Below are 144,179 nucleotides of genomic sequence, written 5' to 3'. Positions count from 1 at the left end.
GGCGGGGTGGAACAACAGGGTCCTGATGGACCACTATCGCTGTAGCCTCCGGGAGTACGGACACTGGGGCGGGGTGGAACAACAGGGCCCTGATGGACCACTATCGCTGTAGCCTCCGGGAGTACGGACACTGGGGCGGGGTGGAACAACAGGGCCCTGATGGACCACTATCGCTGTAGCCTCCGGGAATACGGACACTGGGGCGGGGTGGAACAACAGGGCCCTGATGGACCACTATCGCTGTAGCCTCCGGGAGTACGGACACTGGGGCGGGGTGGAACAACAGGGCCCTGATGGACCACTATCGCTGTAGCCTCCGGGAGTACGGACACTGGGGCGGGGTGGAACAACAGGGCCCTGATGGACCACTATCGCTGTAGCCTCCGGGAGTACGGACAATGGGGCGGGGTGGAACAACAGGGCCCTGATGGACCACTATCGCTGTAGCCTCCGGGAGTACGGACACTGGGGCGGGGTGGAACAACAGGGCCCTGATGGACCACTATCGCTGTAGCCTCCGGGAGTACGGACACTGGGGCGGGGTGGAACAACAGGGCCCTGATGGACCACTATCGCTGTAGCCTCCGGGAGTACGGCCGCTGGGGCGGGGTGGAACAACAGGGCCCTGATGGACCACTATCGCTGTAGCCTCCGGGGGTACGGACACTGGGGCGGGGTGGAACAACAGGGCCCTGATGGACCACTATCGCTGTAGCCTCCGGGAGTACGGACACTGGGGCGGGGTGGAACAACAGGGCCCTGATGGACCACTATCGCTGTAGCCTCCGGGAGTACGGACACTGGGGCGGGGTGGAACAACAGGGCCCTGATGGACCACTATCGCTGTAGCCTCCGGGAGTACGGACACTGGGGCGGGGTGGAACAACAGGGCCCTGATGGACCACTATCGCTGTAGCCTCCGGGAGTACGGACACTGGGGCGGGGTGGAACAACAGGGCCCTGATGGACCACTATCGCTGTAGCCTCCGGGAGTACGGACACTGGGGCGGGGTGGAACAACAGGGCCCTGATGGACCACTATCGCTGTAGCCTCCGGGAGTACGGACACTGGGGCGGGGTGGAACAACAGGGCCCTGATGGACCACTATCGCTGTAGCCTCCGGGAGTACGGACACTGGGGCGGGGTGGAACAACAGGGCCCTGATGGACCACTATCGCTGTAGCCTCCGGGAGTACGGACTCTGGGGCGGGGTGGAACAACAGGGCCCTGATGGACCACTATCGCTGTAGCCTCCGGGAGTACGGCCGCTGGGGCGGGGTGGAACAACAGGGCCCTGATGGACCACTATCGCTGTAGCCTCCGGGAGTACGGCCGCTGGGGCGGGATGGAACAACAGGGCCCTGATGGACCACTATCGCTGTAGCCTCCGGGAGTACGGACAATGGGGCGGGGTGGAACAACAGGGCCCTGATGGACCACTATCGCTGTAGCCTCCGGGAGTACGGCCGCTGGGGCGGGGTGGAACAACAGGGCCCTGATGGACCAATATCGCTGTAGCCTCCGGGAGTACGGCCGCTGGGGCGGGGTGGAACAACAGGGCCTTGATGGACCACTATCGCTGTAGCCTCCGGGAGTACGGACGCTGGGGCGGGGTGGAACAACAGGGCCCTGATTGACCACTATCGCTGTAGCCTCCGGGAGTACGGACGCTGGGGCGGGGTGGAACAACAGGGCCCTGATGGACCACTATCGCTGTAGCCTCCGGGAGTACGGACGCTGGGGCGGGGTGGAACAACAGGGCCCTGATGGACCACTATCGCTGTAGCCTCCGGGAGTACGGACGCTGGGGCGGGGTGGAACAACAGGGCCCTGATGGACCACTATCGCTGTAGCCTCCGGGAGTACGGACGCTGGGGCGGGGTGGAACAACAGGGCCCTGATGGACCACTATCGCTGTAGCCTCCGGGAGTACGGACGCTGGGGCGGGGTGGAACAACAGGGCCCTGATGGACCACTATCGCTGTAGCCTCCGGGAGTACGGACGCTGGGGCGGGGTGGAACAACAGGGCCCTGATGGACCACTATCGCTGTAGCCTCCGGGAGTACGGACGCTGGGGCGGGGTGGAACAACAGGGCCCTGATGGACCACTATCGCTGTAGCCTCCGGGAGTACGGACGCTGGGGCGGGGTGGAACAACAGGGCCCTGATGGACCACTATCGCTGTAGCCTCCGGGAGTACGGACGCTGGGGCGGGGTGGAACAACAGGGCCCTGATGGACCACTATCGCTGTAGCCTCCGGGAGTACGGACGCTGGGGCGGGGTGGAACAACAGGGCCCTGATGGACCACTATCGCTGTAGCCTCCGGGAGTACGGCCGCTGGGGCGGGGTGGAACAACAGGGCCCTGATGGACCACTATCGCTGTAGCCTCCGGGAGTACGGCCGCTGGGGCGGGATGGAACAACAGGGCCCTGATGGACCACTATCGCTGTAGCCTCCGGGAGTACGGACACTGGGGCGGGGTGGAACAACAGGGCCCTGATGGACCACTATCGCTGTAGCCTCCGGGAGTACGGCCGCTGGGGCGGGGTGGAACAACAGGGCCCTGATGGACCACTATCGCTGTAGCCTCCGGGAGTACGGCCGCTGGGGCGGGGTGGAACAACAGGGCCCTGATGGACCACTATCGCTGTAGCCTCCGGGAGTACGGACGCTGGGGCGGGGTGGAACAACAGGGCCCTGATGGACCACTATCGCTGTAGCCTCCGGGAGTACGGACTCTGGGGCGGGGTGGAACAACAGGGCCCTGATGGACCACTATCGCTGTAGCCTCCGGGAGTACGGACGCTGTCAGGACGCCACCCTCTCCCTCGACGAACTCATTGACATGTCCATCTGACTAGACAACCTGCTGGCTGCCCGCAGGCGTCCAGAATGGGCCCTGTTGGTTCCACCTCAAGGCCCTCCCGCTCCAATCCCCAAGGAGTTAGGGGGAGATGCATCGAGGGGGACCGGGGGAGGAGATTCCTCCTGCACCTGGTGTGGTCGGAGAGGACACACTGCCGATCGGTGCTGGAGGAGCTCGTCTGGGAGTCAGGATGGCAGGCAGAGCACTCCTCGTTCACCCCACCAGACTCACCCAGAGCTCCTTGTTGGTCATATGTTCTTACTAATTTCTTTCTCTGAGTTTTTCTCCCTCTCTACAGCATAAGGCGCTAGTCGATTCAGGCTCAGCTGGGAACTTTATGGATAGTGGACTCGCGTTAAGGTTTGGATTAGTTACCCACTACCCACTACCTTTCATCGCCACGGCGGTGGAATCATTTCACGGGGCGAGTTTTTTTCACAAAACTGGACCTTAGGAGTGCGTATAATTTGGTGCGTATCCGGGAGGGAGATGAGTGGAAGTACCACATCTGGCCATTATGAGTACCTCGTCTTGCCGTATGGGTTGAAAAGTGCTACAGACATCTTCCAATCTTTCGTAGACAAGATTCTCAGAGGCCTGCACGGGCAGGGTGTGGTAGTGTATATGGATGATATACTGATCTATTCTACCACACGCATGTGTCTCTGGTGCTTAAGGTACTTGGGCGACTGCTGGAGCATGACCTGTACATCAAGGCTGAGAAATGTGTGTTCTCCAAACCAGCCGTTTCCTTCCTGGGTTATCGCATTTCCACCTCTGGGTGGGTGATGGAGTGTGACCGCGTTACAGCCGTGCTTAATTGGCCGACTCCGACCACGGTAAAGGAGGTGCAGTGGGTTTTAGGGTTTGCCAATTACTACCGGAGGTTTATCCGGGGTTTTGGTCAGGTGGCGGCTTCCATTACCTCACTACTGAGGTGGCTGCTCCCTGTTGTACTTTAGAAGGCAGGCTAGAGGTGGCTGCTCCCTGTTGTACTTTAGAAGGCAGGGTAGAGGTGGCTGCTCCCTGTTGTACTTTAGAAGGCAGGGTAGAGGTGGCTGCTCCCTGTTGTACTTTAGAAGGCAGGGTAGAGGTGGCTGCTCCCTGTTGTACTTTAGAAGGCAGGGTAGAGGTGGCTGCTCCCTGTTGTACTTTAGAAGGCAGGGTAGAGGTGGCTGCTCCCTGTTGTACTTTAGAAGGCAGGGTAGAGGTGGCTGCTCCCTGTTGTACTTTAGAAGGCAGGGTAGAGGTGGCTGCTCCCTGTTGTACTTTAGAAGGCAGGGTAGAGGTGGCTGCTCCCTGTTGTACTTTAGAAGGCAGGGTAGAGGTGGCTGCTCCCTGTTGTACTTTAGAAGGCAGGGTAGAGGTGGCTGCTCCCTGTTGTACTTTAGAAGACAGACTAGAGGTGGCTGCTCCCTGTTGTACTTTAGAAGGCAGGGTAGAGGTGGCTGCTCCCTGTTGTACTTTAGAAGACAGACTAGAGGTGGCTGCTCCCTGTTGTACTTTAGAAGGCAGGGTAGAGGTGGCTGCTCCCTGTTGTACTTTAGAAGGCAGGGTAGAGGTGGCTGCTCCCTGTTGTACTTTAGAAGGCAGGGTAGAGGTGGCTGCTCCCTGTTGTACTTTAGAAGGCAGGGTAGAGGTGGCTGCTCCCTGTTGTACTTTAGAAGGTCTTGTTTTGTTCTGCAAATCATAAAGAGGATAGATGCATGATGATCAGATCACAGTAATTGTATAATCAATCCTATTGTTGTCTATTGGAAGCCAACGTATATGGTTAATCCAATCTGTGAGATGATGATGTACTGCGTGGTTTTGGTGGCTGTCAGTCTTGCAGGATACCTGCTTTGCATTTGCCAGGGTGTGTGATTTTGACAGCTTCTTTTCCAGGAGCTGTATTCTCTTTAAAAAAAAATGAAACATCTGTATGAGATTATCTTTGTGATATTTTTGTTTCAGTGGAATCAATCACGGGTGTGTTATTATTATACTACAAACCTCCTTCTATTGGTTGATGGACTCCTGAATGACACCTACGCTGCTTCCTTTGACACTTGTGCTTCCTGTATGCTCATGAGGACGCCTCCTCCTGTCACCTGTGAAGGAGCCTCCTGTCCTGTCACCTCATGCTAGTTGTGTTAAACCCAGCTATAGTTTTGTTTCATTACTGGTAGCTAGCTTTTTGTGTCTTTCAGTGATCCTTGCTTTGGTGATTGATTTGATGGGTAGTCATGGATTTTTTGTGTTTTTTTTATTTTACCTTTATTTAACCAGGCAAGTCAGTTAAGAACAAATTCTTATTTTCAATGAAGGCCTAGGAACAGTCTGTTCAGGGGCAGAACGACAGATTTGTACCTTGTCAGCTCGGGGATTTGAACTTGCAACCTTCCGGTTACTAGTCCAACGCTTTAACCACTAGGCTACCCTGCCGCCCCAACACACAGCACCCTTCTGATTAAACAGCCAATAACGTGTGTCTCACCATGCAATAATTACTCCAAATGCATCTTCTCATTATTTATTACATACCTTTCAACGTCTGTTGGAAACTGGAACAATGATTTTCCTCCTCTGGACAGTATTGCTGTAATCACAGTAGTTATCCGTGTCTTTGACAACAAACACATGACGTTCCAGCTCAACAATTTCATAATCAAGCGGGAAATTAATTAAGAATTGTTTTTTTATTGTTTATATTGCTTCCCCTCCCCTAAACAAAATCACAGAGAACATTTTACATTTTACAGAAAAACAAGGTATTTATTGATGACATATGTTTCTTATCGTGAAAAAAAGTTGATTCACAGAAGGAGTAGTGGCAAAACTTACAACGACATCAATTAATAGCTATTTAAGACAAGTACGCTTTTTCTGTGCGAGTTGTGAATTAGCTAGCTAGCTAGATATCTACTTGGGACCAGCTAGCCAGCTATAAATCTACTTGGGACCAGCTAGCCAGCTAGATATCTACTTGGGACCAGCAAGCCAGCTAAATATCAACACGGGACCAGCAAGCCAGCTAGATATCTACATGGGACCAGCTAGCCAGCTAGATATCTACATGGGACCAGCTAGCCAGCTAGATATCTACTTGGGACCAGCTAGAAATCTACTTGGGACCAGCTAGCCAGCTAGATATCTACTTGGGATCAGCTAGCCAGCTACCGCCAAGAAGAGGATGAAGACGATTTGTGCCTTACTGAATATGCATGAAGTTCATTAGGAAAACGCCCACTTTCCAGTGCACTCGTCCTAAACAACTGAATCTTTATAAACACTTAGGTAAGTCAAGTCTACCAAACGTAGTGCACTATGTTTGTTATAGATTCTAGTTTTGGAAACAGAAGACTGTATGGAGATCAAATGTTTCATTGAGGAGAAAATGTGCATAATTTTAGCCAAAATCGGTGTAGCTTCATCTTCTCCCACTGCCGGCCACTGGGCTTCCTCTCTGCACCATATTTGGTAGTGAGAGGAAACGCCAACCGGATGCTTCACATGTATACATCGGTGAAATATCTGGCTCATTGCTCCATCTGTGGCCATATGCTGCATTTGCTATGGGCCTATTGTTTACCTTTTGGTTGGTGACACTTTGATATCTTGATAATATACAGCTGTTTTAAAGGGCAAATCCACAGATGAAACAATAACAAAATGGTCGCCTGACCTCTGTTTTGGTAAAAAGCTGAGGGATGGGCCTGGAGAAATGTAACCACTCTCAGATTAATAGACAGAGTTATGGATGCAAGGACTAACCATCCATGATATCAACATTATAGTTATAACCATGTTATGAAGCTATACAGGACTGACCATCCATGATATCAACATTATAGTTATAACCATGTTATGAGGCTATACAGGACTGACCAGCCATGAAATCAACATTATAGTTATAACCATGTTATGAGGCTATACAGATCTGACCATCCATGATATCAACATTATAGTTATAACCATGTTATAACTAGGGCTGGGGCTGAGACTGGGGCTGAGACTGAAGTTGGGACAGACTGGGGCTGAGACTGGAGTTGAGACTGAGACTGGAGTTGAGACTGGGGCTGAGACTTGGGTTGAGACTGGGGCTGAGACTGGGGCTGAGACTGGGGCTGAGACTGGGGCTGAGACTGAGACTGGGGCTGAGACTGGGTTGAGTTGAGACTGAGACTGGGGCTGAGACTGGGGCTGAGCCTGGGGCTGAGACTGGGGCTGAGACTGGAACTGAGACTAGGGCTGGGACTGAGACTGGGGCTGAGACTGGGACTGAGACTGGGACTGAGACTGGGGATGAGCCTGAGACTGGGGCTGAGCCTGAGACTGGGACTGAGACTGGGGCTGAGACTGGGGCTGAGACTGGAACTGAGACTAGGGCTGGGACTGAGACTGGAACTGAGACTAGGGCTGGGACTGAGACTGAGACTGGGGATGAGACTGGGGCTGAGCCTGAGACTGGGGCTGAGACTGGGGCTGAGACTGGAGTTGAGACTGGGGCTGAAACTGAGGCTGAGACTGGGACTGAGACTGGGGATGAGCCTGAGACTGGGGCTGGGGCTGAGGCTGAGACTTTGGCTGAGCCTGGGACTGAGACTGAGACTGAGCCTGGGGATGAGACTGGGGATGAGACTGGGGCTGAGACTGAGACTGGGGCTGAGGCTGAGACTGGGACTGAGACTGGGGCTGAGCCTGAGGCTGAGACTGGGGCTGAGACTGGGGCTGAGGCTGAGACTGGGACTGTGGCTGAGACTGGGGCTGAGACTGGGGCTGAGACTGAGACTGGGGCTGAGACTGGGACTGAGACTGAAGCTGAGACTGGGACTGAGACTGGGGCTGAGACTGAGACTGGGGCTGAGACTGAGACTGGGGCTGAGACTGGGACTGAGACTGAAGCTGAGACTGGGACTGAGACTAGGACTGAGACTGAGACTGGGACTGAGACTGGGGCTGAGACTTGGACTGGGACTGAGGCTGAGACTGGGGCTGAGACTGGGGCTGAGACTGGGACTGGGGCTGAGACTGGGGCTGAGACTGGGACTGGGGCTGAGACTGGGGCTGAGACTGGGGCTGAGACTGGGGCTGGGACTGGGACTGAGACTGAGACTGGGACTGAGACTGGGACTGAGACTGGGGCTGAGACTGAGACTGGGACTGAGACTGAGACTGGGACTGAGACTGAGACTGGGACTGAGGCTGAGACTGGGACTGAGGCTGAGACTGGGGCTGAGACTGAGGCTGGGGCTGAGACTGAGGCTGGGACTGCACAGTGTACCTGGGTACCTGTCCCTGCTCTTGCTCTGTCCAATGCCCTCTCCCTTGGCTATTAATGATCATTCATTTGTGGAGCCTGGGAATATGCCTCTCTCTCAATTACATTCAAAGGGCTTCATTGGCATGGGAAACATGTGTTAACATTGACAAAGAAAGTGAAATAGATAATAAATTAAATGGAAATAAACAATAAAAAGGAACAGTAAACATCACACTCACAAAAGTTCCAAAAGAATAAAGACATTACAAATGTCAAATTATGTCTATATACAGTGTTGTAACGATGTGCAAATCATTAATGTATAAAAGGGAAAATAAATAAACGTTAACATGGGTGTATTTACTATGGTCTCTTTCTCTCTCCTTCCTTCTCTCCAGCTTGACGTGTCTGTTGCCCATGCCTCGTGGCAGAGCCAAGATGTTTGGTGGGAAAAGTTCCTTTTGTCCAGCCTTCTCAATAACAGAGATTAATCCCATGGATATGAGGTTATGAGCTAATGCTGAATTCTCAAGTAGTTTGATAGAGGAAAAAGAGACTAGGGGAGGAACTGGAAAATGGGCCCTGCAGCTGAGAAAGAGGCTGAGATCCTGAGATCTGGAATGTTCCATAGGGCTCTGGTCTAAAGTAGTGCACTATATAGGGCTCTGGTCTAAAGTAGTGCACTATAAAGGGATCTGGTCTAAAGTAGTGCACTATATAGGGCTCTGGTCTAAAGTAGTGCACTATATAGGGCTCTGGTCTAAAGTAGTGCACTATATAGGGCTCTGGTCTAAAGTAGTGCACTACATAGGGCTCTGGTCTAAAGTAGTGCACGATACAGGGCTCTGGTCTAGTGCACTATATAGGGCTCTGGTCTAAAGTAGTGCACTATATAGGGCTCTGGTCTAAAGTAGTGCACTATAAAGGGCTCTGGTCTAAAGTAGTGCACTATAAAGGGCTCTGGTCTAAAGTAGTGCACTATATAGGGCTCTGGTCTAAAGTAGTGCACTACATAGGGCTCTGGTCTAAAGTAGTGCACTATATAGGGCTCTGGTCTAAAGTAGTGCACTATATAGGGCTCTGGTCTAAAGTAGTGCACTATATAGGGCTCTGGTCTAAAGTAGTGCACTATATAGGGCTCTGGTCTAAAGTAGTGCACTACATAGGGTTCTGGTCTAAAGTAGTGCACTATATAGGGCTCTGGTCTAAAGTAGTGCACTACATAGGGCTCTGGTCTAAAGTAGTGCACGATACAGGGCTCTGGTCTAGTGTACTATATAGGGCTCTGGTATAAAGTAGTGCACTACATAGGGAACAGGGTACCATAGGGGAAGCAGCCCTGGTTGGTGTTTATGTTGGCAGGAGACATCGCCCTGTCTGACACGTTCACTGGGTGCTAGACACATACACACACATACGCATACGAACACATGCGCACGTGCACACACACACAGGCGGGTCTGGGGAAAGTTTGAAGCTGTTGATCGCTCATTTGACGTGCCAACAGCTGAGGGTGTTATGTTGTTCCTAACCCAGCTAGCAAGTGGAAGGCTCTGTGATTCCACACTGGCAACCCTGCTGGTGCTTGCCTGCCTACAAACTACCCTTGATAGCCTATAGCGGCAGCACCAGGCCCAGACTGAGACAGACTTCTCCCCCATATAACCACGCTCAATCCCACCACTCTACTATTCCCAGACACTATGTTACCACTCTACCATTCCTGGCCCATACACTATGCTACCACTCTACTATTCCTGGCCCAGACACTATGTTACCACTCTACTATTCCTGGCCCAGACACTATGATACCACTCTACTATTCCTGACCCAGACACTATGCTACCACTCTACTATTCCTGACCCATACACTATGTTACCACTCTACTATTCCCAGACACTATGCTACCACTCTACTATTCCTGGCCCAGACACTATGCTACCACTCTACTATTCCTGGCCCATACACTATGCTACCACTCTACTATTCCTGGCCCAGACACTATGCTACCACTCTACTATTCCTGGCCCATACACTATGCTACCACTCTACTATTCCTGGCCCAGACACTATGTTACCACTCTACTATTCCTGGCCCAGACACTATGATACCACTCTACTATTCCTGGCCCAGACACTATGCTACCACTCTACTATTCCTGGCCCAGACACTATGCTACCACTCTACTATTCCTGGCCCAGACACTATGCTACCACTCTACTATTCCTGGCCCAGACACTATGCTACCACTCTACTATTCCTGGCCCAGACACTATGCTACCACTCTACTATTCCTGGCCCACCCAGACACTATGCTACCACTCTACTATTCCTGGCCCAGACACTATGCTACCACTCTACTATTCCTGGCCCACCCAGACACTATGTTACCACTCTACTATTCCTGGCCCAGACACTATGTTACCACTCTACCATTCCTGGCCCATACACTATGCTACCACTCTACCATTCCTGGCCCATACACTATGCTACCACTCTACTATTCCTGGCCCAGTAATAGTGTAGTACTAGTGTAGTACCGGTAGTAATAGTATAGTAAGAGTGTAGTACCAGTAGTAAGAGTGTAGTACTAGTGTAATAACAGTTGTAATAGTGTAGTAGAAGTGCTACCAGTAGTACTAACATAGTACCAATAGTGTTAGTGTAGTACTGTTGTAGTACCAGTAGTAATAGTGTAGTACCAGTTTAGTACCCGTAGTAGAGTGTAGTACTAGTGTAATACCAGTAGTAATAGTTTATTACCAGTAGTAAGAGTGTAATGTAGTAGTTAGTGGTGGTGGGTAGTGGTAGTGGTAGTGTGTGTGTGTGTGTGTGTGTGTGTGTGTGTGTGTGTGTGTGTGTGTGTGTGTGTGTGTGTGTGTGTGTGTATATATATATATATATGCATACATCTGGCAGGTCTAGCAGGATGCCACAGTCAATAGCTTCTTGTCTATTTGATTATCTCTTCATCTGGGAAAGATCATGTTGACTGTAATTACAGTATTACGTTTCTTGGCAACAAGGTGTTTGGAGTTTCACACCTGAAGGGTTTAACATACCTTGGCTTCTCCCTCCCCATTTTCATCCATTAGAGGTTTAACGTTTTGATTAAAAAGGAGTTGAATAGAATTTGTTTTGCAAGCAAGTGTGTGCAAGTAGTACTAGTAGTACCAGTAGTTATAGTGTAGTACTAGTAGTTATAGTGTAGTACTATTAGTTATAGTGTAGTACTAGTAGTACCAGTAGTTATAGTGTAGTACTAGTAGTTATAGTGTAGGACTAGTAGTTATAGTGTAGTACTATTAGTTATAGTGTAGTACTAGTAGTACCAGTAGTTATAGTGTAGTACTAGTAGTTATAGTGTAGTACTAGTAGTTATAGTGTAGTACTAGTAGTACCAGTAGTTATAGTGTAGTACCAGTAGTTAGTGTAATAATAGTGTAGTACCAGTAGCTGTAGTGTAGTACTTGTGTAGTACCTATAGTTATAGTGTAGTACTAGTAGTACCAGTAGCTATAGTGTAGTACTAGTAGTACCAGTAGTCATAGTGTAGTACTAGTGTAGTACCAGTAGTTATAGTGTAGTACTAGTAATACCAGTAGTTATTGTGTAGTACCAGTGTAGGTCTAGTAGTACTGGTAGTACCAGTAGTTAAAGTGTAGTACCAGTGTAGTACTAGTAGTACCAGTAGTTATAGTGTAGTGCCAGTGTAGTACTAATAGTACCAGTAGTTATTGTGTAGTACCAGTGTAGGTCTAGTAGTACTGGTAGTACCAGTAGTTAAAGTGTAGTACCTGTGTAGTTCTAGTAGTACCAGTAGTTGTAGTGTAGCGCCAGTGTAGGTCTAATAGTACCAGTAGTTATATGGTAGTACTAGTAGTACCAGTAGTTATAGTGTAGTGCCAGTGTAGTAGTAATAGTATCAGTAGTTATAGTGTAGTACCAGTGTAGTTATAGTAGTACCAGTAGTACAAGTGTAGTACTAGTAGTACCAGTAGTTATAGTGTAGTACTAGTGTAGTACTAGTGTAGTACCAGTAGTACACGTGTAATACTAGTGTAGTACCAGTAGTTATAGTGTAGTACTAGTAGTACCAGTAGCTATAGTGTAGTACTGGTAGTACCAGTAATTATAGTGTAGTACTAGTAGTACCAATAGTACTAGTGTAGTACCAATAGTAGTGTAGTACTAGTGTAGGAACAGTATAAAGTGTAGAACTATCATAGTACCAGCGTAGTACCAATAGTGCGAGTGTAGTGCCAGTTTAGCACCAGTAGTACTAGTGTAGTACAAGTAGTAGGAGTGTAGTACTAGTGTAGTACCAGTAGTAATAGTGTAGTACCAGTAGTAAGATTGTAGTTCTAGTGTAGTACCAGTAGTAATAGTGTTGTACTAGTGTAGTACCAGTAGTAATAGTGTAGTACCAGTAGTAAGAGTGTAGTTCTAGTGTAGTACCAGTAGTAATAGTGTTGTACTAGTGTAGTACCAGTAGTAATAGTGTAGTACCAGTAGTAAGAGTGTAGTGCCAGTGGTAAAAGTGTCGTACTAGTGTAATACCAGTAGTAATAGTTTATTACCAGTAGTACGAGTGTAGTACCGGTAGTAATAGTATAGTAAGAGTGTAGTACCAGTAGTAATAGTGTTGTACTAGTGTAGTACCAGTAGTAATAGTGTAGTACCAGTGGTAAGAGTGTAGTACTAGTGTAATACCAGTTGTAATAGTGTAGTAGAAGTGCTACCAGTAGTACTAACATAGTACCAATAGTATTAGTGTAGTACTGTTGTAGTACCATTAGTAATAGTGTAGTACCAGTGTAGTACCAGTAGTAGAGTGTAGTACTAGTGTAATACCAGTAGTAATAGTTTATTACCAGTGGTAAGATTGTAGTGTAGTAGTTAGTGGTGGTGGTAGTGGTAGTGGTAGGGGGTAGTTGTAGTGGTAGGGGGTAGAGGTAGGGGTAGTGGTAGGGGGTAGTGGTAGTTGTAGGGGGTAGAGGTAGAGGTAGGGGTAGTGGTAGTTGTAGTGGTAGGGGGTAGAGGTAGGGGTAGTGGAGGTGGTAGGGGCTAGTGGTAGGGGGTAGTGGTGGTGGTAGGGGCTAGTGGTAGTTGTAGTGGTAGGGAGTAGTGGTAGTGGGTAGTGGTAGGGGGTAGTGGTAGGGGCTAGTGGTGGTGGTAGGGGCTAGTGGTAGTTGTAGTGGTAGGTGGTAGGGGGCAGTGGTAGGGGCTAGTGGTAGGGGGTAGTGGAGGTGGTAGGGGCTAGTGGTAGGGGGTAATGGTAGTGGAGGTGGTAGTGGTAGGGGCTAGTGGTAGGGGGTAGTGGAGGTGGTAGTGGTAGGGGGTAGTGGAGGTGGTAGTGGTAGGGGGTAGTGGAGGTGCTAGTGGTAGGGGCTAGTGGTAGGGGGTAGTGGTAGGGGGTAGTGGTAGGGGGTAGTGGTAGGGGCTAGTGGTAGGGGGTAGTGGAGGTGGTAGTGGTATGTGCTAGTGGTAGGGGGTAGTGGAGGTGGTAGTGGTATGGGCTAGTGGTGGTGGTAGGGGCTAGTGGTAGTTGTAGTGGTAGGTGGTAGGGGGCAGTGGTAGGGGCTAGTGGTAGGGGGTAGTGGAGGTGGTAGGGGCTAGTGGTAGGGGGTAATGGTAGGGGGTAGTGGAGGTGGTAGTGGTAGGGGGTAGTGGAGGTGGTAGTGGTAGGGGGTAGTGGTATGGGGTAGTGGAGGTGGTAGTGGTAGGGGGTAGTGGAGGTGGTAGTGGTAGGGGCTAGTGGTAGGGGGTAGTGGAGGTGGTAGTGGTAGGGGCTAGTGGAGGTGCTAGTGGTAGGGGGTAGTGGAGGTGGTAGTGGTAGGGGCTAGTGGTATGGGCTAGTGGTAGGGGGTAGTGGTATGGGGTAGTGGTAGGGGGTAGTGGTAGGGGGTAGTGGAGGGGGTAGTGGTAGGGGCTAGTGGTAGGGGGTAGTGGTATGGGGTAGTGGTAGGGGCTAGTGAAAGGGGCTAGTGGAGGTGGTAGTCGTAGGGGCTAGTGGTATGGGCTAGTGGTAGGGGGTAGTGGTAGGGGGTAGTGGAGGTGGTAGTGGTAGGGGGTAGTGGAGGTGGTAGTGGTAGGGGGTAGTGGAGGTGGTAGTGGTAGGGGGTAGTGGAGGTGGTAGTGGTAGGGGGTAGTGGAGGTGGTAGTGGTAGGGGCTAGTGGTATGGGCTAGTGGTAGGGGGTAGTGGTAGGGGTAGTGGTAGGGGCTAGTGGTATGGGGTAGTGGTAGGGGTAGTGGTAGGGGGTAGTGGTAGGGGCTAGTGGTAGTGGTAGGGGTAGGGGCTAGTGGTAGGGGCTAGTGGTAGGGGGTAGTGGTAGTGGTAGGGGTAGTGGTAGTGGTAGGGGGTAGTGGTAGGGGGTAGTGGAGGTGGTAGTGGTAGGGGATAGTGGTAGGGGGTAGTGGAGGTGGTAGTGGTAGGGGGTAGTGGAGGTGCTAGTGGTAGGGGCTAGTGGTAGGGGGTAGTGGTAGGGGCTAGTGGTAGGGGCTAGTGGTAGGGGGTAGTGGTAGTGGTAGGGGTAGTGGTAGTGGTAGGGGGTAGTGGTAGGGGGTAGTGGTGGTGCTAGTGGTAGGGGGTAGTGGAGGTGGTAGTGGTAGGGGCTAGTGGAGGTGCTAGTGGTAGGGGGTAATGGTAGTGGAGATGGTAGTGGTAGGGGCTAGTGGTAGGGGGTAGTGGAGGTGGTAGTGGTAGGGGGTAGTGGAGGTGGTAGTGGTAGGGGGTAGTGGAGGTGCTAGTGGTAAGGGCTAGTGGTAGGGGGTAGTGGTAGGGGGTAGTGGTAGGGGCTAGTGGTAGGGGGTAGTGGAGGTGGTAGTGGTATGTGCTAGTGGTAGGGGGTAGTGGAGGTGGTAGTGGTAGGGGGTAGTGGTATGGGCTAGTGGTGGTGGTAGGGGCTAGTGGTAGTTGTAGTGGTAGGTGGTAGGGGGCAGTGGTAGGGGCTAGTGGTAGGGGGAATTGGAGGTGGTAGGGGCTAGTGGTAGGGGGTAATGGTAGGGGGTAGTGGAGGTGGTAGTGGTAGGGGGTAGTGGAGGTGGTAGTGGTAGGGGGTAGTGGTATGGGGTAGTGGAGGTGGTAGTGGTAGGGGGTAGTGGAGGTGGTAGTGGTAGGGGCTAGTGGTAGGGGCTAGTGGTAGGGGGTAGTGGAGGTGGTAGTGGTAGGGGCTAGTGGAGGTGCTAGTGGTAGGGGGTAGTGGAGGTGGTAGTGGTAGGGGCTAGTGGTAGGGGGTAGTGGTATGGGGTAGTGGTAGGGGGTAGTGGTAGGGGGTAGTGGAGGGGGTAGGGGCTAGTGGTAGGGGGTAGTGGTATGGGGTAGTGGTAGGGGCTAGTGATAGGGGGTAGTGGAGGTGGTAGTCGTAGGGGCTAGTGGTATGGGCTAGTGGTAGGGGGTAGTGGAGGTGGTAGTGGTAGGGGGTAGTGGAGGTGGTAGTGGTAGGGGGTAGTGGTAGGGGCTAGTGGTGGTGGTAGGGGCTAGTGGTAGTTGTAGTGGTAGGTGGTAGGGGGCAGTGGTAGGGGCTAGTGGTAGGGGGTAGTGGAGGTGGTAGGGGCTAGTGGTAGGGGGTAATGGTAGTGGAGGTGGTAGTGGTAGGGGCTAGTGGTAGGGGGTAGTGGAGGTGGTAGTGGTAGGGGGTAGTGGAGGTGGTAGTGGTAGGGGGTAGTGGAGGTGCTAGTGGTAGGGGCTAGTGGTAGGGGGTAGTGGTAGGGGGTAGTGGTAGGGGGTAGTGGTAGGGGCTAGTGGTAGGGGGTAGTGGAGGTGGTAGTGGTATGTGCTAGTGGTAGGGGGTAGTGGAGGTGGTAGTGGTATGGGCTAGTGGTGGTGGTAGGGGCTAGTGGTAGTTGTAGTGGTAGGTGGTAGGGGGCAGTGGTAGGGGCTAGTGGTAGGGGGTAGTGGAGGTGGTAGGGGCTAGTGGTAGGGGGTAATGGTAGGGGGTAGTGGAGGTGGTAGTGGTAGGGGGTAGTGGAGGTGGTAGTGGTAGGGGGTAGTGGTATGGGGTAGTGGAGGTGGTAGTGGTAGGGGGTAGTGGAGGTGGTAGTGGTAGGGGCTAGTGGTAGGGGGTAGTGGAGGTGGTAGTGGTAGGGGCTAGTGGAGGTGCTAGTGGTAGGGGGTAGTGGAGGTGGTAGTGGTAGGGGCTAGTGGTATGGGCTAGTGGTAGGGGGTAGTGGTATGGGGTAGTGGTAGGGGGTAGTGGTAGGGGGTAGTGGAGGGGGTAGTGGTAGGGGCTAGTGGTAGGGGGTAGTGGTATGGGGTAGTGGTAGGGGCTAGTGAAAGGGGCTAGTGGAGGTGGTAGTCGTAGGGGCTAGTGGTATGGGCTAGTGGTAGGGGGTAGTGGTAGGGGGTAGTGGAGGTGGTAGTGGTAGGGGGTAGTGGAGGTGGTAGTGGTAGGGGGTAGTGGAGGTGGTAGTGGTAGGGGGTAGTGGAGGTGGTAGTGGTAGGGGGTAGTGGAGGTGGTAGTGGTAGGGGCTAGTGGTATGGGCTAGTGGTAGGGGGTAGTGGTAGGGGTAGTGGTAGGGGCTAGTGGTATGGGGTAGTGGTAGGGGTAGTGGTAGGGGGTAGTGGTAGGGGCTAGTGGTAGTGGTAGGGGTAGGGGCTAGTGGTAGGGGCTAGTGGTAGGGGGTAGTGGTAGTGGTAGGGGTAGTGGTAGTGGTAGGGGGTAGTGGTAGGGGGTAGTGGAGGTGGTAGTGGTAGGGGATAGTGGTAGGGGGTAGTGGAGGTGGTAGTGGTAGGGGGTAGTGGAGGTGCTAGTGGTAGGGGCTAGTGGTAGGGGGTAGTGGTAGGGGCTAGTGGTAGGGGCTAGTGGTAGGGGGTAGTGGTAGTGGTAGGGGTAGTGGTAGTGGTAGGGGGTAGTGGTAGGGGGTAGTGGTGGTGCTAGTGGTAGGGGGTAGTGGAGGTGGTAGTGGTAGGGGCTAGTGGAGGTGCTAGTGGTAGGGGGTAATGGTAGTGGAGATGGTAGTGGTAGGGGCTAGTGGTAGGGGGTAGTGGAGGTGGTAGTGGTAGGGGGTAGTGGAGGTGGTAGTGGTAGGGGGTAGTGGAGGTGCTAGTGGTAAGGGCTAGTGGTAGGGGGTAGTGGTAGGGGGTAGTGGTAGGGGCTAGTGGTAGGGGGTAGTGGAGGTGGTAGTGGTATGTGCTAGTGGTAGGGGGTAGTGGAGGTGGTAGTGGTAGGGGGTAGTGGTATGGGCTAGTGGTGGTGGTAGGGGCTAGTGGTAGTTGTAGTGGTAGGTGGTAGGGGGCAGTGGTAGGGGCTAGTGGTAGGGGGAATTGGAGGTGGTAGGGGCTAGTGGTAGGGGGTAATGGTAGGGGGTAGTGGAGGTGGTAGTGGTAGGGGGTAGTGGAGGTGGTAGTGGTAGGGGGTAGTGGTATGGGGTAGTGGAGGTGGTAGTGGTAGGGGGTAGTGGAGGTGGTAGTGGTAGGGGCTAGTGGTAGGGGCTAGTGGTAGGGGGTAGTGGAGGTGGTAGTGGTAGGGGCTAGTGGAGGTGCTAGTGGTAGGGGGTAGTGGAGGTGGTAGTGGTAGGGGCTAGTGGTAGGGGGTAGTGGTATGGGGTAGTGGTAGGGGGTAGTGGTAGGGGGTAGTGGAGGGGGTAGGGGCTAGTGGTAGGGGGTAGTGGTATGGGGTAGTGGTAGGGGCTAGTGATAGGGGGTAGTGGAGGTGGTAGTCGTAGGGGCTAGTGGTATGGGCTAGTGGTAGGGGGTAGTGGTAGGGGGTAGTGGAGGTGGTAGTGGTAGGGGGTAGTGGAGGTGGTAGTGGTAGGGGGTAGTGGAGGTGGTAGTGGTAGGGGGTAGTGGTAGGGGGTAGTGGAGGTGGTAGTGGTAGGGGGTAGTGGAGGTGGTAGTGGTAGGGGCTAGTGGTAGGGGGTAGTGGTAGGGGGTAGTGGTAGGGGGTAGTGGTAGGGCTAGTGGTAGGGGCTAGTGGTATGGGGTAGTGGTAGGGGTAGTGGTAGGGGGTAGTGGTAGGGGCTAGTGGTAGGGGCTAGTGGTAGGGGCTAGTGGTAGGGGGTAGTGGTAGTGGTAGGGGTAGTGGTAGTGGTAGGGGGTAGTGGTAGGGGGTAGTGGTAGGGGGTAGTGGTAGGGGGTAGTGGTAGGGGGTAGTGGAGGTGGTAGTGGTAGGGGGTAGTGGAGGTGGTAGTGGTAGGGGCTAGTGGTAGGGGGTAGTGGTAGGGGGTAGTGGAGGTGGTAGTGGTAGGGGCTAGTGGTAGGGGGTAGTGGAGGTGGTAGTGGTAGGGGGTAGTGGAGGTGGTAGTGGTAGGGGCTAGTGGTAGGGGCTAGTGGTAGGGGGTAGTGGAGGTAGTAGTGGTAGGGGGTAGTGGTGGTGCTAGTGGTAGGGGGTAGTGGAGGTGGTAGTGGTAGGGGGTAGTGGAGGTGGTAGTGGTAGGGGGTAGTGGAGGTGGTAGTGGTAGGGGGTAGTGGAGGTGGTAGTGGTAGGGGCTAGTGGTAGGGGGTAGTGGTAGGGGGTAGTGGAGGTGGTAGTGGTAGGGGGTAGTGGAGGTGGTAGTGGTAGGGGCTAGTGGTAGGGGCTAGTGGTAGGGGGTAGTGGAGGTGGTAGTGGTAGGGGGTAGTGGAGGTGGTAGTGGTAGGGGCTAGTGGTAGGGGGTAGTGGAGGTGGTAGTGGTATGGGGTAGTGGTAGGGGGTAGTGGAGGTGGTAGGGGCTAGTGGTAGGGGGTAGTGGAGGTGGTAGTGGTAGGAGCTAGTGGTAGGGGGTAGTGGAGGTGGTAGTGGTAGGGGCTAGTGGTGGTGCTAGTGGTAGGGGGTAGTGGAGGTGGTAGTGGTAGGGGGTAGTGGTAGGGGGTAGTGGTGGTGCTAGTGGTAGGGGGTAGTGGAGGTGGTAGTGGTAGGGGGTAGTGGTAGGGGGTAGTGGAGGTGCTAGTGGTAGGGGGTAGTGGAGGTGGTAGTGGTAGGGGCTAGTGGTGGTGCTAGTGGTAGGGGGTAGTGGAGGTGGTAGTGGTAGGGGGTAGTGGTAGGGGGTAGTGGTGGTGCTAGTGGTAGGGGGTAGTGGAGGTGGTAGTGGTAGGGGGTAGTGGTAGGGGGTAGTGGTAGGGGGTAGTGGTGGTGCTAGTGGTAGGGGGTAGTGGAGGTGGTAGTGGTAGGGGCTAGTGGAGGTGCTAGTGGTAGGGGGTAGTGGAGGTGGTAGTGGTAGGGGCTAGTGGTAGGGGGTAGTGGTATGGGGTAGTGGTAGGGGGTAGTGGTAGGGGGTAGTGGAGGGGGTAGGGGCTAGTGGTAGGGGGTAGTGGTATGGGGTAGTGGTAGGGGCTAGTGATAGGGGGTAGTGGAGGTGGTAGTCGTAGGGGCTAGTGGAGGTGCTAGTGGTAGGGGGTAGTGGAGGTGGTAGTGGTAGGGGCTAGTGGTAGGGGGTAGTGGTATGGGGTAGTGGTAGGGGGTAGTGGTAGGGGGTAGTGGAGGGGGTAGGGGCTAGTGGTAGGGGGTAGTGGTATGGGGTAGTGGTAGGGGCTAGTGATAGGGGGTAGTGGAGGTGGTAGTCGTAGGGGCTAGTGGTATGGGCTAGTGGTAGGGGGTAGTGGTAGGGGGTAGTGGAGGTGGTAGTGGTAGGGGGTAGTGGAGGTGGTAGTGGTAGGGGGTAGTGGAGGTGGTAGTGGTAGGGGGTAGTGGTAGGGGGTAGTGGAGGTGGTAGTGGTAGGGGGTAGTGGAGGTGGTAGTGGTAGGGGCTAGTGGTAGGGGGTAGTGGTAGGGGGTAGTGGTAGGGGGTAGTGGTAGGGCTAGTGGTAGGGGCTAGTGGTATGGGGTAGTGGTAGGGGTAGTGGTAGGGGGTAGTGGTAGGGGCTAGTGGTAGGGGCTAGTGGTAGGGGCTAGTGGTAGGGGGTAGTGGTAGTGGTAGGGGTAGTGGTAGTGGTAGGGGGTAGTGGTAGGGGGTAGTGGTAGGGGGTAGTGGTAGGGGGTAGTGGTAGGGGGTAGTGGAGGTGGTAGTGGTAGGGGGTAGTGGAGGTGGTAGTGGTAGGGGCTAGTGGTAGGGGGTAGTGGTAGGGGGTAGTGGAGGTGGTAGTGGTAGGGGCTAGTGGTAGGGGGTAGTGGAGGTGGTAGTGGTAGGGGGTAGTGGAGGTGGTAGTGGTAGGGGCTAGTGGTAGGGGCTAGTGGTAGGGGGTAGTGGAGGTAGTAGTGGTAGGGGGTAGTGGTGGTGCTAGTGGTAGGGGGTAGTGGAGGTGGTAGTGGTAGGGGGTAGTGGAGGTGGTAGTGGTAGGGGGTAGTGGAGGTGGTAGTGGTAGGGGGTAGTGGAGGTGGTAGTGGTAGGGGCTAGTGGTAGGGGGTAGTGGTAGGGGGTAGTGGAGGTGGTAGTGGTAGGGGGTAGTGGAGGTGGTAGTGGTAGGGGCTAGTGGTAGGGGCTAGTGGTAGGGGGTAGTGGAGGTGGTAGTGGTAGGGGGTAGTGGAGGTGGTAGTGGTAGGGGCTAGTGGTAGGGGGTAGTGGAGGTGGTAGTGGTATGGGGTAGTGGTAGGGGGTAGTGGAGGTGGTAGGGGCTAGTGGTAGGGGGTAGTGGAGGTGGTAGTGGTAGGAGCTAGTGGTAGGGGGTAGTGGAGGTGGTAGTGGTAGGGGCTAGTGGTGGTGCTAGTGGTAGGGGGTAGTGGAGGTGGTAGTGGTAGGGGGTAGTGGTAGGGGGTAGTGGTGGTGCTAGTGGTAGGGGGTAGTGGAGGTGGTAGTGGTAGGGGGTAGTGGTAGGGGGTAGTGGAGGTGCTAGTGGTAGGGGGTAGTGGAGGTGGTAGTGGTAGGGGCTAGTGGTGGTGCTAGTGGTAGGGGGTAGTGGAGGTGGTAGTGGTAGGGGGTAGTGGTAGGGGGTAGTGGTGGTGCTAGTGGTAGGGGGTAGTGGAGGTGGTAGTGGTAGGGGGTAGTGGTAGGGGGTAGTGGTAGGGGGTAGTGGTGGTGCTAGTGGTAGGGGGTAGTGGAGGTGGTAGTGGTAGGGGGTAGTGGTAGGGGGTAGTGGAGGTGCTAGTGGTAGGGGGTAGTGGTAGGGGGTAGTGGTATGGGGTAGTGGTAGTAGCAGGGGGTAGTGGTAGGGGGTAGTGGTAGGGGGTAGTGGTAGGGGGTAGTGGAGGTGGTAGTGGTAGGGGCTAGTGGTAGGGGGTAGTGGTAGGGGGTTGGGGTAGGGGCTAGTGGTAGGGGCTAGTGGTAGGGGGTAGTGGAGGTGGTAGTGGTAGGGGGTAGTGGAGGTGGTAGTGGTAGGGGCTAGTGGTAGGGGGTAGTGGAGGTGGTATGGGGTAGTGGAGGTGGTAGTGGTAGGGGGTAGTGGAGGTGGTAGTGGTAGGGGGTAGTGGAGGTGGTAGTGGTAGGGGCTATTGGTAGGGGGTAGTGGAGGTGGTAGTGGTAGGGGCTAGTGATAGGGGGTAGTGGAGGTGGTAGTGGTAGGGGGTAGTGGAGGTGGTAGTGGTAGGGGCTAGTGGAGGTGGTAGTGGTAGGGGGTAGTGGTAGGGGGTAGTGGTAGGGGGTAGTGGTAGGGGCTAGTGGTAGGGGCTAGTGGTAGGGGGTAGTGGAGGTGGTAGTGGTAGGGGGTAGTGGTGGTGCTAGTGGTAGGGGCTAGTGGTAGGGGGTAGTGGTAGGGGCTAGTGGTAGGGGGTAGTGGTAGGGGCTAGTGGTAGGGGGTAGTGGAGGTGGTAGTGGTAGGGGGTAGTGGTGGTGCTAGTGGTAGGGGCTAGTGGTAGGGGGTAGTGGTAGGGGCTAGTGGTAGGTGGTAGTGGTAGGGGCTAGTGGTAGGGGGTAGTGGAGGTGGTAGTGGTAGGGGGTAGTGGTGGTGCTAGTGGTAGGGGCTAGTGGTAGGGGGTAGTGGTAGGGGGTAGTGGTAGGGGCTAGTGGTAGGGGCTAGTGGTAGGGGGTAGTGGAGGTGGTAGTGGTAGGGGCTAGTGGTAGGGGGTAGTGGAGGTGGTATGGGGTAGTGGAGGTGGTAGTGGTAGGGGGTAGTGGAGGTGGTAGTGGTAGGGGGTAGTGGAGGTGGTAGTGGTAGGGGCTAGTGGTAGGGGGTAGTGGAGGTGGTAGTGGTAGGGGCTAGTGATAGGGGGTAGTGGAGGTGGTAGTGGTAGGGGGTAGTGGAGGTGGTAGTGGTAGGGGCTAGTGGAGGTGGTAGTGGTAGGGGGTAGTGGTAGGGGGTAGTGGAGGTGGTAGTGGTAGGGGCTAGTGGAGGTGGTAGTGGTAGGGGGTAGTGGTAGGGGGTAGTGGAGGTGGTAGTGGTAGGGGCTAGTGGAGGTGGTAGGGGGTAGTGGTAGGGGCTAGTGGTAGGGGGTAGTGGTAGGGGGTAGTGGTAGGGGCTAGTGGAGGTGGTAGTGGTAGGGGGTTATCTGAACTGACGTTACTATTCCTTTACTTGAGTGTTCATTTCTGGCGAAGAAACACTTGTTTATTTTGACAATAAAAATAAGCTTTTTTTATAAATTTAAATTGGACTATCCTTGTGACATTGTTACCTCCCAGGATATACCATGACATGTGAAGTACTTAATTTAATGTAGGTCGTTTTATAACCGCGCGTTGAGCACTCCTCCAGTCTGACGTCAGCATGATGTTTTACCCAATCAAATATACAACATTCAAATAGCAATTAAAGACGCTCAGCTAACAGAGTTTAACCGATCATTGACACCGATCAATACAAAACCTTTCTGTAACTGAACCAGTTCTATCATGGTGAAAATCAGACTTCTCTTTGACTGTTGCTTTTAGCACAACAACTAAGAGAAAAGCAGCATGTCCTGTGTTTACCTCAACCATGTGCTTTATTCTGATTGGTCGAGAGAGTCAATTGTTGTAAAATAAATGTCAAATGCCCACAGTAGCTACTTTTCCCATAAAATCCCAGACTGGTGTTGGGTACTGTATAAAACCCTACAACTTCCTGACGGGTATGTGTTGTGCATGGGGTGAACTGAGGGGTACATTCTGTAAACAAAGACAGTGCATCAACAATCTACAGCAGGTTTGAGTAAATCCCACCAATCAGGTCTGAGTGAATCTGACCAATCATGTATTTCTATATTAATAATTTCATCCAGTCACTTCACTCAAACCATGAATCCAGAACAGGGACTGTTTTATTATCTCTTTTCATACAAAATATTTCATAAATATTGACCTTTTTCAAAATAACAAAACCCTTTAAAAACATTGCAACATCATCAACACAAATACAATCTAAAATCCATAACAAGAGAGGAACCACTAAATTAATGTTTCCATGATGTCATAAAGTACTAACATCTGAGAAATAAAAAAACATGTCTTCTTTCAAAGAGCCTTTCTATAGTTTAAAATAACAAGTAAAAACAGAAACAAAAACAACAGTCTCCCACAGCGCTGAGCAGAGAGAAGGAAATACGTGTTTACGTGATCCTGTAGTGTTCCCGTTTCCCCCGTCCTGGAGACCCCAAGAGGTGCATCTTTTGGCTTTGTTCTACACAGCTGATTCTAATAATCAAAGATGAGTTTTGAATCAAATGTGTAGAGCTAAGAGCAAAAACCATAAACATGCACCTCTTGGGGTCGACAGCACTACGTTTGGGAAACGCTGCCATAGCTCGAGTCCCAGATCTGTTTGTGTAGTCTTCCCAACATCTTCCCAAGCAGTCATAGCAATGGACATGACAAGACAGCGCCAACAGATCTGGGACTAGACTAGAGGCTAGACTATTGACCCCCCCTACTGTTCCAGTAGACATTGTTGTGTGATTTGCCATAGGGGAGAGTAGGGTAAGTTGAGCCACCCTTCTTTCTAGGAAACCATACAGAAAACGTATCAGTTGACCAAATATGTATAATTTCACGGACTCAGTGAAGGAAGAAACCACATGGAGAAGTGGATGAACAAATCAGGTCCAATAAACATATTTTCCGCCAAGTCAAATTAATTTCACGATGCTTGTATCTAAACCAAAGTATATTTAAAGATTGTTCTATATATCAGCTGGGGTCTCTTTCATCTTCAGTATGAGGTCCTGAACCTAGCATAAAAAGTGCATCCTTGTAGCTGCATGGACAAATATAGTAGAAATGTCTGCCTTGGGTTATTTTCTTCCCAGGATAAATTGTGCCAAGAGACCACTGTTTATTTTTAACAAGCCATCTTTTCAATGGCCTGTAATTTCTACATGCATTCTGATTATTTCCAGGGATACACAACATCCTGAAATATATGTAGATCTTTGTTAGAAAGAATACTATATTTCCTTGACGGAGTGATGATGAATGTAACAACAACAACAAAAGGCTTGATTTACCCAACTCTCCCCTAAGTTGTCAGATATTGTTTTGTGAGAATGTGATACACTCTTTTTTTTGTGCTTTGATCATCTGTGGATTATGGGATTATGAGTTAGATGCTGCTAAAGGCGGTTTGTGTTTTCATGACAAACAATATGTCTGGCAGCATCGTTTAGAATTTATAACAAAGCAACCAGTCTTGTTTTTTATTACATCACCCCCCTAACCTGCAAAGTCTTGGCAAAATGGATATTTGAAAACATCTGAAATCATTATTTAAAAAAAAAACAACAACCAATAAACAGGGAATTACTTTTTCTTAGAAAAGGACTTATTTTCTTCTTCCTCTGACGTTTCATAAAATAAAAATGTAAATCAAAATGAAATGGAAACTTACAAAGCTACCGAAACCTTCAACATCTAGAGACAGAACGTATAAATAAAAAGGGAAATATATATCTTTAGGCTCTTGATTATTCTTAAGTTATTAAATCAAATATACACAATGATTAATAAATGTACATAGCTACACGTTCTAGATTGACATGGACATTCTTCATAGTGCCAGTAATACTGGCCTCGCCCCGCCCACCACAAACAAATTATAATCCATGTAAATCAAGATGGATTTGTTTGGTTGATGTAGTAGGAAGCTAAAAATACATTTTCACAAAGACAGAGCTAGTTGTAAACCAACAGATGGAAAACTCACAAATACAAAATATACTGTGCTGTCGCTAACTTAAATGTTTCATTCTTTAGACTATTTTGCAATGACTTTGCAGAAAACCACAAGAGGAAAGGGAGGCCTTCCAACAACATCCACTAACTGAACAGTGACTTTGCAGAAAACCAAACCTCCCTATGGGAGGAGCCCTGTGGGAGGGAGCCCTGTGGGAGGAGCCCTGTGGGAGGGAGCCCTGTGGGAGGGAGCCCTGTGGGAGGGAGCCCTGTGGGAGGGAGCCCTGTGGGAGGGAGCCCTGTGGGAGGGAGCCCTGTGGGAGGGAGCCCTGTGGGAGGAGCACTACGCGAGGGAGCACTACGCGAGGGAGCACTACGCGAGGGAGCCCTACGCGAGGGAGCCCTACGCGAGGGAGCCCTACGCGAGGGAGCCCTACGCGAGGGAGCCCTATGGGAGGGAGCCCTATGGGCGCTGGTCAAAAGTAGTGCACTTATTATTAGGTCATAATATTAGGTAATAATATTAGGTAATAAGTGTTGAAATATGAAAACACAGCACCTGGTTCTCCAGCCAACCACGTCAACATTTTCTGCCAGTGTAGCCAGCTTGTCCAAACTTAAATTAACAGTCATGGGAAATGTCCCAAATGGCACTCTAATACCTACATTGTGCATCAAACCCATAGGGCCCTGGTCAAAAGTAGTGCACTACACAGGGAATAGGGTACCACATCTGATGCAGCCATGGATTAATTCATCCAAACAACAAACCTTGTAGTCACAGGATAATGACGCAGCAGTTTAGGAACTACAAATCCCAGAACACTCCCCCTGGTCCTCTTCACTAAGGTCAATGGTTGCACGAAAACAGTGTCAACACAGCGTATCAGAAGAACCACCTTGCCGGGATGACCATAACGTCCAGGAAGGGGGAATTCTTTACACAGGGTTTACATGCTACTTCCTGCCTCCTGCTATATAATTTCCTGCTATACGATGTAGTCCATCCTGTTGATGCTGTGTGCCGTCTCCAGGGCTCTGTTGTAGTCCATCTGGTTGATGCTGTGTGCCGTCTCCAGGGCTCTGTTGTAGTCCATCTGGTTGATACTGTGTGGCGTCTCCAGGGCTCTGTTGTCCTGTTTATTAATCCAGTTAGGGTGTTTGGAGCGGTGCTGCACCGCGGTCCCGACGTCCCCGTCGCTGGGCTGCACCGCGGTCCTGACGTCCCCGTCGCTGGGCCCGTTGGCCCCCAGGCCTCCATTGAGGCCCTGATCCTCCCGCTCCACCAGTGTGTAGGCAGGCTGTTTGGCTGTAACCACAAAGCGTCCTTTATTCCCTAGCTGTCTCTCTTTATCGTCGTCCTCCTCCCCCTCAGGGCGGTGGTGTGTTCGTACCTTGGCGACGATCAAGTTTTTATCCTCGTAGTCTTTGATGACCACCGACATTGTAAGATGGCCGCTGCTGGCGTGTTTCACGTTGATGGGATTCTTGATCTGGTTGAGCTGCTCGCGGACGTTGTTGGTGGTGTTGTCATCTGTCGCCGCGGACGACGAGGCTCCGTTGCCATGTTTCCGCCGGCGACGCATGCAGTACAGGAAGACGGAGACCAGCACCAGGATCCACAAGACGATGAAGACTGAAGAGAGGAGGGGGACCATGTAGTCTAAAGAGGGAAGATACAAGACAGAAAGGGTCAGTTTGGCTGTACACACAATCCATCAACATTATATTAGGCCAGCTGACAGTATTAATTAACCATTACAATTGTGATGAAAGTCTATGAATGAGTCTGTCCTAAAAAGTTAACTTCTTCGGGCTAGGGGGCAGTATTTGGAAGTTTGGTTGCACAAAGTAAACTGCCTGTTACTCAGGCCCAGAAGCTAGGGATATGCATATAATAAGTATTGGATAGTATTGGATAGAAAACACTGTAAAGTTTCCAAAACAGTTAAAATAATGTCTGTGAGTATAACAGAACTGATATTGCAGGCAAAAAGGACAATCCATCCAGATTTTTATTTTGTTCAGCTCACCCTTGATTACTATGGCTGTCAATGGGAATATAAAAGGAAGTCCTCCCAGATTGCAGTTCCTAGGGCTTCCACTAGATGTCAACAGTCTTTAGAAAGAGTTTCAGGCTTGTTTTTTGAAAAATCATCTAGAATTTGTAGTTTTAGTAAGTGGCTCCCATTTTGGCTGTAGTGAGTGCACGTACTTCGTTATTTTTCTCCGGTAAGGGTCTCTGGTATTCTCCATCTTAAATTGTATTGTTTATTTACATAAAAGGCTACCTAAGGATTGATTAGGAACATTGTTTGATATGTTTGGAAGAAGTTTATTGGTAACTTACGGGATGCATTTGTATGCATTTTGAACTAAGGAAACCGGTGGATTACCGAGTCTAGCGCGCCAATGAAACTGACAAACGGACCATTTGTTATGTAGCTGGGACCCTTGTGATTGCAACCAGATGAAGATCTTCAAAGGTAAGTGATCTGATATTTCGCCATTTCTGACTTTCGTGACGCTTCTGTTTGGTTGGAAAAAGTATGTAATGCTTTTCTGTGCAGGGTGCTGTCCTCAGATAATCGCATGGTGTGCTTTCTCCGTAAAGCCTTTTTGAAATCTGACAAAGTGGCTGGATTAATAAGACGTTAAGCTTTTAAATGATGTAAGAAACTTGTATTTTCATGAATGTTTAATATTACGATTTCTGTCATTTGAATTTCACGCTCTGCAATTTCACTGAATGTTGTCGAGGTGAGACGCTAGCGTCCCAATGATCGGTAAGTAGTTAAGCAAGTTAATATTGATGTTAGCAACACTCGAAGGCCCTAAAAGCTGTAACTCACATCACTGGGGAGTACCAACATCTCTGCATTAGCCAGTAAACCAGGAGGAACACTGTGGAGTACCAACATCTCTGCATTAGCCAGTAAACCAGGAGTAACACTAAGGAGTACCAACATCTCTGCATTAGCCAGTAAACCAGGAGGAACACTGGGGAGTACCAACATCTCTGCATTAGCCAGTAAACCAGGAGGAGCACTGGGGAGTACCAACATCTCTGCATTAGCCAGTAAACCAGGAGGAACACTGGGGAGTACCAACATCTCTGCATTAGCCAGTAAACCAGGAGGAACACTGGGGAGTACCAACATCTCTGCATTAGCCAGTAAACCAGGAGGAACACTGGGGAGTACCAACATCTCTGCATTAGCCAGTAAACCAGGAGGAACACTGGGGAGTACCAACATCTCTGCATTAGCCAGTAAACCAGGAGGAACACTGGGGAGTACCAACATCTCTGCATTAGCCAGTAAACCAGGAGGAACACTGGGGAGTACCAACATCTCTGCATTAGCCAGTAAACCAGGAGGAACACTAAGGAGTACCAACATCTCTGCATTAGCCAGTAAACCAGGAGGAACACTGGGGAGTACCAACATCTCTGCATTAGCCAGTAAACCAGGAGGAACACTGGGGAGTACCAACATCTCTGCATTAGCCAGTAAACCAGGAGGAGCACTGGGGAGTACCAACATCTCTGCATTAGCCAGTAAACCAGGAGGAACACTGGGGAGTACCAACATCTCTGCATTAGCCAGTAAACCAGGAGGAACACTGGGGAGTACCAACATCTCTGCATTAGCCAGTAAACCAGGAGGAACACTGGGGAGTACCAACATCTCTGCATTAGCCAGTAAACCAGGAGGAACACTGGGGAGTACCAACATCTCTGCATTAGCCAGTAAACCAGGAGGAACACTGGGGAGTACCAACATCTCTGCATTAGCCAGTAAACCAGGAGGAACACTGGGGAGTACCAACATCTCTGCATTAGCCAGTAAACCAGGAGGAACACCGGTGTATTTCTTACCAAAATGTTTTTCCAATGAATGATGCTGAACAATGATTCATTACATTTATGCTACTGCTATGCTCTCGAGCTTCCCAACAGCATGGCCTGAAGTCCTGGCTGTGAGGGAGAGGAGTAGGAGGGGAGGAGGAGGAAGATGACCAGAGCAACTTGGCCTGTGACAGGGGGAGGAGGAGAGAAGCCGGAGAACAGGAGGAGAAACTCCCATCTGGCAGCAACAGAGAAGGGTTGTCTGTCCGTTACAATGATACAGTGCCTTGCGAAAGTATTCGGCCCCCTTGAACTTTGCGACCTTTTGCCACATTTCAGGCTTCAAACATAAAGATATAAAACTGTATTTTTTTGTGAAGAATCACCAACAAGTGGGACACAATCATGAAGTGGAACAACATTTATTGGATATTTCAAACTTTTTTAACAAATCCAAAACTTAAAAATTGGGCGTGCAAAATTATTCAGCCCCTTTACTTTCAGTGCAGCAAACTCTCTCCAGAATGTCAGTGAGGATCTCTGAATGATCCAATGTTGACCTAAATGACTAATGATGATAAATACAATCCACCTGTGTGTAATCAAGTCTCCGTATAAATGCACCTGCTCTGTGATAGTCTCAGAGGTCTGTTAAAAGCGCAGAGAGCATCATGAAGAACAAGGAACACACCAGGCAGGTCCGAGATACTGTTGTGAAGAAGTTTAAAGCCGGATTTGGATAGAAAAAGATTTCCCAAGCTTTAAACATCCCAAGGAGCACTGTGCAAGCGATAATATTGAAATAGAAGGAGTATCAGACCACTGCAAATCTACCAAGACCTGGCCGTCCCTCTAAACTTTCAGCTCATACAAGGAGAAGACTGATCAGAGATGCAGCCAAGAGGCCCATGATCACTCTGGATGAACTGCAGAGATCTACAGCTGAGGTGGGAGACTCTGTCCATAGGACAACAATCAGTCATATATTGCACAAATCTGGCCTTTATGGAAGAGTGGCAAGAAGAAAGCCATTTCTTAAAGATATCCATAAAAAGTGTCGTTTAAAGTTTGCCACAAGCCACCTGGGAGACACACCAAACATGTGGAAGAAGGTGCTCTGGTCAGATGAAACCAAAATTGAACTTTTTGGCAACAATGCAAAACGTTATGTTTGGCGTAAAAGCAACACAGCTGAACACACCATCCCCACTTTCAAACATGGTGGTGGCAGCATCATGGTTTGGGCCTGCTTTTCTTCAGCAGGGACAGGGAAGATGGTTAAAATTGATGGGAAGATGGATGGAGCCAAATACAGGACCATTCTGGAAGAAAACCTGATGGAGTCTGCAAAAGACCTGAGACTGGGACGGAGATTTGTCTTCCAACAAGACAATGATCCAAAACATAAAGCAAAATCTACAATGGAATGGTTCAAAAATAAACATATCCAGGTGTTAGAATGGCCAAGTCAAAGTCCAGACCTGAATCCAATCGAGAATCTGTGGAAAGACCTGAAAACTGCTGTTCACAAATGCTCTCCATCCAACCTCACTGAGCTCAAGCTGTTTTGCAAGGAGGAATGGGAAAAAATTCCAGTCTCTCGATGTGCAAAACTGATAGAGACGTACCCCAAGCGACTTACAGCTGTAATCGCAGCAAAAGGTGGCGCTACAAAGTATTAACTTAAGGGGGCTGAATAATTTTGCACGCCCAATTTTTCAGTTTTTGATTTGTTAAAAAAGTTTGAAATATCCAATAAATGTCGTTCCACTTCATGATTGTGTCCCACTTGTTGTTGATTCTTCACAAAAAAATACAGTTTTATATCTTTATGTTTGAAGCCTGAAATGTGGCAAAAGGTCGCAAAGTTCAAGGGGGCCGAATACTTTCGCAAGGCACTGTACATGACCTAAACACAGGAGTCCTAGCACTAAGTTTGTCTGTCCGCATCCTCCCTCCACTCTCTGTCTGGACAGCACCCAGCCTCTCATTACGCCCTCCCTCAACATCTCCACTCCGAGCCAGCCCTCCTGCCACAGACTGAGCCAAGACTTTTCCAGGGTGGACCTGGTTATAGAGGCTGTTCTAGTCCAGGGTGGACCTGGTCATAGAGGCTGTTCTAGTCCAGGGTGGACCTGGTCATAGAGGCTGTTCTAGTCCAGGGTGGACCTGGTCATAGAGGCTGTTCTAGTACAGGGTGGACCTGGTCATAGAGGCTGTTCTAGTCCAGGGTGGACCTGGTCATAGAGGCTGTTCTAGTCCAGGGTGGACCTGGTCATAGAGGCTGTTCTAGTCCAGGGTGGATGGTGGACCAGGAAAACATTTGGTTTTGAGGCACAGTCACGGAAAATACTTGCGTTTACCTGCTGTATGGTAGCGGGGGGGGGGGGGTCTTCTCGTGGTAGCAGGGTGGAGATAACCACTTGTGCGTTGGGGAACGTAGAAGAAGCTTTTTCAAATCACTCCCTTTAGTGCTGTGGCCACCCTTTCCTGCTGTGTTCTCAGGTCGTTTGTGCCTGTGTGTATTATTATGTGGCTGGGTGACCCTAGTTGGTCCTCAGACAGAAGATCTAGGGCACGCTGGGTTTCTGGACTACAGAATTTAGACATCGTGTGTTTGGGTCCATAAGGAGTATAATCGGTGTCTTTTGTGTATGTCCTCAGGGGCGGAGGGGGGGCTATCAGACTAGCTGACAAGGTGGTGCTCAGATTGTGTGGGATTCCCTGGGCTTGGGGTTCACAGATGCAGTGTCTTAGACCGCTGCACCACTAGGGAGCCCTCTAGCACTGAGAGGAGGTGTCTTAGACCTCTGCACCACTAGGGAGCCCGCTAGCACTGAGATGAGGTGCCTTAAACCTCTGCACCACTCAGGAGCCCTCTAGCACTGAGAGGAGGTGCCTTAGACCGCTGCACCACTCAGGAGCCCTCTAGGAGGAGGAGACGGACCTACTGGTTGCCCTCTAGGTTACAGAGAGCTGGTAGTCCCATCCACCAAACTACCAGGTGTGAAACAGGGAAGGGACTCAGGGGGTATGCTAATTTGGTATAGAGCACACCTAACTCACTCTATTAAATTAATCAAAACAGAAACATTTTACATCTGGCTAGAAATTCAAAAGGAAATTATCTTAACAGAGAAAAATGTCCTCCTGTGTTCTACCAATATCCCCCCACTAGAATCCCCATACTTTAATGAAGACAGCTTCTCCATCCTGGAGGGGGAAATCAATCATTTCCAGGCCCAGGGACATGTACTAGTCTGTGGCGATATAAATGCCAGAACTGGACCAGAACCTGACACCTTCAGCACACAGGGGGACAAACACCTACCTGGAGGTGACAGCATTCCCTCCCACATATGCCCCACTAGACACAACTACGACAACATAACCAACAAAAACGGGTCACAACTCCTGCAGCTCTGTCACACGCTGGGGCTGTACATAGCCAATGGTAGGCTTCGAGGGGACTCCTATGGTACGTACACCAATAGCTCATCTCTTGGCAGTAGTACTGTAGACTACTTTATCACTGACCTCAACCCAGAGTCTTTCAGAGCGTTCACAGTCAACCCACTGACACCCCTATCAGATCACAGCAAAATCGCAGTCTACTTGAACAGAGCAATACTCATTCATGAGGCATTAAAGCCAAAGGAACTGAATAATATTAAGAAATGCTATAGATGGAAGGAAGGTAGTGTGGAAACCTAACAAAAAACAATTAGGCAACAACATTCAATCCCTTTTAGAAAACTTCCTGGACAAAATGTTCCAAACCTTCCATAACAAAGCCATCACCTACAGAGAGATGAACCTGGAGAAGAGGCCCTTGATTCCCAAACCTTCCATAAAACCTTCAGTCTGGCTTTAGATCAGGGTACAGCACCACAACTGCGGCAGTGGCAAACGACATCATTAATGCACTTGATAAAAAGCAACATTGTGCTGCTCTGTAGATTTATCAAAGGCCTTTGATTCAGTTGACCATGAATTGTTGCTAGCTAGACTCGGAAACATTGGTCTCAGTGAAGGGGCAGTAAATTGGTTTAGGAACAATCTTTCTGACAGAACACAATGTGTATATACTGACAATCACAAGTCTAGCTGTCTAGAGATTAATAAAGGTGTGCCCCAGGGTTCCATTTTAGCTCCCGTGTTGTTCACAATGATTTGGGAAACGGGATGCAACCAGCAAAGTTCCATCTATATGCAGATGATACAGTCATATATTCATGTGCTCCTTCTCTGGTTCAGGCTGTTGAAGAGCTCCAGACTGCGTTTCAGTCGACTGCAGGCCTCCCTTTATGGTCTCAAACTGGTCTTGAATGTACAGAAAAATATATTCATGACCTTTACCAGAGCTAGAACTCTGCCAGAGAAGGTTAGCATTGTCACATCTGGTGGCTTATCCATTGAAAAAGTGTCATCCTACAAATACCTAGGTATATGGTTGGATGACAAGTTGTCCTTTAAAGTTCATATAGATAATCTGACAAAAGCTTCAATTAAAATGGGTTTTTATTTTCGTAATAAGGCTTCCCGCTTATGGCTAGAAAGAAGGTTGTTTAGGCCACATTTCTCTCTGTTATTGATTACGGTGACTTGTTGTGTATGCATGCAGTCTCCTCTGTCTGACAGAGACTGGACTCTGTTTATCATCAGCCTCCTCTGTCTTACAGAGACTGGACTCTGTTTATCATGCAGCCTCCTCTGTTTATCATGCAGCCTCCTCTGTCTGACAGAGACTGGACTCTGTTTATCATGCAGCCTCCTCTGTCTGACAGAGACTGGACTCTGTTTATCATGCAGCCTCCTCTGTTTATCATGCAGCCTCCTCTGTCTGACAGAGACTGGACTCTGGCCTCCAACTGCTCTTAAACGCTAGTAAAACCAAATGCATGCTTTTCAACCGTTCGCTGCCTGCACCCGCACGCCCGACTAGCATCACCACCCTGGATGGTTCCGACCTTGAATATGTGGACACCTATAAGTACCTAGGAGTCTGGCTAGACTGTAAACCCTCCTTCCAGACTCAAACATCTCCAATCTAAAATCAAATCTAGAGTTGGCTTTCTATTCCGCAACAAAGCCTCCTTCACTCACGCCGCCAAACTTACCCTAGTAAAACTGACTATCCTACCGATCCTTGACTTCGGAGATGTCATCTACAAAATAGCTTCCAATACTCTACTCAGCAAACTGGATGCAGTTTATCACAGTGCCATCAGTTTTGTCACCAAAGCCCCATACACTACCCACCACTGCAACCTGTATGCTCTAGTCGGCTGGTCCTCGCTACATATTCGTCCCCAGACCCACTGGCTCCAGGTCATCTACAAGTCTATGCTAGGTAAAGCTCCGCCTTATGTCAGTTCACTGGTCACGATGGCAACACCCACCCGTAGCACCCGCTCCAGCAGGTGTATCTCACTGATCATCCCCAAAGCCAACACCTCATTTGGCCACCTTTCCTTCCATTTCTCTGCTGCCTGCGACTGGAACGAATTGCAAAAATCGCTGAAGCTGGAGACTTTTATCTCCCTCACCAACATTAAACATCTGCTATCTGAGCAGCTAACCGATCGCTGCAGCTGTACACAGTCTATCGGTGAATAGCCCACCCAATTTACCTACCTCATCCCCATACTGTTTATATTTATTTACTTTTCGGCTCTTTTGCACACCAATATCTCTACCTGTACATGACCATCTGATAATTTATCACTCCAGTGTTAATCTGCTAAATTGTAATTATTCACCTACCTTCTCATGCCTTTTGCACACAATGTATATAGACTCTCTTTTTTTTCTACTGTGTTATTGACTTGTTAATTGTTTACTCCATGTGTAACTCTGTGTTGTCTGTTCACACTGCTATGCTTTATCTTGGCCAGGTCGCAGTTGTAAATGAGAACTTGTTCTCAACTAGCCACCTGGTTAAATGAAGGTAAAATAATAAATAAATAAATAAAATACCCAGACTGCTAGGTGGTTGCTATGTTACCATACCCGTTCTGCTAGGTGGTTGCTATGTTACCATACCCAGTCTGCTAGGTGGTTGCTATGTTACCATACCCGGTCTGCTAGGTGGTTGCTATGTTACCATACCCGGTCTGCTAGGTGGTTGCTATGTTACCATACCCGTTCTGCTAGGTGGTTGCTATGTTACCATACCCGGTCTGCTAGGTGGTTGCTATGTTACCATACCCAGTCTGCTAGGTGGTTGCTATGTTACCATACCCGGTCTGCTAGGTGGTTGCTATGTTACCATACCCGGTCTGCTAGGTGGTTGCTATGTTACCATACCCGTTCTGCTAGGTGGTTGCTATGTTACCATACCCAGTCTGCTAGGTGGTTGCTATGTTACCATACCCGGTCTGCTAGGTGGTTGCTATGTTACCATACCCAGTCTGCTAGGTGGTTGCTATGTTACCATACCCGGTCTGCTAGGTGGTTGCTATGTTACCATACCCAGTCTGCTAGGTGGTTGCTATGTTACCATACCCGGTCTGCTAGGTGGTTGCTATGTTACCATACCCGGTCTGCTAGGTGGTTGATATGTTACCATACCCGGTCTGCTAGGTGGTTGCTATGTTACCATACCCAGTCTGCTAGGTGGTTGCTATGTTACCATACCCGGTCTGCTAGGTGGTTGCTATGTTACCATACCCGGTCTGCTAGGTGGTTGCTATGTTACCATACCCGGTCTGCTAGGTGGTTGCTATGTTACCATACCCGGTCTGCTAGGTGGTTGCTACTTAAAGTCCCCAGGACATTCACAGTATTAGGCAAGACTGCCTTCCCGCCTTGTGCACCAGACTCATGGAATAGTCTAGAATCCCTGCTTCATCTAGATATGTTAGTGTTACTGAATGGAATAGTCTAGAATCCCTGCTTCATCTAGATGTGTTAGTGCTACTGAATGGAATAGTCTAGAATCCTTGTTTCATCTAGATGTGTTAGTGCTACTGAATGGAATAGTCTAGAATCCCTGCTTCATCTAGATGTGTTAGTGCTACTGAATGGAATAGTCTAGAATCCCTGCTTCATCTAGATATGTTAGTGCTACTGAATGGAATAGTCTACAATCCATGCTTCATCTAGATGTGTTAGTGCTACTGAATGGAATAGTCTAGAATCCCTGCTTCATCTAGATGTGTTAGTGCTACTGAATGGAATAGTCTACAATCCCTCCTTCATCTAGATATGTTAGTGCTACTGAATGGAATAGTCTACAATCCCTGCTTCATCTAGATGTGTTAGTGCTACTGAATGGAATAGTCTAGAATCCCTGCTTCATCTAGATGTGTTAGTGCTACTGAATGGAATAGTCTACAATCCCTCCTTCATCTAGATATGTTAGTGTTACTGAATGGAATAGTCTACAATCCCTGCTTCATCTAGATGTGTTAGTGCTACTGAATGGAATAGTCTACAATTCCTGCTTCATCTAGATATGTTAGTGACCCTGAATGAATTTAAGATATTGATGGGAGACTGTTACAGAGGATTGTAAAATGCTTTTTTTTGTCTGGATCATGATGTATTGATTGTTGTATGTTTTAATGATGTGATGTATTGATTGTTGTATGTTTTAATGATGTGATGTATTGATTGTTGTATGTTTTAATGATGTGATGTATTGATTGTTGCTGCCTTCTTGGTCAGGTCTCCCTTGAAAAAGAGAGACTCTGGGTCTCAATGGGCTTTTCCTGGTTAAATAAAATAAACATTACCTACAGAGAAATGAACCTGGAGAAGAGTCCCCTAAGCAAGCTGGTCCTGGGACTATGTTCCCAAATACACCCACAGAGCCCCAGGACAGCAATACAATTAGACATGACTCTCAAGAGAAGACAGGCTGTGCTCACTGCCCACAAAATGAGGTGGAAACTGAGCTGCACTTCCTAACCTCCTGCCCAATGTATGACCATATTAGAGACACATATTTCCCTCAGATTACACAGATCCACAGAGAATTCAAAAACAATCTCCCATATCTACTGTGTGCCATCACAGCAGCAAGATTTGTGACCTGTTGACACAAGAAAAGGTCAACCAGTGAAGAACAAACACCATTCATGCTTATTTATTTTCCCTTGTGTACTTTAACTATTTGCACATCATTACAACACTGAATATAGACATATGACATTTGTAATGTCTTTATTATTTTTGAAACTTCTGTATGTGTAATGTTTACTATTCATTTCTGTTTATTTCACTTTTGTTTATTATCTACTTCACTTCGCTTCGCGGCAAAGTTAACATATGTTTCCCATGTCAATATATTGAAATTGATAGAGAAAAAACAGAGAGTATGAAAACATTGAGAGAGAAAACACAGAGACTGTGTGTGTGTGGTGTGTACTGGTTTGGCTGTGTGTGTGTGTGGTGTGTACCGGTTTGGCTGTGTGTGTGTGTGTGTGTGTGTGTGTGTGTGTGTGTGTGTGTGTGTGTGTGTGTGTGTGTGTGTGTGTGTGGTGTGTACCGGTTTGGCTGTGTGTGTGTGTGTGTGTGTGGTGTGTACCGGTTTGGCTGTGTGTGTGTGGTGTGTACCGGTTTGGCTGTGTGTGTGTGTGTGGTGTGTACCGGTTTGGCTGTGTGTGTGTGTGTGTGTGTGTGTGTGTGTGCATGGTGTGTACCTGTTTCGCTGTGTGTGTGTGTGTGTGTGTGTGGTGTGTACCGGTTTGGCTGTGTGTGTGTGTGGGAGGGCGGGCGAGTGAGCATATGTGTTGCAGGGGGTTCATACCGGTGTGGCTAGTGCTCGGCGTCCGCTGCACTCTGACCTTGGCAATGGCGGTGATGATGCTGTTGTTGCTATGGCGTTTAGACACCAGATCGATGATCCTCTCTGTTATCTCCTTTATAGGTGATCTGTCCATCCACTGGTCCACTGTGTACTGAAGAGAGAGAGAGAGAGGAGCGAGGAGAGAGAGAGAGAGAAGAGAGAGAGAGAGAGAGAGAGGAGAGAGCGAGGAGAGAGAGAGAGAGGGAGAGTAGGAGACAGAGTGAGGAGAGAGAGAGAGGAGAGAGAGAGCGAGGAGAGAGAGAGAGGAGAGAGAGAGCGAGGAGAGAGAGAGAGAGAAGAGAGAAGAGCGAAGAGAGAGAAGAGAGAGAGAGGAGAGAGAAGAGCGAAGAGAGAGAGAGCGAGGAGAGAGAGAGAAGAGAGCGAGAGCGAAGAGAGAGAGAGAAGAGAGCGAGAGCAAAGAGAGAGAGAGAAGAGAGCGAGAGCAAAGAGAGAGAGAGAAGAGCGAAGAGAGCGAGAGAGAGAAGAAAGCGAGAGTGAGGAGAGAGAGAGAAGAGAGCGAGGAGAGAGAAGAGAGAAGAGAGAGAGAGAAGAGAGCGAGAGCGAAGAGAGAGAGAGAAGAGCGAAGAGAGCGAGAGAGAGAAGAAAGCGAGAGTGAGGAGAGAGAGAGAAGAGAGAGAGAGAAGAGAGAGGAGAGAGAGCGAGGAGAGAGAGAGGAGAGCGAGGAGAGAGAGAGAGAGAGAGAGAGGAGAGCGAAGAGAGAGAGAAGAGCGAAGAGAGAGAGAAGAGAGCGAGAGCGAAGAGAGAGAGAAGAGCGAAGAGAGCGAGAGAGAGGAGAGAGAGAGAGAGAGAGAGGTGTAAGTGTTGTGTATCTCATCTCCTTTATACAGTAGGTGATCTGTCTAGCCGCTGTTCCTGGAAAGAAGAATCAAATATGTAACAAAATGTGTCTTCTGCTTCATCAAAGCCTCGTTAGTCCTCATGTCGAGTCAACGTGATGACAATTGGAAGGATGGCTACATGTGACTAGGTTTATCCCAACCCCTATGAAAAACCGAGCACAGTTGTTGGGAGAGATGGAGCTGAGAAAACACAAGAGGGGTTAGGTATTGTATGTTGAAAACGTCTTGATACATAATGCCTTCGTCAGATTACTAGAGTAGTTTTGATGCTTTTTCTGTCCTTGGCTGCAGTCTAACAGAGCAATTTCTGAAACAAAATTCCTTGGTTTCTCAGAAATCCAGGTTGAAGGAATTCTGGAATCATTACAACATTTTTCAGACAGGAATTCTAGGGGAGGGACGATAGAACTTGGGGAAAGTTGGCAGCATTTGTAACCCGAGTTGGAGAAGTCTTGATACACAACATCTTCATCAGATATAGAACTAGTTTAGTGTTATAGTTGTTTATCTTTTCAGCTTTGAACACAATACTCCACGACATCATGTAGCTCAATATAGCTGAACAGAGCTCCACACAGCTGAACAGAGCTCCATATAGCTGAACAGAGCTCCACACAGCAGAACAGAGCTCCACACAGCTGAACAGAGCTCCATATAGCAGAACAGAGCTCCACACAGCAGAACAGAGCTCCACACAGCAGAACAGAGCTCCACACAGCTGAACAGAGCTCCACATAGCTGAACAGAGCTCCACACAGCTGAACAGAGCTCCACACAGCTGAACAGAGCTCCATATAGCTGAACAGAGCTCCACATAGCTGAACAGAGCTCCACACAGCTGAACAGAGCTCCACACAGCTGAACAGAGCTCCACATAGCTGAACAGAGCTCCACATAGCTGAACAGAGCTCCACATCACTCCACACAGCTGAACAGAGCTCCACACAGCTGAACAGAGCTCCACACAGCTGAACAGAGCTCCACATCACTCCACAGAGCTCCACACAGCTGAACAGAGGTCCACATCACTCCACATCACTCCACAGAGCTCCACACAGCTGAACAGAGCTCCACATAGTTGAACAGAGCTCCACATCACTCCACATTACTCCACAGAGCTGAACAGAGCTCCACATCACTCCACATAGCTGAACATAGCTCCACAGAGCTGAACAGAGCTCCACAGAGCTGGACAGAGCTACACATGACTGCCCTAGATCAGCACAAAAACATCCTGTGATGTTCTGCACTAGCTTTGAATAACCCACGCGATATGCAACTTTTCAGGGAAGTCAGGAACCAATATACTCAGTCAGTTAGGAAAGCTAAGGCTAGCTTTTTCAAACAGAAATGTTCATCCTGCAGCACTAATTCCAAAAAGTTCTGGGACACTGTAAAGTCCATGGAGAATAAGAGCACCTCCTCCCAGCTGCCCACTGCACTGAGGCTAGGAAACACTGTCACCAGCGATAAATCTACGATAATCGAGAATTTCAATAAACATTTCTCTACGGCTGGAAACACTTTCCACCTGGCTACTCCTATCTCGGCCAACATCTCAGCACCCCCTGCAGCAACTTGCCCAAGCCCAACCCCCCCCCTTCTCCTTCACCAAAACCCAAACAGCTGATGTCCTGAAAGAGCTGCAGAATCTGGACCCGTATAAATCAGCGTGGCTAGACAAACTGGACCCTCTCTTCCTAAAATTATCCGCTGCCATTGTTGCAACCCCTATTACCAGTCTGTTCAACCTCTCTTTTGTATCGTCTGAGATTCCTAAAGATTGGAAAGCTGCCACGGTCATCCCCCTCTTCAAAGGGGGAGACACTCTATACCCATACTGCTACAGACCTATATCTATTCTACCCTGCCTTTCCAAGGTCTTCGAAAGCCAAACAGATCACCGACCATTTCGAATCCCACCGTACCTTCTCTGCTATGCAATCTGGTTTCAGAGCTGGTCATGGTTGCAATTTGGCCACGCTCAAGGTCCTAAACAATATCATAACCGCCATCGATAAGAGACATTACTGTGCAGCTGTATTCATCGACCTGGCCAAGGCTTTCGACTCTGTCAATCACCAACTACTTCTCTGATAGAGTTCAGTGTGTCAGATCGGAGGGCCTGTTGTCCAGACCTCTGGCAGTCTATGGGGGTGCCACAGGGTTCAATTCTCGGACCGACTCTCTACCTGGTTAAATAAAGGTGAACTGGTCTACCTGGTTAAATAAAGGTGATCTGGCCTACCTGGTTAAATAAAGGTGATCTGGTCTACCTGGTTAAATAAAGGTGATCTGGCCTACCTGGTTAAATAAAGGTGATCTGGCCTACCTGGTTAAATAAAGGTGATCTGGCCTACCTGGTTAAATAAAGGTGATCTGGCCTACCTGGTTAAATAAAGGTGATCTGGCCTACCTGGTTAAATAAAGGTGATCTGGTCTACCTGGTTAAATAAAGGTGATCTGGTCTACCTGGTTAAATAAAGGTGATCTGGCCTACCTGGTTAAATAAAGGTGATCTGGCCTACCTGGTTAAATAAAGATGATCTGGTCTACCTGGTTAAATAAAGGTGATCTGGCCTACCTGGTTAAATAAAGGTGATCTGGCCTACCTGGTTAAATAAAGGTGATCTGATCTACCTGGTTAAATAAAGGTGATCTGGCCTACCTGGTTAAATAAAGGTGATCTGGTCTACCTGGTTAAATAAAGGTGATCTGGCCTACCTGGTTAAATAAAGGTGATCTGGCCTACCTGGTTAAATAAAGGTGATCTGGTCTACCTGGTTAAATAAAGGTGATCTGGTCTACCTGGTTAAATAAAGGTGAAATAAAAATAAACAACAGAGCACCACTCCTGACCAAAAGTAAGTTCACCAAAACAGCTAATGTGTAACTATTACCCTATTATACATACATATATATACACTATTATGCATGTGACACATGAAAAACACACCACCTTGCCCATGCCTCAGAGAGAATATACAGGGAGTATAGACTGGGTTTTAGAGTCAGGAGCTCAGTACTGTAGACTAGATGTATTGAGGATAAGGGAGGGTTAAGCATGCCAGCTTTGCATACATTATTTTCCATTTTCCTTACAGTCCACTTGAATCCAAACTCCTGACAAACGTACACACACGTGACAGGACGTGACTTACGATGCTGAGATGGATCTCGTTGCTGGCGGAGGTTGAAGGGTCACAGGTTATGGAAACAGAATACTCAGAGGACACATTCTTGACCACGTACAGTTGTCTCAGCTGCTTACACACTGCCTCAATACTCAGACCCTGGATAGAGAGACAGCGAGAGAGGGAGAGAGAGAGTGAGACAGAGAGAGTTAGAGAAAAAGAGAGAGTGAGAGAGAGAACGAGAAACAGAGAGAGCGAGAGAGAAACAGAGAGCGAGAGAGAAACAGAGAGAGAGAGGGAAACAGAGAGGTTAGAGAGAGAGAGAGAGAGAGAGAGGGTTATAGAAACAGAGAGACAGAGAGGGTTAGAGAGAGACAGAGAGGGTTAGAGAAACAGAGAGAGTGAGAGAGAGAACGAGAAACAGAGAGAGCGAGAGAAACAGAGAGCGAGAGGGAAACAGAGAGGTTAGAGAGAGACAGAGAGGGTTATAGAAACAGAGAGACAGAGAGGGTTAGAGAGAGACAGAGGGTTAGAGAAACAGAGAGAGTGAGAGAGAGAACGAGAAACAGAGAGAGCGAGAGAGAAACAGAGAGCGAGAGGGAAACAGAGAGGTTAGAGAGAGAGAGAGAGAGAGGGTTATAGAAACAGAGAGACAGAGAGGGTTAGAGAGAGAGGGAGGGAGACGGAGTGAGACTAACATCAGCACTCTGCTAAAACATCAGAACTCAAATACTTGAATCAGTAATAGAACCCATTGCCCTTTATGGTTGTGAGGTCCGCTCACCAACCAAGAATTCACAAATTGGACAAACACCAAATTAAGATTCTGCAAGCAGAATTCTGAAAAAAGATCCTCTTTGTACAATGTAAAACACCAAATAATGCATAAAGAGCAGAATTAGGCCGATACCCGCTAATTAACAAAATCCACAAAAAAAGATATTCAATTCTACAACCACCTAAAAGGAAACGATGCTCACACATTCCACCACAGAGCCATAACCTACAGAGAAAAGACCTGGAGAAGAGTCCCTTAAGCAAGCTGGTTCTGGGGCTCTGTTCACAAACACACCCCACAGAGCCCCAGGACAGCAGCACAATTAGACCCAATCAAATTATGAGAAAACAAAAAGATAATTACTTGACACATTAGAAAGAATCAACAAAAAAACTGAGCAAACTAGAATGCTATTTGGCCCTAAACAGAGAGTCCACAGTGGCAGAATACCTGACCACTGTGACTGACCCAAACGTAAGGAAAGCTTTGACTATGTACAGACTCAGTGAGCATAACCTTGCTATTGAGAAAGGCCGTCATAGGCAGACATGGCTCTCAAGAGAAGACAGGCTATGTGCACACTGTCCACAAAATGAGGTGGAAACTGAGCTGCACTTCCTAACCTCCTGCCTAATGTATGACCATATTAGAGACACATATTTCCCTCAGATTACACAGATACACAAAGAATACGAAAACAAATCCAATCTTGATAATCTCCCATATCTACAGGGAGAAAAAACACAGTGTGCCATCACAGCAGCAAGATTTGTGACCTGTTGCCACAAGAAAAGGTCAACCAGTGAAGAACTATTCAAACCACATTGTAAATATCACCAATATTAATATTTATTTAACTTTGGATTGGAGTCAACCTGTGTTAAATTCATGGACATGATTTGGTAAGGCTCACAACTGTCTATATAAGGTCCAAAAGTTGACAGTGCATGTCAGAGCAAAAACCAAGCCATGAGGTTGAAGGAAATGTCCGTAGAGCTCAGAGGCAGGATTGTGTCGAGGCACAGATCTGGGGAAGGGTACCAAAACATTTCTGCAGCATTAAAGGTCCCCAAGAACACAGTGAACTCCATCATTCTTAAATGGAAGAAGTTTGGAACCACCAAGTCTCTTCCTAGAGCTGGCCTCCCAGCCAAACTGACCAATCAGGGGAGAAGGGCCTTGGTCAGGGAGGTGACCAAGAACCCGATTGTCACTGACGGAGCTCTAAAGTTCCTCTGTGGAGATGGGAGAACCTTCCAGAAGGACAACCATCTCTGCAGCACTCCATCAATCAGGCCTTTATGGTAGAGTGGCCAGACGGAAGCCACTCCTCAGTAAAAGGCACATGACAGCCTGTTTGGAGTTTGCCAAAAGGCACCTAAAGGACTCAGACCATGAGAAACAAGATTCAGACCCTGGAGAGGAGGGGGAGAGAGGGGGACCAGAGAGGATGAGGAGAGAGGGGGACCAGCGGATGAGGAGCGAGGGGGACCAGAGGATGAGGAGAGAGGGGGACCAGAGGATGAAGAGAGAAGGGGACCAGAGGATGAAGAGAGAAGGGGACCAGAGGAGAGGGAGAGAGGGGGACCAGAGGATGAGGAGAGAGGGGGACCAGAGGATGAGGAGAGAGGGGGACCAGAGGATGAGGAGAGAGGGGGACCAGAGAATGAGGAGAGAGGGGGACCTAACGGCTAAACTGAGAGCCGAACGGCTGGGCTGAGAGCCGAACGGCTGGGCTGAGAGCAGAAAGGTGGAGGAGGAAAGGGAAAGTGACCCAATAGCCCTTAACCCAATCTCTGGCTTCCTAGGCAAGAGAGTGTCTGAGCTGCTGAGTAGAAGGGTAGCAGGGAAGGGAAGAAAAGAGGGAAATTAATCTCTCTACTCTGACTCACCCTGGGCATGGTCTCTTTGGTGAACGTAAGTGTTACGTTAGCACAGCTGTTGTCGTGGTAACCGGAGCTGGGGTGGCATTTGTTGGGCGGTGGAGAGGAGGGGTGGCACTCCCCCTGACCCAGACACGGTCGGATGAAACACTGCTCCTCCCTGATTGGTACACAGCTCTGACCAGACAGACACCCGACCCCACCTCCTCTGCTACCGTGGCCTTTAACCCCCCCGCTGACTCGGCAGGACCTAAGACCACACCACATCTGAAATCAATCAATTAAAGAATCAATCAATACATCACGTCTGTAAAACCAAAATATCTAAATGTGAGATACAGGAAAGACACATTCAAGACACCAGGGTTAAAAAATTACAGTGACTTTCCCAACATTGCCAGGTTTTCTAGGATTCCCAATCCCAGGTCCCTCCCTGATAATTCCCCTCTGAATCCAGGAATCCCAATCCCAGCTCCCTCCCTGATAATTCCCCCTGAATCCAGGAATCCCAATCCCAGCTCCCTCCCTGATAATTCCCCCCTGAATCCAGGATTCCCAATCCCAGCTCCCTCCCTGATAATTCCTCCTGAATCCAGGAATCCCAATCCCAGCTCCCTCCCTGATAATTCCCCCCTGAATCCAGGAATCCCAATCCCAGCTCCCTCCCTGATAATTCCTCCTGAATCCAGGAATCCCAATCCCAGCTCCCTCCCTGAATCCAGGAATCCAAATGCCAGCTCCCTCCCTGATAATTCCCCCCTGAATCCAGGAATCCTCCAACTGGGAACTCTAATGAGGACTTCTGGAAAACCTGGAATTTTTTGGGGAAAGGTAGCAGAGTTTTGCAGCCCTCTAAGATACATCTACAGTTGAAGTCGGAAGTTTACATAACACCTTAGGCAAATACAATTAACCTGAGTTTTTCACAATTCCTGACATTTAATCCTAATAAGAAATCCCTGTTTTAGGTCAGTTAGGATCACCACCTTATTTTAAGAATGTGAAATGTCAGAAGAATAGTAGAGAGCATGATTTATTTCAGCTTTTATTTCTTTCATCACATTCCCAGTGGGTCAGAAATTTACATACACTCAATTAGTATTGGGTAGCATTGCCTTAAATTGTTTAACTTGGGTCAAACGTTTCGGGTAAGTTCCCCACAATAAGTTGGGTGAATTTTGGCTCATTCCTCCTGACAGAGCTGGTGTAACTGAGTCAGGTTTGTAGGCCTTCTTGCTCACACACACTTTTTCAGGTCTGCCCACACATTTGCTATAGGATTGAGGTTAGGGCTTTGTGATGGCCACTCCAATACCTTGACATTGTTGTCCTTAAGCCATTTTGCCACAACTTTGGAAATATGCTTGGGGTCATTGCCCATTTGGAAGACCCATTTGCGACCAAGCTTTAACTTCCTGACTGATGTCTTGAGATGTTGCTTTAATATATCCACATCATTTTCCTCCCTCATGATGCCATCTATTTTGTGAAGTGCACCAGTCCCTCCTGCAGCAAAGCACCCCCACAACATGATGCTGCCACCCCCGTGCTTCACAGTTGGGATGGTGTTCTTCAGCTTGCAACCCTCCCCCTTTTTCCTCCAACTATAACGATGGTCATTATGGCCAAACAGTTCTGATTTTGTTTCATCAGACCAGATGACATTTCTCCAAAAAAGTACGATCTTTGTCCCCATGTGCAGTTGCAAACCGTAGTCTGGCTTTTTAATGGCAGTTTTGGAGCAAGGACTTCTTCCTTGCTGAGTGGCCTTTCAGGTTATGTCGATATAGGACTTGTTTTACTGTGGATATAGATACTTTTGTACCTGTTTCCTCCAGCATCTTCACAAGGTCCTTTGTTGTTGTTCTGGGATTGATTTGCACTTTTCACACCAAAGTACGTTCATCTCTAGAAGACAGAACGCGTCTCTTTCCTGAGCGGTATGACAGCTGCGTGGTCTCATGGTGTTTATACTTGCGTACTATTGTTTGTACAGATGAACATGGTAACTTCAGGCATTTGGAAATTGCTCCCAAGTATGAACCAGACTTGTGGAGGTCTACAATTTTATTCTGAGGTCTTGGCTGATTTCTTTTGATTTTCCCATGATGTCAAGCAAAGAGCCACTGATTTTGAAGGTAGGCCTTGAAATACATCCACAGGTACACCTCCAATTGACTCAAGTTATGTCAATTAGCCTATCAGAAGCTTCTAAAGCCATGACATAATTTTCTGGAATTTTCCAAGCTGTTTAAAGGCACAGTCAACTTAGTGTATGTAAACTTCTGACCCATTGGAATTGTGATAGAGTGAATCATAAGTGAAATAATCTGTCTGTACACAATTGTTGGAAAAATTACTTGTGTCATGCACGAAGTAGATGCCCTAATCGAATTGCCAAAACTATAGTTTGTTAACAAGACATTTGTGGAGTGGTTGAAAAACACATTTTAATGACTCCAACCTGAGTGTATGTAAACTTCAACTTTAGGTAAAGGTAAGAGTTTATAGTTTGTTAACAAGGTAAAGGTAAGAGTTTATAGTTTGTTAACAAGGTAAAGGTAAGAGTTTATAGTTTGTTAACAAGGTAAAGGTAAGAGTTTAGATACGTACTCGAGTACAGACAACCTTCCCATTAAAGCACTGGCATGTGTTGCAGTCCTCATCCCACTTGGCTAAATCAGGGGTGACACGACTGTTCCCTGCGCACGGTCTCCCTGTCACTGGAACACACATACACAAGACTTACATGTCATCTCTACTGACTGTGTGTGTGTGTGTGTGTGTGTGTGTGTGTGTGTGTGTGTGTGTGTGTGTGTGTGTGTGTGTGTGTGTGTGTGTGAGAGACACACCAAGGGGGAGAGAGTGAGTGTGAGAGCATGAGAGAGTGACTGAAAGAGAGAGAGAGACAGACTGAAAGAGAGAGAGGCAGAGAGAGACTGAAAGAGAGAGACAGAGAGAGAGAGAGACAGAGACGGACAGAGAGAGAGAGGCAGAGAGAGAGACTGAAAGAGGCAGAGAGAGAGACTGAAAGAGAGAGAGAGAGAGACTGAAAGAGAGAGACAGAGAGAGAGACTGAAAGAGAGAGAGACAGACTGAAAGAGAGAGAGACTGAAAGAGAGAGAGACAGACTGAAAGAGAGAGAGACAGAGAGACAGAGAGAGAGACAGAGACAGACTGAAAGAGAGAGGCAGAGAGAGAGACTGAAAGAGAGAGAGACAGAGAGACAGCGAGAGACTGAAAGAGAGAGGCAGAGAGAGAGACTGAAAGAGAGAGAGACAGAGAGAGACTGAAAGAGAGAGAGACAGAGAGAGACTGAAAGAGAGAGAGACAGAGACAGACTGAAAGAGAGACAGAGAGAGAGACTGAAAGAGAGAGGCAGAGAGAGAGACTGAAAGAGAGAGGCAGAGAGAGAGACTGAAAGAGAGAGAGACAGAGAGAGAGACTGAAAGAGAGAGAGACAGAGAGAGAGACTGAAAGAGAGAGACAGAGACAGACTGAAAGAGAGAGAGACAGACTGAAAGAGAGAGAGACAGAGAGAGACAGAGAGAGAGAGAGAGACAGAGACAGACTGAAAGAGAGAGAGACAGAGAGAGACAGAGAGAGAGACAGAGAGACTGAAAGAGAGAGAGGCAGAGAGAGAGAGACTGAAAGAGAGAGAGACTGAAAGAGAGAGACAGTGAGAGACTGAAAGAGAGAGACAGAGAGAGACTGAAAGAGAGAGAGACACAGAGAGAGACTGAAAGAGAGAGAGAGAGACAGAGACAGACTGAAAGAGAGAGAGACAGAGAGAGACAGAGAGAGAGACAGAGAGACTGAAAGAGAGAGAGGCAGAGAGAGAGAGACTGAAAGAGAGAGAGACTGAAAGAGAGAGACAGTGAGAGACTGAAAGAGAGAGACAGAGAGAGACTGAAAGAGAGAGAGACAGAGAGACTGAAAGAGAGAGAGACAGAGAGAGAGACTGAAAGAGAGAGAGACAGAGAGAGAGACTGAAAGAGAGAGACAGAGAGAGACTGAAAGAGAGAGACAGAGAGAGACTGAAAGAGACAGAGAGAGACTGAAAGAGAGAGACTGAAAGAGAGAGAGAGACAGAGAGAGACTGAAAGAGAGAGACAGAGAGAGACTGAAAGAGAGAGAGACAGAGAGAGAGACTGAAAGAGAGAGAGACAGAGAGAGAAACTGAAAGAGAGAGAGACAGAGAGAGAGACTGAAAGAGAGAGACTGAAAGAGAGAGACAGAGAGAGACTGAAAGAGAGAGACAGAGAGAGACTGAAAGAGAGAGACAGAGAGAGACTGAAAGAGAGAGACAGAGAGAGACTGAAAGAGAGAGAGACAGAGAGAGAGACTGAAAGAGAGAGAGACAGAGAGAGAAACTGAAAGAGAGAGAGACAGAGAGAGAGACTGAAAGAGAGAGACAGAGAGAGACTGAAAGAGAGAGACAGAGAGAGACTGAAAGAGAGAGACTGAAAGAGAGAGAGACAGAGAGAGACTGAAAGAGAGAGACAGAGACAGACTGAAAGAGAGAGAGACAGAGACAGACTGAAAGAGAGAGAGACTGAAAGAGAGAGAGAGACAGAGAGAGACTGAAAGAGAGAGAGACTGAAAGAGAGAGAGACTGAAAGAGAGAGAGACTGAAAGAGAGAGAGACTGAAAGAGAGAGACAGAGAGAGACTGAAAGAGAGAGACAGACAGACTGAAAGAGAGAGAGGCAGAGAGAGAGACAAAGAGAGAGAGACTGAAAGAGAGAAAGAGAGAGAGACTGAAAGAGTAGGGATGGGCATATTTAATTGAATATCGGAACGGACGTTAGCAGAGACAAACACTTGTGAGACAATATTCATTATTTGAGAACTTTTGTTGGGTCAATTTTAACAATGAAAACGCTTCGTCTATATTAAATTGTCCATGATGTTACATTGTAACAGACAAGGATATAACTGCCGAAATAATGGAAACACTTCCAGAATCTATGCCAAGATGCATTGAAGCTGTTCTGGCTCATGGTGGCCCAAAGCCATATTAAGACACCTTATGTTTCCTTTACTTTGGCAGTTACCTGTACCATGACATTTGAAACCCTTAATTGAATAAAACACCAAACTTCAGAATATAGCGTTTCTGTAGCCTATGGTGCGATGACCTCCTGCTGCTGTTGTTGACCTCCTGCTGCTAAAGAGGTAGTTGACCTCCTGCTGCTAGTTTAGTTGCAATATTCTGCCCTTTAGTTGGAATATTCTGCCCCTTTAGTTGGAATATTCTGCCCCTTTAGTTGGAATATTCTACCCCTTTAGTTGGAATATTCTGTCCCTTTAGTTGGAATATTCTACCCCTTTAGTTGGAATATTCTGTCCCTTTAGTTGGAATATTCTACCCCTTTAGTTGGAATATTCTGTCCCTTTAGTTGGAATATTCTACCCCTTTAGGTGGAATATTCTGCCCCTTTAGTTGGAATATTCTGTCCCTTTAGTTGGAATATTCTACCCCTTTAGTTGGAATATTCTGTCCCTTTAGTTGGAATATTCTGTCCCTTTAGTTGGAATATTCTACCCCTTTAGTTGGAATATTCTGTCCCTTTAGTTGGAATATTCTACCCCTTTAGTTGGAATATTCTGTCCCTTTAGTTGGAATATTCTACCCCTTTAGGTGGAATATTCTGCCCCTTTAGTTGGAATATTCTGCCCCTTTAGTTGGAATATTCTGCCCCTTTAGTTGGAATATTCTACCCCTTTAGTTGGAATATTCTACCCCTTTAGTTGGAATATTCTGCCCCTTTAGTTGGAATATTCTACCCCTTTAGTTGGAATATTCTGCCCCTTTAGTTGGAATATTCTGCCCCTTTAGTTGGAATATTCTACCCCTTTAGTTGGAATATTCTGTCCCTTTAGTTGGAATATTCTGCCACTTTAGTTGGAATATTCTGCCCCTTTAGTTGGAATATTCTGCCCCTTTAGTTGGAATATTCTGCCACTTTAGTTGGAATATTCTGCCCCTTTAGTTGGAATATTCTACCCCTTTAGTTGGAATATTCTGCCCCTTTAGTTGGAATATTCTACCCCTTTAGTTGGAATATTCTACCCCTTTAGTTGGAATATTCTGTCCCTTTAGTTGGAATATTCTGCCCCTTTAGTTGGAATATTCTACCCCTTTAGTTGGAATATTCTGTCCCTTTAGTTGGAATATTCTGTACCTTTAGTTGGAATATTCTACCCCTTTAGTTGGAATATTCTGCCCCTTTAGTTGGAATATTCTGCCCCTTTAGTTGGAATATCATGCCCCTTTAGTTTGTATCCTTATACGTACGTCATACACATTTTACCAGTTGAAAAATTTGTATTTTGATTGGTCTTCACAGTAGAAGGGCTTTACTTTCAAAGTTACGTACCATGGGAAAAAATACGTTTCACAGAGCAGCTAAATGGTAACAGTTAAGTAGGTAGCGGATACCATGATGGATATTAGTAAGTGGTTTACATTTCACAGAGCAGCTAAATGGTAACAGTTAAGTAGGTAGCGGATACCATGATGGATATTAGTAAGTGGTTTACATTTCACAGAGCAGCTAAATGGTAACAGTTAAGTAGGTAGCGGATACCATGATGGATATTAGTAAGTGGTTTACATTTCACAGAGCAGCTAAACGGTAACAGTTAAGTAGGTAGCTGATACCATGATGGATATTAGTAAGTGGTTTACATTTCACAGAGCAGCTAAATGGTAACAGTTAAGTAGGTAGCTGATACCATGATGGATATTAGTAAGTGGTTTACATTTCACAGAGCAGCTAAACGGTAACAGTTAAGTAGGTAGCTGATACCATGATGGATATTAGTAAGTGGTTTCGCCAGAACACAACGACAGCATCGGATCAACGCAGGGAGGAGGGGGAGAAGCCTGCCACAGAGGCCAATGCCGCTGAGCCGACGCTATCATCGAGGCCTAGGACGCTGAGCCGACGCTATCATCGAGGCCAATGCCGCTGAGCCAACGCCATCATCGAGGCCTAGGACGCTGAGCCTACGCTATCATCGAGGCCAATGCCGCTGAGCCGACGCCATCATCGAGGCCTAGGACGCTGAGCCGACGCTATCATCGAGGCCAATGCCGCTGAGCCGACGCTATCATCGAGGCCAAAGCCACTGAGCCCAGCAGCAAAGGCAACTGCGAAACCATCTTGCAGCCTGGTGACATTGGAGGTATCCGAGTGCCCACAATTGCGTGGAAAAACTGTGAGCTGACAGTGAGTTTGATGAGTTACGGGAGAAATACAAGCACACGGACACCCCCTCTCCAAGCAAACGGCAAAGAGTAGTGAGTAGTAATCTGAAAGAATATGTGGTGGAAACAATGGGCCAGCAAGAAGAGGATAATGAGAGGGAAGAGACGGCTTTTCAGCACTCTGGAAGCTGTACTGGGAGACATTTCAGCACCAACCAAACAGCTGATATTACGGGAATTAGCATATATTCTGCACTGCATTGACGGGTATTGTGCATGTAGCTGTGTAGTGTTGTCATAACATGTCATTTCTCGAGATGGTTATGATTTGTCCATGTTTGTAAAGCGGTGCAGTAGCCTGTAATCTTGAGACAGCCGGGCGTGGCTGTGAATACATTGTGTGGAATGGATTATTATCCATCCTGTATTATCAGCAAGCTAAAATAGTTGTGCCCCCTTAATCATTTCTGACGCCCCCTAAATCATTTCTGACGCCCCCTAAATCATTTCTGACGCCCCCTAAATCATTTCTGACGCCCCCTAAATCATTTCTGACGCCCCCTTAATCATTTCTGACGCCCCCTAAATCATTTCTGACGCCCCCTAAATCATTTCTGACGCCCCCTAAATCATTTCTGACGCCCCCTAAATCATTTCTGACGCCCCCTAAATCATTTCTGACGCCCCCTAAATCATTTCTGACGCCCCCTAAATCATTTCTGACGCCCCCTAAATCATTTCTGACGCTCCCTAAATCATTTCTGACGCCCCCTAAATCATTTCTGACGCCCCTTAATCATTTCTGACGCCCCCTTAATCATTTCTGACGCCCCCTTAATCATTTCTGACGCCCCCTTTAATCATTTCTGACGCCCCCTTAATCATTTCTGACGCCCCCTTAATCATTTCTGACGCTCCCTTAATCATTTCTGACGCTCCCTTAATGATTTCTGACGCCCCCTAAATCATTTCTGACGCCCCCTTAATCATTTCTGACGCCCCCTTAATCATTTCTGACGCCCCCTTAATCATTTCTGACGCTCCCTAAATCATTTCTGACGCTCCCTAAATCATTTCTGACGCTCCCTAAATCATTTCTGACGCTCCCTAAATCATTTCTGACGCTCCCTAAATCATTTCTGACGCTCCCTTAATGATTTCTGACGCCCCCTAAATCATTTCTGACGCCCCCTAAATCATTTCTGACGCTCCCTAAATCATTTCTGACGCTCCCTTAATGATTTCTGACGCCCCCTAAATCATTTCTGACGCCCCCTAAATCATTTCTGACGCCCCCTAAATCATTTCTGACGCCCCCTAAATCATTTCTGACGCCCCCTAAATCATTTCTGACGCCCCCTTAATCATTTCTGACGCCCCCTAAATCATTTCTGACGCCCCCTAAATCATTTCTGACGCCCCTAAATCATTTCTGACGCCCCCTAAATCATTTCTGACGCCCCCTAAATCATTTCTGACGCCCCCTAAATCATTTCTGACGCCCCCTAAATCATTTCTGACGCCCCCTAAATCATTTCTGACGCCCCCTAAATCATTTCTGACGCTCCCTAAATCATTTCTGACGCTCCCTAAATCATTTCTGACGCCCCCTAAATCATTTCTGACGCCCCCTAAATCATTTCTGACGCTCCCTTAATCATTTCTGACGCCCCCTAAATCATTTCTGACGCTCCCTAAATCATTTCTGACGCCCCCTAAATCATTTCTGACGCCCCCTAAATCATTTCTGACGCCCCCTAAATCATTTCTGACGCCCCCTAAATCATTTCTGACGCCCCCTAAATCATTTCTGACGCCCCCTTAATAATTTCTGATGCCCCCTTGCCGAGTTACTCCTGCCACCAGGCCTGGCTATGGGTTGTGTAACTCCTGCCACCTAGCTATGGGTTGTGTACCTCCTGCCACCTGGCTATGGGTTGTGTTACTCCTGTCACCAGGCCTGGCTATGGGTTGTGTACCTCCTGTCACCTGGCTATGGGTTGTGTTACTCCTGTCACCAGGCCTGGCTATGGGTTGTGTACCTCGTGCCACCTGGCTATGGGTTGTGTACCTCCTGCCACCTGGCTATGGGTTGTGTACCTCCTGCCTCCAGGCCTGGCTATGGGTTGTGTTACTCCTGCCACCAAGCCTGGCTATGGGTTGTGTTACTCGTGCCACCTGGCTATGGGTTGTGTACCTCCTGCCACCTGGCTATGGGTTGTGTACCTCCTGCCACCTGGCTATGGGTTGTGTACCTCCTGCCACCAGGCTATGGGTTGTGTACCTCCTGCCACCTGGCTATGGGTTGTGTACCTCCTGCCTCCAGGCCTGGCTATGGGTTGTGTTACTCCTGTCACCTGGCTATGGGTTGTGTTACTCCTGCCACCTGGCTATGGGTTGTGTACCTCCTGCCACCTGGCTATGGGTTGTGTACCTCCTGCCACCAGGCTATGGGTTGTGTACCTCCTGTCACCAGGCCTGGCTATGGGTTGTGTACCTCCTGCCACCTGGCTATGGGTTGTGTACCTCCTGTCACCAGGCCTGGCTATGGGTTGTGTACCTCCTGCCACCTGGCTATGGGTTGTGTACCTCCTGGCTATGGGTTGTGTTACTCCTGTCACCAGGCCTGGCTATGTGTTGTGTTACTCCTGCCACCTGGCTATGGGTTGTGTACCTCCTGGCTATGGGTTGTGTTACTCCTGCCTCCAGGCCTGGCTATGGGTTGTGTTACTCCTGCCACCTGGCTATAGGTTGTGTTACTCCTGCCTCCAGGCCTGGCTATGGGTTGTGTTACTCCTGTCACCTGGCTATGGGTTGTGTTACTCCTGCCTCCAGGCCTGGTTTTGGGTTGTGTACCGCCTGCCTCCTGGCTATGGGTTGTGTACCTCCTGCCTCCTGGCTATGGGTTGTGTACCTCCTGCCACCTGGCTATGGGTTGTGTTTCTCCTGCCTCCAGGCCTGGCTATGGGTTGTGTTTCTCCTGACTCCAGGCCTGGCTATGGGTTGTGTACCTCCTGGCTATGGGTTGTGTACCTCCTGTCACCAGGCCTGGCTATGGGTTGTGTTACTCCTGCCACCTGGCTATGGGTTGTGTACCTCCTTCCTCCAGGCCTGGCTATGGGTTGTGTACCTCCTTCCTCCAGGCCTGGCTATGGGTTGTGTACCACCTGGCTATGGGTTGTGTACCTCCTGCCACCTGGCTTTGGGTTGTGTACCTCCTTCCTCCAGGCCTGGCTATGGGTTGTGTACCTCCTGCCACCTGGCTATGGGTTGTGTACCTCCTTCCTCCAGGCCTGGCTATGGGTTGTGTTTTATCCCTCCGCTGAGCCCTGACAACACTATTTTCCAAACTTCAAATAGCCATTATAAAACAGGCACCAATGGAGAACAAGACCAGACACAGATCAATGCAAAACCCACAGTTTGGAAACAGAATCAGTTCTACAGAATAATGATGGCAAACATCAGACTTCTCTTTCACTGTCTGCTGTTAGCCTAGACTACGGTTAGCCAAAAGGTACCAGAATAGCACCCTGAAAACAACGGTACACCGTCTGCTGTTAGCCTAGCCTACGGTTAGCCAAAAGGTACCGGAATAGCACCCTGAAAACAACGGTACACCGTCTGCTGTTAGCCTACGGTTAGCCAAAAGGTACCAGAATAGCACCCTGAAAACAACAGTACACCCACCGTCTGCTGTTAGCCTATCCTACGGTTAGCCAAATATCAGTCTGCTGTTGTGGCATTTTGGAGCATTCTGATTGGTCAAGAGAGTAGAGCAAAAGTGATTTTCTTTGTTGTTGTAGAGAAATAAAAAAATATTATACCAGTAAAATAATATCATATGACAGAGAGATAGTGTTTTCAGAGATCCTATGACAGAGAGATAGTGTTTTCAGAGATCATATGACAGAGAGAGATCGTGTTTTCAGAGATCATATGACAGAGAGATCGTGTTTTCAGAGATCATATGACAGAGAGAGATCGTGTTTTCAGAGATCATATGACAGAGAGATCGTGTTTTCAGAGATCCTATGACAGAGAGAGATCGTGTTTTCAGAGATCATATGACAGAGAGAGATCGTGTTTTCAGAGATCATATGACAGAGAGAGATCGTGTTTTCAGAGATCATATGACAGAGAGAGATCGTGTTTTCAGAGATCATATGACAGAGAGATCGTGTTTTCAGAGATCATATGACAGAGAGAGATCGTGTTTTCAGAGATCATATGACAGAGAGAGATCGTGTTTTCAGAGATCATATGACAGAGAGAGATCGTGTTTTCAGAGATCATATGACAGAGAGAGATCGTGTTTTCAGAGATCATATGACAGAGAGAGATCGTGTTTTCAGAGATCATATGACAGAGAGAGATCGTGTTTTCAGAGATCATATGACAGAGAGAGATCGTGTTTTCAGAGATCATATGACAGAGAGAGATCGTGTTTTCAGAGATCATATGACAGAGAGATCGTGTTTTCAGAGATCATATGACAGAGAGAGATCGTGTTTTCAGAGATCATATGACAGAGAGAGATCGTGTTTTCAGAGATCATATGACAGAGAGAGATCGTGTTTTCAGAGATCATATGACAGAGAGAGATCGTGTTTTCAGAGATCATATGACAGAGAGAGATAGTGTTTTCAGAGATCATATGACAGAGAGAGATCGTGTTTTCAGAGATCATATGACAGAGAGATAGTGTTTTCAGAGATCATATGACAGAGAGATCGTGTTTTCAGAGATCATATGACAGAGAAATCGTGTTTTCAGAGATCATATGACAGAGAGAGATCGTGTTTTCAGAGATCATATGACAGAGAGAGATCGTGTTTTCAGAGATCATATGACAGAGAGATAGTGTTTTCAGAGATCATATGACAGAGAGAGATCGTGTTTTCAGAGATCATATGACAGAGAGATAGTGTTTTCAGAGATCATATGACAGAGAGAGATCGTGTTTTCAGAGATCATATGACAGAGAGAGATCGTGTTTTCAGAGATCATATGACAGAGAGATAGTGTTTTCAGAGATCATATGACAGAGAGATCGTGTTTTCAGAGATCATATGACAGAGAGATAGTGTTTTCAGAGATCATATGACAGAGAGAGATAGTGTTTTCAGAGATCATATGACAGAGAGATCGTGTTTTCAGAGATCATATGACAGAGAGATAGTGTTTTCAGAGATCATATGACAGAGAGATCGTGTTTTCAGAGATCATATGACAGAGAGATAGTGTTTTCAGAGATCATATGACAGAGAGATCGTGTTTTCAGAGATCATATGACAGAGAGATAGTGTTTTCAGAGATCATATGACAGAGAGATCGTGTTTTCAGAGATCATATGACAGAGAGATAGTGTTTTCAGAGATCATATGACAGAGAGATCGTGTTTTCAGAGATCATATGACAGAGAGAGATCGTGTTTTCAGAGATCCTATGACAGAGAGAGATCGTGTTTTCAGAGATCCTATGACAGAGAGAGATCGTATTTTCAGAGATCCTATGACAGAGAGATCGTATTTTCAGAGATCCTATGACAGAGAGAGATCGTATTTTCAGAGATCCTATGACAGAGAGAGATCGTATTTTCAGAGATCATATGACAGAGAGAGATCGTATTTTCAGAGATCATATGACAGAGAGATCGTATTTTCAGAGATCATATGACAGAGAGATCGTATTTTCAGAGATCATATGACAGAGAGATCGTATTTTCAGAGATCATATGACAGAGAGAGATCGTGTTTTCAGAGATCATATGACAGAGAGAGATCGTGTTTTCAGAGATCATATGACAGAGAGATCGTGTTTTCAGAGATCATATGACAGAGAGAGATAGTGTTTTCAGAGATCATATGACAGAGAGATCGTGTTTTCAGAGATCATATGACAGAGAGATAGTGTTTTCAGAGATCATATGACAGAGAGATCGTGTTTTCAGAGATCATATGACAGAGAGATAGTGTTTTCAGAGATCATATGACAGAGAGATCGTGTTTTCAGAGATCATATGACAGAGAGATAGTGTTTTCAGAGATCATATGACAGAGAGATCGTGTTTTCAGAGATCATATGACAGAGAGATAGTGTTTTCAGAGATCATATGACAGAGAGATCGTGTTTTCAGAGATCATATGACAGAGAGAGATCGTGTTTTCAGAGATCCTATGACAGAGAGAGATCGTGTTTTCAGAGATCCTATGACAGAGAGAGATCGTATTTTCAGAGATCCTATGACAGAGAGATCGTATTTTCAGAGATCCTATGACAGAGAGAGATCGTATTTTCAGAGATCCTATGACAGAGAGAGATCGTATTTTCAGAGATCATATGACAGAGAGAGATCGTATTTTCAGAGATCATATGACAGAGAGATCGTATTTTCAGAGATCATATGACAGAGAGATCGTATTTTCAGAGATCATATGACAGAGAGATCGTATTTTCAGAGATCATATGACAGAGAGAGATAGTGTTTTCAGAGATCATATGACAGAGAGAGATCGTGTTTTCAGAGATCATATGACAGAGAGAGATAGTGTTTTCAGAGATCATATGACAGAGAGAGATAGTGTTTTCAGAGATCATATGACAGAGAGAGATCGTGTTTTCAGAGATCATATGACAGAGAGATCGTGTTTTCAGAGATCATATGACAGAGAGAGATCGTGTTTTCAGAGATCATATGACAGAGAGATAGTGTTCTCAGAGATCCTATGACAGAGAGAGATCGTGTTCTCAGAGATCATATGACAGAGAGATCGTGTTTTCAGAGATCATATGACAGAGAGATCGTGTTTTCAGAGATCATATGACAGAGAGATCGTGTTTTCAGAGATCATATGACAGAGAGATCGTGTTCTCAGAGATCATATGACAGAGAGATCGTGTTTTCAGAGATCATATGACAGAGAGATCGTGTTTTCAGAGATCATATGACAGAGAGATCGTGTTTTCAGAGATCATATGACAGAGAGAGATCGTGTTTTCAGAGATCATATGACAGAGAGATCGTGTTTTCAGAGATCATATGACAGAGAGAGATCGTGTTTTCAGAGATCATATGACAGAGAGATCGTGTTTTCAGAGATCATATGACAGAGAGAGATAGTGTTTTCAGAGATCATATGACAGAGAGAGATCGTGTTTTCAGAGATCATATGACAGAGAGATCATGTTTTCAGAGATCATATGACAGAGAGATAGTGTTTTCAGAGATCATATGACAGAGAGAGATAGTGTTTTCAGAGATCATATGACAGAGAGATAGTGTTTTCAGAGATCATATGACAGAGAGAGATAGTGTTTTCAGAGATCATATGACAGAGAGAGATAGTGTTTTCAGAGATCATATGACAGAGAGATAGTGTTTTCAGAGATCATATGACAGAGAGAGATAGTGTTTTCAGAGATCATATGACAGAGAGAGATAGTGTTTTCAGAGATCATATGACAGAGAGAGATCGTGTTTTCAGAGATCATATGACAGAGAGAGATAGTGTTTTCAGAGATCATATGACAGAGAGATAGTGTTTTCAGAGATCATATGACAGAGAGAGATAGTGTTTTCAGAGATCATATGACAGAGAGAGATAGTGTTTTCAGAGATCATATGACAGAGAGAGATCGTGTTTTCAGAGATCATATGACAGAGAGAGATCGTGTTTTCAGAGATCATATGACAGAGAGATCGTGTTTTCAGAGATCATATGACAGAGAGAGATAGTGTTTTCAGAGATCATATGACAGAGAGATAGTGTTTTCAGAGATCATATGACAGAGAGATCGTGTTTTCAGAGATCATATGACAGAGAGAGATCGTGTTTTCAGAGATCATATGACAGAGAGAGATAGTGTTTTCAGAGATCATATGACAGAGAGATCGTGTTTTCAGAGATCATATGACAGAGAGAGATCGTGTTTTCAGAGATCATATGACAGAGAGAGATAGTGTTTTCAGAGATCATATGACAGAGAGATAGTGTTTTCAGAGATCATATGACAGAGAGAGATCGTGTTTTCAGAGATCATATGACAGAGAGAGATAGTGTTTTCAGAGATCATATGACAGAGAGAGATCGTGTTTTCAGAGATCATATGACAGAGAGAGATCGTGTTTTCAGAGATCATATGACAGAGAGAGATAGTGTTTTCAGAGATCATATGACAGAGAGATAGTGTTTTCAGAGATCATATGACAGAGAGAGATCGTGTTTTCAGAGATCATATGACAGAGAGAGATAGTGTTTTCAGAGATCATATGACAGAGAGATAGTGTTTTCAGAGATCATATGACAGAGAGAGATCGTGTTTTCAGAGATCATATGACAGAGAGATAGTGTTTTCAGAGATCATATGACAGAGAGAGATAGTGTTTTCAGAGATCATATGACAGAGAGAGATCGTGTTTTCAGAGATCATATGACAGAGAGAGATCGTGTTTTCAGAGATCCTATGACAGAGAGATCGTGAGATCGTGTTTTCAGAGATCCTGTGACATAGAGATCGTGAGCTCGTGTTTTCAGAGATCCTATGACAGAGAGATCGTGAGATCGTGTTTTCAGAGATCATATGACAGAGAGATCGTGAGCTCGTGTTTTCAGAGATCCTGTGACAGAGAGATCGTGAGCTCGTGTTTTCAGAGATCCTTACCGTCCTGACAACGTGGTCCTGATCGGTCTTGGGGACACAGGCAGTGGAAGCCATTGATTTCATCAACACAGGTAGCACCAAACACACACGGCGAGGACTGGCATTCGTTGATATCTGACACACACACACACACACACACACACATATTATAGCAGTCAGGAACGATCCAATTACGTTTGACATTAAGCCTTTAACGATACTCTTGAATTTAGATTTTTTGGACTGATCATCAAATTCTCAACAGTCTCTGCAACACGTTTTTTTAACCTTTATTTAGCTAGGCATGTCAGTTAAGAACAAATTCTTATTTCACAACGACGGCCTACCCCGGCTAAACCTGGAAGACGCTGTGCCAATTGTGCGTCGCCCTATGGGATTCCCATTCACGGCAGGATGTGATACAGGTTGGATTCGAACCAGGGACTGTAGTGACGCCTCAGGCCGGTGCTGCAGAGCCTCAGAGCGCCCCAGAGCCTCAGAGCGCCCCCAGAGCCTCAGAGCGCCCCCAGAGCCTCAGAGCGCACCAGATCCTCAGAGCGCCCCCAGAGCCTCAGAGCGCCCCCAGAGCCTCAGAGCGCCCCAGAACCTCAGAGCGCCCCAGAACCTCAGAGCGCCCCCAGATCCTCAGAGCGCACCAGATCCTCAGAGCGCCCCCAGAGCCTCAGAGCGCCCCCAGAGCCTCAGAGCGCCCCAGAACCTCAGAGCGCCCCAGATCCTCAGAGCGTCCCCAGAGCCTCAGAGCGCCCCAGAGCCTCAGAGCGCCCCAGAGCCTCCGAGCGCCCCAGATCCTCAGAGCGCCCCAGATCCTCAGAGCGCCTCAGATCCTCAGAGCGCCCCAGATCCTCAGAGCACCCCAGAGCCTCAGAGCAGGTCAGAGCGCCAGAGTTTAATCACCGGCAGAGGGAGACCTGGCCGTTTAATCACCGGCAGAGGGAGACCTGGCCGTTTAATCACCGGCAGAGGGAGACCTGGCCGTTTAATCACCGGCAGAGGGAGACCTGGCCGTTTAATCACCGGCAGAGGAGAAACCTGGCCGTTTAATCACCGGCAGAGGGAGACCTGGCCGTTTAATCACCGGCAGAGGGAGACCTGGCCGTTTAATCACCGGCAGAGGAGAGACCTGACCGTTTAATCACCGGCAGAGGGAGACCTGGCCATATAATCACCGGCAGAGGGAGACCTGGCCGTTTAATCACCGGCAGAGGGAGACCTGGCCATTTAATCACCGGCAGAGGGAGACCTGGCCGTTTAATCACCGGCAGAGGGAGACCTGGCCGTTTAATCACCGGCAGAGGGAGACCTGGCCGTTTAATCACCGGCAGAGGGAGACCTGGCCGTTTAATCACCGGCAGAGGGAGACCTGGCCGTTTAATCACCGGCAGAGGAGAGACCTGACCGTTTAATCACCGGCAGAGGGAGACCTGGCCATATAATCACCGGCAGAGGGAGACCTGGCCGTTTAATCACCGGCAGAGGGAGACCTGGCCGTTTAATCACCGGCAGAGGGAGACCTGGCCGTTTAATCACCGGCAGAGGGAGACCTGGCCGTTTAATCACCGGCAGAGGGAGACCTGGCCGTTTAATCACCGGCAGAGGGAGACCTGGCCGTTTAATCACCGGCAGAGGGAGACCTGGCCGTTTAATCACCGGCAGAGGGAGACCTGGCCGTTTAATCACCGGCAGAGGGAGACCTGGCCGTTTAATCACCGGCAGAGGGAGACCTGGCCGTTTAATCACCGGCAGAGGGAGACCTGGCCGTTTAATCACCGGCAGAGGGAGACCTGGCCGTTTAATCACCGGCAGAGGGAGACCTGGCCGTTTAATCACCGGCAGAGGGAGACCTGGCCGTTTAATCACCGGCAGAGGGAGACCTGGCCGTTTAATCACCGGCAGAGGGAGACCTGGCCGTTTAATCACCGGCAGAGGGAGACCTGGCCGTTTAATCACCGGCAGAGGGAGACCTGGCCGTTTAATCACCGGCAGAGGGAGACCTGGCCGTTTAATCACCGGCAGAGGGAGACCTGGCCGTTTAATCACCGGCAGAGGGAGACCTGGCCGTTTAATCACCGGCAGAGGGAGACCTGGCCGTTTAATCACCGGCAGAGGGAGACCTGGCCGTTTAATCACCGGCAGAGGGAGACCTGGCCGTTTAATCACCGGCAGAGGGAGACCTGGCTGTTTAATCACCGGCAGAGGGAGACCCGGCAGAGGGAGACCTGGCCGTTTAATCACCGGCAGAGGGAGACCTGGCCGTTTAATCACCGGCAGAGGGAGACCTGGCCGTTTAATCACCGGCAGAGGGAGACCTGGCCGTTTAATCACCGGCAGAGGGAGACCTGGCCGGCAGAGGGAGACCTGGCCGTTTAATCACCGGCAGAGGGAGACCTGGCCGTTTAATCACCGGCAGAGGGAGACCCGGCAGAGGGAGACCTGACCGTTTAATCACCGGCAGAGGGAGACCTGGCCGTTTAATCACCGGCAGAGGGAGACCTGGCCGTTTAATCACCGGCAGAGGGAGACCCGGCAGAGGGAGACCTGGCCGTTTAATCACCGGCAGAGGGAGACCTGGCCGTTTAATCACCGGCAGAGGGAGACCTGGCCGTTTAATCACCGGCAGAGGGAGACCTGGCCGTTTAATCACCGGCAGAGGGAGACCCGGCAGAGGGAGACCTGGCCGTTTAATCACCGGCAGAGGGAGACCTGGCCGTTTAATCACCGGCAGAGGGAGACCCGGCAGAGGGAGACCTGACCGTTTAATCACCGGCAGAGGGAGACCTGGCCGTTTAATCACCGGCAGAGGGAGACCTGGCCGTTTAATCACCGGCAGAGGGAGACCTGGCCATTTAATCACCGGCAGAGGGAGACCCGGCAGAGGGAGACCTGGCCGTGTAATCACCGGCAGAGGGAGACCTGGCCGTTTAATCACCGGCAGAGGGAGACCTGGCCGTTTAATCACCGGCAGAGGGAGACCTGGCCGTTTAATCACCGGCAGAGGGAGACCTGGCCGTTTAATCACCGGCAGAGGGAGACCTGGCCGTTTAATCACCGGCAGAGGGAGACCTGGCCGTTTAATCACCGGCAGAGGGAGACCTGGCCGTTTAATCACCGGCAGAGGGAGACCTGGCCGTTTAATCACCGGCAGAGGGAGACCTGGCCGTTTAATCACCGGCAGAGGGAGACCTGGCCGTTTAATCACCGGCAGAGGGAGACCTGGCCGTTTAATCACCGGCAGAGGGAGACCTGGCCGTTTAATCACCGGCAGAGGGAGACCTGACCGTTTAATCACCGGCAGAGGGAGACCTGGCCGTTTAATCACCGGCAGAGGGAGACCTGACCGTTTAATCACCGGCAGAGGGAGACCTGGCCGTTTAATCACCGGCAGAGGGAGACCTGGCCGTTTAATCACCGGCAGAGGGAGACCCGGCAGAGGGAGACCTGACCGTTTAATCACCGGCAGAGGGAGACCCGGCAGAGGGAGACCTGGCCGTTTAATCACCGGCAGAGGGAGACCTGGCCGTTTAATCACCGGCAGAGGGAGACCTGACCGTTTAATCACCGGCAGAGGGAGACCCGGCAGAGGGAGACCTGACCGTTTAATCACCGGCAGAGGGAGACCCGGCAGAGGGAGACCTGGCCGTTTAATCACCGGCAGAGGGAGACCTGGCCGTTTAATCACCGGCAGAGGGAGACCTGGCCGTTTAATCACCGGCAGAGGGAGACCTGGCCGTTTAATCACCGGCAGAGGGAGACCTGGCCGTTTAATCACCGGCAGAGGGAGACCTGGCCGTTTAATCACCGGCAGAGGGAGACCTGGCCATTTAATCACCGGCAGAGGGAGACCTGGCCGTTTAATCACCGGCAGAGAGAGATCTGGCCGTTTAATCACCGGCAGAGAGAGACCCGGCAGAGGGAGACCTGGCCGTGTAATCACCGGCAGAGAGAGACCCGGCAGAGGGAGACCTGGCCGTTTAATCACCGGCAGAGGGAGACCCGGCAGAGGGAGACCTGGCCGTTTAATCACCGGCAGAGGGAGACCTGGCCGTTTAATCACCGGCAGAGGGAGACCTGGCCATTTAATCACCGGCAGAGGGAGACCTGGCCGTTTAATCACCGGCAGAGAGAGATCTGGCCGTTTAATCACCGGCAGAGAGAGACCCGGCAGAGGGAGACCTGGCCGTGTAATCACCGGCAGAGAGAGACCCGGCAGAGGGAGACCTGGCCGTGTAATCACCGGCAGAGAGAGATCTGGCCGTTTAATCACCAGCAGTGTGGCTGTTTGTGACCCAGCGCCCAAAAGAGTGACTGTCCCTTCTCCTCGGCCCCAGCCCAGACCCAGTCACTAACTTACGGCTCAGCCAGAGTGGGTGGGTGAGGAGGGAGAGTCCATGTTAATACGTACTGATCCTGCAGTCTGGCCCAGCGAACCCTGGAGTGCACTCACATCGATACCAGTTATCACCATCCACACAGGTCCCACTGTTATAACTGGAGAGGAGGAGAGGAAGAGGAGAGGAGAGGAGGGAGGAGAGAAGGGAGGAGAGAAGGGGGAGAGAAGGGGGAGAGGAGAGGAGGGGTGAGAGGGGAGGAGGGAGGAGAGGAGGGGTGAGAGGAGAGGAGGGAGGAGAGGAGAGAAGGGGTGAGAGGAGAGGAGAGAAGAGAAGGGGTGAGAGGAGAGGAGAGGAGGGGTGAAAGGGGAGGAGGGGTGAGAGGGGAGGGGAGAGAAGGGAGGAGAGGAGAGAAGGGAGGAGAGGAGAGAAGGGAGGAGAGGAGAGGAGGGTGAGAGGAAAGGAGGGAGGAGAGAAGGGGTGAGAGGGGAGGAGGGAGGAGAGGAGAGGAGGGGTGAGAGGGGAGGAGGGGTGAGAGGGGAGGAGGGGTGAGAAAAGAGAAGTGAGATAGGAGGGGGAGAGGAGAGGGAGAGGAGGGGTGAGAGGAGAGGAAGGGTTAGAGGAGAGAAGGGGTGAGTGGGGAGGAGAGGGGAGAAGGGAGGAGAGGAGAGAAGGGGTGGGAGGGGAGGAGGGGTGAGAAAAGAGAAGTGCGATAGGAGGGGGAGAGGAGAGGAGTGGTGAGGAGAGGAGGGGTGAGAGGGGAGGAGGGGGAGAGGAGAGGAGGGGGAGAGGAGACGAGGGGTGAGAAAGGAGAAAGGAGAAGTGAGATAGGAGGGGTGAGAGGAGAGGAGGGAGAGAGACGGAGAGAGAGAAGTTCAGTCTCAGAACAACATCAAAACATCTTGGTCAAACTGAAGTCTCTCAGACTACGTCCCAAATGACACCCTTATCCTCTACATAGAGCCCTATGGGGCCTGGTCTAAAGAATTGTACTATGTAGGGAATAGGCTGCAATTTGGGACATAGATCAAACTAGGAAGGGCAGGGGGATATCTATATCCAACATGACTAGTACTACCATAACCAGTACTATCATAACAAGTACTACAATAACTAGTACTACCATAACCAGTACTACCATAACTAGTACTACAATAACTAGTACTACAATAACTAGTACTACCATAACCAGTACTACCATAACCAGTACGACAATAACGAGTACTACCATAACTAGTACTAGAATAACCAGTACTACCATAACCAGTACTACCATAACCAGTACTACCATAACTAGAACTACCATAACTAGTACTACCATAACCAATACTACCATAACCAGTACTACAATAACTAGTACTACCATAACCAGTACTACCATAACCAGTAGTACAATAACTAGTACTACCATAACCAGTAGTACAATAACTAGTACTACCATAACCAGTACTACAATAACTAGTACTACCATAACTAGTACTACCATAACCAGTACTACCATAACCAGTACAACAATAACTAGTACTACCATAACCAGTACTACAATAACTAGTACTACCATAACCAGTAATACCATAACCAGTACTACAATAACCAGTACTACAATAACTAGTACTACCATAACCAGTACTACCATAACCAGTAATACCATAACCAGTACTACCATAACCAGTAATACCATAACCAGTAATACCATAACCAGTACTACCATAACTAGTAATACCATAACCAGTAATACCATAACCAGTACTACCATAACCAGTACTACCATAACTAGTAATACCATAACCAGTACTACCATAACCAGTAATACCATAACCAATACTACCATAGCCAGTACTACCATAGCCAGTACTACCATAACTAGTAATACCATAACCAGTAATACCAAAACCAGTACTACCATAGCCAGTACTACCATAACTAGTACTACCATAACTAGTACTACCATAACCAGTACTACCATAACCAGTAATACCATAATCAGTACTACCATAACCAGTACTACCATAACTAGTAATACAGTAACCAGTACTACCATAGCCAGTACTACCTGTACCTGTACTACTAGTCTGTGTCCTCCGTCCTAACCATTATAGTCTGTGTCCTCCTTCCTAACCATTATAGTCTGTGTCCTCCTTCCTAACCATTATAGTCTGTGTCCTCCTTCCTAACCATTATAGTCTGTGTCCTCCCTCCTAATCATTATAGTCTGTCCTCCCTCCTTATCATTATAGTCTGTGTCCTCCTTCCTAACCATTATAGTCTGTGTCCTCCTTCCTAACCATTATAGTCTGTCCTTCCTAACCATTCTAGTCTGTGTCCTCCTTCCTAACCATTATAGTCTGTGTCCTTCCTAACCATTATAGTCTGTGTCCTCCTTCCTAACCATTATAGTCTGTGTCCTTCCTAACCATTATAGTCTGTGTCCTCCTTCCTAACCATTATAGTCTGTGTCCTCCTTCCTAACCATTATAGTCTGTGTCCTCCTTCCTAACCATTATAGTCTGTGTCCTCCTTCCTAACCATTATAGTCTGTGTCCTCCTTCCTAACCATTATAGTCTGTGTCCTCCTTCCTAACCATTATAGTCTGTGTCCTCCTTCCTAACCATTATAGTCTGTGTCCTCCTTCCTAACCATTATAGTCTGTGTCCTCCTTCCTAACCATTATAGTCTGTGTCCTCCTTCCTAACCATTATAGTCTGTGTCCTCCTTCCTAACTATTATAGTCTGTGTCCTCCTTCCTAACCATTATAGTCTGTGTCCTCCTTCCTAACCATTATAGTCTGTGTCCTCCTTCCTAACTATTATAGTCTGTGTCCTCCTTCCTAACCATTATAGTCTGTAAAGGGAATAGGGTGCCATCTTGGATGCAGAACTCAAATGTTCTGGTCAGACAGAGAGAGAGACAGACGCAGAGAGAGAGAGAGACAGACAGAGAGAGAACCTGCATGTGAGAAACTTCAGTACAGACTGCAGAATAAACCTGGGTTCAAATACTATTCGGCATCATTTGAAATAATATTCTGGGCCAGAACCCACCCATCTGGCAGGTTATAGAAAATGTTTAAATATTTGGTACGGTGCAAAGTAGAGGAACACCTTGTTCTGATCTGTCTTGTCTGACTCAATAGGAAATGTGTTCCACTTACCATGGGTGGGGATTACAGTCGTTGGTATCTGGAAAAAAGAGAGAGGAGTTATTTTCACACGCATGTGGAGAGGGGGAGAGAGAGAGAGAGACAGAGAGACAGAGAGAGAGAGAGAGGGAGACAGACAGACAGAGAGAGACATGAGTGTCCAGAGGTTGTGTTAGCGTGCTGTCTTGTCGTGTTTAGCGCCACACGGCCTGGGTTATTAACTCTACCGTGTAAACACCGTGGCCTCTTGCCCTGCTAACAAGGAGCAGGGCCCACACCCCCCGCTTATACCCCCACACCCCTGCTCACACCCCATACACCTACGCCCCTATCCACCCCTACCCCCATACACCCCCGCCCCTACCCCCATACACCCCCGCCCCAATCCCCATACACCCCCCCCCCAATCCCCATACACCCCCCCCCCATCCCCATACACCCACGCCCCTATCCCCATACACCCACGCCCCTATCCCCATACACCCACGCCCCTATCCCCATACACCCACGCCCCTATCCCCATACACCCCTGCCCCCTACCCCCATACACCCCCGCCACTACCCCCATACACCCACGCCCCTATCCTCCCCTATCCAGAACCCTACTCCTCCCCCATCCAGAACCCTGCTCCTCCCCCATCCAGAACCCTGCTCCTCCCCCATCCAGAACCCTGCTCCTCCCCCATCCAGAACCCTGCTCCTCCCCCATCCAGAACCCTGCTCCTCCCCCATCCAGAACCCTGCCTCCCCCCATTCAGAACCCTGCTCCTCCCCCATCCAGGACCCTGCTCTTCCCCCATCCAGAACCCTGCTCCTCCCCCATCCAGAACCCTGCTCCTCCCCCATCCAGAATCCTGCCTCCCCCCATTCAGAACCCTGCTCCTCCCCCATCCAGGACCCTGCTCTTCCCCCATCCAGAACCCTGCTCCTCCCCCATCCAGAACCCTGCTCCTCCCCCATCCAGAACCTTGCTCCTCCCCCATCCAGAACCCTGCTCCTCCCCCATCCAGAACCCTGCTCCTATATGGTGGTTGGCAACCAACTTTAAGGTGCATTACAACCACCAACTGGACTGGAGTGTGGACAGTTCATCTTTCAATCACCCATGTGGGTATATGCTCCTAAAAACCAATGAGGAGATGAGAGAGACGGGACTTGCAGCGCGATCAAGTGTAATAAATAGAACCAAGTTGTATTTGAGCGACGTGGCCACGCAGACGACGATTACGCCCGTTGATGACCAACAGTTTGGATTAAATTATAGAATAACGTGTACATTTATTTCAAAATGCGAGAGTTAAGGCCCCCCCTCCCTCATCCACAACAATAAGGCCCCCCCTCCCTCATCCACAACAATAAGGCCCCCCACCCTCCCCCATCCACAACCATAAGGCTCCCCTCCCTCATCCACAACCATAAGGCCCCCCCTCCCTCATCCACAACCATAAGGCCCCCCCTCCCTCATCCACAACAATAAGGCCCCCCCTCCCTCATCCACAACAATAAGGCCCCCCACCCTCCCCCATCCACAACCATAAGGCTCCCCTCCCTCATCCACAACCATAAGGCCCCCCCTCCCTCATCCACAACCATAAGGCCCCCCCTCCCTCATCCACAACAATAAGGCCCCCCCTCCCTCATCCACAACAATAAGGCCCCCCACCCTCCCCCATCCACAACCATAAGGCGCCCCTCCCCCCCCCCCTCCCCAACCATAAGGCCCCGTCCTCCCAACCATAAGGCCCCGTCCTCCCCCCTCCCCAACCATAAGGCCCCCCACCCTCCCCCATCCACAACCATCCGTCCTCCCCCATCCCCAACCATAAGCCCCACCCCTCCCCCATTCTCAAGGCCATCTTCCTTTAAGCAGGGAACACAGGGAGTGATAGAACAGGTAGGACAGAAGACCTGTGTTGTATACCCACTCTGTTTACAGGTGTCTCCCTCCCAGCCCTCCTTGCAGACGCAGGTGAAGGAGTCCCCGCTGGTCACACAGGTTCCCCCGTACTGACAGGGGTTAGGAAGACAGCTGCTGTTCTTAGCTAAAGGAGGATGAGAGGTGGGTCAGTAGCATTAGTTCATCTGGGTCAAATTCAGCTAAACATTTAAAAACATTGTGCAACAAAGAAGCGAAAGCAAGTGTGTCCTATTAGATGAGTTGAAATAAAATCCTAACAGCCTGGTTAGTGCCTATTGGTCTAGAGCCAGGGGAGGGAGGAGGGGACAGCTATATTACAGGTAGCCCCTCCCTCCCAGACTAACTCACCTATATTACAGGCAGCCCCTCCCTCCCACCCAGACTAACTCACCTATAATACAGGTAGCCCCTCCCACCCAGACTAACTCACCTATATTACAGGAAGCCCCTCCCTCCCTCCCTCCCACCCAGACTAACTCACCTATAATACAGGTAGCCCCTCCCACCCAGACTAACTCACCTATATTACAGGAAGCCCCTCCCTCCCTCCCTCCCACCCAGACTAACTCACCTATATATTACAGGTAGCCCCCTCCCTCCCACCCAGACTAACTCACCTATATTACAGGTAGCCCCCTCCCTCCCACCCAGACTAACTCACCTATATTACAGGTAGCCCTCTCCCTCCCACCCAGACTAACTCACCTATATTACAGGTAGCCCCTCCCATCCAGACTAACTCACCTATATTACAGGTAGCCCCCTCCCTCCCATCCAGACTAACTCACCTATATTACAGGTAGCCCCCTCCCTCCCACCCAGACTAACTCACCTATATTACAGGTAGCCCCTCCCATCCAGACTAACTCACCTATATTACAGGTAGCCCCCTCCCATCCAGGGGAACACTTGCACTGGAAGGTGTCTCCCTCATCATGACATGTCCCTCCGTTGTTACAGGTAACCTCGTCACACTGGCTCTCACCTGGAGACACACACATGATTAAAACCAAGCTTTCATAACACACACACATATACAGTACACACACACACACCTGGGTGAATACCTCCACCCATCAGCACGTTTTGTGTTTCTGCTCTTCTGCACCCCAGTATCTCTACTTACACATCATCATCTATCACTCCCGTGTTAATTTGCTATATTGTAATTACTTCACAACTATTGGCCTATTTAATGCCTTACCTCCTTACTCCATTTGCACACACTGTATATAGATTTTTTCTATTGTGTTATTGACTGTACGTTTGTTTATGTGTAACTCTGTGTTGTTGTGTTATTGTGTTATTGACTGTATGTTTGTTTATGTGTAACTCTGTGTTGTTGTGTTATTGTGTTATTGACTGTATGTTTGGTTATGTGTAACTCTGTGTTGTTGTGTTATTGACTGTATGTTTGGTTATGTGTAACTCTGTGTTATTGTGTTATTGACTGTATGTTTGTTTATGTGTAACTCTGTGTTGTTGTGTTATTGACTGTATGTTTGGTTATGTGTAACTCTGTGTTGTTGTGTTATTGTGTTATTGATTGTATGTTTGGTTATGTGTAACTCTGTGTTGTTGTGTTATTGTGTTATTGATTGTATGTTTGGTTATGTGGTACTCTGTGTTGTTGTGTTATTGACTGTATGTTTGGTTATGTGTAACTCTGTGTTGTTGTGTTATTGACTGTATGTTTGGTTATGTGTAACTCTGTGTTGTTGTGTTATTGACTGTATGTTTGGTTATGTGTAACTCTGTGTTTTTGTTTGTGTCTCACTGCTATGCTTTATCTTGGCCAAGTCACAGTTGTAAATGAGAACTTGTTCTCAACTGGCCTCCCTGGTTAAATAAAGGTGAAATAAAAAATAGACATGGGTGATTGTAGAACAGAAAGAATGGGAGGAGAGAGACTGTGTTCTTACGGGAGTGGCAGGTCTTCCCCTTCCAGCCGTTCATACACTCACAGAAGAAATCAGTCACCAGGTCTCGACATGTTCCTCCGTTATGACATGGACTAGTGCTGCAGTCATCTATATCTGGAGGAGAGGAGGAGAGGAGGGGGAGAGGGGGGAGGAGGAGAGGGAGAGGAGGGGGGAGGAGAGGGAGAGGAGGGGGGAGGAGGGGGAGAGGGAGAGGAGGAGAGGAGGGGGAGAGGGAGAGGAGGAGGAGGGAGAGGGGGGAGGAGGAGAGGGAGAGGAGGGGGGAGGAGAGGGGGAGGAGGAGAGGGAGAGGGGGAGGAGGAGAGGGGCAGGAGGAGAGAGGAGGGGGGAGAGGGGCAGGAGGGGGGAGGAGGAGAGCGAGAGAGAGGACAGGCAGAGTCAAACCAGCTCCACATCAGGGATCATTAACTAGATTCAGCCACAGGCCAATATTATCTGGAGCTGATGGGGGAGGAGGGAGCCAGAACATAATTTTAAATAAATACTAGACTGCAAATTGACTGCAAGAATCCCAAACAGATATAATATTTGACTAAAACATAACATTTCAAACCTGGCTTAAATGTGTATACGATCTCTCTATTATGGCGGGAACAGATTAACAATGTATCACTTGCAGCTAATTTACTGCTGTTTTAACCTTTTGCGTGTAGGGGACAGTATTTTCGTATTTGGCTAAAAAACGTACCCATTTGAAACTGCCTATTTCTCAGCCCCAGAAACTAGAATATGCATATAATCAGATTAGGATAGAAAACACTCTAAAGTTTCCAAAACTGTAAAAATATTGTCTGTGAGTATAACAGAACTGATATTACAGGCAAAAGCCTGAGGAAAATCCAATCAGGAAGTGCCTCTTATTTTGAAACCTCTCTGTTCCTATGCATGCCTATCTTCCATTTAAAGGGATATCAACCAAATTCATTTTTCTATGGCTTCCCTAAGGTGTCAACAGTCTTTAGACATAGTTTTAGGCTTTTATTTTGAAAAATGAGCGTGAAAGATCACATTGTGTAAGTGGATAGGTGGGGGCGCTCAGGGTGAGTTTTGCGCTATAGAGTAAAGCGGCCATTGTTCCTCCCGGTACTATTGAAAAAGCTACACACTCGGTTGATATATTATCGAATATATATTTTAAAAACTACCTGAGGAATGATTATAAAAAACATTTGACATATTTCTGTGGACATTAAGGATATTATTTGGAATATACGTCTGCGTTGTCATGACCGCTCTTTCCTGTGGATTTCTGAACATAACGCGACAAACAAACGGAGGTATTTTGGGTATAAAATAATCTTTATGGAACAAAAGGAACATTTGTTGTGTCAGTCTCGTGAGTGAAAACATGCGAAGATCATCAAAGGTAAACGATTAATTTGATTGCTTTTCTGATTTTCGTGACCTAGCTACTTAATGCTTAGTGTACATAATGTTATGCTGTGCTATCGATAAACTTACACAAATGCTTGGATTGCTTTCGCTGTAAAGCATAATTTCAAAATCTGAGACGACAGGTGGATTAACAAAAGGCTAAGCTGTGTTTTGCAATATTGCACTTGTGATTTCATGAATATGAATATTTTGTAGTAATATTATTTGACCGCTATGCTATTCAGCGATTGCTGACGAAAATGATCCCATTTACGGGAAGGGTAGCGTCAAGAAGTTAACGTCTTTCATGTCCAACAACAGAAGGAAAATCACCCGGCCGCCAGCTGGGAAACCCTGTTCTACGTATGCACAGTGGGCCTCCAGCTGGGAAACCCTGCTCTACGTATGCACAGTGGGCCTCCAGCTGGGAAACCCTGCTCTACGTATGCACCGTGGGCCTCCAGTTGGGAAACCCTGCTCTACGTATGCACCGTGGGCCTCCAGTTGTGAAACCCTGCTCTACGTATGCACCGTGGGCCTCCAGTTGTGAAACCCTGCTCTACGTATGCACCGTGGGCCTCCAGTTGGGAAACCCTGCTCTATGTATGCACCGTGGGCCTCCAGCTGGGAAACCCTGCTCTACGTATGCACCGTGGGCCTCCAGTTGGGAAACCCTGCTCTACGTATGCACCGTGGGCCTCCAGTTGTGAAACCCTGCTCTACGTATGCACCGTGGGCCTCCAGTTGGGAAACCCTGCTCTACGTATGCACCGTGGGCCTCCAGCTGCGAAACCCTGCTCTATGTATGCACCGTGGGCCTTCAGTTTGGAAACCCTGCTCTACGTATGCACCGTGGGCCTCCAGTTGTCAAACCCTGCTCTACGAATGAGGCTCAGTAGTGTGTGTGGCCTCCACATGCCTGATTGACCTCCCTACAATGCCTGGGCATGCTCCTGATGAGGTGGCGGATGGTCTCCTGAGGGATCTCCTCCCAGACCTGGACTAAAGCATCCACCAACTCCTGGGCAGTCTGTGGTGCAACATGGCGTTGGTGGATGATGTCCCAGATGTGCTCAATTGGATTCAGGTCTGGGGAACGGGCGGGCCAGTCCATAGCATCAATGCCTTCCTCTTGCAGGAACTGCTGACACACTCCAGCCACATGAGGTCTAGCATTGTCTTGCATTAGGAGGAACCCAGGGCCAACCACACCAGCATATGGTCTCACAAGGGGTCTGAGGATCTCATCTCGGTACCTAATGGCAGTGAGGCTACCTCTGGCGAGCACATGGAGGGCTGTGCGGGCCCCCAAAGAAATGCCAACCCACACCATGACTGACCCACCGCCAAACCAGTCATGCTGGAGGATGTTGCAGGCAGCAGAACGTTCTCCACGGCGTCTCCAGACTGGCACGTCTGTCTCAGTGTGAACCTACTTTCATCTGTGAAGAGCACAGGGCGCCAGTGGCGAATTTGCCAATCTTGGTGTTCTCTAGCAAATGCCAAACGTCCTGCACGGTGTTGGGCTGTAAAGCACAACCCCCACCTGTGGACGTCGGGCCCTCATACCACTCTCATGGAGTCTGTTTCTGACCGTTTGAGCAGACACATGCACATTTGTGGCCTGCTGGAGGTAATTTTGCAGGGCTCTGGCAGTGCTCCTCCTGCTCCACCTTGCACAAAGGCGGAGGTAGCGGTCCTGCTGCTGGGTTGTTGCCCTCCTACGGCCTCCTCCACGTCTCCTGATGTACTGGCCTGTCTCCTGGTAGCGCCTCCAAGCTCTGGACACTACGCTGACAGACACAGCAAACCTTCTGTGCTGCCTGTCAGGGGGCTGGTCTAGTGGTAGTGCTGCCTGCCAGGGGGCTGGTCTAGTGGTAGTGCTGCCTGCCTGCCAGGGGGCTGGTCTAGTGGTAGTGCTGCCTGCCTGTCAGGGCGCTGGTCTAGTGGTAGTGCTGCTTGCCAGGGGGCTGGTCTAGTGGTAGGGCTGCCTGCCAGGGGGATGATCTAGTGGTAGTGCTGCCTGCCAGGGGGCTGGTCTAGTGGTAGTGCTGCCTGCCTGCCAGGGGGCTGGTCTAGTGGTAGTGCTGCCTGCCTGCCAGGGGGCTGGTCTAGTGGTAGTGCTGCCTGCCTGCCAGGGGGCTGGTCTAGTGGTAGTGCTGCCTGCCTGCCAAGGGGCTGGTCTAGTGGTAGTGCTGCCTGCCAGGGGCTGGTCTAGTGGTAGTGTTGCCTGCCAGGGGCTGGTCTAGTGGTAATGCTGCCTGCCAGGAGGTTGGTCTAGTGGTAGTGTTGCCTGCCAGGGGCTGGTCTAGTGATAGTGCTGCCTGCCAGGGGGCTGGTCTAGTGGTAATGCTGCCTGCCAGGAGGTTGGTCTAGTGGTAGTGCTGCCTGCCTGCCAGGGGGCTGGTCTAGTGGTAATGCTGCCTGCCTGCCAGGGGGCTGGTCTAGTGGTAGTGCTGCCTGCCTGCCAGGGGGCTGGTCTAGTGGTAGTGCTGCCTGCCTGCCAGGGGGCTGGTCTAGTGGTAGTGCTGCCTGCCAGGGGGCTGGTCTAGTGGTAGTGCTGCCTGCCTGCCAGGAGGTTGGTCTAGTGGTAGTGCTGCCTGCCTGCCAGGGGGCTGGTCTAGTGGTAGTGCTGCCTGCCTGCCAGGGGGCTGGTCTAGTGGTAGTGCTGCCTGCCTGCCAAGGGGCTGGTCTAGTGGTAGTGCTGCCTGCCTGCCAGGGGGCTGGTCTAGTGGTAGTGCTGCCTGCCTGCCAGGGGGCTGGTCTAGTGGTAGTGCTGCCTGCCTGCCAAGGGGCTGGTCTAGTGGTAGTGCTGCCTGCCTGCCAAGGGGCTGGTCTAGTGGTAGTGCTGCCTGCCTGCCAGGTGGCTGGTCTACATTTTTCTAAACATAAAAAACAGTGCACTTACTGATCTCACAGTGGTCCCCCTCCCAGCCGTCTCCACAGATACACTGGTACACACTGACTTTATCTATACAGGTTCCTCCAGTACCACACGGGCTGCTCTCACAATCATTAATATCTGAGGGGAAAGGGAGAGAGGGGGGAGAGAGAGGGGTGGAGAGGGGGGGAGAGAAGGAGAGCGGGGGGGGGGAGAGGGGGGAGAGGGGGAGAGGGAGTGAGGGGGGAGAGAGGGAGGGAGAGGGGGTGAGAGGGAGGGAGAGATAGGTGGAGAGAGGGGGAAAGGGAGAGAGAGGGGGAGAAAGGAAGAGAGGGGGGAGGGGGGGAAAGGGTGAGAGAGGTGGAGAGAGGGGGAGAGAGGGGGAAAGAGGGAGAGAGGTGGAGAGGGGGAAAGGGAGAGAAGAGGGAGAGAGAGAGAGGGGGAGAGAGGGGGGGAGAGAAGGAGAGCGGGGGGGAGAGAGGGGGGAGAGGGGGAGAGGGAGTGAGGGGGGAGAGAGGGAGGGAGAGGGGGGGAGAGGGAGGGAGAGATAGGTGGAGAGAGGGGGAAAGGGAGAGAGAGGGGGAGAAAGGAAGAGAGGGGGGAGGGGGGGAAAGGGTGAGAGAGGTGGAGAGAGGGGGAAAGGGAGAGAAGAGGGAGAGAGGGAGAGGGAGAGAGGGGGAGAGAGGGGGGGAGAGAAGGAGAGAGGGGGGAGAGAGGGGGGAGAGAGGGAGAGAGGGGGGGAGAGAAGGAGAGAGGGGGGGGGAGGGGGGAGAGAGGGGAAAGGGATAGGAAGAGTGTGTTGTGACAAGGTAGAGGTGGTATACAGAACATTGCCCTATTTGGTAAAAGACCAAGTCCATATTATGGAACGAACAGCTCAAATTAGAAAAGAGAAACGACAGTCCATCATTACTTTAAGACATGAAGGTTAGTCAATACAGAAAATGTCAAGCACATTATGTAGGTCAATGTAATGTCTATGCAGGTCAATGTAATGTCTATGTAGGTCTATGCAGGTCTATGTAGGCCTATGAACCCTCTATGAATGCTCTTTGTCATGTCTTACTCTCGTGACAGTATGTGCCTCTGAAGCCCTCCTGACAGTCACAGCTGAACTGTCCTCCAGCCTGGCTCCGACAGCGTCCGTGAGGCCCACACACGTTGGAGGAGATGTACCGCTCCCCTCCAGGGGTACTGTTGGATCCCACGGCAACCGTGCAGCTGTCAATCACTGTGGGGGGGGGGGGGGGGGGGGGGGGGAGGGGGATGAAACAACCTCTGATTTGGTAAAAACCTGAGGGACGGGCCTGAACAGAGCTATGAATGCTGAGGGACGGGCCTGAACAGAGCTATGAATGCTGAGGGACGGGCCTGAACAGAGCTATGAATGCTGAGGGACGGGCCTGAACAGAGCTATGAATGCTGAGGGACGGGCCTGAACAGAGCTATGGATGCTGAGGGACGGGCCTGAACAGAGCTATGGATGCTGAGGGACGGGCCTGAACAGAGCTATGGATGCTGAGGGACGGGCCTGAACAGAGCTATGGATGCTGAGGGACGGGCCTGAACAGAGCTATGAATGCTGAGGGACGGGCCTGAACAGAGCTATGAATGCTGAGGGACGGGCCTGAACAGAGCTATGAATGCTGAGGGACGGGCCTGAGCAGAGTTATGGATGCTGAGGGACGGGCCTGAACAGAGCTATGAATGCAAGGACTGACCATCCATGATATCAACAATATAGTTATAACCATGTTATGAAGCTATACAGGACTGACCATCCATGATATCAACATTATAGTTATAACCATGTTATGAGGCTATACAGGACTGACCATCCATGATATCAACATTATGGTTATAACCATGTTATGAGGCTATACAGGACTGACCATCCATGATATCAACATTATAGTTATAACCATGTTATGAAGCTATACAGGACTGACCATCCATGATATCAACATTATAGTTATAACCATGTTATGAGGTTATACAGGACTGACCATCCATGATATCAACATTATAGTTATAACCATGTTATGAAGCTATACAGGACTGACCATCCATGATATCAACATTACAGTTATAACCATGTTATGAGGCTATACAGGACTGACCATCCATGATATCAACATTATAGTTATAACCATGTTATGAAGCTATACAGGACTGACCATCCATGATATCAACATTATAGTTATAACCATGTTATGAGGTTATACAGGACTGACCATTCATGATATCAACATTATAGTTATAACCATGTTATGAGGCTATACAGGACTGACCATCCATGATATCAACATTATAGTTATAACCATGTTATGAAGCTATACAGGACTGACCATCCATGATATCAACATTATAGTTATAACCATGTTATGAAGCTATACAGGACTGACCATCCATGATATCAACATTATAGTTATAACCATGTTATGAGGCTATACAGATCTGACCATCCATGATATCAACATTATAGTTATAACCATGTTATGAGGATATACAGGACTGACCATCCATGATATCAATATTATAGTTATAACCATGTTATAACCAATGTTTACAAAACACACACACATACACACACACACACACAGTCAGTAGAGATGACATGTAAGTCTTGTGTATGTGTGTTCCAGTGACAGGGAGACCGTGCGCAGGGAACAGTCGTGTCACCCCTGATTTAGCCAAGTGGGATGAGGACTGCAACACATGCCAGTGCTTTAATGGGAAGGTTGTCTGTACTCGAGTACGTATCTAAACTCTTACCTTTACCTTGTTAACAAACTATAAACTCTTACCTTTACCTTGTTAACAAACTATAAACTCTTACCTTTACCTTGTTAACAAACTATAAACTCTTACCTTTACCTTGTTAACAAACTATAAACTCTTACCTTTACCTTGTTAACAAACTATAAACTCTTACCTTTACCTTGTTAACAAACTATAAACTCTTACCTTTACCTTGTTAACAAACTATAAACTCTTACCTTTACCTTGTTAACAAACTATAAACTCTTACCTTTACCTTGTTAACAAACTATAAACTCTTACCTTTACCTTGTTAACAAACTATAAACTCTTACCTTTACCTTGTTAACAAACTATAAACTCTTACCTTTACCTTGTTAACAAACTATAAACTCTTACCTTTACCTTGTTAACAAACTATAAACTCTTACCTTTACCTAAAGTTGAAGTTTACATACACTCAGGTTGGAGTCATTAAAACTCGTTTTTCAACCAATCCACAAATGTCTTGTTAACAAACTATAGTTTTGGCAATTCGATTAGGGCATCTACTTCGTGCATGACACAAGTAATTTTTCCAACAATTGTGTACAGACAGATTATTTCACTTATGATTCACTCTATCACAATTCCAATGGGTCAGAAGTTTACATACACTAAGTTGACTGTGCCTTTAAACAGCTTGGAAAATTCCAGAAAATTATGTCATGGCTTTAGAAGCTTCTGATAGGCTAATTGACATAACTTGAGTCAATTGGAGGTGTACCTGTGGATGTATTTCAAGGCCTACCTTCAAAATCAGTGCCTCTTTGCTTGACATCATGGGAAAATCAAAAGAAATCAGCCAAGACCTCAGAATAAAATTGTAGACCTCCACAAGTCTGGTTCATACTTGGGAGCAATTTCCAAATGCCTGAAGGTACCATGTTCATCTGTACAAACAATAGTACGCAAGTATAAACACCATGAGACCACGCAGCTGTCATACCGCTCAGGAAAGAGACGCGTTCTGTCTTCTAGAGATGAACGTACTTTGGTGTGAAAAGTGCAAATCAATCCCAGAACAACAACAAAGGACCTTGTGAAGATGCTGGAGGAAACAGGTACAAAAGTATCTATATCCACAGTAAAACAAGTCCTATATCGACATAACCTGAAAGGCCACTCAGCAAGGAAGAAGTCCTTGCTCCAAAACTGCCATTAAAAAGCCAGACTACGGTTTGCAACTGCACATGGGGACAAAGATCGTACTTTTTTGGAGAAATGTCATCTGGTCTGATGAAACAAAATCAGAACTGTTTGGCCATAATGACCATCGTTATAGTTGGAGGAAAAAGGGGGAGGGTTGCAAGCTGAAGAACACCATCCCAACTGTGAAGCACGGGGGTGGCAGCATCATGTTGTGGGGGTGCTTTGCTGCAGGAGGGACTGGTGCACTTCACAAAATAGATGGCATCATGAGGGAGGAAAATGATGTGGATATATTAAAGCAACATCTCAAGACATCAGTCAGGAAGTTAAAGCTTGGTTGCAAATGGGTCTTCCAAATGGGCAATGACCCCAAGCATATTTCCAAAGTTGTGGCAAAATGGCTTAAGGACAACAATGTCAAGGTATTGGAGTGGCCATCACAAAGCCCTAACCTCAATCCTATAGCAAATGTGTGGGCAGACCTGAAAAAGTGTGTGTGAGCAAGAAGGCCTACAAACCTGACTCAGTTACACCAGCTCTGTCAGGAGGAATGAGCCAAAATTCACCCAACTTATTGTGGGGAACTTACCCGAAACGTTTGACCCAAGTTAAACAATTTAAGGCAATGCTACCCAATACTAATTGAGTGTATGTAAATTTCTGACCCACTGGGAATGTGATGAAAGAAATAAAAGCTGAAATAAATCATGCTCTCTACTATTCTTCTGACATTTCACATTCTTAAAATAAGGTGGTGATCCTAACTGACCTAAAACAGGGATTTCTTATTAGGATTAAATGTCAGGAATTGTGAAAAACTCAGGTTAATTGTATTTGCCTAAGGTGTTATGTAAACTTCCGACTTCAACTGTAGATGTATCTTAGAGGGCTGCAAAACTCTGCTACCTTTCCCCAAAAAATTCCAGGTTTTCCAGAAGTCCTCATTAGAGTTCCCAGTTGGAGGATTCCTGGATTCAGGGGGGAATTATCAGGGAGGGAGCTGGCATTTGGATTCCTGGATTCAGGGAGGGAGCTGGGATTGGGATTCCTGGATTCAGGAGGAATTATCAGGGAGGGAGCTGGGATTGGGATTCCTGGATTCAGGGGGGAATTATCAGGGAGGGAGCTGGGATTGGGATTCCTGGATTCAGGAGGAATTATCAGGGAGGGAGCTGGGATTGGGAATCCTGGATTCAGGGGGGAATTATCAGGGAGGGAGCTGGGATTGGGATTCCTGGATTCAGGGGGAATTATCAGGGAGGGAGCTGGGATTGGGATTCCTGGATTCAGAGGGGAATTATCAGGGAGGGACCTGGGATTGGGAATCCTAGAAAACCTGGCAATGTTGGGAAAGTCACTGTAATTTTTTAACCCTGGTGTCTTGAATGTGTCTTTCCTGTATCTCACATTTAGATATTTTGGTTTTACAGACGTGATGTATTGATTGATTCTTTAATTGATTGATTTCAGATGTGGTGTGGTCTTAGGTCCTGCCGAGTCAGCGGGGGGGTTAAAGGCCACGGTAGCAGAGGAGGTGGGGTCGGGTGTCTGTCTGGTCAGAGCTGTGTACCAATCAGGGAGGAGCAGTGTTTCATCCGACCGTGTCTGGGTCAGGGGGAGTGCCACCCCTCCTCTCCACCGCCCAACAAATGCCACCCCAGCTCCGGTTACCACGACAACAGCTGTGCTAACGTAACACTTACGTTCACCAAAGAGACCATGCCCAGGGTGAGTCAGAGTAGAGAGATTAATTTCCCTCTTTTCTTCCCTTCCCTGCTACCCTTCTACTCAGCAGCTCAGACACTCTCTTGCCTAGGAAGCCAGAGATTGGGTTAAGGGCTATTGGGTCACTTTCCCTTTCCTCCTCCACCTTTCTGCTCTCAGCCCAGCCGTTCGGCTCTCAGCCCAGCCGTTCGGCTCTCAGTTTAGCCGTTAGGTCCCCCTCTCTCCTCATTCTCTGGTACCCCTCTCTCCTCATCCTCTGGTCCCCCTCTCTCCTCATCCTCTGGTCCCCCTCTCTCCCTCTCCTCTGGTCCCCTTCTCTCTTCATCCTCTGGTCCCCCTCTCTCCTCATCCTCTGGTCCCCCTCGCTCCTCATCCGCTGGTCCCCCTCTCTCCTCATCCTCTCTGGTCCCCCTCTCTCCCCCTCCTCTCCAGGGTCTGAATCTTGTTTCTCATGGTCTGACAGGCTGTCATGTGCCTTTTACTGAGGAGTGGCTTCCGTCTGGCCACTCTACCATAAAGGCCTGATTGATGGAGTGCTGCAGAGATGGTTGTCCTTCTGGAAGGTTCTCCCATCTCCACAGAGGAACTTTAGAGCTCCGTCAGTGACAATCGGGTTCTTGGTCACCTCCCTGACCAAGGCCCTTCTCCCCTGATTGGTCAGTTTGGCTGGGAGGCCAGCTCTAGGAAGAGACTTGGTGGTTCCAAACTTCTTCCATTTAAGAATGATGGAGTTCACTGTGTTCTTGGGGACCTTTAATGCTGCAGAAATGTTTTGGTACCCTTCCCCAGATCTGTGCCTCGACACAATCCTGCCTCTGAGCTCTACGGACATTTCCTTCAACCTCATGGCTTGGTTTTTGCTCTGACATGCACTGTCAACTTTTGGACCTTATATAGACAGTTGTGAGCCTTACCAAATCATGTCCATGAATTTAACACAGGTTGACTCCAATCCAAAGTTAAATAAATATTAATATTGGTGATATTTACAATGTGGTTTGAATAGTTCTTCACTGGTTGACCTTTTCTTGTGGCAACAGGTCACAAATCTTGCTGCTGTGATGGCACACTGTGTTTTTTCTCCCTGTAGATATGGGAGATTATCAAGATTGGATTTGTTTTCGTATTCTTTGTGTATCTGTGTAATCTGAGGGAAATATGTGTCTCTAATATGGTCATACATTAGGCAGGAGGTTAGGAAGTGCAGCTCAGTTTCCACCTCATTTTGTGGACAGTGTGCACATAGCCTGTCTTCTCTTGAGAGCCATGTCTGCCTATGACGGCCTTTCTCAATAGCAAGGTTATGCTCACTGAGTCTGTACATAGTCAAAGCTTTCCTTACGTTTGGGTCAGTCACAGTGGTCAGGTATTCTGCCACTGTGGACTCTCTGTTTAGGGCCAAATAGCATTCTAGTTTGCTCAGTTTTTTTGTTGATTCTTTCTAATGTGTCAAGTAATTATCTTTTTGTTTTCTCATAATTTGATTGGGTCTAATTGTGCTGCTGTCCTGGGGCTCTGTGGGGTGTGTTTGTGAACAGAGCCCCAGAACCAGCTTGCTTAAGGGACTCTTCTCCAGGTCTTTTCTCTGTAGGTTATGGCTCTGTGGTGGAATGTGTGAGCATCGTTTCCTTTTAGGTGGTTGTAGAATTTAATATCTTTTTTTGTGGATTTTGTTAATTAGCGGGTATCGGCCTAATTCTGCTCTTTATGCATTATTTGGTGTTTTACATTGTACAAAGAGGATCTTTTTTCAGAATTCTGCTTGCAGAATCTTAATTTGGTGTTTGTCCAATTTGTGAATTCTTGGTTGGTGAGCGGACCTCACAACCATAAAGGGCAATGGGTTCTATTACTGATTCAAGTATTTGAGTTCTGATGTTTTTGACCATCGTTATAGTTGGAGGAAAAAGGTGGAGTCTTGCAAGCCGAAGAACACCATCCCAACCGTGAAGAACGGGGGTGGCAGCATCATGTTGTGGGGGTGCTTTGCTGCAGGAGGGACTGGTGCATTTCACAAAATAGATGTCATCATGAGGGAGGGAAAATTATGTGGATATATTGAAGCAACATCTCAAGACATCAGTCAGGAAGTTAAAGCTTGGTCGCAAAATGGGTCTTCCAAATGGACAATGACCCCAAGCATGCTTCCAAAGTTGTGGCAAAATGGCTTAAGGACAACAAAGTCAAGGTATTGGAGTGGCCATCACAAAGCCCTGACCTCAATCCCATAGATCATTTGTGGGCAGAACTGAAAAAGTGTGTGTGAGCAAGGAGGCCTACAAACCTGACTCATTTACACCAGCTCTGTCAGGAGGAATGGGACAAAATTCACCCAACTTATTGTGGGAAGCTGGTGGAAGGCCACCCGAAAAGTTTGACCCAAGTTAAACAATATAAAGGCAATGCTACCAAATACTAATTGAGTGTCTGTAAACGTCTGACCCACTGGGAATGTGATGAAAGAAATAAAAGCTGAAATAAATCATTCTCTCTACTATTATTCTGACATTTCACATTCTTCAAATAAAATGGTGATCATAACTGACCTAAGACAGGGATTTTTTACTAGGATTAAATGTCAGGAATTGTGAAAAACTGAGTTTAAATGTATTTGGCTAAGGTGTATGTAAACTTCCGACTTCAACTGTATCTGCACTCTGGCCTGTGGTGAGACAACTTCAACAGGAGATGGAGCAGGAGAGGAACAGAGCACTAGAAGAGAGGATCAGACTGCTGAAGGAGAGGTTGAGGGGGGTGGCGTGTGACAGAGAACAACCCCACTAGAGAGGTGGCCACCCCCGCAGAGAAGCCAGCATTACAGCCCACCTCAGCTCCCGACCAAAGTTTATATCTATATATATCTATATATCTACCTATCTATCTATATATCTACCTACCTATCTATCTATATATCTATCTATATCTATCTCTATCTCTATCAATTCAATTCAAGGGGCTTTATTGGCATGGGAAACATGTGTTAACATTGCCAAAGCAAGTGAGATAGATAATATACAAAAGTGAAATAAACAATAACAATTTACAGTAAACATTACACTCACAGAAGTTACAAAACAATAAAGACATTACAAATGTCATATTACGTATATATACAGTTTTGCAACGATGTACAAATGGTTAAGGGTACACAAGGGAAAATAAATAAGCATAAATATATCTATATATCTATATATATCTATCTATATCTATCTATCCATCTATCTGGTCAGAAGTAGTGTACTACAAAGCATCAGGCACACCTTCCTAATATTGAGTTGCAATTCCTTGGGGTATTGACCCGACCAACCAGTGCTCCAGCACATTGGCTAACCGGGCTATCTGCATTGTGTCCCGCCACCCGCCAACCCCTCTTTTTACACTGCTGCTACTCTCTGTTCATCATATATGCATAGTCACTTTAACCATATCTACATGTACATACTACCTCAATCAGCCTGACTAACCGGTGTCTGTATGTAGCCTCGCTAATTTTATAGCCTCGTATATAGACTGTCTTTTTACTGTTGTTTTATTTAATTACCTAACTATTGTTCACCTAATACATTTTTTGCACTATTGCCTGTCAGTAAGCGCATGAATAAACTTTGATTTAAAAGCCTTCACTATATCATCCTGGAATATCCAAGGCCTGAGGTCATCTGCCTTTGGGCCAAAGAGCAGGAACCTGGACTTCATCAAAGAACATCCACCAAACTACCAGGTGGGTGGTATAGAGGAGACAGACCCACTGGTTGTCCTCTAGGTTACAGAGAGCTGGTAGTCCCATCCACCACACTACCAGGTGGGTGGTATAGAGGAGACAGACCCACTGGTTGTCCTCTAGGTTACAGAGAGCTGGTAGTCCCATCCGCCAAACTACCAGGTGGGTGGTATAGAGGAGACAGACCCACTGGTTGCCCTCTAGGTTACAGAGAGCTGGTAGTCCCATCCACCAAACTACCAGGTATGAAACAGGGAAGGGACTCAGGGGGTATACTAATTTGGTATAGAGCACATCTAACTCACTCTATTAAATTAATCAAAACAGGAACCTTTTACATCTGGCTAGAAATTCAAAAGGAAATGATCTCAACAGAGAAAACAGAGACAGAGGAGGGAGAGAAGAGGAAGAGGAGGAAGAGGTAGAGAAGTGGGAAGAGGGAGACAAGGGAAGGGAGAGGGAGAAGAGGGGAAGAGAAGGGAGAGGGAGAAGGGGGAGGGAAGGGAAGGGAGAGGGAGAAGAGGGGAGGGAAGGGAGAGGGAGAAGGGGGGAGGGAAGGGAGAGGGAGAAGGGGGAGGGAAGGGAGAGAGAGAAGAGAGGAAGAGAAGGGAGAGAGAGAAGAGGGGAGGGAAGGGAGAGGGACAAGAGGGGAAGAGAAGGGAGAGGGAGAAGGGGGAGGGAAGGGAGAGGGAGAGGGAGAGGGGGGAGGGAAGGGAGAGGGGGGAGGGAAGGGAGAGGGGGGAGGGAAGGGAGAGGGAGAAGAGGGGAAGAGGTCGGGAGAGGGAGAAGAGGGGAAGAGAAGGGAGAGGGAGAAGAGGGGAGGGAAGGGAGAGGGAGAAGGGGGGAAAGGAGAGGGAAAAGAGGGGAAGAGAAGGGAGAGGGAGAAGGGGGGAGGGAAGGGAGAGGGAGAAGGAGGGAAGAGAAGGGAGAGGGAAAAGAGGGGACGAGAAGGGAGAGGGAGAAGGGAAGGGAGAGGGAGAAGAGGGGAAGAGAAGGGAGAAGAGGGGAAGAGAAGGGAGAGGGAGAAGAGGGGAAGAGAAGGGAGAGGGAGAAGAGGGGAAGAGAAGGGAGAGGGAGAAGAGCGGAAGAGAAGGGAGAGGGAGAAGAGGGGAAGAGAAGGGAGAGGGAGAAGGTGGAGGGAAGGGAGAGGGAGAAGGGGGGAGGGAGAGGGAGAAGGGGGGAGGGAAGGGAGAGGGAGAAGAGAAGAGAGAGGGAGAAGGGGGGAGGGAAGGGAGAGGGAGAAGAGAAGGGAGAGGGAGAAGGGGGAGGGAAGGGAGAGGGAGAAGGGGGGAAGAGAAGGGAGAGGGAGAAGAGGGGAAGAGAAGGGAGAGGGAGAAGAGAGGAAGAGAAGGGAGAGGGAGAAGAGGGGAAGAGAAGGGAGAGGGAGAAGAGGGGAAGAGAAGGGAGAGGGAGAAGGTGGAGGGAAGGGAGAGGGAGAAGGGGGAGGGAGAGGGAGAAGGGGGGAGGGAAGGGAGAGGGAGAAGAGAAGAGAGAGGGAGAAGGGGGGAGGGAAGGGAGAGGGAGAAGAGAAGGGAGAGGGAGAAGGGGGAGGGAAGGGAGAGGGAGAAGGGGGGAGGGAAGGGAGAGGGAGAAGGTGGAGGGAAGGGAGAGGGAGAAGAGGGGAAGAGAAGGGAGAGGGAGAAGAGGGGAAGAGAAGGGAGAGGGAAGGGAGAGGGAGAAGGGGGAAGGGGAGGGAGAGAAGAGGAAGAGGAGGAGGAGGAAGAGGTAGAGAAGGGGGAAGAGGGAGACAAGAGGAAGTGGGAGAGAAGGGGGTACCTTTGCACGTGGTGGTGTGACAGTGGTCTTTGAGGTGAGAGCAGTTTTTTCCCTCGTAGTCTTCTGAACAGCCACAGTAGTAGTCTTTAGCCACGTTGAAGCATAGAGCCCCGTTCTGACAAGGGTTGGCGAAGCAGTAGTCTATATCCAACTTGATACAGAGAGAGACAGAGAGAGAGAGACAGAGAGAGACAGAGACAGAGAGAGATGGAGAGAGAGACCGAGAGAGAGAGACAGAGAGAGAGAGACCGAGAGAGAGACAGAGAGAGAGATATAGAGACAGAGAGACAGTAGAGAGAGACAGTAGAGAGAGAGAGAGAGAGAGAGACAGAGACAGAGACAGAGAGACAGTAGAGAGAGAGAGACAGAGAGACAGTAGGAGAGAGAGAGAGAGAGAGAGAGACAGAGACAGAGACAGAGAGACAGTAGAGAGAGACAGAGACAGAGACAGTAGAGAGAGAGAGAGAGAGAGAGAGAGAGAGAGAGAGAGAGAGAGAGAGAGAGAGAGAGAGAGAGAGAGAGAGAGAGAGAGAGAGAGAGAGACAAAGAGACAGAGAGAGTGAGACCTAATTCCTAACATATCATCCCAGCCAACAGCATCCTCCGATAGGAGCCAGCCAATAACCACCCACACAGAGAGAGAAGGAAGGAGGGGAAAGAAGTCGGAGACATAATTGACTTTGAAACTTTGAGGAATGTCTCCAACACAGAGAAGCAGCCTGGAGATCAGCTTTACAAAGCCTTGACATTAAACATCAGTGAACAACAGTCATGGTGGTTGGAGGGCAGAAGGGGGAGACCGGCCAATCAAACCAGAACTAAAGCAATCTAGAGTTGTGTTCATCAGGGCATGCAATAGAAAAGGTTTTAAAACATTTTGCAACGGAAAATTTTTTCAAGTGTTTCTTTTTGGAAAATTCCAGGTAGTCCCTCCCTATTTTAGTACGTGTTCTTCTGTTTGATGCCTTAGTTAGTAAGCAGTATGTAGGAATGGGAATGGGGAAGGGTTTGAGCGTTGCACAATGCTCACTTGGCAGAAATGTCCAGAGAACCCGGCCAGACAGAGGCAGGTGAATCCGTTGACCTGGTCTTGGCATCGCCCGCCGTTCAGACAGGGAGCGCCGGCACACTCATCCACATCTCTCTCACAGTGGTCTCCAGAGTAACCCGCAGGACACACACAGCGGTACCCGTTCACCAAGTCCTGTTAGACAACCATAAAGGGTTCATTAGAGAACCATAAAGGGTTCATTAGAGAACCATAAAGGGTTCATTAGAGAACCATAAAGGGTTCATTAGAGAACCATAAAGGGTTCATTGGAGACAACCATAAAGGGTTCATTAGAGAACCATACAGGGTTGGTTAGACACAACCATAAAGGGTTTATTAGAGAACCATAAAGGGCTATTTAGAGAACCATAAAGGGTTCATTAGAGAACCATAAAGGGTTTATTAGAGAACCATAAAGGGTTTATTAGAGAACCATACAGGATTCATTAGAGAGAACCATAAAGGGTTCATTAGACAACCATAAAGGGTTCATTAGAGAACCATAAAGGGTTCATTGGAGACAACCATAAAGGGTTCATTAGAGAACCATTTGGGTTCAACTAAAGCAGTATAGGATGAACAATTCCTTTAAACTTGAGGTTTAGGGGGACCCCTTTAGGCTCAATAACCGCCCCAGAGGATCCTATAGGTCATGTTACATAAGGACTTCATTAAGAGAGACAAGAGAATGGATGGTAACTACTACTCACACAGGGTGGGTCCAGCATGACTACTGTTAGACACAGGAGATACCCATAAGACAATAGAGAAGACGGGACAATAACAAGACAATAGAGAAGACGGGACAATAACAAGACAATAGAGAAGACGGGACAATAACAAGACAATAGAGAAGACGGGACAATAACAAGACAATAGAGAAGACGGGACAATAACAAGAGAATAGAGAAGACGGGACAATAACAAGAGAATAGAGAAGACGGGACAATAACAAGACAATAGAGAAGACGGGACAATAACAAGACAATAGAGAAGACGGGACAATAACAAGACAATAGAGAAGACGGGACAATAACAAGACAATAGAGAAGACGGGACAATAACAAGAGAATAGAGAAGACGGGACAATAACAAGACAATAGAGAAGACGGGACAATAACAAGACAATAGAGAAGACGGGACAATAACAAGACATTACAGAAGACGGGACAATAACAAGACAATAGAGAAGACGGGACAATAACAAGACAATAGAGAAGACGGGACAATAACAAGACAATAGAGAAGACGGGACAATAACAAGACAATAGAGAAGACGGGACAATAACAAGACAATAGAGAAGACGGGACAATAACAAGACAATAGAGAAGACGGGACAATAACAAGACATTAGAGAAGACGGGACAATAACAAGACAATAGAGAAGACGGGACAATAACAAGAGAATAGAGAAGACGGGACAATAACAAGACAATAGAGAAGACGGGACAATAACAAGACAATAGAGAAGACGGGACAATAACAAGAGAATAGAGAAGACGGGACTCCCTCGATGTCTATACCCTTCTACCTCTTATTCCCTCTCCCCTTTCCTTAGTTACCAAGCCCACTGAACCCAATGACTCCCTCTCCCTCTCTTCGCCCTGCGTGCCTCTCCCTCCCTCCCCTCTCCAACCCTCTTCCTCCCTCCCCTCTCCAACCCTCTCCCTCCCTCCCCTCTCCCTCCCTCCCCTCTCCAACCCTCTCCCTCCATTCCTCCACTCCGTTTCATTTTATTGAGGAATTCCAGACCAACTTTACAACCCAACAGGGTGTTCAGCTTCCTCTCCATCCCTCCCCTCTCCAACCCTCTCCCTCCCTCCCTCCCCTCCCCCTCCCTCCCCTCTCCAACCCTCTCCCTCCAACCCTCTCCCTCCCTCTCCAACCCTCTCCCTCCCTCCCTCCCCTCTCCAACCCTCCCTCCCTCCCCTCTCCAACCCTCTCCCTCCCTCCCCTCTCCAACCCTCTCCCTCCCTCCCCTCTCCAACCCTCTCCCTCCCTCCCCTCTCCAACCCTCTCCCTCCCTCCCCTCTCCAACCCTCCCTCCCCTCTCCAACCCTCCCCTCCCTCCCTCCCCTCTCCAACCCTCCCCTCCCTAACCCTCCCCTCCCTAACCCTCCCCTCCCCCTCCCTCTCCAACCCTCTCCCTCCCTCTCCAACCCTCTCCCTCCCTCCCTCCCCTCCCCAACCCTCCCTCCCTCCCCTCTCCAACCCTCTCCCTCCCTCCCCTCTCCAACCCTCTCCCTCCCTCCCCTCTCCAACCCTCTCCCTCCCTCCCCTCTCCAACCCTCTCCCTCCCTCCCTCCCCTCTCCAACCCTCTCTCCCCTCTCCAACCCTCCCCTCCCTCCAACCCTCCCCTCCCTAACCCTCCCCTCCCTAACCCTCCCCTCCCCAACCCTCCCCTCCCTAACCCTCCCCTCCCTCTCCCTCCCCTCTCCAACCCTCGCCATCAACTACAGAGAGATGAACCTGGAGAAGAGTCCCCTAAGCAAGCTGGTTCTGGGGCTCTGTTCACAAACACATACACACCCACAGAGCCCCAGGACAGCAGCACAATTAGACCCAACCAAATCATGAGAAAACAAAAAGATAATTACTTGACACATTGGAAAGAATTAACAAAAAAACTGAGCAAACTAGAATGCTATTGGGCCTAAACAGAGAGGACACAGCGGCAGAATACCTGACCACTGTGACTGACCCAAACTTAAGGAAAGCTGTGACTATATACAGACTCAGTGAGCATAGCCTTGCTATTGAGAAAGGCCGCCGTAGGCAGACATGGCTCTCAAGAGAAGACAGGCTATGCGCTCACTGCCCACAAAATGAGGTGGAAACTGAGCTGCACTTCCTAACCTCCTGCCAAATGTATGACCATATTAGAGACACATATTTCCCTCAGATTACACAGACCCACAAAGAATACGAAAACAAACCCAGTTTTGATAAACTCCCATATCTACTGGGTGAAATACCACAGTGTGCCATCACAGCAGCAAGATTTGTGACCTGTTGCCACGAGAAAAGGTCAACCAGTGAAGAACAAACACCATTGTAAATACAACCCATATTTACGTTGATTTATTTTGTAATGTTTAATGTTCATTTTTATTGTTTATTTCACTTTTGTATACTATATACTTCACTTGCTTTGGCAATGTTAACATATGTTTCCCATGACAATAAAGCCGCTTGAATTGAAATGAATTGTAGAGAGAGCTAGAGATGCAGAGAGGGAGAGACAACGTACCATGCAGATTCCTCCGTGGTGGCACTGGTCTTTACAGTCGTTGAGATCTACACAGGAAAACAAAGATGATGTATCAGCTGTTATCTACTAGCACGTATTAAACAAGATAATCAAGATACACAGGAAACCAAAGATGATGTATCAGCTGTTATCTACTAGCACATATTAAACAAGATAATCAAGATGCACAGGAAACCAAAGATGATGTATCAGCTGTTATCTACTAGCACGTATTAAACAAGATAATCAAGATACATGGGAAAACAAAGATGAAGTATCAGCTGTTATCTAATAGCACGTATTAAACAAGATAATCAAGATACACAGGAAAACAAAGATGATGTATCAGCTGTTATCTACTAGCACGTATTAAACAAGATAATCAAGATGCACAGGAAACCAAAGATGATGTATCAGCTGTTATCTACTAGCACGTATTAAACAAGATAATCAAGATACACAGGAAAACAAAGATGAAGTATCAGCTGTTATCTAATAGCACATATTAAACAAGATAATCAAGATACACAGGAAACCAAATATGATGTATCAGCTGTTATCTACTAGCACGTATTAAACAAGATAATCAAGATACACAGGAAAACAAAGATGACGTATCAGCTGTTATCGACTAGCACGTATTAAACAAGATAATCAAGATACACAGGAAACCAAAGATGATGTATCAGCTGTTATCTACTAGCACGTATTAAACAAGATAATCAAGATACACAGGAAAACAAAGATGATGTATCAGCTGTTATCGACTAGCACGTATTAAACAAGATAATCAAGATACACAGGAAACCAAAGATGAAGTATCAGCTGTTATCTATTAGCACGTATTAAACAAGATAATCAAGATACACAGGAAAACAAAGATGAAGTATCAGCTGTTATCTAATAGCACGTATTAAACAAGATAATCAAGATACACAGGAAAACAAAGATGATGTATCAGCTGTTATTTACTAGCACGTATTAAAGAAGATAATCAAGATACACAGGAAAACAAAGATGACGTATCAGCTGTTATCGACTAGCACGTATTAAACAAGATAATCAAGATACACAGGAAACCAAAGATGATGTATCAGCTGTTATCGACTAGCACGTATTAAACAAGATAATCAAGATACACAGGAAACCAAAGATGATGTATCAGCTGTTATTTACTAGCACGTATTAAAGAAGATAATCAAGATACACAGGAAACCAAAGATGATGTATCAGCTGTTATCTACTACCACGTATTAAACAAGATAATCAAGATACACAGGAAACCAAAGATGATGTATCAGCTGTTATCTACGAGCACGTATTAAACAAGATAATCAACTTTGTCTGTGATAATGTAGTAATGAATTGTTCACCCTCCGTGAAATTAAGTGCCTCCCCCCTTAAAGGAATCATCCCATTCCTTATGTAGTGTCCTACCACCCTGTGAATCCTAGTCCTTACGTATTGTCCTACCACCCTGTGAATCCTAGTCCTTATGTAGTGTCCTACTACCCTGTGAATCCTAGTACTTATGTAGTACCCTACTACCCTATGAATACTAGTCCTTATGTAGTGCCCTACTACCCTGTGAATCCTAGTCCTTATGTAGTGCCCAACCACCCTGTGAATGCTAGTCCTTATGTAGTGTCCTACTACCCTGTGAATCCTAGTCCTTATGTAGTGCCCTACTACCCTGTGAATCCTAGTCTTTATGTAGTGCCCTACCACCCTGTGAATCCTAGTCCTTATGTAGTGCCCTACTATCCTGTGAATCCTAGTCCTTATGTAGTGCCCTACCACCCTGTGAATCCTAGTCCTTATGTAGTGTCCTACCACCCTGTGAATCCTAGTCCTTATGTAGTGCCCTACTACCCTGTGAATCCTAGTCCTTGTGTAGTGCCCTACTACCGTGTGAATCCTAGTCCTTATGTAGTGCCCTACCACCCTGTGAATGCTAGTCCTTATGTAGTGCCCTACCACCCTGTGAATCCTAGTCCTTATGTAGTTCCCTACTACCCTGTGATTCCTAGTCCTTATGTAGTGCCCTACTACCCTGTGAATCCTAGTCCTTATGTAGTGCCCTACCACCCTGTGAATCCTAGTCCTTATGTAGTGTCCTATCACCCTGTGAATCCTAGTCCTTATGTAGTGTCCTTCCACCCTGTGAATCCTAATGTAGTGCCCTACTACCCTGTGAATCCTAGTCCTTATGTAGCGCCCTACTACCCTGTGAATCCTAGTCCTTATGTAGTGCCCTACTACCCTGTGAATGCTAGTCCTTATGTAGTGCCCTACTACAGGTGTTATAGAGCCCCAGAGACAGGTGTTCTAGAGCTACAAAGACAGGTGGTCTAGAGCTACAGAGACAGGTGTTCTAGAGCTACAGAGACAGGTGTCCTTGAGCTACAGAGGCAGGTGTTCTGGAGATACAGAGGCAGGTGTTCTAGACCTACAGAGACAGGTGTTCTAGAGCTACAGAGACAGGTGTTCTAGAGCTACAGAGACAGCTGTTCTAGAGCTACAGAGACAGGTGTTCTAGAGCTACAGAGACAGGTGTTCTAGAGCTACAGAGACATGTGTTCTAGAGCTACAGCGCCAGGTGTTCTAGAGCTACAGAGACAGGTTTTCTAGAGCTACAGAGACAGGTGTTCTAGAGCTACAGAGACAGGTGTTCTAGAGCTACAGAGACAGGTGTTCTAGAGCTACAGAGACAGGTGTTCTAGAGCTACAGAGCTGCAGCTAAACAGAACAGTCTCAGTTCTACTCACTGATGTCACAGTTCAGCCCTGTCCAACCAGCGTCACACTCGCAGAAGTATCCACCAATCAGGTTGCGGCAGGAGTTGGCGTTGACACAGGGCTTGCTGTCGCATTCGTTGGCATCTGGAGAGGAGGCGGATTAATAACACAGCATGGTTAGAGTGAAGACAGATAATCATTATGAGTCCACTTCCTACACTCAATGTTCATAAAGTACTATGTTAAAGTCAAAGACACAGTGAATGAAGGCAATAGAGATATCCAACTGAGAAAACGAGGTTGTAGAGGAGTAGAAATAAGAGAAGAGAGAGAGGAGAGAGAGACAGAGGGAGAGAGAGAGAGGGAGACAGAGAGAGACAGAGGGAGAGAGAGAGAGAGAGGGGGGGGGGAGGGAGAGAGAGGGAGACAGAGGGAGAGGGAGAGAGAGACAGAAGGAGAGAGACAGAGGGAGACAGAGGAAGAGGGAGAGAGAGAGAGAGAGAGAGAGAGAGAGAGAGAGAGAGAGAGAGAGAGACAGAGAATGTGTGTATCTCACCTATGCGACAGGTCTTGCCGGTCCACTGAGGAGGACAGTGACACTTATAACCATGAACCAGATCCTGACAGGTCCCACCGTGGTTACAGGGGTTAGGAGAGCACTCATCAACATCTAGCAGACAGGGAAGATACATTAATGGACTGCCGTGTGTGTGAGTGTGTGTGTGTGTGTGTGTGTGTGTGTGTGTGTGTGTGTGTGTATATATACAGACTTACTGATGCTACAGGAGGGTCCGCTCCAACCCGCTCCACATACACACCCATAACCCTGACTGGTCTCGACACAGCTCCCTCCATTAGAGCAGGGGTTGGACAGACACGCATGCTCTGCTGTGGAGGGAAGACACACAGGGTTAAAGACACATGCTGGGAGAGACTGACTGGCCAATGAGAGCAGAGAAAACCTGGGAGAGGAGAGGACCTGGGAGCAGAGAGGACCTGGGAGCAGAAAGGACCTGGGAGCATAGAGGACCTGGGAGCAGAGCTGACCTGGGAGAGGAGAGGACCTGGGAGAGGAGAGGACCTGGGAGCAGAGAGGACCTGGAAGCAGAGAGGACCTGGGAACAGAGAGGACCTGGGAACAGAGAGGACCTGGGAGCAGATAGGACCTAGGAGCAGAGAGGACCTGGGAGCAGAGAGGATCTGGGAGAGGAGAGGACCTGGGAGGAGAGAGGATCTGGGAGAGGAGAGGACCTGGGAGGAGAGAGGACCTGGGAGAGGAGAGGACCTGGGAGCAGAGAGGACCCTTGTATACCCCCCCCACACCTACTGAATCCACTCAGCCAATAAATACACCCCCCTACGCCCCCAGAATCCACTCAGCCAATCAGTACACCCCCCCACGCCCCCTGAATCCATTCAGCCAATCAGTACACCCCCCCTACGCTCCCTGAATCCATTCAGCCAATCAGTACACCCCCCTACGCTCCCTGAATCCATTCAGCCAATCAGTACACCCCCCTACGCTCCCTGAATCCATTCAGCCAATCAGTACACCCCCATACGCCCCCTGAATCCATTCAGCCAATCAGTACACCCCCATACGCCCCCTGAATCCATTCAGCCAATCAGTACTCCCCACTACCATTGTGTCATCATAATGCTTTAGCAAATGTACATTACACCAGGAGCATTGGTAGACAATGTAAGTAACTTAATGTATATCCCTCTAACTGTCTCAATGCCTCTGCTGATCCTACAGCTGTGGTACATAGCAATCATGTGTCTATGAACCATGTTTATACTGTTAGCACTGAGGTGGTGTGTCCTATAGGAAGACCACTGTTAGCACTGAGGTGGTGTGTCCTAGTAGGAAGACCACTGTTAACACTGAGGTGGTGTGTCCTAATAGGAAGACCACTGTTAACACTGAGGTGGTGTGTCCTATAGGAAGACCACTGTTAGCACTGAGGTGGTGTGTCCTAGTAGGAAGACCACTGTTAACACTGAGGTGGTGTGTCCTAGTAGGAAGACCACTGTTAACACTGAGGTGGTGTGTCCTAGTAGGAAGACCACTGTTAACACTGAGGTGGTGTGTCCTAGTAGGAAGACCACTGTTAACACTGAGGTGGTGTGTCCTATAGGAAGACCACTGTTAACACTGAGGAGGTGTGTCCTATAGGAACACCACTGTTAACACTGAGGAGGTGTGTCCTAGTAGGAAGACCAATGTTAACACTGAGGTGGTGTGTCCTAGTAGGAAGACCAATGTTAACACTGAGGTGGTGTGTCCTAGAAGGAAGACCACTGTTAACACTGAGGTGGTGTGTCCTAGTAGGAAGACCACTGTTAACACTGAGGTGGTGTGTCCTAGTAGGAAGACCACTGTTAACCCTGAGGTGGTGTGCCCTAGTAGGAAGACCACTGTTAACACTGAGGGGGTGTGTCCTAGTAGGAAGACCACTGTTAACACAGAGGTGGTGTGTCCTAGTAGGAAGACCAATGTTAACACTGAGGTGGTGTGTCCTAGTAGGAAGACCACTGAGGTGGTGTGTCCTAGTAGGAAGACCACTGTTAGCACTGAGGTTGTGTGTCCTATAGGAAGACCACTGTTAACACTGAGGAGGTGTGTCCTAGTAGGAAGACCAATGTTAACACTGAGGTGGTGTGTCCTAGTAGGAAGACCACTGAGGTGGTGTGTCCTAGTAGGAAGACCACTGTTAGCACTGAGGTTGTGTGTCCTATAGGAAGACCACTGTTAACACTGAGGAGGTGTGTCCTAGTAGGAAGACCAATGTTAACACTGAGGTGGTGTGTCCTAGTAGGAAGACCAATGTTAACACTGAGGTGGTGTGTCCTAGAAGGAAGACCACTGTTAACACTGAGGTGGTGTGTCCTAGTAGGAAGACCACTGTTAACACTGAGGTGGTGTGTCCTATTGGAAGACCACTGTTAACACTGAGGTGGTGTGTCCTAGTAGGAAGACCACAGTTAACACTGAGGTGGTGTGTCCTAGTAGGAAGACCAATGTTAACACTGAGGTGGTGTGTCCTATAGGACGACCACTGTTAACACTGAGGTGGTGTGTCCTAGTAGGAAGACCACTGAGGTGGTGTGTCCTAGTAGGAAGACCACTGTTAGCACTGAGGAGGTGTGTCCTATAGGAAGACCACTGTTAACACTGAGGAGGTGTGTCCTAGTAGGAAGACCAATGTTAACACTGAGGTGGTGTGTCCTAGTAGGAAGACCAATGTTAACACTGAGGTGGTGTGTCCTAGAAGGAAGACCACTGTTAACACTGAGGTGGTGTGTCCTAGTAGGAAGACCACTGTTAACACTGAGGTGGTGTGTCCTATTGGAAGACCACTGTTAACACTGAGGTGGTGTGTCCTAGTAGGACGACCACTGTTAACACTGAGGTGGTGTGTCCTAGTAGGAAGACCACTGAGGTGGTGTGTCCTAGTAGGAAGACCACTGTTAGCACTGAGGTTGTGTGTCCTATAGGAAGACCACTGTTAACACTGAGGAGGTGTGTCCTAGTAGGAAGACCAATGTTAACACTGAGGTGGTGTGTCCTAGTAGGAAGACCAATGTTAACACTGAGGTGGTGTGTCCTATAGGACGACCACTGTTAACACTGAGGTGGTGTGTCCTATAGGAAGACCACTGTTAACACTGAGGTGGTGTGTCCCAGTAGGAAGACCACTGTTAACACTGAGGTGGTGTGTCCTAGTAGGAAGACCACAGTTAAGACTGAGGTGGTGTGTCCCAGTAGGAAGACCACTGTTAACACTGAGGTGGTGTGTCCTATAGGAAGACCACTGTTAACACTGAGGTGATGTGTCCCAGTAGGAAGACCACTGTTAACACTGAGGTGGTGTGTCCTAGTAGGAAGACCACTGTTAACACTGAGGTGGTGTGTCCCAGTAGGAAGACCACTGTTAACACTGAGGTGGTGTGTCCTATAGGAAGACCACTGTTAACACTGAGGTGGTGTGTCCTAGTAGGAAGACCACTGTTAACACTGAGGTGGTGTGTCCCAGTAGGAAGACCACTGTTAACACTCAGGTGGTGTGTCCCAGTAGGAAGACCACTGTTAACACTGAGGTGGTGTGTCCTATAGGAAGACCACAGTGTGCGGCTCAACCTGCACTAACATAACATGAAAATCTGCTAAACTTGAAAGCAATGAAAACAAGCAAGCATAGGGCGGCGCACAATTGACCCATCGTTATCCGGGTTTGGCCAGGGTAGGCCATCATTGTAAATAAGAATTTGTTGTCTGTGTTTTCAGGACATCCAGCAGCTAAACGGTGAGCAGCCCTCAGCATCAACCGAACCCCACGACCCACACATTTACTGAGGAAACAGAAAACCATGACCCCCCACCCATTTACTGAGGAAACAGAAACCATGACCCCCCACCCATTTACTGAGGAAACAGAAAACCATGACGACCCACCCATTTACTGAGGAAACAGAAACCATGACGACCCACCCATTTACTGAGGAAACAGAAAACCATGACCCCCCACCCATTTACTGAGGAAACAGAAACCATGACCCCCCACCCATTTACTGAGGAAACAGAAAACCATGACGACCCACCCATTTACTGAGGAAACAGAAACCATGACGACCCACCCATTTACTGAGGAAACAGAAAACCATGACGACCCACCCATTTACCGAGGAAACAGAAACCATGACGACCCACCCATTTACTGAGGAAACAGAAAACCATGACGACACACCCATTTACTGAGGAAACACAGTTAACTACCCTACCCCTCAACACAGTAACTACCAAACCCTCAACAAAGTAACTACCCACCCATCAACACAGTAACTACCAAACCCTCAACAAAGTAACTACCCACCCCTCAACAAAGTACCCGCCTACCCCTCTCACAGTAACTCCCCACCCCTCAACACAGGAACTACCCACCCCTCAACACAGTAACTACCCACCCCTCTCACAGTAACTACCCCACCCCTCAACACAGTAACTACCCTACCCCTCAACACAGTAACTACCCACCCCTCTCACAGTAACTACCCCACCCCTCTCACAGTAACTACCCCACCCCTCAACACAGTAACTGCCCTACTCCTCAACACAGTAACTACCCTACCTCTCTCACAGTAACTACCCCACCCCTCAACACAGTAACTACCCACCCCTCTCACAGTAACTACCCCACCCCTCAACACAGTAACTGCCCTACTCCTCAACACAGTAACTACCCTACCCATCAACACAGTAACTACCTACCCCTCTCACAGTAACTACCCCACCCCTCAACACAGTAACTACCCACCCCTCTCACAGTAACTACCCTACCCCTCTCACAGTAACTACCCTACCCATCAACACAGTAACTGCCCTACCCCTCAACACAGTAACTACCCTACCCCCCTCACAGTAACTACCTATCCCTCTCACAGTTGACTCCAGAGTAGCCCTCAACACAGTAACTACCTACCCCTCTCACAGTTGACTCCAGAGTAGCCCTCAACACAGTAACTACCCTACCCCTCTCACAGTAACTACCTACCCCTCTCACAGTTGACTCCAGAGTAGCCCTCAACACAGTAACTACCCTACCCCTCTCACAGTAACTACCTAACCCTCTCACAGTTGACTCCAGAGTAGCCCTCAACACAGGAACTACCCTACCCCTCTCACAGTAACTACCTACCCCTCTCACAGTTGACTCCAGAGTAGCCCTCAACACAGGAACACTGGTATTTGTCAGGTCCCGTGTTGCTGCAGGTTCCCCCGTTCAGACAGGGCTGTTTGGTCCCACAGAAGTTCAGATCTGAGAGAGGGGGAGGAGAGAGTGGGGGAGGAGAGAGAGAGAGGGGAGGAGAGAGTGGGGGAGGAGAGAGTGGGGGAGGAGAGAGAGAGAGAGGGAAGGAGAGAGTGGGGGAGGAGAGAGTGGGGGAGGAGAGAGTGGGGGAGGAGAGAGAGAGGGGAGGAAAGAGTGTGGGAGGAGAGAGAGAGAGAGTGGGGGAGGGGAGAGTGGGGGAGGAGAGAGTGGGGGAGGAGAGAGAGAGGGGAGGAGAGAGTGGGGGGAGGAGAGAGAGAGGGGAGGAGAGAGTGGGGGGGAGGAGAGAGTGGGGGGGAGGAGAGAGTGGGGGGAGGAGAGAGAGAGGGGAGGAGAGAGTGGGGGGATGAGAGAGTGGGGGAGGAGAGAGTGGGGGGATGAGAGAGAGGGGGGATGAGAGAGTGGGGGAGGAGAGAGTGGGGGGATGAGAGAGAGGGGGGATGAGAGAGTGGGGGAGGAGAGAGAGAGGGAGGAGAGAGTGGGGGGAGGAGAGAGAGAGAGAGGGGAGGAGAGAGTGGGGGAGGAGAGAGAGAGGGGAGGAGAGAGAGAGGGGAGGAGGTGGCACTATGAGTAAAAGTGGCACTATGAGTAATGGTGGCACTATGAGTAATGGTGGCACTATGAGTAATGGTGACACTATGAGTAATGGTGGCACTATGAGTAATGGTGACACTATGCGTAATGGTGGCATTATGAGTAATGGTGGCATTATGAGCAATGGTGGCACTATGAGTAATGGTGACACTGAGTAACTATGAGTAATGGGGGAACTATGAGTAATGGTGGCACTATGATTAATGGTGCCATTATGAGTAATGGTGTCACTATGAGTAATGGCGGCACTATGAGTAATGGTGCCATTATGAGTAATGGTGGCACTATGAGCAATGGTGCCATTATGAGTAATGGTGTCAGTATGAGTAATGGTGGCACTATGAGTAATGGTGCCATTATGAGTAATGGTGGCAGTATGAGCAATGGTGCCATTATGAGTAATGGTGTCAGTATGAGTAATGGTGGCATTATGAGTAATGGTTGCACTATGAGTAATGGTTGCACTATGAGTAATGGGGGCACCATGAGTAATGGTGGCATTATGATTAATGGTGGCATTATGAGTAATGGTGGCACTATGAGTAATGTTGGTGCTATGAGTAATGGTGACAATATGAGTAATGGTGGCATTATGAGTAATGGTTGCACTATGAGTAATGGTTGCACTATGAGTAATGGGGGCACCATGAGTAATGGTGGCACTATGATTAATGGTGGCATTATGAGTAATGGTGGCACTATGAGTAATGTTGGTGCTATGAGTAATGGTGACAATATGAGTAATGGTGGCATTATGAGTAATGGTGGCATTATGAGTAATGGTGGCACTATGAGTAATGGTGACACTGAGTAACTATGAGTAATTGGGGCACTATGAGTAATGGTGGCACTATGATTAATGGTGGCACTCTGAGTTATGGTGACACTCTGAGTAATGGTGACACTCTGAGTAATGGTGGAACTGTGAGTAACGGTGGCACTGTGAGTAACGGTGGCACTGTGAGTAACGGTGGCACTGTGAGTAACGGTGGCACTATGAGTAACGGTGGCACTATGAGTAACGGTGGCACTATGAGTAACGGTGGCACTATGAGTAACGGTGGCACTATGAGTAAAGGTGGCACTATGAGTAAAGGTGGCACTATGAGTAAAGGTGGCACTATGAGTAAAGGTGGCACTATGAGTAACGGTGGCACTATGAGTAACGGTGGCACTATGAGTAACGGTGGCACTATGAGTAAAGGTGGCACTATGAGTAAAGGTGGCACTGTGAGTAACGGTGGCACTGTGAGTAACGGTGGCACTATGAGTAACGGTGGCACTATGAGTAACGGTGGCACTATGAGTAACGGTGGCACTATGAGTAAAGGTGGCACTATGAGTAAAGGTGGCACTATGAGTAACGGTGGCACTATGAGTAAAGGTGGCACTATGAGTAAAGGTGGCACTATGAGTAAAGGTGGCACTACGAGTAACGGTGGCACTACGAGTAAAGGTGGCACTATGAGTAAAGGTGGCACTATGAGTAAAGGTGGCACTATGAGTAATGGTTGCACTATGAGTAAAGGTGGCACTACGAGTAACGGTGGCACTATGAGTAAAGGTGGCACTATGAGTAAAGGTGGCACTACGAGTAACGGCGGCACTATGAGTAACGGAGGCACTATGAGTAATGGTGACAAGTGAAGTATTTAAGAGAATAGTTTCATTCCAACTGTACTGTAGAGAGAAAAGTGTTACTCAGTAAAACAACATTTGACAAAAGAAACATGGGAGAAAACATTGGAGGGACACTATAAAACAGGCCGGCTATGTCTGAGGAAGGGAGGTGTATGAACAAGAGACAGCAGAGAAATAAAGTGTACCTTTGTCACAGAGATGTCCTCCCCAGTTGGTATCACACAGACACTGCCATGGTTCAACACAGGTCCCATAGATACAGCCAGGGTGAGGATTACACTGGTCACAGTACTGCCCCTGCCAGCCATACAGACACCTGGAAAACACACACCAATGGTGTCACTAGGCCTTGGGGATTGAGCCCTAAACCTTTAGATCAGGTGTCCAACTCATTCCACAGAGGGCTGGGAGTGGGGCTTTTCGCACCACCCTTATACTTGATTGATTATTTAAAAAGGTCACTAATTAGTAAAGAACCTCCCTCACCTGGTTGTCTAGGTCTTAATTAAAGGAAAAACCAAAAACCTGCAGACGCTAGGCCCTCCGTGGAATGATTTTTGACACCTCTTCTTTAGATGGTTTTCAGTCTCACAGGAGTTTCCATCATCATCATTATTCTGGACTGTGGACCTAGATTCATCTTTCAAACACCCATGTGGGTTAGTATTCTCCTAAAAACCAATGAGTAGACGGGAGAGGCAGGACTTGGCCAATCTAAAATAAAACCAAGTTCGTTTTACACATGAGAGCAGTTTGGAATTAAATGATTTAATAACGTGTGTGGGGCATAAAAAGAGAAAGCGCGAGGGAGTGAAGGAGAAAACGAGGGTCAAAGTGCACACGAAAGAGCGCTTCGGTACTGTGGGGTTCTTTAATCAGTTTGTCTCAGACAGGTCGGCGCCTGTTGAGTTGTATGTAGGTTTTTGGCAATACACTGTAGATGTACAGTATGTGCTCTAGAGTCCAGATAGATAGATCTCTCAACGTTCTAATCTCTCAACGTTCTGATCTCTCAACGTTCTAATCTCTCAACGTTCTAATCTCTCAACGTTCTAATCTCTCAACGTTCTAATCTCTCAACGTTCTGATCTCTCAACGCTCTGATCTCTCAACGTTCTAATCTCTCAACGTTCTAATCTCTCAACGTTCTAATCTCTCAACGTTCTAATCTCTCAACGTTCTAATCTCTCAACGTTCTAATCTCTCAACGTTCTAATCTCTCAACGTTCTAATCTCTCAACGTTCTAATCTCTCAACGTTCTGATCTCTCAACGTTCTGATCTCTCAATGTTCTGATCTCTCAATGTTCTGATCTCTCAATGTTCATCTCAAAATGCACCAAATTATTTATTTATTTTCCCCCAGGGGAAGGAAAGCCTACAGGCTTTGGGCTAAGCCCCCAATATCTTCAAATCTTAGAATCTCTGGTCTGATGAAACCAAGATTCAACTCTTTGGCCTGAATGCCAAGTGTCACGTCTGGATGAAACCTGGCACCAAACCTACGGTGAAGCATGGTGGTGGCAGCATCATGCTGTGGGGATGTTTTTTAGTGGCAGGGACTGGGAGACTAGTCAGGATCGAGGCAAAAATGAACAGAGCAAAGTACAGAGAGATCCTTGATGAAAACCTGCCCCAGAGTTCTCAGGACCTCAGTCTGCGGTTCACCGTCCAACAGGACAATGACCCTAAGCACACAGGGCAGCAGTTATCCTAGTGGTTAGAGCGTTGGACTTGTAACCGAAAGGTTGCGAGATCAAATTCCCGAGCTGGCAAGTGGCTTCAGGATATCATTGAGTGGCCCAGACTCATGAAGCTGGTTGATAGAATGCCAAGAATGTGCCATGCTGTCATCAAGGCAAAGGGTGGCTACTTTGAAGAATCTCAAATACAAAATATATTTAGATTTGTTTAACACTTTTTTTGATTACTACATGATTCCATAAGTGTTATTTCATAGTAATGGTGTCTTCATTATTTCTAATGGTTTGTAAATGAGATTTTTCTGTTTTATTTTTAATAAATTAAAAACCTGTTTTTGCTTTGTCATCATTGGGTTTTGTGTGTAAATTGATGAGAATTTGTTTGAGAATAAGGCTGTAATGTAACAAAATGTGAAAAAAGTCAAGGGGTCTGAATACTTTCCCAAGGCACTCTACACACACACATTTAGCAATGATGTTTGTGTCAGAGCATTTTCAACAATGCGTGGGAAACACACAGAAGTATTTAGTGTGAACCAACACAAAACCAAAATTACAGCTGGTTCCCAAGGGGACCGTTAGCAAGGCTAAAATTAGCATTATGTGGACAGACTGTCTCTCCGTCTGTCCTCACGACACAGACATGGTTTGGCAGTAGTAAGACTACCCTTCTGTGGTAGGACCATCACTCTGCCTGCTCATCCTGTACACTACGCCGATGTCATTGTTCTTAGCAATACATAGTACATCATAGAGCAGGGCTCGTCAACCCTGTTCCTGGAGAGATACCCTCCTGGAGGTTTTAACTCCAACCCTGTCCCTGGAGAGTACCCTCCTGGAGGTTTTAACTCCAACCCTGTTCCTGGAGAGAAACCCTCCTGTAGGTTTTAACTCCAACCATGTTCCTGGAGAGATACCCTCCTGGAGGTTTTCACTCCAACCCTAATCTAACACACCTGATTCTAATAATTACCTGGTTGATAAACTGGAGAGAAAACTCACAGGAGGGCAGTTCTCCAGGAAGAGGGTTGGAGAGCCCGGTCATAGATGAATACCAGACATAAATGATATATAGACAGCACACAATGAACCAAAAAAGGGGCAAAGTGCCTTGATTTTCATCAGTAACAACAAACATAGGCACAGACACAAAAATACGCACATATGATAACATACGCACTACACACACACGGATTTTGTATTGTAGATATGTGGTAATACAGTAGTGGCAATACAGTAGTGGCATGAGGGCACACAGTTAATCTGTTGTGAAGTCTGTTGTATTTAAAATTGTATAACTGCCTTAATTTTGCCGGACCCCAGGAAGAGTAGCTGCTGGGATCCATAACAAATACAAATCACTGTTCATAATGGCAGTAGCTGTAATCTCCAATACATCACTGTTCATAATGGCAGTAGCTGTAATCTCCAATACATCACTGTTCATAATGGCAGTAGCTGTAATCTCCAATACATCACTGTTCGTAATGGCAGTAGCTGTAATCTCCAATACATCACTGTTCATAATGGCAGTAGCTGTAATCTCCAATACATCACTGTTCGTAATGGCAGTAGCTGTAATCTCCAATACATCACTGTTCATAATGGCAGTAGCTGTAATCTCCAATACATCACTGTTCATAATGGCAGTAGCTGTAATCTCCAATACATCACTGTTCATAATGGCAGTAGCTGTATTCTCCAATACATCACTGTTCGTAATGGCAGTAGCTGTAATCTCCAATACATCACTGTTCATAATGGCAGTAGCTGTAATCTCCAATACATCACTGTTCATAATGGCAGTAGCTGTAATCTCCAATACATCACTGTTCATAATGGCAGTAGCTGTAATCTCCAATACATCACTGTTCATAATGGCAGTAGCTGTAATCTCCAATACATCACTGTTCATAATGGCAGTAGCTGTAATCTCCAATACATCACTGTTCATAATGGCAGTAGCTGTAATCTCCAATACATCACTGTTCATAATGGCAGTAGCTGTAATCTCCAATACATCACTGTTCGTAATGGCAGTAGCTGTAATCTCCAATACATCACTGTTCATAATGGCAGTAGCTGTAATCTCCAATACATCACTGTTCATAATGGCAGTAGCTGTAATCTCCAATACATCACTGTTCATAATGGCAGTAGCTGTAATCTCCAATACATCACTGTTCATAATGGCAGTAGCTGTAATCTCCAATACATCACTGTTCGTAATGGCAGTAGCTGTAATCTCCAATACATCACTGTTCATAATGGCAGTAGCTGTAATCTCCAATACATCACTGTTCATAATGGCAGTAGCTGTAATCTCCAATACATTACTGTTCATAATGGCAGTAGCTGTAATCTCCAATACATTACTATAATAAATAATAAATAATAAACCCCAGGAAGAGTAGCTGCTGCCTTGGCAGGAACTAATGGGGATCCATAATAAACCCCATGAAGAGTAGCTGCTGCCTTGGCAGGAACTAATGGGGATCCATAATAAACCCCAGGAAGAGTAGCTGCTGCCTTGGTAGGAACTAATGGGGATCCGTAATAAACCCCAGGAAGAGTAGCTGCTGCCTTGGCAGGAACTAATGGGGATCCATAATAAACCCCAGGAAGAGTAGCTGCTGCCTTGGCAGGAACTAATGGGGATCCATAATAAACCCCAGGAAGAGTAGCTGCTGCCTTGGCAGGAACTAATGGGGATCCATAATAAACACCAGGAAGAGTAGCTGCTGCCTTGGCAGGAACTAATGGGGATCCATAATAAACCCCAGGAAGAGTAGCTGCTGCCTTGGTAGGAACTAATGGGGATCCGTAATAAACCCCAGGAAGAGTAGCTGCTGCCTTGGCAGGAACTAATGGGGATCCATAATAAACCCCAGGAAGAGTAGCTGCTGCCTTGGCAGGAACTAATGGGGATCCATAATAAACCCCATGAAGAGTAGCTGCTGCCTTGGTAGGAACTAATGGGGATCCGTAATAAACCCCAGGAAGAGTAGCTGCTGCCTTGGCAGGAACTAATGGGGATCCATAATAAACCCCAGGAAGAGTAGCTGTTGCCTCGGCAGGAACTAATAGGGATCCATAATAAACCCCAGGAAGAGTAGCTGCTGCCTTGTCAGGAACTAATGGGGATCTATAATAAACCCAATACTATGAAGATTTGTTCTAATGTTATAGAAGGGAGGGCCAGAACAGTACAGAACATACTAACAGGCTCGGGTCGGATGCGGGCAACAGATTGTCACTATCACAGGAAGGCGGTTGTGGATGGTTATTGGTAATTGCGGGCGGGTGAACAAACATCTGACCCGAGCATCACTAACACACACAACCCACGAGGGACGAGCGAATCGGGAGATGTGATTAGCGGAGAGAGAAACAGACTGTAAAAATATAGATGGTGGTTAAGTCAACCTCTCTCTGTGATTAAAGAAGCTATTCACATCATGTATCTACTCTAGGACAACAAAAAGAGGATCCACAGTGGGACCACAGCCCTTCTGTTAACAAGGCCCTCAGTCCTTCCAGCCAAACTGTTAACAAGGCCCTCAGTCCTTCCAGCCAAACTACTACACACGGCCCTCAGTCCTTCCAGCCAAACTACTACACAAGGCCCTCAGTCCTTCCAGCCAAACTACTACACACGGCCCTCAGTCCTTCCAGCCAAACTGTTGACAAGGCCCTCAGTCCTTCCAGCCAAACTACTACACAAGGCCCTCAGTCCTTCCAGCCAAACTACTACACACGGCCCTCAGTCCTTCCAGCCAAACTACTACACACGGCCCTCAGTCCTTCCAGCCAAACTACTACACACGGCCCTCAGTCCTTCCAGCCAAACTACTACACACGGCCCTCAGTCCTTCCAGCCAAACTACTACACACGGCCCTCAGTCCTTCCAGCCAAACTACTACACACGGCCCTCAGTCCTTCCAGCCAAACTACTACACACGGCCCTCAGTCCTTCCAGCCAAACTACTACACACGGCCCTCAGTCCTTCCAGCCAAACTACTACACACGGCCCTCAGTCCTTCCAGCCAAACTACTACACACGGCCCTCAGTCCTTCCAGCCAAACTGTTAACAAGGCCCTCAGTCCTTCCAGCCAAACTACTACACACGGCCCTCAGTCCTTCCAGCCAAACTGTTAACAAGGCCCTCAGTCCTTCCAGCCAAACTACTACACACGGCCCTCAGTCCTTCCAGCCAAACTACTACACACGGCCCTCAGTCCTTCCAGCCAAACTGTTAACAAGGCCCTCAGTCCTTCCAGCCAAACTACTACACACGGCCCTCAGTCCTTCCAGCCAAACTACTACACACGGCCCTCAGTCCTTCCAGCCAAACTACTACACACGGCCCTCAGTCCTTCCAGCCAAACTACTACACACGGCCCTCAGTCCTTCCAGCCAAACTACTACACACGGCTCTCAGTCCTTCCAGCCAAACTACTACACACGGCCCTCAGTCCTTCCAGCCAAACTACTACACACGGCCCTCAGTCCTTCCAACCAAACTACTACACACGGCCCTCAGTCCTTCCAGCCAAACTACTACACTTGGCTAATATTTTTGATTTGGACTCAGTTACACTTTCAGTACTGTCCCCGTCATTTCTCAGCAGTTTAACAATCAAATTTAACACTGGCCTCTGCTCTGCTCGCTGCCCATTTCTGTTGAAGAACATCCTCTCTCCAAACTGCAGAGGGACAGGACTGTGCTTCTGAAAGAGTCCATGTCCAATGCCAGATGATACCAAGTCTGGTCTTTAGCCTAACCTAAATGATGAGTCTGGTTTTGGCTGTAGCTTACATTGTTTTCACTGTACAGTATCATTCATCCATAGAGCAGGGCACATCAATAGATCAGATAACGTTGATGAAAGTGTCACTCCTCAATATCACAACATTTGGCAAACAAAATTGAAGGGAAACAACATTGAGGATGATTCAATGAGAATTGTGAAATGTAAAGAAGGCCACAGCATGATTTCAACCCCAGGGGTTCCCAACAGATGTTGCTGGCCTGCCTGACAGCAGGGCTTGTAGCCAGCAAAGGAAAGCACCTGCCTACAGCCATTCAGCTGGAAAGCACTAGACACTATGTTTGTGTCTGTGTTCCTGCCTGCTGTGTGCGGCAGTCATGCATTTCCCTATGGTGGGAAAGTAGCTCTTTGAGTAAATAAGAGCGCTTGCTGCAGTTTGCCTAGGCTAGTTATCTGGCTGGCAGAGTCCATCTAAACAACCTGGTGAGGTCACAACATAGACCTCTGTTAGAGGTCTGCACCCGTCTCCACTCTAAAGCCTTGGTTTGGACTGGCCGTGGTGGGCTGGATGGCCCTGGTGGGCAGGCCCTGGTGGGCTGTCTGGCCGGCCCTGGTGGGCTGTCTGGCCGGCCAGACATATATATACATATATATTTCACCCTCACCACGCTGTAACTAACATTACGCCATACTCTTGCCAATGTCAGTTAGACAAGTCTTTGCTAGCATAACAAGCTATCTTAATTCCTACCTTGTTTGCCATGGCATATAGCTCTAGCTCGCTAGGTTATCTTTCAATAATGTACCAATATGAATAGCAAAAACCTCTTGCTAGCTAACATTAGCATGCTAGCTGTCATTCAAGGGCTGACTGATCTCATAACAGTTTTCTTGCAAAAACAAAATGGTTTGATTGAGCTAAAGTGTCTGTCTACTGCAGTTCATGTGCTAGATAACTGCAACAAACCCAGATGAGCTAAACATGTCAGAATTCAGCCGTGGTCAGCTGGTGGTTGCATAGTAAGTGTCAGCAGACCAAATTCTAAACGGTCTAGAATCACTTGTAAAAACTAAGCTGGTCCGGGTTTCCTCTGTCCAAGCTCCAATTTGGTACACTTTCTACAGGGCCTTCAGAAAGCATTTACACCCTTTGACTTTTTCTACATTTTGTTGTTGTTACAGCTTCAATTTAAAATGGATTAAATTGAGATGTGTCACTGGCCTACAAACAATACCCCATAATCTCAAAGTGGAATTAGGTTTTTAGGAAAAAAATTGAAAATAAAAAAATGAAATGGCTGAAATGTCGAGTCAGTCTGCTTTCCAGCAGACACAGAGACAAATTCACCTTTCAGCAGGACAATAACCTAAAACACGGCCAAATATACACTGGCGTTGCTTACCAATACAATATTGAATGTTCCTGAGTGGCCGAGTTACAGTTTGGACTTAAATCAGCTCGATAAATCTATGGCGAGACTTGAAAATGGCTATCTAGCTATGATCAACAACCACCTTGACAGAGCATGAGGAATTAATAAAGAATAAAAATGGGCAGATCCAGGTGTTCAAAGCCATTAGACTGAGCCAGAAAGACAGCTGTATTCACTGCCAATGGTGATTCTAACATGTATTGACTCAGGGGTGTGAATACTTATGTAAATGAGATATTTCTGTATTTTATTTTCAATACATTTACAAAAATGTCTAAAAACATATTTTCACTTTGTCGTTATGGGGTATTGTGTGTACATGGGTGAGAAAAAAATATATTGAACCAGTTTTGAATTCAGGCTGTTACCACAACATGTGGAATGAGTCAAGGTGAAGGAAGGCAGATTAAACCATGGTGGAAACCCCCCCCAAGGCAATGTTTACACCAATCCTCTGCTTTAAAAGCAATGATGGGGAGTGTACATGTGCATAAATATAGCCACACCTAGCTAGGCACAACAACAAAGGCCAAGACAGTTGGGCCTGGAGCTGTTACAAGGGAAAGCCACACCAAGGCCGTGTTCCAAATGACACCCTAATTCCCTAAACAGTGCACGACTTCTGAGCAGGGCTCATAGGGAAATAGGGTGCAATTTGGGACTCCGTAATGGTAAAATGACATGCACACTAGCGTGCTTCTGTGGTGCAGGGAATCTCAGCCCCCCGGAGTTGACTTATATATAACTCCAGCATCCAACAGCAGCCATACCTTCTCCATCCAACAGCAGCCATACCTTCTCCATCCAACAGCAGCCATACCTTCTCCATCCAACAGCAGCCATACCTTCTCCATCCAACAGCAGCCATACCTTCTCCATCAGCTGGAGGCTTTTGTACATTGTCTGAACTTTCGGTTTTTCATGCAAAAGCTCGGCTGACTAAGATCCTGTTTTTTTTTTTACATATGGCACATAAAGTTGAGATGTGCTTCTCCTGTATCTCACAGCTTTGTGTGTGTCTCTGGGTCTCAGACTGGCTTAGTTTGGTTTACTGTTCTGTTTTGGCCACATGTAAAAGTCAAGCGTTCCTGGGAAGATCACGTTTGATCTTCTATTTAGTCGCCTTGTTTTTCCTCACGCTCTGACGTCACTAGTTTTCCTCTGCATGTTTTGGTGTGCATCCCAAAGGGCACACTGTTCTCTACATAGTGCACTACTTTAGCCAGATCCCAATAGGTCCTAGACTAAAGTAGTGCACTATATAGGGAATGGGGTTCCATTTGAGAGGCATCCTGTCATCTCTAATGGCTAAGTGGGACTGAGGTACACAACGCCCTTCTGATAACCATCTCAGCTTGGCTCTAACCCTTCTCCTTGCCTCATCAAACCAGATGTTATTGGTCACATACACGTCTTTAGCAGATGTTATTGCAGGTGTAGCAAAATGCTTGTGTTTCTAGCTCCGACAATGGAGTAATATCTAACAAGTAATATCTAACAATTTCACTTTATACACCCAATACACACAAATCTAAGTAAAGGAATACAATTAAGAATATATAAATATATGGACAAGCAGAGCGGTATAGACTAAGATACAGTAGAATATAATACAGTATGTACATATGGGATGAGTAATGTCAGAGCGGTATAGACTAAGAAACAGTAGAATATAATACAGTATGTACATATGGGATGAGTAATGTCAGAGCGGTATAGACTAAGAAACAGTAGAATATAATACAGTATATACATATGAGATGAGTAATGCAAGATACGTAAACACTATTAGTGAGTGGTCCATTTATTAAAGTGGACAGTGATTTCAAGTCTATCTATATAGGGCAGCAGCCTCTAAAGTGCAGGGTTGAGAAACCAGGTGGTAGCTGGCTAGTGGGGGCTATTTAACAGTCTGATGGTCTTGAGGTAAACAGCTTCTATCAGTCTCTCGGTCCCAGCTTTGATGCACCAGTACTGACCTCGCCTTCTGGATGATAGCGGGGTGAACAGGCAGTGGCTCGGGTGGATAATGTCCTTGATGATGTTTTTGGAATTCCTGTGACATCAGGTGCTGCAGGTGTCCTGGAGGGCAGGTAGTTTGCCCCCAGTGATGCGTTGGGCAGACTGCACCACCTTCTGGAGAGCCCTGGGGTTGCGGGCGGAGCAGTTGCCGTACCAAGCGGTGATACAGCCCGACAGGATGCTCTTGATGGTGCATCTGTAAAAGTGTGTGAGGGTTATAGGTGACAAGCCAAATCTCTTCAGCCTCCTGAGGTTGAGAAGCTGTTGCGCCTTCTTCACCACACTGTCTGTGTGAGTTAACCATTTCAGTTTGTCAGTAACATGTACGCCGAGGAACTTGAAGCTTTCCACCTTCTCCACTGCGGTCCCATCGATGTGGATGGGGGGGTGCTCCCTCGGCTGTTTCCTGAAGTCCACGATCATCTTTGTTTTGTTGATGTTGAGTGAGAGGTTATTTTCCTGACACCACACTCCCAGAGCCCTTAGCTCCTCCCTGTAGGCTTGTCATTGTTCATAATCAAGTCTACTACTGTTGTGTCATCTGCAAACTTGATGATTGAGTTGGAGGCGTGCTTGGCCACGTTCACGCATTAATGAACAGGGAGTACAGGAGGGGGCTGAGTACGCACCCTTGTGGGGCCACAGTGTTGAGGATCAGCGAAGTGGAGGTGTTTCATACCTTCACCATCTGGGGGCGGCCCATCAGGAAGTACAGCACCCAGTCGCACAGGGCAGGGTTCAGTCCCGGGGCCTCGAGCTAAATGATGAACTTGGAGGGTACTATGGTGTTGAATGTTGAGCTATAGTCAATCAACAGCATTCTTACATATGTATTCCTCTTGTCCACATGGGATATGGCAGTGTGATCATGATTGCATTGTCTGTGGACATATTGGGGCGGTAAACAACTTGAGGTGGGTATAGGTGGTGACAGGTAAGGTGGAGGTGGTATGATTCTTGACTAGTCTCTCAAAGCACTTCATGATGACAGAAGTGAGTGCTACGGGGCGATAGTCATTTAGTTCAGTTACCTTTGCTTCTTGGGTACAGGAAGAATGGTGTCCATCTTGAAGCATGTGGGGACAGCAGACTGGGATAGGGAGAGATTGAATATGTCCGTAAACACACCAGCCAGCTGGTCTGCGCATGCTCTGAGGAAGCGGCTAGGGATGCTTAAATGTCTTACTCACATCGGCCATGGAGAAGGAGAGCCCACAGTCTTTGGTAGGGGGCCGCGTCGGTGGCACTGTTATTCCTCAAAGCGGGCAAAGAAGGTGTTTAGTTTGTTTGAAAGCAAGACGTCGGTGCCCGCGACGTGGCTGGTTTTCCTTTTGTCGTCTGTGATCATCTGTAGACCCTGACACATACGTCTCGTGTCTGAGCCGTTGAATTGCGACTCCACTTTGTCTCTGTACTGATGTTTTGCCTGTTTGATTGCCTTACGGAGGGAATAACTACACTGTTTATATTCAGCCATATTCCCAGTCACCTTGCCATGGTTAAATGCGGTGGTTCGCCCTTTCAGTTTTGGACGAATGCCGCTATCCATCCACGGTTTCTAGTTAGGGTAGGTTTTAATATTCACAGTGGGTACAACATCTCCTAAACACTTCCTGATAAACTCAGTCACCGAGTCAGCGTATAGGTCGATATTATTCTCTGAGAACATGTCCCAGTCCGAGTGATCAAAACTATCTTGAAGTGTGGATTCCGATTGGTCAGACCAGCGTTGGAACAGTCCTTTTGCACGGGTACTTCCTGTTTTAGTTTCTGCCTATAGGAAGGGAGAAGCAAAATGGAGTCATGGTCAGATTTGCCGAAAGGAGGGCGGGGGAGGGCCTTTATAGGCATCCCGGAAGTTGCCTATAAAAAGTATTTTGGTAGTGTGAGTACTACAGTCGATATATTCATAGAACTTCGGCATTCTTTTTCTCAAATTCTTCACGGAGAGATACTTATTCCTGTCTGCGCGATGACCTGAGAATCCAGCTGGCTGGATGGATTCGGAGAGTATATCTCGAGAGATGCATGTTTCCGTGAAGCAGAGTAGGTTACAATCCCTAAAGTCTCTCTGGAAAGAGATCCCTGAGCTCGTCAACTATGTTATCCAGAGACTGAACATTAACAAGTAATATACTCGGAAGCGGTGGGTGGTGTGCACACCTCCTAAATCGGACTAGAAGACCACTCCAAGTACCTCTCCTTCGCCGCCATTGTTTTGGGTCGGCTGCTGGAATCACTTCAATTGCCCCGGGGTGACAAAGGATCTGCTTCGGGAAAGTCGTATTCCTGGTCGTACTGCTGGTGAGTTAAGGCCGCTCTGATATCCAATAGTTCTTCCTGGCTGTATGCAATAACACAGAAATGTTTCTGGACGAACAATCTTAGGAATGAGACATAAAAAAACAAAATACTGCCAAGTTTCCTAAGAACAAGAAGCGAGGCAGCCCTCTCTGCCAACGCCATTGTCTGAAGTTATAAACAACAACATGAAACCCCTAACCCTCTCCCTCAGGCTGAATCATAAACATGAAACCACTAACCCTCTCCCTCAGGCTGTATCATAAACAACAACATGAAACCACTACCCCTCTCCCTCAGGCTGTATCATAAACAACAACATGAAACCACTAACCCCTCTCCCTCAGGCTGTATCATAAACAACAACATGAAACAACTAACCCCTCTCCCTCAGGCTGTATCATAATCAACAACATGAAACCACTACCCCTCTCCCTCAGGCTGTATCATAAACAACAACATGAAACCACTACCCCTCTCCCTCAGGCTGTATCATAAACAACAACATGAAACCACTACCCCTCTCCCTCAGGCTGTATCATAAACAACAACATGAAACCACTACCCCTCTCCCTCAGGCTGAATCATAAACATGAAACCACTACCCCTCTCCCTCAGGCTGTATCATAAACAACAACATGAAACCACTACCCCTCTCCCTCAGACTGTATCATAAACAACAACATGAAACCACTAGCTAAACAAACACGCCACTTTAACACACATCCAAGACTAAATAACATACATGATCCATCTGACAAATAAGGACTGTTCTATTACAGAACCTGCGACTAATTCCAACACAGCTTGCTGGTTGGCTGATCGGCTGGCTGGCATTGATCCCAATAGACAACCTCATACAGACAAGCTCCAAGCCAAGGCTCCATCAGACTGTTGGCTGGTCGGCTGGCTGGCATTGATCCCAATAGACAACCTCATACAGACAAGCTCCAAGCCAAGGCTCCATCAGGCTGTTGGCTGGTCGGTTGGCTGGCATTTATCCCAATAGACAACCTCATACAGACAAGCTCCAAGACAAGGCTCCATCAGGCTGTTGGCTGGTCGGCTGGCTGGCATTTATCCCAATAGACAACCTCATACAGACAAGCTCCAAGCCGAGGCTCCTTCAGACTCATTTTGGAATTGCTCAGAATTCCATCTCTGTTACATTCCGTAATGTAATGGTCTATTAGGCAAAAAGTGGAACTGCACTCAATCCCTTGGCCGGCACGCAGACAGAACCATGAACAGACAGAGGGACTAGGGTTGGGTTAAATTCAGACCACCCCCATCCGTCCCTCTCTCCCTCTCCTCCATCCCTCCATCAGAGGGACTAGGGTTGGGTTAAATTCAGACCACCCCCATCCGTCCCTCCCTCTCCTCCATCCCTCCACTCGTCCCAATAATCCATCCCTCCCTCCCTCCCTCTTCCCCATCCGTCCATCCGTCCCAATCATCCCCCCCATCCCTGAGCCCTTACTATCACCCCTACACACATAACCCCTATTACCATTTTATAGAAAGCTAGAACACAGCTCCACTTATAGCCAGCTAGAACACAGCTCCGCTTATAGCCAGCTAGAACACAGCTCCACTTATAGCCAGCTAGAACACAGCTCCACTTATAGCCAGCTACAACACAGCTCCACTCCCTCAGACCCTATAGCCAGCTAGAACACAGCTCCACTTATAGCCAGCTAGAACACAGCTCCACTTATAGCCAGCTAGAACACAGCTCCACTTATAGCCAGCTAGAACACAGCTCCACTTATAGCCAGCTAGAACACAGCTCCACTTATAGCCAGCTAGAACACAGCTCCACTTATAGCCAGCTAGAACACAGCTCCACTTATAGCCAGCTAGAACACAGCTCCACTTATAGCCAGCTAGAACACAGCTCCACTTATAGCCAGCTAGAACACAGCTCCACTTATAGCCAGCTAGAACACAGCTCCACTTATAGCCAGCTAGAACACAGCTCCACTTATAGCCAGCTAGAACACAGCTCCACTTGTAGCCAGCTAGAACACAGCTCCACTCCCTCAGACCCTATAGCCAGCTACAACACAGCTCCACTCCCTCAGACCCTATAGCCAGCTAGAACACAGCTCCACTCCCTCAGACCCTATAGTCAGCTAGAACACAGCTCCACTCCCTCAGACCCTATAGCCAGCTAGAACACAGCTCCACTCCCTCAGACCCTATAGCCAGCTAGAACACAGCTCCACTCCCTCAGACCCTATAGTCAGCTAGAACACAGCTCCACTTATAGCCAGCTAGAACACAGCTCCACTCCCTCAGACCCTATAGTCAGCTAGAACACAGCTCCAGACCTGGGGATTAAGCTGCATAGCACATGATAAAATGCTGTTTGTCAAGTAATGAATCATAAATATCATGGCAGACATTGAAAATGAGAAGCAGATTCCAGTTATTCCTGGAGAGAAAGGAGGGGAGGAAAGAGTCACTTACTTGCAGTCATCTGGCTCTTTGCAGTGTCCATGTTCTGTACTGCAGCCCTGCCGACAGATAGCTGGAGGAGAGAGAGGGAGGGAAGGAGGGGTGGAGGAGGAGGGAAGGAGGGGTGGAGGAGGAGAGAGAGGGAGGGAAGGAGGGGTGGAGGAGGAGAGAGAGGGAGGGAAGGAGGGGTGGAGGAGGAGGGAGAGGGAGGGAAGGAGTGGTGGAGTGATGGAAAGAGGGGTGGAGGAGGAGGGAGAGGGAGGGAAGGAGGGGAGGAGGAGGGAGAGGGAGGGAAGGAGGGGTGGAGGAGGAGGGAGAGGGAGGGAGGGAAGGAGGGGTGGAGGAGGAGGGAGAGGGAGGGAGGGAAGGAGTGGTGGAGTGATAGAGGGAGGAGGAGGGAGAGGGAGGAGGAGGAGGGAGAGGGAGGGAGGGAAGGAGGGGTGGAGGGATAAAGAGATGAGGAGGGAGAGTTGGAGAAGGGAAGGTGTTGGAGGGGTGGAGGATGTGGCGTGGGGGTAAGGGACAGGAAGAAAGCCTAAATTAGCACAAACGTCAGTAAATACCTGTTGGCAGTATTAAGTGACGTTTGTTGGCAGTTCGGCACCTAATGTCTATTGACATTTGACACACGCAAGTACAAAAGGGAGGAAGTTATTCAGCAACCTGAACATCCATCCTAGTGTTTTCATAGCCTTGTATTCCCCTTTCTCCAACATTGAAATAATCCATACCATCATCATTCTATAGCCTCCAGGCACACAGACAAACTTTACAAGTTTACATGTGTTTTATCCATTTAACCAGAAGAAGACCCTTTTAGGTTAAAACTTTCCAGGAAGGGATCACAAGAAGCAGGAAGTAGTCCGTGTTTACATACGTGTGTTACATTCTAGTCCAGACCAGCCCTCCAGACAGGTCTTATTCCCGTTGTAGTCGCAGGTGTAGTGCCCGAAGAACTCGTCTCGGGGTCGGCAAAACTTGTTGCATCCGAAGCCATAGTAGTGCTCGTCACAGCTGACCCGGATCTGATAGTCAAACTGACCAATAGGACCGTTGTGGCTGAGCTTCTGCCACTGATGGCTGGGGTTGATCATCCCAGAGTGGGATGCCTTCTCAATCACCTGACCATCACCACCTAATGGGTCATAGATATACAATCAGTTAGAATATATAGTTAACAGGTTACTATCCTTACGAGAAAGACAGAATCACTGTTAAAAAGACTGTTAAATGCATGTCTGAGCATGTAGAGTACCCCAGTATGAGTCATAATACCCATAAAATAATACCCATAAAATACCCATAATACCTATAAAATAATACCCATTATACTTATAAAATAATAATACCCAGATAATCCCACCCACTCAGCCTCTCAGCCCATCCCACCTATCACCATAGACCACCCTCTCAGCCCATCCCACCTATGACCATAGACCACCCTCTCAGCCCATCCCACCTATCACCATAGACCACCCTCTCAGCCCATCCCACCTATCACCATAGACCACCCTCTCAGCCCATCCCACCTATCACCATAGACCACCCTCTCATTCCATCCCACCTATCACCATAGACCACCCTCTCAGCCCATCCCACCTATCACCATAGACCACCCTCTCAGCCCATCCCACCTATCACCATAGACCACCCTCTCAGACCATCCCACATCTTTGGAGGGAGTTGAAAGTCCGTGTTGCCCAGCAACAGCCCCAAAACATCACTGCTCTAGAGGAGATCTGCATGGAGGAATGGGCCAAAATACCAGCAACAGTGTGTTGACTTACAGAAAACGTTTGACCTCTGTCATTGCCAACACAGGGTATATAACAAAGTATTGAGATAAACTTTTGTTATTGACCAAATACTTATTTTCCACCATAATTTGAAAATAAATTCATTAAAAATCCACTATGTGATCTTCTGGATTTTTTTTTCTCTCATTTTGTCTGTCATAGTTGAAGTGTACCTAGGATGAAAATTTCAGGCCTCTCTCTCTTTTTAAGTGGGAGAACTTGCACAATTGGTGGCTGACTAAATACTTTTTTGCCCCTCTGTACACATATATATATTTATACACATATATACAGCATACCACCATGCATACTGCCTGACTGGGAACCCTCCCACTGCCTGACTGGGGACCCTCCCACTGCCTGCCTCTCTCCCCCTGACTGGGGACCCTCCCACTGCCTGCCTCTCTCCCCCTGACTGGGGACCCTCCCACTGCCTGCCTCTCTCCCCCTGACTGGGGACCCTCCCACTGCCTGCCTCTCTCCCCCTGACTGGGGACCCTCCCACTGCCTGCCTCTCCCCCCCTGACTGGGGACCCTCCCACTGCCTGACTGGGGACCCTCCCACTGCCTACTGGGGACCCTCCCACTGCCTGCCTCTCTCCCAAAGACTGGGGACCCTCCCACTGCCTGACTGGGGACCCTCCCACTGCCTGACTGGGGACCCTCCCACTGCCTGACTGGGGACCCTCCCACTGCCTGACTGGGGACCCTCCCACTGCCTGACTGGGGACCCTCCCACTGCCTGCCGCTCTCCCCCTGACTGGGGACCCTCCCACTGCCTGCCTCTCTCCCCCTGACTGGGGACCCTCCCACTGCCTGACCCTCCCACTGCCTGACTGGGGACCCTCCCACTGCCTGCCTCTCTCCCCCTGACTGGGGACCCTCCCACTGCCTGCCTCTCCCCCCCTGACTGGGGACCCTCCCACTGCCTGACTGGGGACCCTCCCACTGCCTACTGGGGACCCTCCCACTGCCTGCCTCTCTCCCAAAGACTGGGGACCCTCCCACTGCCTGACTGGGGACCCTCCCACTGCCTGACTGGGGACCCTCCCACTGCCTGACTGGGGACCCTCCCACTGCCTGACTGGGGACCCTCCCACTGCCTGACTGGGGACCCTCCCACTGCCTGCCGCTCTCCCCCTGACTGGGGACCCTCCCACTGCCTGCCTCTCTCCCCCTGACTGGGGACCCTCCCACTGCCTGACCCTCCCACTGCCTGACTGGGGACCCTCCCACTGCCTGACTGGGGACCCTCCCACTGCCTGACTGGGGACCCTCCCACTGCCTGCCTCTCTCCCCCTGACTGGAGACCCTCCCACTGCCTGACTGGGGACCCTCCCACTGCCTGACTGGGAACCCTCCCACTGCCTGACTGGGAACCCTCCCACTGCCTGACTGGGAACCCTCCCAATGCCTGCCTCTCTCACACTGTCTGGGGATCCCCCCACTGCCTGACTGGGGACCCTCCCACTGCCTACTGGGGACCCTCCCACTGCCTGCCTCTCTCCCCCTGACTGGGGACCCTCCCACTGCCTGCCTCTCTCACACTGACTGGGGACCCTCCCACTGCCTGACTGGGGACCCTCCCACTGCCTGACTGGGGACCCTCCCACTGCCTGACTGGGGACCCTCCCACTGCCTGACTGGGGACCCTCCCACTGCCTACTGGGGACCCTCCCACTGCCTGACTGGGGACCCTCCCACTGCCTGACTGGGGACCCTCCCACTGCCTGACTGGGGACCCTCCCACTGCCTGACTGGGGACCCTCCCACTGCCTGACTGGGGACCCTCCCACTGCCTGACTGGGGACCCTCCCACTGCCTGCCTCTCTCCCCCTGACTGGGGACCCTCCCACTGCCTGCCTCTCTCCCCCTGACTGGGGACCCTCCCACTGCCTGCCTCTCTCCCCCTGACTGGGGACCCTCCCACTGCCTGACCCTCCCATTGCCTGACTGGGGACCCTCCCACTGCCTGACTGGGGACAGTCCCACTGCCTGCCTCTCTCCCCCTGACTGGAGACCCTCCCACTGCCTGACTGGGGACCCTCCCACTGCCTGACTGGGAACCCTCCCACTGCCTGCCTCTCTCACACTGTCTGGGGATCCCCCCACTGCCTGACTGGGGATCCCCCCACTGCCTGACTGGGGACCCTCCCACTGCCTACTGGGGACCCTCCCACTGCCTGCCTCTCTCCCCCTGACTGGGGACCCTCCCACTGCCTGCCTCTCTCACACTGACTGGGGACCCTCCCACTGCCTGACTGGGGACCCTCCCACTGCCTGACTGGGGACCCTCCCACTGCCTGACTGGGGACCCTCCCACTGCCTACTGGGGACCCTCCCACTGCCTGCCTCTCTCCCCCTGACTGCGGACCCTCCCACTGCCTGACTGGGGACCCTCCCACTGCCTGACTGGGGACCCTCCCACTGCCTGCTTCTCTCCCCCTGACTGGGGACCCTCCCACTGCCTGACTGGGGACCATCCCACTGCCTGCCTCGCTCTCCCTGACTGGGGACCTTCCCACTGCCTGACTGGGGACCCTCCCACTGCCTGCCTCTCTCCCCCTGACTGGGGACCCTCCCACTACCTGCCTCTCTCCCCCTGACTTGGGACCCTCCCACTGCCTGCCTCTCTCCCCCTGACTGGGGACCCTCCCACTGCCTGACTGGGGACCATCCCACTGCCTGCCTCTCTCCCCCTGACTGGGGACCCTTCCACTGCTTGCCTCGCTCTCCCTGACTGGGGACCCTCCCTATGCCTGACTGGGGACCCTCCCACTGTCTACCGCTCTCCCCCTGACTGGGGACCCTCCCACTACCTGCCTCTCTCCCCCTGACTGGGGACCCGCCCACTGCCTGCCTCTCTCCCCCTGACTGGGGACCCTCCCACTGCCTGACTGGGGACCCTCCCACTGCCTGACTGGGGACCCTCCCACTGCCTGACTGGGGACCCTCCCACTGCCTGCCTCTCTCCCCCTGACTGGGGACCCTCCCACTGCCTGACTGGGGACCATCCCACTGCCTGACTCTCTCCCCCTGACTGGGGACCCTCCCACTGCCTGCCTCGCTCTCCCTGACTGGGGACCCTCCCTATGTCTGGGGACCCTCCCTATGCCTGACTGGGGACCCTCCCACTGCCTGCCTGCCTCCCCCCTGACTGGGGACAAAGCCACACTCGCCACAGCCACCAGTAATTACAGAGTGAGACTGACACCAGAAACCACAGTCACATCCAGCCAGGACTCCTGCCAACCAACACTCAGCACTTTCTCCTACTTCACTCACTGTATTCTGTCCTTCTCATACACAGGCCACTCTCCCACACAGACACACTCGTTTGTACACACAGGCTACAAACAAGACAAGTCAAGAGTTAAGTCACACACACACAGAGAGAGAAACATGCATAAAGTCAAGTATTTACACAAGTATCTACTGGGCAAATCCTTGGTAACGGAATTACACAGTCTCAGATTGTTCACTTTAAAATGTATACACAGACTGACCCAGAGAGAGACAGACATACACACACATGTATGGTGGTATTATACATGTTGTATTGTAGTGGTGTAATGTTGTATTGTAGTGGTGTAATGTTGTATTCTAGTGGTGTAATGTTGTATTGTAGTGGTGTAATGTTGTATTGTAGTGGTGTAATGTTGTATTGTAGTGGTGTAATGTTGTATTGTAGTGGTGTAATGTTGTATTGTAGTGGTGTGATGTTGTATTGTAGTGGTGTGATGTTGTATTGTAGTGGTGTGATGTATTGTAGTGGTGTAATGTTGTATTGTAGTGGTGTAATGTTGTATTGTAGTGGTGTAATGTTGTATTGTAGTGGTGTAATGTTGTATTGTAGTGGTGTAATGTTGTATTGTAGTGGTGTAATGTTGTATTGTAGTGGTGTAATGTTGTATTGTAGTGGTGTAATGTTGTATTGTAGTGGTGTAATGTTGTATTGTAGTGGTGTAATGTTGTATTGTAGTGGTGTGATGTTGTATTGTAGTGGTGTAATGTTGTATTGTAGTGGTGTAATGTTGTATTGTAGTGGTGTACTGTTGTATTGTAGATATGTGGTGGTGTAATGTTGTATTGTAGTGGTGTAATGCTGTATTGTAGTGGTGTAATGTTGTATTGTAGTGGTGTAATGTTGTATTGTAGTGGTGTAATGCTGTATTCTAGTGGTGTAATGTTGTATTGTAGTGGTGTAATGTTGTATTGTAGTGGTGTAATGTTGTATTGTAGTGGCGTAATGTTGTATTGTAGTGGTGTAATGTTGTATTGTAGTGGTGTAATGTTGTATTGTAGTGGTGTACTGTTGTATTGTAGATATGTGGTGGTGTAATGTTGTATTGTAGTGGTGTAATGCTGTATTGTAGTGGTGTAATGTTTTATTCTAGTGGTGTAATGTTGTATTGTAGTGGTGTAATGCTGTATTCTAGTGGTGTAATGTTGTATTGTAGTGGTGTAATGTTGTATTGTAGTGGTGTAATGTTGTATTGTAGTGGTGTAATGTTGTATTGTAGATATGTGGTGGTGTAATGTTGTATTGTAGTGGTGTAATGTTATATTGTAGATATGTGGTGGTGTAATGTTGTATTGTAATGCTGTATTGTAGTGGTGTAATGTTGTATTGTAGTGGTGTAATGCTGCATTGTAGTGGTGTAATGTTGTATTGTAGTGGTTTAATGTTGTATTGTAGTGGTGTAATGCTGTATTGTAGTGGTGTAATGTTGTATTGTAGTGGTGTAATGTTGTATTGTAGTGGTTTAATGTTGTATTGTAGATATGTGGTGGTGTAATGTTGTATTGTAGTGGTGTAATGTTGTATTGTAGTGGTGTAATGCTGTATTGTAGTGGTGTAATGTTGTATTGTAGTGGTGTGATGTTGTATTGTAGTGGTGTAATGTTGTATTGTAGTGGTGTAATGTTGTATTGTAGTGGTGTAATGTTGTATTGTAGTGGTGTAATGTTGTATTGTAGTGGTGTAATACTGTATTGTAGTGGTGTAATGTTGTATTGTAGTGGTGTAATGCTGTATTGTAGTGGTGTACTGTTGTAGTGGTGTAATGTTGTGCTGTAGATATGCAGTGGTGTAATGTTATATTGTAGTGGTGTAATGTTGTATTGTAGTGGTGTAATGTTGTATTGTAGTGGTGTAATGCTGTATTGTAGTGGTGTAATGCTGTATTGTAGTGGTGTAATGTTGTATTGTAGTGGTGTAATGTTGTATTGTAGTGGTGTAATGTTGTATTGTAGATATGTGGTGGTGTAATGTTGTATTGTGGTGGTGTAATGTTGTATTGTAGTGGTGTAATGCTGTATTGTAGTGGTGTAATGTTGTATTGTAGTGGTGTAATGCTGTATTGTAGTGTTGTAATGTTGTACTGTAGTGGTGTAATGTTGTACTGTAGTGGTGTAATGTTGTACTGTAGTGGTGTAATGTTGTACTGTAGTGGTGTAATGTTGTATTGTAGTGGTGTAATGTTGTATTGTAGTGGTGTAATGTTGTATTGTAGTGGTGTAATGTTGTATTGTAGTGGTGTAATGTTGTATTGTAGTGGTGTAATGTTGTATTGTAGTGGTGTAATGTTGTATTGTAGTGGTGTAATGTTGTATTGTAGTGGTGTAATGTTGTATTGTAGTGGTGTAATGTTGTATTGTAGTGGTGTAATGTTGTATTGTAGTGGTGTAATGTTGTACTGTAGTGGTGTAATGTTGTACTGTAGTGGTGTAATGTTGTACTGTAGTGGTGTAATGTTGTATTGTAGTGGTGTAATGTTGTATTGTAGTGGTGTAATGTTGTATTGTAGTGGTGTAATGTTGTATTGTAGTGGTGTAATGTTGTATTGTAGTGGTGTAATGTTGTATTGTAGTGGTGTAATGTTGTATTGTAGTGGTGTAATGTTGTATTGTAGTGGTGTGATGTTGTATTATAGTGGTGTAATGTTGTATTGTAGTGGTGTAATGTTGTATTGTAGTGGTGTAATGTTGTATTGTAGTGGTGTAATGTTGTATTCTAGTGGTGTAATGTTGTATTCTAGTGGTGTAATGTTGTATTGTAGTGGTGTAATGTTGTATTGTAGTGGTGTGATGTGATGTTGTATTGTAGTGGTGTAATGTTGTATTGTAGTGGTGTAATGTATTGTAGTGGTGTAATGTTGTATTGTAGTGGTGTAATGTTGTATTGTAGTGGTGTAATGTCGTATTGTAGATATGTAGTGGTGTAATGTTGTATTGTAGTGGTGTAATGTTGTATTGTAGTGGTGTAATGTTGTATTCTAGTGGTGTAATGTTGTATTCTAGTGGTGTAATGTTGTATTGTAGTGGTGTAATGTTGTATTGTAGTGGTGTGATGTTGTATTGTAGTGGTGTAATGTTGTATTGTAGTGGTGTAATGTTGTATTGTAGTGGTGTAATGTTGTATTGTAGTGGTGTAATGTTGTATTGTAGTGGTGTGATGTTGTATTGTAGTGGTGTAATGTTGTATTGTAGATATGTAGTGGTGTAATGTTGTATTGTAGTGGTGTAATGTTGTATTGTAGTGGTGTAATGTTGTATTGTAGTGGTGTAATGTTGTATTGTAGTGGTGTAATGTTGTATTCTAGTGGTGTAATGTTGTATTCTAGTGGTGTAATGTATTGTAGTGGTGTAATGCTGTATTGTAGTGGTGTAATGTTGTATTGTAGTGGTGTAATGTTGTATTCTAGTGGTGTAATGTTGTATTCTAGTGGTGTAATGTTGTATTGTAGTGGTGTACTGTTGTATTGTAGTGGTGTAATGTTGTATTCTAGTGGTGTAATGTTGTATTGTAGTGGTGTAATGTTGTATTGTAGTGGTGTAATGTTGTATTGTAGTGGTGTGATGTCGTATTGTAGATATGTAGTGGTGTAATGTTGTATTGTAGTGGTGTAATGTTGTATTCTAGTGGTGTAATGTTGTATTGTAGTGGTGTAATGTTGTATTGTAGTGGTGTAATGTTGTATTCTAGTGGTGTAATGTTGTATTCTAGTGGTGTAATGTTGTATTCTAGTGGTGTAATGTTGTATTGTAGTGGTGTGATGACGTATTGTAGATATGTAGTGGTGTAATGTTGTATTGTAGCTGGCCAACACATCCAACACAGCCAACACAGTCAACACAGCCAACACAGCCAACACACCTTACCTAGCTGGGGTCAGGGGTCATCAGAATGCTGCTAACATAACCTTTCACCTCCATCCAACGAAACCAGAGGTATTCACCAGAACCACAGCATAGACAGACACTTTAAAATGTGGGATTATGATGTTGACACTTTGCTTTTAATGCCAACCAGTGACCTCACAGGATCCAACCCAACACTGTAACGTCTCACACAATTTCCAACTCAGTCAACATGGTGCTACATAACAGTGCCATGATGAAATGTAGACAGGTTGATCTGAAACGTAAACCAACACACAAACACTACTGCACAATCTCATACACTGTACCGTGTTGGGGATTATATCGTATAGCGGGGTATTTGGAAACTGTACCGTGTTGGGGATTATACCGTATAGCGGGGTATTTGGAAACTGTACCGTGTTGGGGATTATACCGTATAGCGGGGTATTTGGAAACTGTACCGTGTTGGGGATTATACCGTATAGCGGGGTATTTGGAAATTGCAGCGGGATGATTTTGAAAACCATCAGTACCATTGAAACTTTCTTTGAAACGTTTCAATAAATTGGAATGTTTGAAGCTACTTTTTAAATTAATACCTGCAGTCAACTGATGCAATACGTTAGGAGATGAAGCAGACTGCGTTCTTCATTTCAGCCGTCACATTATTTTACATTATGAAGTTTACCGTAGTTCCTCAGAACAGTTGAGCCGTGTTGGTTTGTAAATAACAACATGAGAAAAGGGAAGCAGCTGAGCTCAGCTGTGTCTTTGGTTTGCTAGTAATCTCAGTAACTGGCGGAATTAATAAGGAGACTGGGCATCATATAGTGTCAGATTTCTGCCGTGTTTGAGAAGCGTTTTGGATGAGTAATCTGTACAGCTGCCACTGCCATTTAGATTTACCTCTCCTCGGCCCCTCAGTCTGCTCTTCTCCGAGCAGACAGGCAGGCCGTTTCCCTAGCGACCCCAGTGTACACCATAGGGAACCTATTCAATTCCTAGAGGAGCTATGTCATTAACACTAAAAGTTCCAGATTGGGCTGAAAATGGCAGCCATCTTGGTCAGGGAGAAATCCAAACCAGTCTAATTGGAATGACTGGCAGTAGAGGTATTTCCCTGCATAAGGTAAAACCTAGATAATAATATTATTATTCCTTTATGCAGGAAAATAAAAGGAACGTGATATCAGAAATTGTGAAATAAAATTGTACTATACACTGACCTTAGCTGATAGGCCAGGTAGCAAAACAGACATATTCCTGCACTGGAGCCAGGTCAGCATCCCCCCCAACAACACCCACAGAGCTACTCACCACTCGTGTCGTTATTAGCGTCCAAGGCTTCCACTATCAACGTGTATGACCTCTGGGGAAGACAAAGAGTTCAGGGTCAACAACCAAACAACATCTGAACATCAAAAAAATATATCAACTCAGCAAAAAAAAGGACCCTGTCTTTCAAAGATAATTGAAAATAAATCCAAATAACCTCACAGATCTTCATTGTAAAGGGTTTAAACACTGTTTCCCATGCTTGTTCAATGAACCATAAACAATTAATGAACATGCACCTGTGGAACGGTCGTTACGACACTAACAGCTTACAGACGGTAGGCAATTAAGGTCACAGTTATGAAAACGTAGGACACTAAAGAGGCCTTTCTACCGACTCTGAAAAACACCAAAAGAAAGATGCCCAGGCGTGAACGTGCCTTAGGCATGCTGCAAGGAGGCATGAGGACTGCATATGAGGCCAGGGCAATACATTGCAATGTCTACACTGTGAGAGGCCTAAGGCAGCGATACAGGGAGACAGGATGGACAGCTGATCATCCTCGCAGTGGCAGACCACGTGTAACAACACCTGCACAGGATCGGTACATCAGAACATCACAGCTGCGGGACAAGTACAGGATGGCAACAATAACTGCCCGAGTTACACCAGGAATGCACAATCCCTCCATCAGTGCTCAGACTGTCCACAATAGGCTGAGAGATGCTGGACAGAGGGCTTGTAGGCCTGTTGTAAGGCAGGTCCTCACCCGACATCACCGGCAACAGGAGATGCACTGCAGTACTTAATGCCACACCAGATACTGACTGTTACTTTTGATTTTGACCCCACCTTTGTTCAGGGACACATTATTCCATTTCTGTTAGTCACATGTCTGTGGAACTTGTTCAGTTTATGTCTCAGTTGTTGAATCTTGTTATGTTCATACAAATATTTACACATGTTAAGTTTGCTGAAAATAAACGCAGTTGGCAGTGAGTGAGAATACATTTATTTTTGCTGATATATATATATATATATATAAAACACTGAAAACCTCTAACAGCAACAGTTCAAACTAACAGCAACACCATCTGCGATAGTATCTGGTGTCTGTGTGACTGCAAACTATAAAATTAAGATTGAGAATCCTAGAACGGCATGGTATGAAGGTCAGCCATTTTGGTCAGGGAGTTGGTCAACCATGGTTTGCCAACGCTGTGATAAATGATTTGAATCCATTATTTTACATGATCCTATCTGCACTGTTTTAACTAGGCAGACCATTTAAGGAATTATCCCATAAATTGCTGAAATTAACTGCCAATATACCATTCAAACAATGCAGTCAACCCACAGCCATACACTGGCTGAAACCAGCTGAACAAAAATTAGACAAGTTGAAAATACAACAAGTACTGCTATTGTCATATACAGTATATGCACATAATAGTATTTTTCCTGAGTATTCATGAGTATTTCTTGCCAATTGAAAGGGTTTTCCATGCTAGCAGTCGTGCCTGTATGTCAGTCTCACAGTAGCAACGTAACTTGAACTACAAGACAATACATTTCAGGCATTCACATTTCAGGCATTCACATTTCAGGCATTCACATTTCAGGCATTCACATTTCAGGCATTCACAGCTTAGATTTTGAAACGCATTTAGTCTTAAATTTACTGTTAAGTGAACCTTGCATTGTTATACATAGATACAATTTTTGTAAATAATCTCAGGAGGGCTTAAAGTGTACAGTGGCACAAAAAGCACTCCCTCTATAGAGAATGTAAATTGCAATAAATATTGCTCAATACTGACTTTGCATAATATTGTAGTCCATTGCGTATATTTATACCACAAACCACTGGTTTCCATGTATGTTATGAGGAGACGTTGCTGTTCTGTCTTTTCACCATTAATCACTGTTACTCCAAATAAGCACGGTATGCTCCTACCACGCCCAATATGCTCCTACCACGCCCGGTATGCTCCCACCACGCCCGGTATGCTCCTACCACGCCCGGTATGCTCCCACTAAGCTCCTACCACGCCCGGTATGCTCTCACTAAGCTCCTACCACGCCCGGGATTCTCCCACCACGCCCGGGATTCTCCCACCACGCCCAATATGCTCCTACCACGCCCGGTATTCTCCCACCACGCCCGGTATTCTCCCACCACGCCCGGTATTCTCCCACCACGCCCGGTATTCTCCCACCACGCCCGGGATTCTCCCACCACGCCCGGGATTCTCCCACCACGCCCGGGATTCTCCCACCACGCCCGGGATTCTCCCACCACGCCCAATATGCTCCTACCACGCCCGGTATTCTCCTACCACGCCCGGTATGCTCCTACCACGCCCAATATGCTCCTACCACGCCCGGTATTCTCCTACCACGCCCGGTATTCTCCTACCACGCCCGGTATTCTCCTACCACGCCCGGTATTCTCCTACCACGCCCGGTATTCTCCTACCACGCCCGGTATTCTCCTACCACGCCCGGTATTCTCCTACCACGCCCAATATGCTCCTACCACGCCCAATATGCTCCTACTAAACCCGGGTTGCATTGAAACACATGGGGTTGTGTGTTTTTATCTGGAAAATTCAATGAGCATAGATATATTTTGTCCAGATCTAAGTTGGTTAAAACACATGGCTAAAGTTCTGCATATTATGAATCTAGCCATGGTGCCTTTAGCAAACATTAGAACCAATTAGAATCCTCTAATCTCTCCAAGACATCTGGAGTGGACAGGAAGTGGTTGATGCAGAGAGAGAAGATGAAGACTAGGGTTGAGGGATTTAAAAAAAATGGGACAAAAATAGAAACAAATGAAGGAGAAGATGACTTTGGGACGACTACTCATGTAGTTCGGGCTGGGGCATTTTCATATTGTCACCCTTCATTCATCCCGGTGATTTGTGGTCCACAACCTGTACACCAGTAGAAAGGTCGATTTGAAATTGTCAGCAGACAGGGTCAATCCCAAACCTTAACCGGAGTCAATCCCAAACCTTAACCGGAGTCAATCCCAAACCTTAACCGGAGTCAATACCTCAAGATTTTCAGAGGTAATGACTAAACTTACAAAATGTGACTTTTGGAAACAACTTCTAAATTTTACATTTGAGAAACATGGATGAATTTTTGAATGACTACCTCATCTCTGTACCCCACACATACAATTATCAGTCGAGCAGTGCATTTCAAACACTGATTCAACCACAAAAGATAAGGGAGGTTTTCCAATGCCTCACAAAGGGCACATATTGGTATGTGTGTTTAAAAATAATAATAAAAAAGCAAACATTGAATATCCCTTTTTATTATAGTGAGTTTATTAATTACACCTTGGATGGTGTATCAATACAACCAGTCACGACAAAGATACAGGCGTCCTTCCTAACTCAGTTGCCCGGGAAAAAAAAGAAAAAACAGTTTGAGTTTAATGGCTGTGATATGAGAAAACTGAGGATGGATCAACAATCAACAATACTAACCTAATTGACAGAGTGAAAAGAAGGAAGCCTGTACAAAATAAACTATATTCCAAACATCCTGTTTGCAACAAGGCACTAAAGTAATACTTCAGAAAATGTGGCAAAGCAATTAACTTTTGTCCTGAAAACATATTACTGAGTACCACTCTCAATGTTTTCAAGCATAGTGGTGGCTGCATCATGTTATGGGTATGCTTGTAGGACTGGAGAGTTTTCAGGATAAAAAAGAAATCCTAGCAAAATCCTAGAGGAAAATCTGGTTCAGTCTGCTTTCCACCAGACACTGGGAGATGAATTCACCTTTCAGCTGGACAAAACACAAAGCCAAATATACACAGCAATTTCTTCCCAAGAAGACAGTGAATGTTCCTGAGTGGCCAAATTAGACTTAAAATTGTACTTTAAAATCTGTGGCAAGACATGAACCATGGTTGTCTAGCAATGATCAACAACCAATGTGTCAGAACTTGAAGAATTTAGAAAATAATAAAATGGGTAAATATTGCACAATCCAGGTGTGCAAAGCTCTAACAGACTTACCCAGAGAGACTCACAGCTGTAATCAATGCCAAAGGTGCTTCTACAAAGTGCTGACTCAGGGGTGTGAATACTTCTCCATTTTGAATCCAGGATGTAACACAACAAAATGTGGAATAAGTCAAGGGATATGAATACTTTATATATGTTTAGAAATGTCTCAATTTAGATTTTGGTGGGATTAATAAGTACACTTATCCAATTTATAATTATATGACAATATTTTAGGTTGACAATTCTATTCCACAATTTCCTTTTATTTTACTCCATAAAGGAATAATAATTTTATTGTCTAGGTTTTACCTTATGGAGGGAAATACCTCTACTGCCAGTCATTCCAATTAGACTGGTTTGGATTTCTCCCTGACCAAGATGGCTGCCATTTTCAGCCCAATCTGGAACTTTGAAGGTTTATGACATACAGTGGCTTGCAAAAGTGTTCACCCCCTTTGGCATTTCTTCCTATTTTGTTGCCTTACAACCTGGAATTAAAATATATATATATATTTTTTTTTTGGGGGGGGGGGGGGGTTGATTTACACAACATGCCTACCACTTTGAAGATGCAAAATATATGTTATCATTAAACAAGAGAAACGACCAAAAAACAGAACTTGAGCGTGCATAACGAATCACCGCCCCAAAGTCAATACTTTGTAGAGCCACCTTCTGCAGCAATTACAGCTGCAAGTCTCTTGGGGTATGTCTCTATAAGCTTGGCACATCTAGCCACTGGGATGTTTTCCCATTCTTCAAGTTAAAACTGCTCCTGCTCCTTCAAGTTGAATGGGTTCCGCTGGTCTACAGCAATCTTTAAGTCATACCACAGATTCTCAATTAGATTGATGTCTGGGCTTTGAGTAAGCCATTCCAAGACATTTAAATGTTTCCCCTTAAACACTTGAGTGTTGCTTTAGCAGTATGCTTAGGGTTATTGTCCTGCTGGAAGGTGAACCTCTGTCCCAGTCTCAAATCTCTGGAAGACTGAAACAGCTTTCCCTCAACAATTTCCCTGTATTTAGCACCATCCATCAATCCTTCAATTCTGACCAGTTTCCAAGTCCCTGCCGATGAAAAACATCCCCACAGCATGATGCTGCCACCACCATGCTTCACTGTGGGGATGGGTTTCTCATGGTGATGAGAGGTGTTGAGTTTGCACCAGACATAGCGTTTTCCTTAATGGCCAAAAAGCTCAATTTTAGTCTCATCTGGCCAGAGTACCTTCTTCCATATGTTTCTGGCCCCTTTTCCATAAAGCCCAGCTCTGTGGAGTGTACTGCTTAAAGTGGTCCTATGGACAGATACTCCAATCTCCGCTGTGGAGCTTTGCAGCTCCTTCAGGGTTATCTTTGGTCTCTTTGTTGCCTCTCTGATTACTGCCCTCCTTGCCTGGTCCGTGAGTTTAGGTGGGCAGCCCTCTCTTGGCAGGTTTGTTGTGGTGCCATATTGGCTTTGGGGGTGACCAGTGAGATATACCTGCTGGAGCGCGTGCTACGAGTGGGTGCTGCTATGGTGACATGATGCTGCCACCCCCACAACATGATGCTGCCACCCCCACAACATGATGCTGCCACCCCAGTCCTTGGTTCCAAATATTGGGGGGAAGATGCCAGAGCTGAGGATGATGTTAAAGAGTTTAAGTATTTAAGCCAATTGGAGTTTGTGGACTGTATATTTGATAATTTCATTGAGGATACCATCAACACCACATAACCCACTTTTTGGGTTGGAGGGTTTTTATTTTGTCCTGTAGTTCATTCAAGGTAATTGGAGAATCCAGTGGGTTCTGGTAGTCTTTAATAGTTGATTCTAAGATTTGTATTTGATCATGTATATGTTTTTGCTGTTTGTTCTTTGTTATAGAGCCAATAAGATTGGAGAAGTGGTTTACCCATGCATCTCCATTTTGGATAGATAACTCTTCGTGTTGTTGTTTGTTCATTGTTTTTACAATTTTCCCCAGAAGTGGTTAGCCTCTTTGGGATAGGGGGCAGCATTTTCACTTTTGGATAAATAGAGTGCCCAATTTCAACTTCCTGCTACTCATGCCAAGAAAATAAGATATGCATATTATTAGTAGATTTGGATAGAAAACACTTTCTACAACTGTTTGAATCATGTCTGTGAGTATAACATAACTTATGTAGCAGGCAAAACCCCAAAGACTAACCATTCAGATTTTTTTTTTTAGGTCACTGTCTAGTCAATGAGTTTCATTGGGAAACAAGATTTCTAAGGCACTTGTTTACAGTTCCTACCGCTTCCACTGGATGTCACCAGTCTTTGGGAATTGGTTGAGGTTATTCATTATTGTGTAATGAAGAAGTACGGCCATCTTTGATCAGGGTAACGTTATGTGTACTGTTTGAGAGTTGCGCAAGACTAGAAAAGTAGCGTTAGTTTGTGATCCTCCTGTATTGAAAACAGATGGACCCGTCTTCAATTTGATCGATTATTAACGTTTAAAATACCTAAAGTTGTATTACAAAAGTAGTTTGAAATGTTTTGGCAAAGTTTACAGGTGACTTTTGAGATATTTTGTGGTGACGTTGCGCAAATTGGAAGCATTTTTTTTCTGGATCAAACGCGCCAAATAAATGGACATTTTGGATAAATATCGACGGAATAAACCGAACAAAAGGACCATTTGTGATGTTTATGGGACATATTGGAGTGCCAACAGAAGAAGCTTGTCAAAGGTAATGTATGATTTAGATTTTATTTCTGCATTTTGTGTGGTGCCTGCAGGGTTGAAATATGCTACCCTCTTTGTTTACTGTTGTGCTATCATCAGATAATAGCTTCTTATGCCTTCGCCGAAAAGCCTTTTTAAAATCTGACATGTTGGCTGGATTCACAATGAGCGTAGCTTTAATTTGGTATCTTACATGTGTGATTTAATGAAAGTTTGAATTTTATAGTATTTTATTTGAGAGAGAGGTTAAACAGGTCAACCTTTTTCTTAAGTTGTCTGTTTGACATTTTTAGATTTGAAGCTGAGAGGTCAAATATACTGTTTAGGTTTTCTACTGCCATGTTTACACCTTCACTATTACAGTGAAACATTTTGTCCAGGAAGTTGTCTAGAAGGGAGTGAATTTGTTGTTGCTCAATTGTTTTTTGGTAGATTTCCACACAACTTTCCTTCCATCTATAACATTTCTTAGTATTGTTCCGTTCCTTGAACTTTGATGCCTCATGATTGAGTATTTCTCTGTTCAGGTAGACTGTGATTTTGCTGTGATCTGATGGGGGTGTCAGTGGGCTGACTGTGAACGCTCTGAGAGACTCTGGGTTGAGGTCAGTGATAAAGTAGTCTACAGTACTACTGCCAAGAGATGAGCTATTGGTGTACCTACCATAGGAGTCCCCTCGAAGCCTACCATTGACTATGTACAGACCCAGCGTGCGACAGAGCTGCAGGAGTTGTGACCCGTTTTTGTTGGTTATGTTGTCGTAGTTGTGCCTAGGGGGGCATATGGGGGAGGGAATGCTGTCACCTCCAGGTAGGTGTTTGTCCCCCTGTGTGCTGAGGGTGTCAGAGGGTATCTTCTCTGTGGCTGTGAATGGAGCTATTGTACATGGTTACAATCAGCTTGGCAGACTGTTCATCTCATTGACTTTAGATTTAGTCAACCCTGTGATGTTGTAGACATTGGCAGGCCTGGCGATCAGTTTGTCCACAGATAGTCGCCTATACAAGCAGCACAAGGCTAAGGTCCATGTTGATATCAATGTCATGACAACTTGATAACACAAATTAACGAAAACAGAAAACTTTCCATAAGAAAAAAAAGACTGTTTCAAGTCTCTCATTATAGTAAACTACCCAGACATGGAACATTATTTAAAAATGTCACAAATAATGGATGGACTTATCTCAGCACTGCTCGAATGACAGCTGTCCACGATAGGGTCAGACAGGGTTCCATTTCAGTGTTGATGGGTCTTGGCCCTAGTTGCCGTTGTACAGAACAGAGGAGGTCTTTCCCCATTGGTTAGACCTAGAGGTCGTTATAATAGAATGGAGGCCGTCTTTCATTGAGCTCCGGCTTCCTCCTCCTCCCAGGTGTCTCTGTACTTCAGCAAGCAGCAACAATCACCAGGGATAGTTATCATATCAACTCTTTGTACTCAGAAAATTGATTGGCTCTTGTGGACAGACGGCAGAGGCGGGTGATTGGTTGGGTGCCACTGGTTGATAAAAAGGGACATGGTAAGGACTGAAGCTCTGCTTTGCCTGGAGCTGGCCTTCTGTCCCTCCCAGCTATGTCTGCCACTGGGCCTGGGCCTGCTGTCCCTCCCAGCTATGTCTGCCACTGGGCCTGGGCCTGCTGTCCCTCCCAGCTATGTCTGTCACTGGGCCTGGGCCTGCTATCCCTCCCAGCTATGCCTGTCACTGGGCCTGGGTCTGCTGTCCCTCCGAGCTATGCCTGTCACTGGGCCTGGGCCTGCTGTCCCTCCCAGCTATGTCTGCCACTGGGCCTGGGCCTGCTGTCCCTCCCAGCTATGTCTGCCACTGGGCCTGGGCCTGCTGTCCCTCCCAGCTATGTCTGTCACTGGGCCTGGGCCTGCTGTCCCTCCCAGCTATGTCTGTCACTGGGCCTGGGCCTGCTATCCCTCCCAGCTATGCCTGTCACTGGGCCTGGGCCTGCTGTCCCTCCCAGCTATGTCTGTCACTGGGCCTGGGCCTGCTGTCCCTCCCAGCTATGCCTGTCACTGGGCCTGGGCCTGCTGTCCCTCCCAGCTATGCCTGTCACTGGGCCTGGGCCTGCTGTCCCTCCCAGCTATGTCTGTCACTGGGCCTGGGCCTGCTGTCCCTCCCAGCTATGTCTGTCACTGGGCCTGGGCCTGCTATCCCTCCCAGCTATGTCTGTCACTGGGCCTGGGCCTGCTGTCCCTCCCAGCTATGCCTGTCACTGGGCCTGGGCCTGCTGTCCCTCCCAGCTATGCCTGTCACTGGGCCTGGGCCTGCTGTCCCTCCCAGCGAGGCCTGTCACTGGGCCTGGGCCTGCTGTCCCTCCCAGCTATGTCTGTCACTGGGCCTGGGCCTGCTATCCCTCCCAGCTATGCCTGTCACTGGGCCTGGGCCTGCTGTCCCTCCGAGCTATGCCTGTCACTGGGCCTGGGCCTGCTGTCCCTCCCAGCTATGTCTGTCACTGGGCCTGGGCCTGCTGTCCCTCCCAGCTATGTCTGTCACTGGGCCTGGGCCTGCTATCCCTCCCAGCTATGTCTGTCACTGGGCCTGGGCCTGCTGTCCCTCCCAGCTATGTCTGTCACTGGGCCTGGGCCTGCTATCCCTCCCAGCTATGTCTGTCACTGGGCCTGGGCCTGCTGTCCCTCCCAGCTATGCCTGTCACTGGGCCTGGGCCTGCTGTCCCTCCCAGCTATGCCTGTCACTGGGCCTGGGCCTGCTGTCCCTCCCAGCTATGTCTGTCACTGGGCCTGGGCCTGCTGTCCCTCCCAGCTATGTCTGTCACTGGGCCTGGGCCTGCTATCCCTCCCAGCTATGTCTGTCACTGGGCCTGGGCCTGCTGTCCCTCCCAGCTATGCCTGTCACTGGGCCTGGGCCTGCTGTCCCTCCCAGCTATGCCTGTCACTGGGCCTGGGCCTGCTGTCCCTCCCAGCGAGGCCTGTCACTGGGCCTGGGCCTGCTGTCCCTCCCAGCGATGCCTGTCACTGGGCCTGGGCCTGCTGTCCCTCCCAGCGATGCCTGTCACTGGGCCTGGGCCTGCGGTCCCTCCCAGCTATGCCTGTCACTGGGCCTGGGGCTTTGATTGGGTCCCTCTCGTCCCGCCACACTCGGTTGGAACTCAGGCATTTCCTTAACCACACCACCCACACTCCACTGCTGTACTTAATGAGGATAGGCCTGGCTATCCATCCACACGCTGTGACAGTATAAAGACAACCAGCTCAGCCAAAAGCGTCTTCAGCATTCCCCCTATCTTGATATAAACTAGTTAAAGTAAGTAGTTAGACAACTTATTAAGCTAGCCATCTTCCCTTACTGAAACACATTCAGCGAACCATGCTTTCCAGACACAGACACACAGAGAGAGAGACAGACAAACAGAGACAAACAGAGAGAGACAGAAACAGAGACAAACAGAGAGAGACAGCCAAACAGAGAGAGACAGACAAACAGAGAGAGAGAGACAGACAAACAGAGAGAGAGAGACAGACACACAGAGAGAGAGACACAGAGAGAAACACAGAGACAGACAAACAGAGAGAGAGAGACAGACAAACAGAGAGAGACAGAAACAGAGACAAACAGAGAGAGACACAGAGAGAAACACAGAGACAGACAAACAGAGAGACAGAAACAGAGAGAGACAGAAACAGAGACACAGAGAGAGACAGGCTCAATGGCCCTGGCTACTACAGGAATGTAAGTGGCCCTTGCTCTAGCTTTGGAACATCTGCAGAACACCTTTGCATGTTACGCCACGCACATTCCCACAGACAGAGGGACCATGGTGACAGGGACCATGGTGACAGGGAAGGACCAGCCAGGCTGACTGTTCCACCTTACTGCACCCTGTGTGTGGCAGCCTAGGGAAGCCTTCTGAAAACTACAAACTGTCCCAAATCCAGATCTGTTTAAAATCACTAAGATATGCATTTAGCGGCACACCGTCTGTATTTGAGTATTTTGAAAGTCATATGATCTTGAAAACTTGATTACTGACATGCAAAGCATTTTGGGGATTATATCAACAATTGACTGAGGAAACAAATACCAAAAGAGAGCTTTTGGATGGAATTTCCCTTTAAAAAGGTTGACTTTTGCCAAAAAGTAAAAACAGCATTCAAAGAGTCCATTATGTTTTTTTCTAATTCCATTGAGCTAAAAAATAGCAACACTTCGTTTGACTGTTTTAAAAGACTTCTCAGATACTGGGGAGGGGGAACCAGGTTGCACATGTCAATTTCCAGTCTGCCTATACAACCCATCAAGCAGTAATGCACTACTATTGGGACATTTCTGTTGGTTACATTGCAACAGGAAAGATGAATCAAGCATATCTATCTATCGATCTATATCTTATGAAATAGGCCTAGAACTTGAACCCAGATCTGACAGCAGCATGTAGGGACTAGGAGGAAGAACATAGTGGGGCTGGAGAAGAGTGAAACCTGGGCCAAGTTGTTTAACGTTGCAGAACGCCACGAATACAGCTGATGTTAAGAGGCATACATGTTCTACAATGCATATTTCTATCTGAGTGTTAAAACGTTTTGGTCCTGCACCCCTTAAGGGTCAAATTAGTCTCTTCCCAAAGCTGTAGTGGAGTGCCCCGAGTGAGTCTGCCAGGCAAGACTAGGGTCATACCACATGTTTACTGTCTCTTGTTCATAGCAACACTGGGGTTAGTAAACCACAATCTTCCACACAACATCATAACACCAAACCAGAGTCCCTGTCACAACATGACATTAATTCACAGTGTAAGAATTGAGAGGTGGGAACCAGAACTGACATGATCAAAGGGTGGAGTCCTCTGACAACTTGGGGCCAGCTGGATACAGGTGGGAATAGAAACAACTTGGGGCCAGCTGGATACAGGTGGGAATAGAAACAACTTGGGGCCAGCTGGATACAGGGTGGAGTCCTCTGACAACTTGGGGCCAGCTGGATACAGGGGGGAATAGAAACAACTTGGGGCCAGCTGGATACAGGGTGGAGTCCTCTGACAACTTGGGGCCAGCTGGATACAGGGGGGAAACCTAACAACTTGGGGCCAGCTGGATACAGGGGGGAAACCTAACAACTTGGGGCCAGCTGAATACAGGGTGGACACCTAACAACTTGGGACCAGCTGAATGCAGGGTGGAATCCTCTGACAACTTGGGGCCAGCTGAATACAGGGTGGACACCTAACAACTTGGGGCCAGCTGAATACAGGGTGGAATCCTCTGACAACTTGGGGCCAGCTGAATACAGGGTGGAATCCTCTGACAACTTGGGGCCAGCTGAATACAGGGTGGAATAGTAACTACTTGGAGCCAGCTGAATACAGGGTGGAAACCTAACAACTTGGGGCCAGCTGAATACAGGGTGGACACCTAACAACTTGGGACCAGCTGAATGCAGGGTGGAATCCTCTGACAACTTGGGGCCTGCTGAATACAGGGTGGAATAGTAACAACTTGGGGCCAGCTGAATACAGGGTGGAATCCTCTGACAACTTGGGGCCAGCTGAATACAAGGTGGAATCCTCTGACAACTTGGGGCCAGCTGAATACAGGGTGGAATAGTAACAACTTGGGGCCAGCTGGATACAGGGTGGAATAGTAACAACTCGGGGCCAGCTGGATACAGGGTGGAATAGTAACAACTTGGGGCCAGCTGAATACAGGGGGAAACCTAACAACTTGGGGCCAGCTGGATACAGGGGGAAACCTAACAACTTGGGGCCAGCTGGATACAGGGGGAAACCTAACAACTTGGGGCCAGCTGGATACAGGGTAGAAACCTAACAACTTGGGGCCAGCTGGATACAGGGGGAAACCTAACAACTTGGGGCCAGCTGGATACAGGGGGAAACCTAACAACTTGGGGCCAGCTGGATACAGGGTAGAAACGTAACAACTTGGGGCCAGCTGAATACAGGGTGGAATAGTAACAACTTGTTGCCAGCTGAATACAGGGTGGAATAGTAACAACTTGTTGCCAGCTGAATACAGGGTGAAATAGTAACAACTTGTTGCCAGCTGAATACAGGGTGGAATAGTAACAACTTGTTGCCAGCTGAATACAGGGTGGAATCCTCTGACAACTTGGGGCCAGCTGAATACAAGGTGGAATCCTCTGACAACTTGGGGCCAGCTGAATACAGGGTGGAATAGTAACAACTTGGGGCCAGCTGGATACAGGGTGGAATAGTAACAACTCGGGGCCAGCTGGATACAGGGTGGAATAGTAACAACTTGGGGCCAGCTGAATACAGGGGGAAACCTAACAACTTGGGGCCAGCTGGATACAGGGTGGAAACCTAACAACTTGGGGCCAGCTGGATACAGGGGGAAACCTAACAACTTGGGGCCAGCTGGATACAGGGTAGAAACCTAACAACTTGGGGCCAGCTGGATACAGGGGGAAACCTAACAATTTGGGGCCAGCTGGATACAGGGGGAAACCTAACAACTTGGGGCCAGCTGGATACAGGGTAGAAACGTAACAACTTGGGGCCAGCTGAATACAGGGTGGAATAGTAACAACTTGTTGCCAGCTGAATACAGGGTGGAATAGTAACAACTTGTTGCCGGCTGAATACAGGGTGAAATAGTAACAACTTTTTGCCAGCTGAATACAGGGTGGAATAGTAACAACTTGTTGCCAGCTTAATACAGGGTGGAATAGTAACAACTTGTTGCCAGCTGAATACAGGGTGAAATAGTAACAACTTGTTGCCAGCTGAATACAGGGTGGAATAGTAACAACTTGTTGCCAGCTGAATACAGGGTGGAATAGTAACAACTTGTTGCCAGCTGGATAACAGAACTCCATGGGGCCACCTCTGCCAGATGTTATTGATAGAAGAATACTCTGAATGAAGAAATAAAAAACCTTGTCCTACTGTAGGCTCTCCATATTTCTAGCATAATAATGACTGGCATAATTTAAATCGTGGATTTCTCTTTGTAGAAAACAAATGACAATTTCACACCTGTGGTCTGGTGAATTAGTTAATGAGGAAGCCATGGAGATCTCCCGTGTCAAATGACTTAATGGTAGGTAGGTTGACAGACAATATGCAACATTAAACCATTCTCTATGTTTTATTCTTATTGGACTAGACAAGTGATTGATTAGCAGTATAATTGCAAATATAACCGAGCTAAAGTTACATCCCATAACACGTAGAGACAATACAATCCTTTTCGTATTTTTTTTAAAACCCCAAAAATATTATGGTTATCCTGTTTTAACAGTCTAGCCTAATTATGTTTAGGTAATTGAAGAGGTCTAAGATAGTTACTTACTGGCCAGGCAAAACTGAACGGCAAAACAATCCTGGATCGTTCATTCCTCGCAGAGCTCTTCAAAGAAAACACATTTCCTCCCAGGACAGGCGTAGATCCGGACCCGAAACTGCACGGTCCCGCAGCCGAGACCCGCGACTGGTATTCCTTCAAACACACTTTAAAATACGTATCACACTCATCCATCCTGCATTTCCGATCCCCGGTGATCCGTGAACCGTCACAACACTGCCCGTTAAGAAGCTCGCCGTTCCGGTTGTTCATCGATAAGATGTCCAACTCGAACTGACCGGTTCCCTCCACCACCTGTTGGTAAAAGCAGAACCAAGGAACGGTGAAACCGCTGGACATGGAGAGAGTGTAACAGCGCAGACAAACGGTGCAGTTTGCTTTTATAGATTCATGCAAAATAAACTGTTGCTGAGAATTCCACATTTTGTGGAGTTAAAATCTCAGCGAGGCAAAGTGAAATTATTGCACTGATAGATAGTCAGCTAGAAAAACAACAAAAACAGTTGCAAGCGCCTCTACAAAACGATGTAAACTATGGATAATATAATCACACTAATTGAGCCATAAAGTTCTCGAAAACAACTAAATCTGACTTGTTAAACACATTTGACCGGGCAAAACTCAAAACGGGCTTGGTGAGGAGGGTTGCACCCGATCAATGCAGTTCAACAACACATAAAAACACAAACAACCATAGAACTTATATACTCTAACTATACATTTCCCACAGTCCGAACATGATGTTTTAAATCAACGTAGCATACTGAAGAATCAATTCGTCCACAGTAGCCCTCTGGGCATATTCCACAATGTGCAACGGTAAAGTAATCCACATACCTTTGCATAAAACCACAACAACAACGCATGTAAACAAAAAGCAGCAACGCCAACAACCGAGCCCAGTCTCAAAACCATGTCTCTGGTGTTGTCTTGCAGCTCCGCTTGGAAACTAGACCGCGTCTGGCCGATTAAAAGCACCAATGCACTTCTCCAATGCAAAACATGCACGGAGTAGAGAACAAGACTTTCTCCAACAAGACACAGTTTTGCAACACAGATTTTTTTTAAATAAAAACGCTTCCTTTTTCCTTTCCTCTGTCTGCTCAGGGTCTTCTAGTTAGTTCGTATCTTTATATTCCTTTGCTATCCATTTAGTTATCTGCAGAAAAAAAGCATGCAGGTTGATTTACTCTGTCTGTCCACAGTTGATCTGAAAGCTTGTCCGAACTACACAGAAAGTGACTGGCTAGAACGCTGATTTACATATATTCATGAAGCAAGGAGTAGAAGACCACGCCTCTGCAAAACGTATGTTATGAATTCAAATTTGTTGTGACTAACTTTGGCTCCATATTTAACATGTTATGTAAAATATGTGTTTGAAAAAAAAATAAAAAAAATAAGATGAATCAGCCCCATGAGTGAGTCTGAGAATTCAGATTATGTAGAAAATAAACTTGGAGAAATTCCCAGTTTCTGGCACATTATTTGTTATTTGTGATGTGGAATACTGATCATGTCTAAAGAACCAATGTGTCCTATGATGAGTGTTGTTTGTCAAGCCGTTTAGGCTCCTCTTATCTTCTAGAAAGTCCTGTTAGGCTCCTCTTATCGTCTATAAAGTCCTGTTAGGCTCCTCTTATCTTCTATAAAGTCCTTTTAGGCTCCTCTTGTCTTCTATAAAGTCATTTTAGGCTCCTCTTGTCGTCTATAAAGTCCCGTTAGGCTCCTCTTGTCTTCTATAAAGTCCTGTTAGGCTCCTCTTGTCTTCTATAAAGTCCTTTTAGGCTCCTCTTATCTACTATAAAGTCCTTTTAGGCTCCTCTTATCTTCTATAAAGTCCTTTTAGGCTCCTCTTGTCTTCTATAAAGTCCTTTTAGGCTCCTCTTATCTTCTATAAAGTCATTTTAGGCTCCTCTTGTCTTCTATAAAGTCATTTTAGGCTCCTCTTATCTTCTATAAAGTCATTTTAGGCTCCTCTTGTCTTCTATAAAGTCCTGTTAGGCTCCTCTTGTCTTCTATAAAGTCCTGTTAGGCTCCTCTTGTCTTCTATAAAGTCCTGTTAGGCTCCTCTTATCTTCTATAAAGTCCTTTTAGGCTCCTCTTGTCTTCTATAAAGTCCTGTTAGGCATGCCTCTTGGTGTCACATAGCATGTTAAAGGCTCTTGTTCTGGTTAGGCTGACACATAATTGGTCAATCATCTTGTGTTGTCAGACATGGATGTGTAGGTCTAAATGGGTCATGGATGTTCTAAATGGGTCATGGGTTTGTGGTTCTAAATGGGACATGGGTGTGTGGTTCTAAATGGGTCATGGGTGTGTGGTTCTAAATGGGACATGGGTGTGTGGTTCTAAATGGGTCATGGGTGTGTGGTTCTAAATGGGACATGGGTGTGTGGTTCTAAATGGGACATGGGTGTGTGGTTCTAAATGGGACATGGGTGTGTGGTTCTAAATGGGTCATGGTGGTTCTAAATGGGTCATGGATGTGTGGTTCTAAATGGGTCATGGGTGTTCTAAATGAGTCATGGGTATGTGGTTCTAAATGGGACATGGGTGTGTGGTTCTAAATGGGTCATGGATGTGTGGTTCTAAATGGGTCATGGATGTGTGGTTCTAAATGGGTCATGGGTGTGTGGTTCTAAATGGGTCATGGGTGTGTGGTTCTAAATGGGTCATGGGTGTGTGGTTCTAAATGGATCATGGGTGTGTGGTTCTAAATGGGTCATGGGTGTGTGGTTCTAAATGGGTCATGGGTGTGTGGTTCTAAATGGGTCATGGATGTGTGGTTCTAAATGGGTCATGGATGTGTGGTTCTAAATGGGCCATGGATGTTCTAAATGGGTCATGGGTGTGTGGTTAAAAATGGGTCATGGTTGTTCTAAATGGGTCATGGGTGTGTGGTTCTAATTGGGACATGGATGTGTGGTTCTATTTGGGTCATGGATGTTCTAAATCGGTCATTGGTGTGTGGTTAAAAATGGGTCATGGTTGTTCTAAATGGGTCATGGGTGTGTGGTTCTAACTGGGACATGGGTGTGGGGTTCTAAATGGGTCATGGTTGTGTGGATCTAAATGGGACATGGGTGTGTGGTTCTAAATGGGACATGGGTGTGTGGTTCTAAATGGGACATGGATCTGTGGTTATAAATAGGACATGGGTGTGTGGTTCTAAATGGTTCATGGGTG

The 144,179-nt window shown here is 47.8% G+C and overlaps 1 protein-coding gene across 3 annotated transcripts; it reads right to left on the bottom strand.

Annotated features, from left to right (window-relative positions):
* Positions 1–23,127: 23,127 nt before the first annotated feature.
* LOC110515455 (protein jagged-1b) lies at positions 23,128–142,240 on the bottom strand. 3 transcript variants are annotated; one of them, XM_036956438.1, is made up of 26 exons: positions 141,828–142,239; positions 140,979–141,284; positions 126,978–127,029; positions 117,596–117,853; positions 116,731–116,791; positions 102,211–102,341; positions 99,662–99,781; positions 94,737–94,850; positions 94,519–94,632; positions 93,993–94,106; positions 91,225–91,271; positions 87,952–88,125; positions 86,922–87,072; positions 76,815–76,979; positions 75,776–75,889; positions 71,476–71,589; positions 70,425–70,538; positions 69,561–69,677; positions 67,648–67,675; positions 64,569–64,654; positions 60,170–60,283; positions 46,904–47,013; positions 44,300–44,557; positions 41,657–41,788; positions 37,597–37,747; positions 23,128–26,654 (listed from the first exon to the last, which is right to left on the bottom strand). In XM_036956438.1, exons 1-26 carry the CDS (start codon positions 141,903–141,905, stop codon positions 25,981–25,983), a joined length of 3,897 nt encoding a protein of 1,298 aa, XP_036812333.1. In that variant the 5' UTR covers positions 141,906–142,239; the 3' UTR covers positions 23,128–25,980. The 3 variants fall into 3 exon arrangements, with proteins under 3 accessions (XP_036812333.1, XP_036812334.1, XP_036812335.1); XM_036956439.1 differs by having other exon boundaries at positions 64,611–64,654; XM_036956440.1 differs by having other exon boundaries at positions 26,249–26,654; positions 37,634–37,747; positions 141,828–142,240.
* Between the last annotated feature and the right edge of the window lie 1,939 nt (positions 142,241–144,179).

Source organism: Oncorhynchus mykiss, chromosome 20 (assembly GCF_013265735.2).
Source record: "Oncorhynchus mykiss isolate Arlee chromosome 20, USDA_OmykA_1.1, whole genome shotgun sequence".
Lineage (NCBI taxonomy): Eukaryota > Metazoa > Chordata > Actinopteri > Salmoniformes > Salmonidae > Oncorhynchus > Oncorhynchus mykiss.
Note: the sequence above shows the minus strand (reverse complement) of the source record. Positions and strands in the feature narration are given on the sequence as shown.

Bases quoted from the DNA above. Each gene is read 5' to 3' on its own strand.
- LOC110515455 (XM_036956438.1), bottom strand. From the start codon at position 141,905: ATGGTTTTGAGACTGGGCTCGGTTGTTGGCGTTGCTGCTTTTTGTTTA. The intron at 64,655-67,647 runs GTAAGTGGAACA...CCTCCTCTCCAG, and splicing joins GACTGTAATCCCCACCCATG to TTATAACAGTGGGACCTGTG. The intron at 37,748-41,656 runs GTAAGTCACGTC...CTCTCTCTTCAG, and splicing joins ACGAGATCCATCTCAGCATC to TACACAGTGGACCAGTGGAT.